The 137706-nt window shown below is 57.4% G+C and overlaps 5 protein-coding genes across 17 annotated transcripts; all 5 read left to right on the top strand.

Moving 5' to 3' along the window:
- The first annotated feature begins 4943 nt into the window (after positions 1-4943).
- Positions 4944-26748, top strand: GNA11 (G protein subunit alpha 11). Its single transcript, XM_045544654.1, has 7 exons — positions 4944-5295; positions 18458-18642; positions 21468-21622; positions 22904-23032; positions 25018-25147; positions 25492-25645; positions 26416-26748. Exons 1-7 carry the CDS (start codon positions 5160-5162, stop codon positions 26604-26606), a joined length of 1080 nt encoding a protein of 359 aa, XP_045400610.1. The 5' UTR covers positions 4944-5159; the 3' UTR covers positions 26607-26748.
- Positions 26749-34358: 7610 nt separating this feature from the next.
- GNA15 (G protein subunit alpha 15) lies at positions 34359-56555 on the top strand. 2 transcript variants are annotated; one of them, XM_045544561.1, is made up of 7 exons: positions 34359-34859; positions 42880-43064; positions 46726-46880; positions 47326-47454; positions 49985-50114; positions 52192-52345; positions 55653-55964. In XM_045544561.1, the coding sequence occupies exons 1-7, from the start codon at positions 34715-34717 to the stop codon at positions 55877-55879; spliced, it is 1125 nt and encodes a 374-aa protein (XP_045400517.1). In that variant the 5' UTR covers positions 34359-34714; the 3' UTR covers positions 55880-55964. The 2 variants fall into 2 exon arrangements, with proteins under 2 accessions (XP_045400517.1, XP_045400525.1); XM_045544569.1 differs by lacking the exons at positions 42880-43064; positions 46726-46880 and having other exon boundaries at positions 34361-34835; positions 47441-47454; positions 55653-56555.
- A 5789-nt stretch (positions 56556-62344) lies between these two features.
- S1PR4 (sphingosine-1-phosphate receptor 4) lies at positions 62345-64663 on the top strand. Its single transcript, XM_045544551.1, has 2 exons — positions 62345-63817; positions 64142-64663. The coding sequence occupies exon 1, from the start codon at positions 62395-62397 to the stop codon at positions 63544-63546; it is 1152 nt and encodes a 383-aa protein (XP_045400507.1). The 5' UTR covers positions 62345-62394; the 3' UTR covers positions 63547-63817; positions 64142-64663.
- Positions 64664-67642: 2979 nt separating this feature from the next.
- NCLN (nicalin) lies at positions 67643-84540 on the top strand. 2 transcript variants are annotated; one of them, XM_045544380.1, is made up of 15 exons: positions 67643-68243; positions 72350-72540; positions 73024-73168; positions 74756-74850; positions 76038-76118; positions 77832-77935; positions 79035-79123; positions 79233-79372; positions 79536-79714; positions 80932-81019; positions 81104-81142; positions 81212-81375; positions 82506-82559; positions 82679-82757; positions 82878-84540. In XM_045544380.1, the coding sequence occupies exons 1-15, from the start codon at positions 68060-68062 to the stop codon at positions 82935-82937; spliced, it is 1692 nt and encodes a 563-aa protein (XP_045400336.1). In that variant the 5' UTR covers positions 67643-68059; the 3' UTR covers positions 82938-84540. The 2 variants fall into 2 exon arrangements, with proteins under 2 accessions (XP_045400336.1, XP_045400344.1); XM_045544388.1 differs by having other exon boundaries at positions 67922-68243; positions 81215-81375.
- Positions 84541-93155: 8615 nt separating this feature from the next.
- CELF5 (CUGBP Elav-like family member 5) lies at positions 93156-137287 on the top strand. 11 transcript variants are annotated; one of them, XM_045544491.1, is made up of 15 exons: positions 93270-93414; positions 107949-108031; positions 120099-120153; positions 120277-120285; positions 121454-121468; positions 121833-121961; positions 123419-123498; positions 125311-125457; positions 125983-126124; positions 126208-126354; positions 127764-127826; positions 128276-128281; positions 128686-128769; positions 131422-131505; positions 133859-135389. In XM_045544491.1, exons 1-15 carry the CDS (start codon positions 93270-93272, stop codon positions 133984-133986), a joined length of 1317 nt encoding a protein of 438 aa, XP_045400447.1. In that variant the 3' UTR covers positions 133987-135389. The 11 variants fall into 11 exon arrangements, with proteins under 11 accessions (XP_045400407.1, XP_045400447.1, XP_045400431.1 ...); XM_045544475.1 differs by lacking the exon at positions 128276-128281; XM_045544537.1 differs by lacking the exon at positions 131422-131505.
- Positions 137288-137706: the final 419 nt, after the last annotated feature.

Below are 137706 nucleotides of genomic sequence, written 5' to 3'. Positions count from 1 at the left end.
TAGGTCTCTATACTTGGCATCTTCCAGAAAAAGATTCATTCATGTTATTGTGTATACGCATAGTTTGTTCCTTTTTTTTTTTTTTTTTGAGACAGGATCTTATTCTGTCACCCAGGCTGGAGTGCAGTGGCGTCATCACAGCTCACTGCAACCTCTAACTCCTGGGCTCAAGCGATCCTCCTGCCTCAGCCTCCCGAGTCTCTGGGACTACAGGTGAGCACTACCATGCCCAGTTAAATTTTTTTTTGGTATTTTTTGTAGAGATGGGATCTTTCTCTATTGCCCAGGCTGGTCTCAAACTCCTGGCCTCAAGCGATCCTCCTGCCTCAGTCTACCTAAGTGCTGGGATTACAGGTGTGAGCCACCGCACCTGGTTAATTTATTTTAGTCCCTTTTCTTAGCTGAATAATACTCCATGGTATGGATGGACCACCATTTGTTTATCCACTCACCTGGTGCTCAATAAATAACCACCCATGAACGAACAGATCCCACTGATGGACATGTGGGCTGTTTCCAGTGTGGGGACATTATGAATGAAGCTACTATGAACACTCACGTCCAAGTCTTTGTGTGGACAGGTGCTGTCTTCTCTCTTGGGTCCATGCCTTTGTTACCAATTTCTGCAGACGCAAACCTAGCGCCTTAACATTCACCATCTCATGCAGTTTCTGGGCTTCAGGAACCTGGGCGTAACGTAGCTGGGTAGTTCTGACTTGGGGTTTCTCGTGAGGTTGCAGTTCGCTGGGGCTGTCTCATGCAAAAGCTCAACTGGAGCTGAGCTCACGTGGCTGCTGTCGGGAGACTCCCGTTCCACACTGCACAGCGTCGCCAGCAGGACAGGGTAGACTTCCTTATGGCGTGGCTGGGCTCTAAGAACCAGAGAGAGGGAACCCCAGATGGAAGCCACAGTGACTTTGCAGCCCGATCTCTGAAATGCTATCTTGTTATATCTGCCACATTCTGTGATATTTGTTGGAAGCGGGCCGCTAACTTCAGCTCACATGCCATGAGGGGTGGATTGATTACCCAAGGCCACGAACGTGAGGAAGCGGGGCTGGGCTCACTGTGTGCTATCCTAGAGGCTTCTACCCCTGTCCCCTAGTGTTTAAATATTTCAGCAAACATTATGCTTTTGCTACATACTTCCTAAGAACCTTCTCCTTTGCTACTTGTTAATACAACAGCTGAGAAAGAACTAATGTTGTGCCCACTTTACAGGTAGGAAAACAGGCCCAGAGATGTCACGTCACCTGCCCATGGTCCACGCCAGCAGTCAACAACCCAAAGCGAGATTGGAACCTGAGTTTTCAGTCTCGAGTGCAGGGGAGGCTGCCAGGGAAAAGGGACAGTTGCAAAGAAGGAGAGGGAAGTGCAATTATTATTATTTTTTTCTCCACACAAAGAGAAGTACCCATGAGTGCCGGGTTCCTTCACTGAGGTCGCAAACATTTATTGAGCACTTACTGTATACCAGGTACTGTTCTAGGCCCCAGGGACACGGTGGAAAACAAGATGGGACAGAGTTTCTCCCATGCACGAGGGGGTCGAGGATGTCACCCATAAATACCCAATCTAGTGCTCGGCTCATAAATCACCCTCAATAAATGAAGCCATCCCATTTCAAATTGTGACGATGTCTCTGAAAGAAAAGAACAGGGCATTGTGACAAAGGCTACTGAGGAGTCTTTTAGTTTTGGGGGGCAGGAAGGATGAGGCCTGGAGGAGAAGGTGGCCCAGAAAGTGGGGGTGAAGTGGGCTTGTGGGGGAGCATTCCAGAGCGAGGGCACGTGGCTGCAGAGGCTCTGAGACGGGACCTTTTGGGGGTGTGATCGGGGCTCAGGTTTTGCCATGTTGAGTGTGAAACTCCATGAGCCCCCTGCATGGAGAGGTCAAAGGGCAGGCGGACCCTGGGTCTGAAGCTCCGGGGAGGCCCCAGTAGGAGACAGGACTGTGGGTGTCGTGGGTCGTAGACGGGTTTGGAGCCCTGGGAGTGAATGCAGCTTCCCAAGAGGCTTGCAGGTGGAGCCGGGTGGGGGGGGCGGCCAGGACCGGTGCTGGACTCGGGGGACCCAGTGGTGATCCTGACACCTGCTGTCCCTGCCCTCCTGGGACCCCTAGTCTGGTGGATGACACAGAGAGTGAACCGGTGACGGATGAGCCATCACACCCGTTTCTGCTGAGCAGCGGTGGCGACAGGAAAGGAGGCCATTAAAGATGTTAAGGCCATTAAAGATGTCAAACAAATAATAACCAATTTATTCCTGCATACATTCGTTCGTTCAGTGCTTATTGAGTGCCTACTGAATGCCAGGCTGGGTTCTAGATATTGTGGTGAGAAAGACAATGACACCCTATATCATGACGGGAGAGGTAGCCAGTGAGGAAAGAGACAGATGAAGATCATTTTGGACCAGAGAGGGCTGCGAGGAGACACAGCAGCGTGTGGCAGTGGAGAGGCCTTGGGGTCTGGGTGCCATTACTTAGGGCTGATGGGGGAAGAGTCCCTGGAGGAGGAGGCATGTTGAGCCGAGGCCTGAGGGATAAGGTTTCTGGTCACAGTTTCACTCCTGATGTTGGAAGCCTCTCAGATGCGAGTTTCCAGGAGCTAATCTCCCCACACACCCAGTCAACTCGTAAACGGAGACTTTGACCTTCCTTCACCCTCTTATCACAAGACAGGGGAGCACAGCACACGGAGGGGCAGCTCTGAAGGGGGGTGAAGGGCACCCAGAGTTTGAAATCTGGGTGGGCCCGGTGGAGGGAGGAAGGTCAGGGCTGGGAGGGCTGCCGTGGTCAGGGAGATCGTGTGTGAGGTGTCTCGGCTTCCTCCTCTGCAAAATGGGTGTCCAGCCCCAAGAACACTCCAGGCTCTTCTATTCTTCCCACATCATTCGAAAGACACCAACTGAGCCTGTACGGGGTGTTTGGGGCACATTTTAGCTCTCTCTCTGTAAGGGGCCAGACGGAAGATATTTTAGGGCAGTTGCAACTACTCAGCCCTGGTTGTGCATTAGGCATTTTAATAATATACAGATGGACTCATATGCAGATGAATGGGCGTGGCTATGTTCTCATAAAACCTTATTCATGGACATTGAAATTTGAGTTTCATATAATTTTCATGAGTCCAAGATTATTACTTTTTTTGATTTTTTTTTTATAAACCGGTTTTAAAAATGTAAAAAACCATTCTGAGCTCGTGGACTGTCTGTCTGTATGAAAGACATGAGCGGGGCTAGACTTGCCCCAGGGTGGTGGGTCAAATCTGCCAATCCCTGTTCTAGGTGAGCCATGCAGGCCTGGTTCCTGCCCTCAGGCAGCTGACGGTTAATTGGGGAAACTGAGTCTACAGACAGATGCCTGGAAAAATATATAATTTCAAGTTGTGCCTCAAGGGATGGCACCTGGTTTGGTCTGAGACGTCAGGAAAGGTGTCCCCAAGGAAGTGACATTTGAAGCGAGATGGAAAGAGGTGCACGGAGGTGAGGCAATGAGAACGGAGAGGCAAAAGGGTTTTAGGTGCGGCCCATCATGGGATGGGAACACACTTAAGTTTTTACAAATCTTGGTGGCAGCTTCCATTTCACCTGCAAAAGAAGGATAACTATATCAGCAGGGTAGGGCTCTTCAAAGGGGCTTACAGTAGTGCCTGGTCTACATTAGGTGCTCTATTAATGCTTGCTCCCAGCCTGGAATACAGCAGGCACTACATTAATGTCTGGTGCTTACCTGGTTTACACTAGGCACTCTGTTAATGCTTGCGTCCTGTATGGTATACAGCAGGTACTGCACTAATGCCTGGCCCATGCCTGGCATATAGCAGGCATTGCATTGATGCCTGGTCAGTGCCTGGTATATAGCAAGAGCTCCATTAGTGCTTTTGCCATATTTGATATACAGCAGGCACTGTGTTAATACTCATGCCCCAGGCTGGGTACAGTGGCTCACGCCTGTAATCCCAGCAGTTGTGAGGCAGGAAGATGGCTTGAGGCCAGGAGTTCAAGACCAAGCTGGGCAACATAATGAGACCCTGTTTCTACAAAAAGTAATTTAAAAATATTAGCTGGGGACGGTGGTGCGTGCCTGTAGTTCCAGCTACTTGGGAGGCTGAGGCAGGAGGATCGCTTGAGCCCAGGAGTTCGAGGCTGCAGTGAGCTATGATGATGCCCCTGCACTCCAGCCTGGGTGACAGAGTGAGACCTTGTGTCTAAAAACAAAATCCCAAAATCAAAAAACTTGTGCCGTGTAGGGTATATGGCAGGTGCTGCATTAATGCCTGGTCCATGCCTGTATGTAGCAGCACTGCATTAATACTTGCCCTGTCTGGTATATAGCAGGCGCTCCATTAATGCCTGGTCGATGTCTGGCATAGAGTAGGAGCTGCATTAATGCTTGTTTCATGCCTGGTATACAGCAGGAGCTCCGTTAATGCTTTCGCTGTGTCTGGCATTAATGGCTGATATACAGTAGGCGTCCCATTAACGCTATTTAACATGAGGGAAGGTTCTTTTGCAGTCAAGCGGCAGCTCCCCACGGGTTAGGAGACGGTAAGGGTCGGCGGGCGCCTCTCCCTCCCTGGCCTGCCCGAGCGGAGCCGAGCGAGGCCGAGCGGGGCCGAGCCGAGCCCAGCGCAGCCGAGGCGGACCGGCCAAGTCCTCCACATTCCCACAATCCCGGGCGGCCCCGCCCGGCTCCCGGCTGCGCGTCCCCCTTCCCACGTCGGCGCAACCAAACCCGCGGGCGCCCCCGTCCCGCCCCACCCCGCCCCTCCCGGGCCCGCTGAAGTCCCGCCCAGGCCGCTAGTCCCGCCCCCGATGTGGGCGCGCGGGGCCGCCGGCCCCTCCCATTGGCCGCGTCGCCTGCCCGTCGCGGGCCGTGCTGCCAGCCAGGCTAGGTTGTCCGGCGGTGTCGCTCGGTCGCTGCGGCTGCGGTTGGCGGCGGCGGCTGCGCGGGCTGAGGGCGGCGGGCGGGGGTCCGCGGCTGGCGCGGCGCGAGCGGGGATCGGCGGCTCGCGGGCGGCGGCGAGGGGGCGCCGGCCCGGGCGAGGGCCGAGGGCCGAGGGCCGAGGGCCGAGGCAGGCGGCGGCCGAGGCGGTCCGGCCGGTCCGGGGCGGGGGGCGGCGGCGGGGGCGGCCGGCGGCGGCCGCGGCCGGGACGATGACTCTGGAGTCCATGATGGCGTGTTGCCTGAGCGACGAGGTGAAGGAATCCAAGCGCATCAACGCCGAGATCGAGAAGCAGCTGCGGCGGGACAAGCGCGACGCGCGGCGCGAGCTCAAGCTGCTGCTGCTCGGTGAGTGCGGCCGCCGGGCCTGGCGCGCGTCCCTCCGGGCCCGGGTCCTGCGGGGTCAGCCCTGCCTGTGCTGCGGGGTCTTGCGGGGGCAGCCCTGCCTGTGCTGCGGGGTCTTGCGGGGTCGGCCCTTGCTTGTCCTGCAGGGTCCTGCAGGGTCAGCCCTGCCTGTGCTGCGGGGTCCTGCGGGGGCAGCCCTGCCTGTGCTGCGGGGTCTTGCGGGGTCGGCCCTTGCCTGTCCTGCAGGGTCCTGCAGGGTCAGCCCTGCCTGTGCTGCGGGGTCCTGCGGGGTCAGCCCGTGCGTGTGCTGCGGGGTCCTGCGGGGTGAGCCCTTGCCTGTGCTGCGGGGTCCTGCGGTGTCAGCCCTGTCTGTGTTGCCGGATCCTGCGGGGTCTGCCTCTGTCTGTGCTGCGGGGTCTTGCGGGGTCCACCCCCGCCTGTGTGCGGGGTTCTGCGGGGCCCTGCGGGGTCAGCCCATGCCTGTGCTCCTGGGTCCTGCGGGGTCAGCCCTTGCCTGTGCTGTCCATGTCGGGCCCAAGGGTCCTTCTGTGGTCAGCCTCTGTCTCTACTGCCCAGGTCAGGCCTCTGGGACCCTCCAGCGTCAGCCCCTGCCTGTGCTGTCCATGTTGGCCTCCGGGGTCAGCCCCTGATTTCTGCTGTCTGTGTTGGACCCCCAGGACCCTTCAGGATCTGCCCTCTGCCCCTGCTCAAGGGACGGCCCCCTCCAGGCATAGGGGCAGCCCCTCTGACCTTACCCCACCAGGTGTCCCCCTCACCCTAGTGTCTCTTCAGAGTCAGACCTTTGTGCTGTAATCCATAAGACCCACTCACCCCTCACCTCCCAGGGTCCCGCCCTGACTCTTTCTGCCTGGTGGGGCCTTGTTCTCTCCATGCAGAGCCTGTTCCCCTCCAAAGATTCCTCTGTCCCCCCCACCCCCCATTCCCTTCAGGGCCATCCGCACGTCTCCCCTCCCTCTCCAGTGGAACACACCCTGTGGGAGAGACAGTCTTTCCTCCCCTGGGGTTTCTGTTTAGCTGGAGGCCCACGTGGGGTTGACGCCTGGGGGAGCCTTTGCAAGTTGTCAGCACTGGCCCAGTCCTCAGCCTTTCCCAGGCTGCTTTCCTTAGCGCCTCCGTGGGAGCTGGGGTCCGGCCCTCCTTGGGAGCAGCCCCCATGTCCTGGCTCCTCTTGCCCGGCCCGGAGCAAGTTCACATGTGAACCTCTGTCTTCCCAAGACACACCTGTTGCAAGGAGCCTGTTGCAAGGAGCTGGTCGGCAGTGTGTTGTTACCCCAAATACGGGCCCTGCAGTCGTTTACAAAACAGAAGCCCTTGCACTGCCCCTCCCCTCCCCTCCTAAGCTCCTGGACTAGCTCCTGGGCTGTGGACAAGGTGGAAAATGAGGGGCTGTTCCAGAAAGGGTGCACCTGAGGAGGAGCTGGTGTTGGTTCGCCTTTGGGAGGTGGCAGATCGTGGCGGAGAGTGTGTTGTGTCTCCGCTTGTGACCCTCCCGTAGCCCTCCACGCCTCGGTTCAGAGAGGCACCAGGGATGAAATGCCTTCCTGACTTATTTCCAAACTTGTGTTCTGATTTACCCAAAGGCTTGAAAACGGGCCATCTTTCCAGGAAGGACAAGTAGGCAGAGTGGTAACCTCAAAGTTCGGGGAAATTTGGTGGTGGGGCCTGAGTGGTGGTACTTTAGAGGACAAGGTGGCCCTGGATGGCTTTTGCAGAGGGTGGTAGACTTTATTTTGGAGTGGTGTCATAAGGATATTACCAGATAGCCTTGCCCTGTGGCTCTGTGACCTCCAGACCCCCCTGCCACCTTCCCTGAGGCAACCCAGGTTTCTGTGCCTGCACTTTGGACTTGAGAGCGACACAGGTTTCAAAGACACAGGGATGGGCTACTGCATCTGCTGCCACGGCTTGGAGCAGGTCTGAAAGTGTAGTGGCCCATCCCATAAGCCTTTGTCCAGTGCCCACCTGTGGCCAGGTGGTGTCGGCTGCAGCAGTAATTGTGTCTGCAGTCCCACCCCTCCCCCACTGTGTGACCCTAGAAGTCACCCCCCGCCCTGTAAAATGGGGGCCGTGCACCTGTCTAGGGAAGTTGTTGTGAGGTTCAAGGCATGGCGGGGCAGGTCCGAGGTGAAGGCCTATAAGACCCAAAGAGAACAGGTTTAAATGCAATGCAGAGGACCAGGAACCTGCCCTGGGGTTGGGAGGGCTTCACAGAGGAGGTGACTGTGGCCTGAACCCTGAGGGGACCCTGTGGGAGTGTGATGCAACAGACCCTCAGAAAACTTCCCATCTAAGCAACCTTGCATCCCAGGCGGAGGACCGCTTGCTGGGAGGTCCAGGGCTGGGGTGCCAGGGTGCAGGGGAGGGGCCCTCTGCCCAGCTCCCACTTGCTGGTAGGACTCATTCCGTTTGCCCAGTGAGCCAGCCCGAGCATGCGACCGTCCGTGTTTTGCAGGGAGCAGATTGAGAGTGGGACTGAGACTCTGGCCAGGGGAGCCACAGCTGGGCTGCAGCAGGTGGTTAACGTGCCTGCTGCGGATGATGTACTTGGGTACCTCTGAGTGGAGGCCACCATGTCTGTCCCCTGTGCAGCAGGGCCAGGCGAGCTGGGGTTCGCTTTTCTCCGGAGTCCCTTCCTCCCCTTCCCCTTAGCAGTGGGGGCTTCAACCTACCAGCTCCGCCACGGCTCCCATGCAGTGAAGGTGGGGCCTGCTGTCACCCCGCTGGGCATCTGGGCATGGGAGGTCTCGTTTCTTTGGGTGTTTCTGGCATCTTCCCTCTAGTCTTGGGAATCAGGTGGGGCATGTTCTGGGAAAATGTCTTGTCCACTCGGTCTTGTCTATGCTGTCTCCCTTGGGCTGCGCGCGACCTCTGAGGTTGGTCAGCCTGGCGGGGACTTTTAATGCCTCCTACGAGGGGTGCGGGGAGTGGCCCCGAGGAAGTCCTAGAGCTGCACTCGGTGCCCTGGCTCCCGTGCTACCTCTGTCACTCTGTGTGAAAGTTTGCTTTCATCCTCTGGGGTGGGGCCATCCTGGGCACTGCAGGGTGCTGAGCAGTGTCCCTGGCCTCCACCCACTCCATGCAGGGAGAGCCCCCCCAGTGTGACAACCACAAATGTCCCCAGATATCACCCAGTGTCCCCTGCAGGCAAATTGCCCCCTGCGAGAATCCTTGCCACGTGGCCGTATGCCACGCTGCATGCTCACACAGCAAAGCTGGTGGGCAGGCAGTGGAATTATTTTGCCAGAAATTTTCTTGAGTGCTCATAGAGTGAATATTTTTGTTTGGACAGTCACGGCCGTGCGTGTGAGAATTCAATGCTCAGTGTACATGTGAACGTGTGCACATATATTCAGTTTTAGTGGCTGATACTTTAGGTTTGTCCTTATTGGCATTTGTGTCAGTGGTGGTGACAGCTGTCGATAGGCGCGGGAGTGATGAGCACGTGCTGTGTGTTCAGCGCACTTGCTGTTCCAGCTTCCTTGCAGGGCATGTCGCTGCCACCTTCTTCGGGTCCTCCCTGGGCATTGCGAGCTCTCCCGGGAGGACCCTGTGGGGCTGCAGGCCCAGCTAGGAGTTCCTGGAGCCGGTTCCCGGCAAGCTTGATGGGCCCTGCCTTCCCGGTGCAGCCCATGGCGTGGTGTCTCTGTCTCGGCAGGAATCCGCCAGGGAGGCCCCTCAGCCCTCAGCCGCTGCTCAGGGCAGGGTTAGAGCAGGGAGGTGGAGGGCTTCCGTGGGAACGCCTGTTGCCGGAGCCCGGGCTTGCTAGCAGGGCCCAGCCCGAGTGGCTCTGGGCTTTCTAAATAAAGCAGGCTGGTTGGTTCCGGAGGCTTCCTGTCCGGCCTGCACCAGCCTCACAGAGCAGTGACAGGCTGGGATCTGGCGTGGGGTGTGGTGGCCCCACGGGAAGGGCTGGGCGTGCCTCCCAGTGCCGGGCGGCGCGGAGTGTGGCCTCTGGCGCCTGGCAGGGTGGCTGTGCTGTGTCCCAGAAGACTGTGGGAGCAGGAAGCGTCCTTGGATGGCCTCCTCCAACCTTGATTCCCTGGGCTGGAGTCCGGGCTGGGGAGACACAGAGGCTCAGCCCAGGACATGTTCTAACGTCCTTAACGCTTACACTTAATTAATTGTTATTAATGCGTTTTGCCGAAGGGTCTGCTTTCTCAGGGCGCAGCCCCGGAAGTGCTGCAGACATCTGTCGGCAGGCGTGCAGAATTGCTGTTGGGCCTCCTGCACCCTCAGTTTCCCCGTCTGCCCAGGAAGGTGCAGGGACACACCTCCCCTGCACCACGTGGCCTGCAGGGACCGGCAACTGAACTGATTCCCCAGGAAAAAGACAATTTGTGCTGTGACGGGTCGAGTGAAGTGCAGTTGGGTTTCCCTTCCCGCCACGGCCGCATCTCCATGGGCTCTGAGGTCCTCGGGGACTTGTCCTCCCCGTGCCTCCTGCCGGCCCTGCTGGCACTGTGGTGAGGGGGGAAGGGCTTCCCCACCAACATGTAACCACAGAAGGTTTCCCTTTCTGATTTTTTGCGGTGGAGCCCTTCTCCTTCTGGGATGAGGACACTCAGCAGGACGTCCCAGCCCCTTGCCAAGAAGTTGGACAGACCTTGGTGAGGTGGGGGGTGGCTTTCGGGCCTGCTTGTCGCTTCCCTGCAGCCAAGTGGGTCCCCTGTAGGGCAGTTGTTTCCCAGCCGTGCACCTCGGCCTGTGAATCAAGGGCAGTAAGCCTCGGTGGCCTGCCGGCCAGGGCGACAGAGAGCACAGGCGTGTCTGGGGAGGGCCACTCGAGAGTTTGTTGCTCAGCAGACACTGGGCTGCTCACAGACAGGGGGGTTTGTGCAGCCACTACCAAACGCGTGTGGTTCCCACCCCAGCCCTGCCTTTGCCCCAGGAGCCTCCTGCCAGCCACTGGGTCTGTCCTGCGCCGGGCACCTGGCGGCTCACTGGGCTGTCTGGAACTGACCGCCTGGATGCAGACCTGGGCTGGTCACCTGGGCCTGGCCACGTCCCCCACCAGGGTGTCTCCTGCAGTCCCCCACTGCCCTCTGCCCCTGGGCCAGAAGACTCCCATGACTGGCTTCTCTGATGCTGGTGGCCTCTGGTCCAGGCTCCCCCATGGCCACCAGGTGCCCAACTGCAGTGGACAGAACATCCCCAGGGCCTGGGAACGTTGTGGTGTCAGGGTCAGGGGTGTGGGCTGGGGAGACAGGTTCAGAGCCCACCACTGCCACTTGTAGCTGTGGGACTTAAGGTCTGTGCTTTAGTGTCCTCAGGGGGCAGTGGGGTCGAGGACCCAGCCATGGCCCACGTCCAGCCCCTTTGGCACCTCTGTGCTCCTTGAGAACCTGTTCCCCATAGAGTCCCTCCCTGGGGTCTGGGGTCAGCTCGCTGGACACCTTGAGTGGGTTTCCCAGGCTCTGTGCCCTGGATGTTTGGGGAGGGGTGTCCCGGGCACTGCAGGTGCTGAGCAGGATCCCTGCCTCCCCCCGCCCATGCCAGGAGCAGCCCCCAGTGTGACGACCACAAATGTCCTCAGACATCGCCTGGTGTCCGCTGGAGACAGAGCCGCCCCAGTTGAGGACCGCTGACCCATGTCTCTCATGAGCCCCCTGCCTGTTTAGTGGCTATCGGTCAGCTTTGTGTCCTCTGTCCCCTGCCCCACTGCATGTGGCACCGAGCCCTGCAGGCTTCATAGGTGCTTGCTGAGTGACTGTCATTGGCTACTTGAAGTAAGGCCACCCAGGACAGTGAGGGGAGTAACCTGGCACTCCCGGCACCCCACAAGCTCCCTGGTGAGCTTGAGGGCTCACTGCTCGGGGGGCTCTGTTTCCGTGGGCAGGTGGGGCCCCTGGGACGATGGCTCGCTCCTTCCAGGTCCCTCCTGCAACCTGTGCTGCTGCGTGCCAGCCAGCGTGGGTGTGGGGGGAGCGTGCTCTGGAGTGAGACCGCGGGTGGGTTGTTGTGTCTCTCCAAGCCTCAGTTTCCTCATCTGTCGAATGGGAGAGACTCCCCCACTCCCCCCACAGGACCGTGGGCAGAGCGGATGAGAGGCACGTGCTCCGTGCAGGGTGGGCGCTCGCAAGCAGAGGCGGCTGCTTTGTCCTCCCGCTGCTGCTCTTCCTGTGGGCTCCCTTGCACACCTTCTCCCTGAATGGCTGCCAGAACAACCCTGGGGGGCGCCCCCTCGGTGCCATCTACACAGGGACCCTGGGCTCAGAAGGCGCCGGGGTGGCAAGTGCCGGAGGCAGGTGTCTGCCTGTGGTGGCTCCAGGGCTGGTGCCCCACACACCATCCCACCTGCAGTTTCTCTTCTGTCATGCGAAAACGGCTGTGACTTTGTAGGACTCTGGCAAGGGTCACTGGGGTGTGACGGAGCTGAAAGCACTTTGTTGTGGCTGCTAGAGGTGTCCACACTGGCAGGCGGTGGTCTCCTCGGCCCCTGATTGGGACTTCCTCGCCCTGTGGGGTCTCGGGGGCGGCCTGCAGGGAGCTGGCTGTTCTGCCCCTTTCCTGATCCCTGGGCCTGGCGTGGCCCTCGTGCCGTGGCGCTGGGTGAACACTGGGGTGTGTGGACTCCAGCAAACAGCCCTTCCTCCCTCTGCACTGGTTGGCTCCGGCCCCAGGCCTGTTGGCTGGCAGAGCCCTCGTTGCAGGCCCCTGGGCGGCAGGTGTTTGAAGGAGAGGCGGGTCTGGCGTGCGCCCTGGCTGGCCCTCCCCCGTTGGCCATCTCATCCAGCGTCGTGGGTGACAGTCATTGAGCTGGCAAGTAGGTCTGTCACTGTCCCTCAGGTGGACGCCCACGCGCCCATGGCTGGGTTAGACTGTGGGGTCTGCCCAGCTCTCAGGGGGCTTCGCCTCAGAGAGGGCTGTGGCAAGACCCCAGCATGTGGGGACAAGGGCTTGAAAAACATGAGTGACACCAACCTAATCCGATGGGGACAGCCACTCCCAACTTGGGTCAGTCTACACAGACACCTCAGATGTGACAAGGCAGCGTGGCCCTGTGGCTGCTGAGAGGCTGTTAGTGTCTGTACCTTTGAGGCACCTGGGGAGGGGTGCCCCCCTCCCCACTCTGCAGCAGACTTTGCCACCGCCGCGGAGATAAGATTATGGTGCTGAGTCCAGAGGCCATCTTACCTCTGTCCCTGGCTGTCACAGCCCCCGCGGGGCAGTGAGTCTCGGGCCTCTTTCTTGTGCCTTAGCAGTTCGGGCACCCACAGGTGCACTTCGGGGCTGACGCTGGCTGAGAAGCGCGTCTCCCTGCTGCCTGCGTGGGGGAGCAGGGCAGACGGGCGTCCTGGGCTGGCGGGAACAGCCAGTGAAGCCAGGAGACCCAAGTCTATTCAGGCCCAGCAGTTAGCCACTGTGTGACCTCATGAAGGCTGCTTGACCTTTCTGTGCCTCAGTTTCCCTACGAGTCAAACAGGCACTGTGGTGTTTACTTCCTGGGGCTGGCGAGAGGCTGTCTGTGAAGCTGGCCCCAGGCGTGGGCCTCACCCTCTATGCTCAGCGGCAGGAGGTTCGACCCCCCTCCTCTTCCCCCTGCCTGCCTCGGGTCTCGCACCTGTTGGCACAGCTTGAGGTCAGCATGCTGTCTCTAGACTGTGCTTCCAGGAGCTGGGATCACATGCACGTGTGCATGCGTGCAGCCTGCCACCAACCTGTCTTCTCACTGTTGCTGAGGAGCGCTTAGCAGAGTTCTGCGGGTGGGGCGAGCAGCTCTGGCTGTGCTCCTGGCTTGTGCTCCCACCTGGGCCTCCCCACAGGCCTGCCATTCCTGACCCACATCCCACAGTCTTGGGCACCGCAGCCGGGACACAGCCTGGAGCCCTGGGCTTCTGGGCCCTAACTCATGTTCTGGTCCCAGATCTTGTCCCCACTCTGCCTCCAAGGCCACTGGCACCTCGAGTCTCTGAGCAGTGTCAGACGAGCCCTGCTTGTCTGTTCCAGGCCTTGTCCCTTGCCTTCCCTTTTCCTCTCCCACATTTCGGGGACATTTGCCAGGAGCTGGGCACGGACGGATTCCTCCCAGGTGGCCTTCGTAGATCTCAGCCACTGGTTGAGATGGGACAGTGGTTTTCTCATTCTCAGCGGGGCTTTCGTTTCCCTTCCCTGGGAGTTAGTCCGTCTGCAGGAGCACCAGTCAGACTCACCCTCCTGGTGCGTGCGCCCGACAGGCGCCAGCCCACCTGTCCCGTGCCCCCCTGGACCTGCCAGCCCCTGAGGTGGGCCCAGTGGTCTCGGGGGCCCAAGCACCTTGCTTGCGGTTGTGTGGGGACCTCCCTGAGACCCAGGCTGCCCAGGGGTAGGAGCCGTGGGCCCTGTTCTCAGAGGAGCCAGGGCTGGTGACAGAGGGCAAGTGGGCCTGGTGGACACAGGGAATGCAGGGCTCCAGAGGGAGCCGGCATCCGTTCCATTCAGAAAATGTTTTTGCAGTGTCTTCTGTGTGCCAAGCCTGGGTAGTGGCTGGGGACGTGGCGTGCGGGGCAGTCAAGAGTCCCGCACTCAGGGAGCCACACTGCAGCGCGCAGACGTGCAGGGAGCGCCACACCCCACAGCGGAGACAGCGCAGTGTCGTCCTGGAGAAGAGACCGCATCGTGGGAGTGCTGGGCACTTCCTGACACCAGGCATCTGGGCTCTGCAGCCGGAGTTCCCGCGGCTGGGGGGGAGGCCGGTGGGGGTGGTTTCTATTTAATGTGGAGCTGAGCGAGGCTCACAGCCGCGGGCGCCCACGACCACGGCTCCCGGAGGGTCTGAGCTCATCACGCTCCCAGCCGCGGCGGGAGCCAGGACACCTGCGGAAGTGGACTGCATGTCTCCCGCTGGACCTGGAGTGGGCGAGGTTCCCGGGGAGGGCTGGGGGAGGCTCCACACTGCCCCCTCGCCTGCGCAGGTGCGTGCGGCTGCCACCACGGGTGAGGCAGGGTGGCTGCTCCACGCCCAGCCTGTCCCTGACCCCGGCCACCACCAGTCTGCCCTCCATTTCCAAAACGTTGTCAGCTTGGGCTGCTGTGACGGCAGCGCAGCCGGTGGCTTGTGAGCAGTGCCGGAGGCCGGAAGTCCCGACCAGGCGCTGCAGGCTCCGTGTCTGGTGAGGGCCGCTTCCTGGTTCCTTGACAGCGCTGCTCGCGGTTCCTCGTGTGGGACAGGGGCCAGCGAGCCCTTCGCGAGGGCTCTGGCCTGACCTTAGCACCTCCCCAGGGACTCCCTCCTGAGGCCACTGCCTTGGGGGTGAGGGTTTCAGCATGAGAATTTGGGGGGACAGCAGTCATTCAGGAGTGTTCACAGTGGAGCCACAGGGATGGAGCCCTTTGGTTTCCCCGGTCAGGACGGCCCCTGCGGATCGCTCGTGATGGTGCATGAGTCAGCGCCCCCCGTGTGCACTGCTGGGCAGGTTCCGTGGTAACGCCGTGGCCGTCTGTGTGGCTGTCCGGCTGTGGGATGTCCTCTGGCTGCTTCTGCTTTTGCCTGTTATGAACAACGCTGCTGTGCCCTCCACGTGCGGGTGTGGGGGGACGCGGGTGTTTGAGGAACTCATGGGTCCAGGGTGGCCTGGGCCCTGGGGTGTGCTGGGCAGGGGTGGGGGCAGGATGCTGTGGACAGTCCGGAGTGAGGCCATATCTCGGGTGTGTTGCATGTCGCTTTGAGGCCTGGGCAGCCAGTGAGGATTTGGGAGGTGACGTGTCTTTTAGGGGGGGCGTGGCTGAGGCCGGGCAGGCCGGGGTCAGGCGGAGACATGGAGGCCCGAGGCCTGAGCTCTGGCTTTGCTGGGGGCGGGAGCGAGGCCTCCGCTGACCAAGATCCCGGGCCATCAGGCTCCAGGGTGGGACATGAGGTCCTGGGTAGGACCCAGGCACCTGGAGACCTTAGGTGTGGTGTGTGGGGACTGCCGCATCCTAGCTCCACGGTGCCTTGTGGCAGGATGTGGCAACAGCTGAGCTGGCTGCTGGAGACGGGGTGACTTGGAAGGAAGGCTGGGCCAACGTACCTGAAAAGACACACCTGGGTCCCGTTGCTGGGCTCGGGTGCCACCCAGAGCCTCGGGGTGGCCGGAAGCCCAGGGCCAGCTGGGCTTGGCTCTGCTTCCAGTGGCCAAGGGTTCCTGCTGGCCTCCTGTCTCCCACCCCTGCCTCTCCTGGCCTTGGTGGATAATGCTCCTTGCTTATTCACCCAGGGTACACGGGACACAGGTGGCTTCCACACAGCTGGGGTGTTGCACATGGATTAACTTGCAGCTGCCCGGCTGTGCACGGCTGGATGTGTTCATGTGTGCATGTGTGTGCATATATGTATGCGTGTGTAAAGTGCATATCTGTGCCAAGTGTGCACATGTATGCTTGCATGCATGCACATGCGTGTGCATGTGTGTATGCATGTATGTGTGTGAGTGCATGGGGGCCTTGCTGCGTCAGGGCTGTGGTTTTCATTTTTGCCTTCATTAGAAAAACCCAAAGCAGCAGGACCAGGCCAGGTCTGTTCTCGTCTGAGTAGTGATCTGTGGCTTTTAGATTCCTTCATGGCTGTCTTGGTCTTCCTAGCATCCTGTGAGGCTGCGAGCGTTGCTTCTCTGTATTATAACTTAGGCGTTTGCAACCAGCCCAAGGGACCTCGTGCTTTGGGTGCAGAGTTACCAAGGGGTGGTGCCCTCTGGCCCGAGCATGGGCCCGTCTCTGCTTCCTGCAGACCTGCGGGTCCTGCGCCTGTTTGCTGTTTCCAGGTGGGCCGCCCTTCCACACAGACCGGCGGGCAGCCATCTCTTGTAATAGCATTTTGTTAAAAATAGTGTCTTACCCAGGGGTGATTCTGCCACTGCAGGGGACACTGGATGACATCTGGGGACATTTATGGTTGTCACAACTGGGGATGCTCCTGGCATGGAGTGGGTGGAGGCAGGGACACTGCTCAGCGCCCTGCGGGGCCCAGGGTTCCTGATCCAGCCACACTGTCAGTGACGCTGAGGACCCCTGGTCTAGGGTCCCATTTCTTCCACGCCGCCTGTCTCTGCAGAGTGCGGTGAGAGAAGAGGGTACGTGGGTCACTTGGGAGAAGGCGGCGTCACAGGTACACCACTTGCCCGCCCTGCGCTGGAATCGGTGGGCTTGGCCTCTTGTAGATTCTGTGGACAAGGTGAGCTGAGGAAGGACAGGGTGGGGGAGGCTGATTACTACCTGATGACAGAATTGAAGTCAGATTGTATTTATTCCATGAAGGATTTGAGGTGGGTGACGAAAGTACTGGGAAGAGGCAGCTCTGCCAGGGCTCCCAATGTGTGATGTGTGTGGTGTTCTGTGACACAGGCGTCCCCTGCGGGAGCTCAGGGGTCAGCTACTGGGCATCGTCAAGTGCCTCCTGAAGGCAGGACTGCGTGTGGCTGCCGTGGGGCACACAGGACCATTCTCTGCTCCAGGCTGCTGGGGCCCTGCGCCAGGCACCTGCGCCAAGGCTTCTGCTGCAGGCAGCAAGGGGGGTTCCAGAAAGTACAGGAAGGAGGGCTGTGTGCTGGGGCTGAGGGGATTTCTGGAGCAGAGGCCGTGAGGGGAACTGAGCTGGCATCGGCCACGTGGTCACCTTCGCGTGGCTGTGATTGGGACAGGATCACACATGTGGCGCGGCTCAGGCAGATTCAGAGGCCGAAAGTGGTGACAGGGAGCCTGGAGAAGTGGTCTGGGGGTACGGGGTGGGGGGAGGCCTTGGGGCTTTAGTTTGCAGACAACAGGGGCCTGACGGGTGGGGAGTTGAGGCAGCTCTTCATAGAAGTCAGATGTTATCTATTGCTGTGTAATGAGGTCACCGCAGAACTTAGCAACTTGAAATAACGGGCACTTATTATTTCGTGTAGTTTCTGAGGGTCAGGGGTCTGGGAGCACTTTGCTGGGTGGTCCTGGATTTGGGTCTCAGAGATTGTAGTGAAGGCAGGGTGCAGTGGCGCACACCTGCAGTCCCAGCTACTTGGGAGGCCGGGGCAGGAGGATCGCTGGAGCCTAGAAGTCAGGGGCTACAGTGAGCTGTGATGACAACTCTGCACTCCAGACTGGGCAACAGAGCAAGACTCTGCCTCAAAAAAATTAAAAATAAAAAAGAAATTGTGGTCAAGATACCTACAAGGGCTGCCTCATCTGAAGGCGTGGGTGGGGCTGGAGGAGCCGCTTCCTGGGTGGGTGCTCGTGTGGTTGCTGGTGGGAGCCTCAGTGCCTTCCCACGCAGACCCCTCCACGCAGCTGCTCGAGCTTCCTTCCAACATGGCGGCTGGCTAGCTCAGCGCGAGGAATCCCAGAGAGAGCCAGGAGGAAGTTTCTGTGCCTTTATGACCTAGTCTTGGAGGTGACACAGTGTCACTGCCATCATATTCTATTCATTAGAAGCAGGTCACTCAGTCCAGCCCAGGCTCAAGGGGAGAGGATTAGGAAGGGAGGAGCATCAGAGACTTGGGGACATATTTGGGATATGTTGGTGGTTTCTCTAGCCTGACTTGCTCACCCTTCTGTTCTTCTGAGGCAGCAAGAGCCTCTGTCTCTGAGAGGGGTGGTGGCATTAGCAAGGTGACAACGGACACAAGGAAAGCCCCATAAGGTGGCCTTGTCACCCTTTCGCTTGTGCAGGAAGAAATGGAGATGCGGGGGGAGCGGGGTTCAGGGACATGCTCCGGGCCACCCGTGGTGTGTGTGGTGGTCCTGGGTGACCCCAGACCACAGCAGCAGGATAGAGAGGGGAGAGCCGAGTGGTGCCAGTGGCAGGGGGCTGACGTGGTTGGGGGCCACAGGGTAGGGCTCGGGAGCGGGAGGGTGGGGACCTGGTGCATTCATCCTAGGAGGTCGCATCTGAGCGCCCACTGTCTCCTCAGGCCCTGGCCCTCCTGGGGCGTTTGTTGTAAAGTGGTGTGGTGTTGGGCGGGGCTGCATGTTCCGAGCAGTGGCACCGCCTGGGCTCTGATGTAAATACCAAACTCTGGGGCCCTAGGAAAACTTCTCATGGGGACCAACGGGGCTTGGGTGGAAAGGGCCCCGCGGGGCTGGGGTCTGTGTCGGGAGAGCATGTGCGGGGCAGGGATGGCAGCAGGCCCCGTGGGCGGTGTGGCAGTGCTCGGGGCCCTGGGGAGGGTTCCAAGGCTCCCAGCTACGCCCTCACTGTGCCCCCTCCACCCCCCAGGCACGGGCGAGAGCGGCAAGAGCACGTTCATCAAGCAGATGCGCATCATCCACGGCGCCGGCTACTCGGAGGAGGACAAGCGGGGCTTCACCAAGCTGGTCTACCAGAACATCTTCACCGCCATGCAGGCCATGATCCGCGCCATGGAGACGCTGAAGATCCTGTACAAGTACGAGCAGAACAAGGTGAGCCCGAGTTGTCTCCCGTCGTGGGCGTGGAGGTAGCCGCCGCCTCCTCTAGTGCCAGGTGGCATCTGTGGTGGGTGCTCTGAGTGGGGTCCCATGGCTTCCCTCCCCCAGCTGTGGGTGCCCCTGTGTTGCAGTGGGAGAAACTGAGGCCCACCCTTGGGAGTGAGTTCCCGCATCCCCTCCACAGCCCACCAGGCACTGCGTACCCCGCATCGGCCCTCACGGTGACCATGGATTGGTGCCTCCCCTCCTGTGTTTCTAATGACACCTTACCGAGGTATCATTCATTCCACGCAGTTCACCCTTTTAAAATGAGTGATTCAGTGGATTCTGATACACTCACGGTTGCGCAGCCATCACCACTAATTCTAGACATTCCATTACCCCAAAAAGAAGCCCTGTCCCCATCAGCAGTCACTCCCCATCCCCTCCCCCAGCCCCTGATAACCACGTCCCGTCTCTGTGGGTCTGCCCGTTCTGGACATTTCATGTAAATGGGGTCACACACTGTGTGTCCTTCTGTGTCTGGCGTCTCACTGAGCACGATGTCCTCAAGGTCCCTCCACGCTGTGGCCCGTGTCAGAGCCTCGTTCCGTTCGTGGCTGAGTGATGTTCCACTCGTGGAAGGTCCAGGTTGTGCTTGTCCACTCTCCTGCTGGTGGACGCTGGGGTTGATTCCACTTTTTGGCTGCTGGGAGCAGAGCTGCTGTGACTGTTGCGCACACGTGTCTGTGTGGATGTGTGTCCGTTTTCCTCGGGTGCACCTGGGAGTGGGGTTGCTGGGGTCTGCCCTTCTGAGATATGCCAGGCTGCCCTGTGCACAGCCTGCCAGCTGTGCCCCGCCAACACCTGCTAGTGGCCTCCCTCAGTCCTTGCAGCTGAGGGACTGCACTTAGCTTTAGTAGATTTGTTTTCAGGGGCTTATAATTCTCAACCCTGGAGATTTGGCCTGGGCTCACACTTGGCATGGGACTCTGTATTTATCCAAATATGGTTCAAATTAATCCATTTACTTTAGGGCTTGAGGTCAATCAGCCGGATTCTGAAATGTCTCTGGTTTGGGCCTCCTGCCCTCACTCGTGCTCTGATCCTCAGCCCCAGGCCTGGCGTTGAGCTGGGGGCCCGGCCATGCTGGGTGTGAGGCGGCATGCGCGGGCCGTGTGGTCTCCTGCCCGCTGGGCCCTGGCTTGCTGCCCGCCCTGTTCTCTGTGACCTCTCTGGGAGTCCGGGTTCCTGTTTGGCTCCAGATGTCATCAGGGTCTGGAACCGGGGCCTGTAAACCTCAGTGCCCCCTTGTTGGCACATTGTCCGCGGCTAGTTGTGCTGCAAGGGTACAGCTGTGTGGTCGAGACAGTCCCTGTGGCCCGCAGAGCTGATCTGGAAGTATCCAGTCCGTGGGATTTTCTGGGAACGGCATCTTGTGTCTAAGTCCCCCAGGTGCCTGTTCCTGCCCAGATTGGAGGCCAGGGCCGTCGGGGCGAGAGCAGTGCTCAGGAGGGTGGTTGAGGCCTCTGTGGCCGGGGAGGCCAGGGGAGCCAGGCCAGGACTGCCCTGTCCCCTCCGCAATCCCCAGCTGAGCGCCTTGAGGATGGGCACGCGGCGCAGCGGCGGAGGAACCAGCCGTCTTCCCAGCGTCTGCCCTGAGTAGCGTGTGTGCCCGTCTGCACGGTCATCCTTCTTCCTTTGTGACAGGGCAGATGGCGGCTGGGCCTCAGCGTCCCTGCCTTGGCTGCAAACCTGGGCTCTGATGCCCCCACTGCCCAGGGCTGTGTGAGGGTCCGGCCACCTCGCATGTGGGGTGTCGTGTATGTTGAGCACCCTGGACACTCACATGCTTAGTGCCGAGTGCGGCGCTTGCCCTTAATGGCATTTTTTTTTTTTTTTTTTCTGAGACAGAGTCTCGCTCTGTTGCCCAGGCTAGAGTGAGTGCCGTGGCGTCAGCCTAGCTCACAGCAACCTCAGACTCCTGGGCTCAAGCGATCCTCCTGCCTCAGCCTCCCGAGTAGCCTCAGCCTCCCGAGTAGCTGGGACTACAGGCATGCGCCACTATGGCCGGCTAATTTTTTTCTATGTATATTTTTAGTTGGCCAGATAATTTCTATTTTTTAGTAGAGATGGGGGTCTCGCTCTTGTTCAGGCTGGTCTCAAACTCCTGACCTCGAGCGATCCACCCGCCTCAGCTTCCCAGAGTGCTAGGATTACAGGCGTGAGCCACCGCGCCCAGCCCCTTAATGGCATTTAATACGTGCTCGTCGGACAAAAGAGTGAAGCCGCCCTAGGCAGGAAACGAGCCCTGGAGTTGCCAGCTGGGCCACCAGGTAGCAGCGCTGCGGCGCGGACTCAGCTGCCTGCCTCCCGCTGTCTGTGCCCATGGCAGGTTCACCCCACACCTGGCGCTGCCACCCTCTGTTCTGCTGTCGGGGTTGGGGCTGAGGTCCCCTCTGCTAGGTCATACTTCATTTGATCTCTGAGGAGCACGCTTGTTCATGCGTGTGGCGGTTTCCAACCCCTTTGTCCTCCTGGCCCCACATTCAGGAAGTAGAAGGAGAATCTGCCCTCACGGAGCTGCTTCACTGTGGATTTTGCTTTGGGGACCTTGTCTGGAGAAACTGTCCCTAGCAGTCGGCCTTGGCCTTTCTGACACACATTCACTCTGAGCGGGAGCCAGTGACTGTAACTGCGCAGTTGGCACAATGCCCACTCGGGCTGAGACCTGGCCGCGGGCCCAGCGTGTGTTTCCCATGGCCCTGGGCGCGTGGGGGGGCAGCCCCACCTGGCCAGACCCCCAGCGAGCTCGCGGCCTCCTCCTCCCGCCCTTGCAGGCCAACGCGCTCCTGATCCGGGAGGTGGACGTGGAGAAGGTGACGACGTTTGAGCATCAGTACGTCAACGCCATCAAGACCCTGTGGAACGACCCCGGCATCCAGGAGTGCTACGACCGGAGGCGGGAGTACCAGCTCTCGGACTCCGCCAAGTAGTAAGTACTGCCCGGGAGCAGGAGTGGGGCGGCCCCTGCTGCCCTCCTGCCTGTGGAGGACGCCCCAGCCGTCTCGCTGGACAGAGCAGGTGCCCGTGACGGGACATTCCAGCCTCTGTGCGCCTGGCCCTGCCACCCCTCCCGGGGTCCTGAGCTCCCAGACACCCCTGGTGTCGGAACCCAGCATATGGCTGGGGGGTGGCCAGACCCATGGTCCTCTAGGAGGACTGGTGGGATGAAGGGTGGACACAGCCCAGCCTGTCTCAGTCCTGCCCACTGCGTGTCCCCCGGGGCCACGTCACCACCAGTGAGTGGGGTCCTCTTGACATCCTGGCCTGGGATAAGGGGGTGACATGTGCTTTAGTGGGTGACTGGGGCCATGACTGCATGCTGAGGTCCCCGTGGGAAGGCTGTGCACTGCTCTCCCTGCCTGGTCTGATGGGACAGACAGGGCCAGCCTGTCCCCTGCCGCCCATTCTCCCTGTGTTTCCTCCTCTGGGAGCTTGTGGCAGAGCCCGGGGGGCCTGAGGAGACATGATGACTGAGTGTCCTGTGGGGTCCTGGATGGGCCCTGGGGCAGGATAGGACATGAAGGGAAACTGAAGAAGCCTGAATCAAGTGTGGGCCTCGGTTAATACGTTGTGTAGATGCTGCTTCGTTAATTGTGCACATACCATGCCCGTGTGCGATGCGAGCAGCAGGAAACCCGTGCCTGTGGGGACTTTGAGTATTTGTAACTTTCTGTAAATCTACAACTACTCTTGGCCGGGCACAGTGGCGCACCTGTAATCCCAGCACCCTGGGAGGCCGAGGCAGGAGGATCACTTAAGCCCAGGAGTTGGAGGCTGCAGTGAGCTGTGATGACATCACTGCACTCCAGCCTGGGTGACAGAGCGAGACTCTGTCTCAGGGAGAAAAAAAAAACTATTCTAAAACAATATTAATAAGTTTATATAAAAAAAGTCACCCCTCCAACCCACCCAGGCCTGTCTGTGGAAACCCCCCGAGCTGGGGACTGTCGGCCTTGGGCAGGTCTAGTACAAGCTCCCAGAAACCAGCTGGAATCTGCAGCCCGGCAGCTTTTCTTGTTCTGGGTCGTTTCTGTTCTCCAAGACCCTGGGAACGAACCTGCTCCCTCTGGCCCCGGACAGAGGTTGGCAGCCCCCATCCCGACCCCGGTCCCAGTCTTGCTCCGAGCACCCCCGGCTGCTTCAGACCCCATGCCTGGGTCCCTGCCCTCCCCGGCAGGCCGGCCTGACAGCCCTGTCCGCTGTGTCGTAGCTACCTGACGGACGTGGACCGCATTGCCACCTCGGGCTACCTGCCCAGCCAGCAGGACGTGCTGCGGGTGCGCGTGCCCACCACGGGCATCATCGAGTACCCTTTCGACCTGGAGAACATCATCTTCAGGTGCGTCCCCCGACACTGGCACCTGGGGCGGGCGGGGGTGGTGGCAGAAGGCTCACTGGTCTTCAGGGAGTGTGTGACCCAGGACAGGAGATACAATTCGTCAGTAAGTGACTGTCATCCGGGCACGTGCAGGAAAGGAGCAGTAGGGACTTGGGGGCCTGGCCACGGAACCTCCCGGGAGGAGCCGTCCCTGAGGACACAGCCCCATCCGTGTGTTCTCCCCCCAACGTGAAGTCTCCAGCTGCGGGGTCGTGGCTTGTCCAGAGCTGCTGAATGCCAGGGCCAAGTGCACGCGTGGCCTGGGGCTGCCGTGACAAAGCAGCACGGTCTGGGTGACATGAACGATGGCACTTAGTATCCCATTTCCAGAGGCTGGAAGTCTGAGGTCAAGCAGTGCGTAGAGCTGGGTCCTACTGAGACTGTGAGGGAGGGTCTGTCCCAGCTTCTGGTGGCGGCCAGAGGAACGTCTTTAGTGTCCCTCGGCTTGTGGGAGCGTCATCCCGACCTCTGCCTCTGTCTTCACGGGGGCTCTTCCGTGTGCCTGTCTGCTGTCTGTGTCCAAACCAGGGCAGCAGTCATGGCGGATCTGGGGCCGACCCTACTCCAGCTCGTGGCTCAGGGTGCCCCTCACTCTGCCTCAGCCTGGGCCTTCTGTGTCCTCTGTCAGGAGTATTCCGCCCCCTCCCTGAGCCAGGCCGGTGTGTCACTTCCTTCCCAACGTCTTTCCCGGCCCCTCAGTGCTGGGTGCAGAGCTGTATCATGGGCCCCACGCCACTACCACCGTTGTCCCCCTGAGCCGGGTGAGGGCAGGCAGGGCCCTAGGACTGAGCTCGTGGCCCAGGGCCCCAACTGGAGGCATCAAATGGGGACACGATTGCCCCAGTGCACGAGAGGAGGAGCCTGGCCCCTCGGGTGGAGATGAGGCCCTGGGGCCTGGGTCTCAGCCCCGTGCTGGCTGTGACGTGCTGGGGAGGCCTCGTGGTCCAAGAAAGCTGTGGCCCCTGTGCCATCGGCACTGATGGTCCTTCCCAACTGGCTACAGCTGCTGGTGTGGCCTGGCATCCGGGCACTGGCCTTGGCTGGTCACTGCCCTGTCCCTTAGAGTCACCTGGCACGTCTACCATCCACCTGTGCTTGCCAGACTTTGCTCTGCAGACCCCGGCTGCGCAGATCCCACCACGCGCTGTGGCCTGGGCAGCCCTGCTGCTGTGCGCATGGGGCGCCGTGGGTTTCTGTCCTGGCCCGGGGCCTGAGGGACGCTCTCCCTCTCTGCCCTTGTGTTCTTTCAAGAAGAACACAGCGTCTTCCCTCTTTGTAGAAAACTTAGGAGATTCACAGGTAGAAAGAAGAGAATCTCCCACTGTGAACCTGTTGTCCCCGTGCACCACCTCTGAGCTCATAAGCTTTTGCTCACTCTGCGTTTCCACACCTGAGATGATTACTTTTCGGTGCTTGTCATGCGGGACAGGAAATGCTGCGACCTCCTCTTCCCGCCGAGTGTGCGGGCGACGGGTTGGCCCTCTGCAGCCACCGTTCCGTCATGGCCACGGCCCCGTGGGTCCTGCGATCCATCTGTGGCTCTGAACAGAGCGACTCTGCGGTGTCCAGTTTTTCCTCTTGTCGATGGTGCCACGGCGAATATCTGTGCCCGTCACCCTGTGGAGGGAGAGGTCTTCTGCCCGGGGGATTTCAGGCTCAGGATGGGGGTCCCAGGTGGCCTCCCAGGTCCTTGCTTCACGTCGCCACCCAGAATCCACTGGGATTCTGTCCCTACACACCTGCCACTAACACCCGCTCCCTGGGGTCCGTGGTCTCAGGATTCCCTGGCAGGGACTGGAGAGGCCGTGCCCCCCGCTCACGGAGGGAATTCTTGCCTGGCTCTCACTGACATCCAGCCGTCTCTGGCAGGAAGGGCTCGGTGGGTGCTGCCAGCGCTGCGGGCTGGCCGCCGTGGCTGAGTCCTCTGTGGTGCTCTGTCCTTTCAGGATGGTGGATGTTGGAGGACAGAGATCGGAGCGGAGGAAGTGGATCCACTGCTTTGAGAACGTGACATCCATCATGTTTCTTGTAGCCCTCAGTGAATATGACCAAGTCCTCGTGGAGTCGGACAATGAGGTGGGCGAGCAGGGTGAACTTGGGGAGCCAGCCCTTCCTCTGCAGGGTCCCGCCCCTGCGTCAGGGATGTGCTGAGGCTGGGCTGGGCCCTGGTGGAGAGATGCAGGTGGAGGGTACAGGGGTGGAGGGTGTGAGTGGAGGGTTCAGGTGGAGGGTGCAGGGGTGGAGGGTGCAGAGGTGGAGGGTGCAGGTGGAGAGGTGCAGAGGTAGAAGGTGCAGGTGGAGGGTTCAGGGGTGGAAGGTGTGGGTGCAGGGGTAGAGGGGTGCTGGATAGAGGGCAGAAGGGTACAGGGGTGCGGTGTCTGTGCCCGTGGACACCCTTCGAGGCTGCCGTCTGTCTGCAGAACCGCATGGAGGAGAGCAAGGCGCTGTTCCGGACCATCATCACCTACCCCTGGTTCCAGAACTCCTCTGTCATCCTCTTCCTCAACAAGAAGGACCTGCTGGAGGACAAGATCCTCCACTCGCACCTGGTGGACTACTTCCCCGAGTTCGACGGTGCGGGGCGCTCCATGCGGGGTCCGGGGGGGCTCCCACGGGAGGGGCACACTGCCTTGCCCAGCTCCCACCGGGCACCTGGAACCGGGTGGTTGGGCTTGTTCTCCCGTGGTCCCCCCGCCCCATGGGGCTGTGCTGGGGCAGGGCCAAGCCCTGGGGTCTCCACACGCTGGACCCCTCTGGGTCTGGGGATTTGGCCAGGGGAGGGTGTCACCTGGCCCTTACCTGCGTGGGAGTATTAGTGGTGTTGCCACGGAGCGCTGCTATTGTGTCCACGTCTGGCCCAGGGCCCAGAGCTCCTCTGCGCCTGATCCTTTGAGTCTGGCAGTGTCACCTTTGGGGGTGCCCTTGCTGGGAGCCTGTGTCCAGGCGTGTTAGAGGGTCAGGCGGATGGCGGGCGGGGAGCAGCACCGTGCTGGGGCCTGTCATCCGTGATCTCCGCAGCTCTGCCTGCAGCCTGAGCGCCGGAGAGGCTGGGTGGGCCTCGGGCGGCTGTTAGGGGAGGGGCGTGAGGGGACGGGGAAGGAGGTGGAAGCCCCAGCGACAGGGTGGTCCTGGCGACACCGCAAGGTGGGCAAGGCTGGGGGGCTGGGCTGGTGCGGGGGCTGGGTGGAGGCCACGGCAGGAGACCACAGCTCACCAGGACAGGTGTCCTCATGGCCAGTGCCCTGTTTTCAGAGCTGTGTCCGCTGGCCAGTAGGCGCCGGGTGGGTGGGGTGGGCTGTGGGCCGCGCCCACGCCTCGCTCAGCACAGCCCTCCCTGCCCGCAGGGCCCCAGCGGGACGCGCAGGCCGCCCGGGAGTTCATCCTGAAGATGTTCGTGGACCTGAACCCCGACAGCGACAAGATCATCTACTCCCACTTCACCTGCGCCACCGACACGGAGAACATCCGCTTCGTGTTCGCGGCCGTGAAGGACACCATCCTGCAGCTGAACTTGAAGGAGTACAACCTGGTCTGACCCTGGGCGCGTGAGGCGACCCCTCTGCCGGCAGCCGCCCCTCCTGCGCTGCCCGCCCGAGCCGGGCCCTGCCCACAGGAGGGGTGTTTTTTTGTTTTGTTTTTTTTTCATATTTTTAACAACTGGTTTTTATTTCACAGTATCAGGGGACGTACGTCTTTCTTTCTACACACCTCGCGCACCTTCGCACCTTTCCTTGGCGGCAAAGGCACCTTTTTCTGGCCATGACTCGTGGCTCGCTTTTTTCTAAAAAAAAAGAAAAATGAAAAAAAAAGCCAAAATGGATGAAACACGTGTGCCCCGTGCTCCCTCGACTCCAGACCTCACCTGGCCTCACAGGTCACGCCTGCCCCGCTGCCCTGAGGCCCCGTGGTGGCGCCAGGCCATCCCGTGTTCGCCCTCGGACACCGGGGTGTGTTTTCTGTCCCCCCTTCTTTTCTCGTTAGTCACGAGAGGCGTGGCGGGGACGCGGGGACTGACTTCCTGTCCTTGTTTTAAGTTATTGCTGTCCCGAGCGTCCCGCACCCTCACGACTGCACCCTGCTGTTGCTCACTGGACTCTAAGAAGAGTGGGTGGGGGGCTCCCCGGTTGCCCACCCTGGGAAGTGCCTGACCTTTTTTTTTTTCTTTTTTTTTTTTTTTTGAGGAAACATACAGCATGCCTGGCTCCATGGTCGAGTTGTCACGGGGCCAGGAGGGGTCCCCGTGCTGCAGCTGTGGGGGTTTGGGGTCCCCCCAGGCTGCCTTTCCAGGGCCAAAGCCTGGCCAGCTTGGGGCTCTCCTGGGGCTCTTGAGGGCCATATGGCCACCTCCCTGGCTGGAGAGGGCCCCGTGGGAGCCTGCGTGGCCGGGCGATGGGGTGAGGGCGGCTGCAGAGATGGTCCCGTGTGGTCTGGGAGAAAGGCCACTGGGTGGGGGGCACTGCTGTTTGTTTTGTTCCATTTTGTGTCGTATCCAGTTTGGAAACAGAGAGGGTGGGGTGGGGACTTTTACAGAATATTCTCAGGTCTGTCCCCGAGAGGCAGGGAGAGGAGCGGACGCCAGCGGTTCCGTGTGTGGCCTCGTACCAAGCACTTGCTCCGGCTCCCGAGCCGCGTCCCCGGGAGGCGGGAAGCCAGCACTCGCACTTTGGCCTGCGGCGCGTGGAAGGCGGCGGCCGGCCCCGGCCCCGGGGGGCTTCCAGGCCAGGCTGGCCACAGCCGCGCACTGAGCCACGCTCCCTGGTTCTCCCCGAGTGACTCTGGAGGCAGGGAATGGGGGGGCTGTTTGCGGGGGAGAGGTGGCTTTTTCATCTGTTGTAGACTGAACACTACAGTGTTTCCGTTTTGTTCTGTGGGTTTGGGGTTTTTTGCACAATCGTACCGGGAACAGATCGCCAGCGATGCCTTTGCCCCAACTGCGACGTTGGGACCCTGTGCGGCGGCGCCTGCTGCTTTGGGCCGTTGACGCATTACAGAAACAACTCAAAAGTCGGCTGAGCCCAGCAAGCAGTTCTGGGTGCCCCTGTGTGCTTAGCCGCTCCCCGAGGGGCACCCGCTGCAGTTGGGGCGGGGACAGGTGGGTGTGGGGCAGCCACATTCCTGGTGGTCGGCCCTGCTGGGGCAGAGGGTGCCGTGGGGACCCCCAGCTTCCTCACGCCAGCTTCCCTCCTGTCCCTCCCTGAAGCCTCCTTTTTGTGCCACTTGGTTTGTGCTGTAACCCCCCACAGCGGGGGCTGGGGCGGGCGGCCGTGCCCGGGGGTGGCCACCGCGTCCATTGCTGGCAGTGGACCCACCCCGGGGAGCTTGGGGCCCTCACAGGGTGGGCGTCTCGGCATCTCTGAAGGGTCCAGGTCACCAAACGGGAACTGGACTTGGCCTGAGGGTGGAGTTGCTCAGCACGCGGGCCTCGGGCAGCCTGAGCCGTCAGTGTTCGCCCCTCCGGAGAGGGGCCCTGTGCCAAGGTCTCCAGAGCCCAGAGTGCCTGATCCCGGTGCAGAGGGAAGTGCCAAGGCCTCGGGGCGGGGCTCGTGCCCCAGGAGAGTCCCGGCCGGTCATTCCTGTGCCCGTGCCACCCTTGCCCACGTCCCAGTGGCCAGGGCCGGGGCAGCTGCCCCATGTGGCTGTCTGCTCCTCCAAGATGCTCCCCTCTGTAAACGCTTCCTCGGGGTGCCAACCTCCTCCTCTGACTGTCGCGTCCAGGTGGCAGCAGTCCCCAGCCACAGCGAGGCCTGCGCCCTGGGCACTCCCAGAGAGGCGTCCTAGTGCCAGTGTCCCCCCGGAGGTGGTGACAGCCCGTGGGGCCAGCCTGGTGGACGTGACCCCGTGATACTTGTATATTACACAGTCCTGATTTCAGACAATTTAAACCTTAATCTATTTAAAAGAGAATATTCTATAAAAAGCTGTTTTTAGACCTTTGTCATTTGAAATGCATGTGTCGTGCTGGGGTGGGAGGGAGGGCGGGGCGGGCGGACCAGTTCTGTGCCGGCCTCCCCGGGCCCGCGGGCCTGACCCCGACATCCAGAGATGCCTGACAGAAATCGCCTTTTCATATCTCTCTCCTGAAATGAATTCTGTTTTAAATTGGAATAAATTTTGTTCCTAAACGCTGCGGCCCCTTCTGGTTTGTTTCCTACTGCCAGTAGTGGGGGCTGGGTGAGGTGGGAGCCCTGGGGGTCCCGAGAGCATCGCCTGCCACCCCCCGTGGCTGCCTAGGCGCCCTCTGCAAGGTGGCACCGCGCCCTGGAGACGTGCTCAGGAGTCATCCTACGTGGGCCCCAACTGCAGGTTCATTTGGCTCACACCTGGCCAGAGTCTGCCTGAGATGTGCCACCTTGCTGGGGGCAGGGGACTGAAGGGCAGGGGTTAAGGTGGGCGATAGTGGCCGTGGTTGCCAGGCTGTTCAGGAAAGGCCTCTGAGAAGGTGGTGTATGAGTAGGATCCCCGGAGACGTGAAGAGCCACACTTTTAACCAGGGAAGATGTTCCAGGGGCAGAGCACAGCCGTGCAAAGGCCCCGGGGCAGGATGCAGCCTGGCATGTGGGAGGCACAGCGAGGAGGCCCGCGTGGCTGGAGGGGAGGGGTGGGAGGGGACGGGGCAGGTCATGCACGCCCTAGTGGGCTGCAGGGAGGAGTTGGGCTTTGACCCTGAGGGAGGTGGGAGCCGTGGAAGGCTGTGGGGGCAGAGGAGGGACAGGCTCTGACTCAGGTGCTCACAGGCGCCCTCTGGCGGCAGCTTCAGTAGGGACAGACTGTTGGAGTGGGGAGGGCAGGAGCAGGGGGGACAGGGCGGAAGAGACGGGGCTGGTCCGGGTGGGTGATGAACAGGTGGCAGGAGCACAGGTGAGGGTGTCAGACTGGGGGCGTCGGGTGCTGAGGGCAGCGGGGCCCACATGCATGTTGCAGGCGGGCGTTGTGCCTCCAGTGTCCAGCAGGTGTCACCCGAGGCAGCCCCTCTGCTGTCCTTCCTGCCCTGGCGTCCTGCTTGCTGGAAGTCACATCTACCCCAGGATGGGGGGTCCTCTTATGATCCCCGTTCTAAAAGGGAAACTGAGGCACAGAGGGTGAGCCCCTCAGCCAAGGCACCTGGCTCTGGTGGCAGCCCTGCCCTGGCCAGCACCCACTGTACAAGCCATAGCAGGGAGCAAAGGGACAACCCAGGGACCTTGTTAAAAAATCCTGAGGAATTTCAAGATGGCAACAGCAGAATGTGAAACCCACTGAGCTCGGGTCGCAGGCCTGGGGGGGCTGGCCCAGTCCAGCCTCCCCCTTTCTCTGGGCTCCCCAAGTGCTCCAGCAGCAGTTTTCCAGGGGTGGACACGTGCCTGAGATGGTGGTGACTCAGCCACAGGCTGCCTCGGGATCCAAACCCTCTCAACTTCCAGCTGGCGCCTCCCTCTCTCCCCGCACCCTGGGCCGGCTGTTTGCGGGGACACAGCGCAGAGGGAGACCAGTCCCTGGCTGTGGGGATGCCTGGTGGGGGGAAGGTCAGGGCTGAAACCCCCAAGCCAAGATCAGGGGTGTGGATGGTTCTGGGGATGCCCCCAAATGGTGCTGTCCCGTCACGGGGGGTCCTAGATGAGATTCAGCCCAGTCCCCCAGCTCAGCTGGGGTCCCTGGAAGCAGGACTGGGGGCAGGAAATTGCATGATGGCAGGTCTTGAGGGTCCCTCTGCAAGTGGCTGGGGATGGTGGGGCAGAGGGCAGGAGGCTGCGGTCGAGGCCCCTGCGGATCCCACGGGGACCCCATGTGACCCTCCACAGTTGGCTCGGGACAGACAAAGTGGGAAGAGCAAGGGGGTCCTCACCATGTGCTGGTGCAGTCACCACAGTGCCAAGTGACTGTCCCATACCCAGGTGTGCTCTCGGCTGTGACGGGCACCTGTGTGTCACCAAGGCGGGAAGCCCATGAGGAGAAGCTGACCCTGGGGCCAGTCTGGAACGAATTCTCCTGCAAAAGGAAAAAGGTAACACTTTTTTAAATGGTAAAATTAAACAGATCACAACATTTACCATGTTAACCATTTTTAAGTGCACAGTTCAGTGGCATTAAGCACACTCACATTGCTGTGCAACCGTCACCACCCTTCACTTCCAGAACTTTCTCATCTTCCCAACTGACACTCTGTCCCCATGAAACACTGACTCCCCACCCCTCCCCAGCCCCTGGCACCCACCATCCCACTTCCTGTCTCTGTGGATCTGACGACTCCAGGGACCTCCTGTGAGTGGAATCACACAGGATGTGTCCTTCTGTGTCTGGTGTCTCTCACTGAGCACGATGTCCTCAAGGTCCGTCCACGCTGTAGCCTGTGTCAGGGCCTCATCTCGTTTCGTGGCTGTGTGATATTCCAGTGTGTGGATGGACCACGTCATGTTTGTCCATCTGTCCGTCGATGGACACTTGAATTGTTTCCGTGTTTTAGTAGTGCAGATGCTGCTGCTGTGAACATGGGTGCACATCATCTGCCTGCGCACCTGCTCTCAATTGTTTGGGAGATGAAAACAGACAAGCCAATGAAAGAAATGACAAAGTATTTCAATAGACATTTCACCCAAGAAGATAGAACGTTGGCAAACAAACATGTGAAAAGACATTGAACCTCGTGAGTCATTAGGGAAATGCAATTTAAATCCATTTATGAGATACCATTACATATGGCTAAAAAGAAATACCAACAATACCAAGTGTTGCCAAGAAAGTAGAGCAACTGGAATGATGGCTCCTGCCTGTAATCTCAGCTACTCGGGAGGCTGAGGCAGGAGGATCTCTTGAGACCAGGAGTTTGAGTCCAGCCTGGGCAACATAGCAAGATCTCACCTCTTAAAAATAAAAATTAAAAAAAAAAAAAGATAAAAACCATAGCAACAATGAGCCAATCTACAGTTAGGAGGGAGTTTTTCAGGTGATTGAACTACGTTTTGTATCCTGTGCAGAGTGGTAACTTACACGCATTCACGACCATGCACCAAAAAAAAGGAATACGTCGCTACATAAATTAAAAAAATGAAAAACAAAATAAATCTGATGACCAGAAAATGCACCCTCCAAACACAGAAATTAATACCGTAAGTCAGAAAAATAGTTATCGCTGTGGGGAAGGAGGAGGTTTCTACTGGAAGGATCTTGGGGAGTTTCTATGGGGGAGATGATGTCTTTAGTCCTGGTGTGGGTGGATCCTGGTGTCACAATTTTTAGGTTATAATTTGTGTTTTATGCGTTTTCTTGTTAATATTTTATACACACACACGCTCACCCTGGTATTCCCAAATTATTTTACTAACTAATAATACAGGACACGTGTTCTGGACGGTGCCAGGCATGTGGAAAGGAAGTAGTTGTGCGGTTTGGGGAACTAAAGGAAGCCGTGTTCAGAAGCTGGGGAAGTGAGCAGAGGCTGGGCTCCCAGCCGGGTGGATCCAGGGAGCCGGCCCGTTTATTCTGAGGCCAGTGGGAGCCATGGGAGGTGTTAAAGTAGGGCTCTGCCACCCTGGTGCAGGCTGGAACTTGCTGGGTGTGCTGGGGTCCAGTCTGGAAGTGGACAGCAGCAGGGAGACGCCAGGAGGGGTGGCCCTCTGCTCTTGCCCCAGGAGTCCTGTGACTCAGCCTGGACTCCCAGTTTTGCTGGTTATTTCTGTTCTACGTGGTGACCTATTTCTGCGTTCCTGCCCCAGAGAGGGAGCGCCCCTCCTCACAGCCATCCGGTTGGGGGCAGGGTAGCACTCACTGGCCCCAGGGACCGGGCCCTCTATCACATTTCCCATCTGCCATTCGTTATAAATCAACAGCAAAGAAAACCGCATGTTCGAGCTGGGCTGGCCCGGGCCCCCGCCTTCAACGGCCGCCACTAAGCACCGGTGTGGGGGAGGAGGGGAGACTGTTGTCGCCCATGGGCTGTGTGACCCCGGGCACCTCACTCACCCTCTCTGAGCTGTGCTACTGATACATCTGTGAGAGGACCAAAGGCTACCAGGGTGGGGGAGGGAGTTGATCCAGAACTTTCTAGAATTTTCTAGAGCCTCTCAGGGCTCTGCACCCAAATCATAGAGACAAACTCCCCTTTAGCTGTGTCTAGAAAGCAGCCATATTCCCCGCCCCCCAGCTCACATGCAGGGCCCTGAGGCCCTCGCTCAGAATTTATCACCATCCAACAGGTTCACACATATATAAATGTTTAATCTTCATGGTATATTTTATTTAAGCTAATATGTCCAGATTACATCATCTCAACTTGGAATCAGATTTATTTTATTTTATATTATTTTATTAATTTTTTTTTTTTTTGAGACAGCATCTCGCTCTGTCACCCAGCCTGGAGTGCAGTGGCATCATCACAGCTCACTGGAGCCTCCAACTCCTGGGCTCAAGTGATCCTCCTGCTTCAGCCTCCCAAAGCTCTGGGATTACAGGAGTGAGCCACCGCACCTGGCCTCAGATTCTTTTTTAAAAAATTTATTTTCTTGGCCAGGCGCGGTGGCTCATGCCTGTAATCCTAGCACTCTGGGAGGCTGAGGCGGGAGGATTGTTTTGAGGCCAGGAGTTCGAGACCAGCCTGAGCAAGAGCGAGACCCCCATCTCTACTAAAAATAGAAATTATCTGGCCAACTAAAAATATATATGGAAAAAATTAGCCGGGCACGGTGGCACATGCCTGTAGTCCCAGCTACTCGGGAGGCTGAGGCAGGAGGATTGCTTGAGCCCAGGAGTTTGAGGTTGCTGTGAGCTAGGCTGACGCCACGGCACTCACTCTAGCCCGGGCAATAGAGCGAGACTCCTTCTCAAAAAAAAAAAAAAAAAAAAAAAAATTTATTTTCTTATCTATTTCTCCAAATGGAGGGTTAGGCAGGGAGGTCAGGGATTTGTGTCCTTTCAGCCCCGTGCTTGGCACACAGTAGGTGCTCCATAAATGCTTGCAGAATGAAGGGCTGGCCCCTTCCCCAAAAGTGCCTGCTGCGGCATCTAGACTCGGGGGCCCCACTGGTGAGAGATGGTCCCCGGCTCTGTCTCCCCCCAGCCCCAAGTCGCTCTGTCCTCTGTGCCTCAGTTTCCTGATCTGTCAACCAGCGATGACAATAGTAAGTACAGGGTGAGGGGACACTTAGACGCACTCAAAACGGTACGTGCCACCCGGCCTTGGCTCTGGCAGTAGCATGGAGATGCCGGTTCCTAATTGGCCCAGAGGAGGGGGGCAGCTGGGGGCTGGCCCAGGAGGCCAGGCAGAGAGGCCACCCCTTCTCCAGAATGAGGAAGGAGGCCCCGCCGGCCACCAGCACACAGGACCAGTGTGTGGTGGGGTTTTCCCGCCACCGCCCCGCCCTGTCCCGGCCCCCACCTCGCCTGCCCTGCGCCCTTGGCCGTGAACCTGTCGGGCCGGGTCTGGGCAGGCCGGGAGGCAGGCGGAGCCCTGGGCCTCCCCACCTCCTGCCTCCTTGCGCCCCCGCCCTGTTCCCAGCACTCAGCCCTCTCCGCCCCGCCAAGCCAGGCTCCCAGGGTGTTGCAGGTACGGAAGTCCCAGGGGAGTAACCCCCCAGGAAGAAGGCGGCCCCCCACCTTGCATGCCCTGGGGGTGGCCTGGGCAGTGGGGGGCCGGGGGCGATGCCGCCGGGTGTCCTCTGAGGCCCCCACACCATGGCCCGCTCGCTGACCTGGCGCTGCTGCCCCTGGTGCCTGTCGGAGGACGAGAAGGCTGCGGCCCGAGTGGACCAGGAGATAAACAGAATCCTTCTGGAACAGAAGAGGCAAGACCGGGGTGAGCTGAAGCTGCTGCTGCTGGGTGAGTCCAGGGCCGGCGGTCGAGGAGGAGGAGGAGGAGGAGGAGGAGGGGGAGGAGGAGGGGGAGGACGAGGTGGAGGACCAGGCTGGGTCGGGTGTCCTCACTTCTCCGGGGATGGGGAGATTCCGGCAGCCCATTTTCTGGGCGAGCAGAATGAGGCTGAGAGAGGCCAAGTTCCTGGTCCCAGCCCTGAGCCAGGGTGGCTGGGCCAGACCTGCCCTACCTGCCTGTGTCATGGGACCGGAATGATGAGCTCAGGTGCAGCCGCCCAGGCCAGCCGTCCACCCGCAGGGGAGAGGCCGGCTCCAGCGCTCTCCCATCCCTGCAGGGCCCGGGGCTCCCCCTCTGGTCTCTGTCTCCCTGGCATGGCTGGGGACGCCTTGTCCATGGTTTGTTTGGGGGCTGGGATTGGTTGATTGACTGGTTCATTCATTCATTCATTCATTCGAGGTGTATTGAGTACATTGAGAGGGAGGCGGAGGCAGAGGCTTGGGGTAGGAGGAGAGAGGCTCTGCCGTTGCTGTCGGTGAGGATTTTAAGGCTCTGAGATTCTCAACTCTGAAACCTCAGGGTCTGGTGTCTCCTGTGTCTTGGTTTCCCAGCCACTGTCCCCTGATTGTGGTTCTGGCTGCCTAAGCCCAGGGACGCTGGCCTTGGGGGTCTCCTGGGATCCCTGAGCCCTGTGCCGGGGGCTAATGGTCCCAGATCTTCTGCCCTCCCATGTGCCTGCCCTGTGAGGTCACCTTGTGGTGGTCCTTGTCATTCTGTCCTTGCTTTGCATTTCCCTTTTGCCTTTAATTAATTAATTAATTTATTTATTTATTTATTTTGAGACAGAGTCTCACTCTGTTGCCCGGGCTAGAGTGCAGTGGCATCAGCCTAGCTTACAGCAACCTCCAACTCCTGGGCTCAAGCAATCCTCCTGCCTCAGCCTCCCGAGTAGCTGGGACTACAGGCATGCGCCACCATGCCTGGCTAATTTTTCTATATATATTTTTAGCTGTCCATATAATTTCTTTCTATTTTTAGCAGAGACGGGGTCTCGCTCTTGCTCAGGCTGGTCTCGAACTCCTGAGCTCAAACAATCACCCATCTTGGCCTCCCAGAGTGCTAGGATTACAGGTGTGAGCCACCGCACCCTGCCTATTTTTTTTATTTTTTGAGACAGGGTCTCACTCTGTTGCCCAGGCTGAAGTGCAGTGGCATCATCATAGCTCACTGCAGCCTCCAACTCCTGGGTTCAAGCGATCCTCCTGCCTCAGCCTCCTGAGTAGCTGGGACTATCAGTGCAGCCACCACACCTGGCTAGTTTTTCTTACTTTTTGCAAAGATGGGGTCTTGCTATGTTGCCCAGGCTGGACTCAAACTCCTGGCCTCCCAAAGTGCTCGGATTACAGGTGTGAGCCACTGTACCTGGCCCCTTTTTCCTTAAATATTTGGTAGCATCACCAGTGAAACCATCTGAGCTTGGAAGGTTTCTAGTTAAGAACTTAATGTCTTGAATAGATATCTCTATTTGATGTCTTTAATAGATTGGCTGTTATTATATTAATAATGTATGATATATTAATATGCCTTATTCATTATTTCCAATACATAGGGAAATTTATGCTGTCTACTTCTTGAGTGAGCTTCAGTCCATTGTGTCTTTCAAAGAATTTTGTCCATTTAGTCTTAGTTGTCGAAATTATTGGCATAAAATTGTTTGTAATGTCCCTGTGTTGCTGACTGTAGGATCCGTAGTGATGGCTCCTCTTTCATTCTCGATAATCTGTCATTTGTGTCTTTTCTCCTTTTTTCTTGATCCACCTGCCTAGGGGGTGGTCAGTTTTGGTGATCTTTCCTTCCGCAGCTCAGGTTCATTTGTCCCCACCCCAGGGCCTTTGCACTTGCCGTTCTTCCTGTCAAGAGCTCTCAGCATCACCCCAGTCTTTGTAGGGCTGGCCCTTCCATACCATAGAGGTCTCAGCCCAAGTGTCACCTCAGAGAGAGGTTTTCTCTGGCTACCTAGCTGTGAAGACAGCTTTGTCATTCCCCATTCGCTTCCTCTGATTTTTCTCTGTAGCCATCACTAGTGGATGTCCTTACCGCTCCTCTGTCCCCAGCATCGGGGACAGGTGTACAATGAGCCTGACACACAGTAGGTACCCCATCGATGCTCTAGGAATGTGTGAGTGAGTGAATGAATCCTGTTTCAGAGCAGGTGTTCCCCGGATGTTGTACCGTATCTTCCTGCACCCGGGAACGTCCTTCACCCACACCCCGCTGAGCCCTGCTCAGCTAGCCTCAAATTGGGACGCCCCTTCTACCGATGTGGGGTGGCGGAGACAGTCTATGTCCCCAAGTGATGATGGTGGCATCTTGCGCTGTGGTTTGGGCCACCCTGTCCCAGCCCTGAGGGCTGCCTCTAAGCCTCCCTCTCTTCTTGGAAACAGGAATCGAATCCAAAAGTTCTTCCTTTCCTGGAGATGGCTGGTCCTTCTGAGGAAGGGGACCAGGGGGGAGGGGTGGGTCTGTCCCTGACATGAAGTAAACACCATGAGACACAATAAGGGCACTAGAGGAGGCAGCTGTGTCCTCAGCACTCTGAGACAGTCCTCCTAGGACCCCAGATGGGAAAACTGAGGCCAAGAGAGGGACAGCGACTTGCCCAAGGTCACACAGCTGGGATGCGAACCTAGAATTCTGGTTCCAAAGTCTGTGTCACCTGACTGTCCTGGTCGTCTGCCCCAGGGGGAGAAAACCCACAAGATCCCAGTAATAGGTGGGGAAACTGAGGTTCGGGGAGGCGGCAGAATTTGTCTGGCCAGAGCCAGACTCGGATGCTGAGCCTCTCGTCACCTGCTATAGCTGCCCAGGCCTGGCCCTGTCGCCCCGGGAGCCCCGTTTCCCGGGGGGGGTGGATCCCTGCAGATGGCGCGGCTCGGGCTGCCGTGTGGTGGCCGGGGCTTGGCACGGCTCACCCGGTTCCTGCCTGGCATCTGCCCAGTTCCACTTCCTCCTCCATGCTTGGGAGGGAGGAAGCTGCCACTTCCTGTCTGGGCTGTGCCGCCTTTGTGGGGGGGTTCCTACAGCAGCCCGCTCCCCCCGCTTCTGCCCAGGAGCTGTGTGTGGCGGGGCGGGGGCCCTGGAGAGGCCCCAGATTTCCTCGTGACTCCAGGATGGCATCGGGCTGCAGAGAGGGGGCTTCCGGGGGAGTTTTTCGGACTTTTGAGTTATGACCCATTCATGAGTCACAACATCCATGTGGGTGGCAACCAGGACTATTTTATTTTATTTTTTTGCTTTAATGAAGCAGAAGAGAAGAGGGTAGAAATATCTGGGCATCGCGGCAAAATAAAGTGAACTGTTGCCTGGGGAGCCTTCAGGTTGTTCTCTGCACTTCTGGGGGGACTCGGGACCTGAGAGTTGGAAGGCAAGGGGGAGGGAGGCATCGCTGGCCAGCCGTCTGCACAGCGCCTCCAGCAGCACCCAAAGGAGCCATCTCGCTTCCCGGTGTCTGCGGGAATGTCACATGAACTGACACTTGGATGAGGCTTAAGTGGCTCAAATGGCTGCGCCCATTTTGTTGGGGAAGGACTTGTAGGGACCTGAGTTGACTCCCTGGGTCTTCCAATTGCTGGGTGACCCTAGGCAAGTTGCTTAACCTCTTTCATTCCCTGTGTCTCCTCTACAAATGGGAAATAACAGGAATCTATGAGGATGGACTGAGGATACAGAGTCCCTTGGCTCAGGACCTGGGAAATGGTGGGAGTTAGATGGTACTCACTGGGCTTATTATTATTAGTAGTAGTAGTATTCAGGCAGGGGAACTTCCAGGTGTAATAATTTAAAAGCCCATAGACTAGGAGGCCGAGGCAGGAGGATTGCTTGAGCCCAGGAGTTCGATACCAGCCTGGGCAACATAGTGAGACCTCATCTCTAAAAAAAAAAAATTTTTTTTTTTTTGAGACAGAGTCTCGCTCTGTTGCCTGGGCTAGAGTGAGTGCCGTGGCGTCAGCCTAGCTCACAGCAACCTCAAACTCCTGGGCTCAAGCAATCCTCCTGCCTCAGCCTCCCAAGTAGCTGGGACTACAGGCATGCGCCACCATGCCTGGCTAATTTTTTCTATATATATTTTTAGTTGTCCAGCTAATTTCTTTCTATTTTTTAGTAGAGACAGGGGTCTCGCTCTTGCTCAGGCTGGTCTTGAACTACTGACCTCGAGCGATCCACCCGCCTCGGCCTCCCAGAGTGCTAGGATTACAGGCATGAGCCACCATGCCCAGCCTACAAAAAAATTTTTTTTAAAGTTAGCTGGGGGCCGGGCACAGTGGCTCATGCCTGTAATCCTAGCACTCTGGGAGGTTGAGGTGGGTGGATCGCTGGAGGTCAGTAGTTTGAGACCAGCCTGAGCAAGAGCGAGACCCCGTCTCTACTAAAACATAGAAAGAAATTAGCTGGACAACTAAAAATATATACATAAAAAATTAGCCAGGCATGGTGGCACATGCCTGTAGTCCCAGCTACTTGGGAGGCTGAGGCAGGAGGATTGCTTGAGCCCAGGAGTTTGAGGTTGCTGTGAGCTAGGCTGACGCCACGGCACTCTAGCCCGGGCAACAGAGCGAGACTCTGTCTCAAAACAACAAAATAAAAATAAGATAAAAGCCCGTAGACTCTGGACTCAGACAGAGCTGAGTTTGAATCCCAGCTCAGCCACTCAGCAGTGTCATGATCCAAAGCCATTCCCTCGCCCAATCTGAGACTCAGTTTCCCCATCTGAAAATGGGGCCGAGAGTCGTTCCCCCAGTGTGGGGCTCCGTGGAGTCCAGCTCTGAGAAGCCCATGAGCGCTTGGTCAAGTGTGAGTGAGCTCACGGCCACTTCTTCCATCCCCAAATCGCCAAAGCTCCGAAAAGTGGAAAGATCTCCCCAGGTTTCTGCATGGGAGCTCCCTGGGAATTTGCAGGAGGATGTTTGCTTATCTCACGGACTGTCCACATTCCTAAGTATTAGTGAGTTTGTCTGTCCCCATCCTCAAATGCCATAAATTCCAGAATCCGAGACAATACAACGGCCCTACGTTGGAGAGTTTCAGAGTTTCAGATAGTGGACTGTAAGGTGTTTTTGTTTTGTTTTAAGGAAACTTCTTGTTTTGGAATAATTTTATTTTTAAAAATTAAAAAAAATTTTTTTTTTAGAGATGGGGTCTTGCTCTGTTGCCCAGGCTGGAGTGCAGTGGTGCGATCATAGCTCACTGCAGCCTCCAACTCCTGGGCTCAAGCGATTCTCCTGCCTTAGCCTCCCAAGTAGCTGGGACTACAGGTGTGCACCACCATGCATGGATAATTTTTAAATTCTTTTTGTAAAGATGGGGGTGTTGCTCTGTTGCCCAGGCTGGTCTCTAACTCCTGGCCTCAAGCGATCCTCCCTCCTTGGCGCTGGGATGACAGGCAGGAGCCACCACACCCGGCCTTGGAATAATTTTAGATGTACAGAAAAGTTGCAAAGGTAGCGCTGGGTGTCCCCATCCACCCCTTACCGGCTCCCCATCTCCACAGCATCTCAAATAACCACCGAGTGTTTGTCACAACGGGGCAGTTAACGTGGGGACGTGACTGTCCGCAGCCCTTAACTGAATGCCACATTTTATCTGGATTTGATCAGTTTCACCTCTCCAGACCAATCTCATGTCACATTTAGGGCTTTTGTTTTGTTTTGTCTTTCCTAACTTTTTTTTAAAAATAATTTCAGGCTTATAAAAAAGTTGCACCCGGATTCTTTTGCAGATGTTAACATTTTACCACATTTCTTTTATTCCCTCTCTCTATATATGTAGATACACACATATTGATACACTATATACACTATATATAAGCATGTATGTGTATACTTATCATTTATGTAATGCACGATCATCTCTGTAATTTATTTATGATATATTGATATATTTAATACACACGTATATATATTTTTCTGAACCGTTTGTGAGTAAGTTGCAGGCCGGATACCTTTTTGCTCCTAAATGTTCAGTGGCTTTGAGTACCACCAAAAGCAAGAACGACAGGACCTCGACCAAATGCCGGTGGCTGGTGGGACGCGGTGCCCCCAGCCAGCCTGCAGGCTCGAGTCCCATTTTGCCAGTTTCCCCAAATTCCCCACGATTGTCCTAATTTACAGCAAGAGAAATGTCTTCTTCTTGACCTCCCAGCCCAACAGACTTGACCTCTGGTGAGTCTAAGGCTCATCCCAGACCTGCCCACTCAGCCCTCGGACGTGCACAGGGCCCCGGGAGTGACATGGGAAGGGCCCCCCCTCCTCTCCTCCTCCCGCCGGCCACCTGGCCTCCCAGCCTCGCCTCCTGTTTCCTCTTTGTGGGCTCCAGCCAGGCCACCCCTTCCCTTTTTCTGGTGTTCCAGTTCCTTCTGCATGACCCCCACCCCCACCTCATCCTGGGAGGCAGAAGGAGGCCCATATCCCCCTCCTGTCCCTGGACGGGCCACTGTCCCCCGGGAGCCATGTGGGCTGACAGGGTGCTGGAGGAGCCTCCTGGCCCCCCACATCCCACCTGGCACATCTCGCCCATTTTACAGATGAGAAAACAAAGGCCCTAGACAGGGAGGGACGGTCAGACAGCAGGGAGCAGCACCTGGTCCTGGAGTGTCTGGTCGCAGGCTTTTGAAGATTCCGGTATTATTATGACGGACCCAGGGCCGGCTTCATGGGTGTGTGACCTGGGCCGTCCCACGGGCCCCAGGCTCAGAGGGCCTGAGGTTTCATTTGTGCCCGGCCCCAGAAATTCTGTGGCTGGTTCTGCTAGGGCCTCTGTCCACTGTGTCCGGTCCGTCAGTGACACCATGTCTGTTCTGTCTCCCAGATATCTCTCAGATATGTCCACTTCTCTGCAGCTCCACTGCGGCCACCTGGACCAGCTCTGTCCCCTCCTCCCTGATCCCCCGCCCCCTGCCTGCTCATTCCCATAGCCTGTCCTCCCCTAAGCTGACACCAGAGGGCACCTGTGAGCACCTGAGTCAGGGCCTATCCCTCCTCTGCCCACAGCTCTCCATGGCTCCTACCTGGGGGCGGGGGGAGGGGGGAGTTCCAAGTCCTCCTGGCAGCTCACCAGGCCCTGCACAACCTGCCCCGTCCCCTCCCCACCCTCCTCTCTTCCCCCTCTCCCCTCCTCACTCTGCTCCAGCCACATGGGCCTCCTGGCTGTGCCTCCAACACGCCAGGCACGGTCCTGCCCCAGGGCCTTTGCACGGGCTGGGCCCTCTCAGCTCTTGCCCCGAGAGAGTGACCTTCCAGCCTTCAGGAGTCACTTCCTCTGAGAGGACTTCCTTGACTGCCTAGCTACCATAGTCGCCTAATTATTCTTTACCCAATTTCTCCGTTTCATTTCTTCCATTGAGGTTTCTCTGCCTGAAATGATTGTAGCAAATAATTATTGTTGTGGTGAACAATAATATTAATAGCAAAGGACACTTGTGCAGACCATGGCTGTGCCAGGGGCCAAACAGTAAATATTTTCTGCTTTGCGGGCCAGTCTGTTGCGACACCCGGCTCTGCCGTTCGAGCACAAAAGCAGCCCTGGACACGGCATGAACAGATGCCCCCGGCCGTGTGCCAATAAAACTTTATCGATGCACACTGAATTTCATATCATTTTCACGTGTCAGGAAGTCTTATTTGGACTCCTTCCAATCATTTAAAAATACAAGAACTGTAACCATAAAAAGTATCAGGAATGTAAAAACTTGCTGGGCCCTGTGACAGCAGGTGGGGCTGGCTTGAGTTGGCCCTCGGGGGCGGAGTTTGAGACCCCTGCTGTGAGCGCTTTGCAGTGAGTCCATTTGACCCTCACTCCGGTTTAGCAGGCAGGGCCTCCTGTGGTCCGCGTTATACAGATGGGGAAATTGAGGCACAAAGTGGCAAAGTCACTGGTCCGGGGTCACAGAGCGAGGCCTAGGAGGCCCGGCACTGGGTTGGGGGTGTCCGAGCCCCTCGGAGGGCTGAGCGATTTGGTGGCCTCGTCTCCCCAGGCCCTGGCGAGAGTGGGAAAAGCACGTTCATCAAGCAGATGCGCATCATCCATGGCGCGGGCTACTCAGAGGAGGACCGCAAGGGCTTCCGGCCACTCGTCTACCAGAACATCTTCGTGTCCATGCGGGCCATGATCGAGGCCATGGACCGCCTCCAGATCCCCTTCAGCCGGCCAGAGAGCAAGGTGAGCCTCCGGGCCTGGGGTGCAGTGCCCGGGGACCCCAGGGCAGGTCTGTGTCCCCTCAGCTGTCTGGGGAGGGAGCCCCGAGTCTCACCCCACCCTGCCAGGGCACGGGCAGCGCATCACCTTTCTAAAACCAGGAAGCTTCCGATGTGTCACAGCCAGTCCACGGACATCAGGGCTGGTGGTAGCAGCTGACGCTTTCCTGACAGCACCTGGATGTGGTGTGGGCTCGGCGCATCTTAGCGAGTGGTAGGATTATTTCATCTGCATGCTACCTCTTTCCAGTTCGTGCCATCATCCCATTTATAGAGGAGAAAACAGAGGCTCAGAGAGGTGGCACGATTTCCTTAAGACACACAAGCCACAAGTAGAAGTGCAAAGGCAAGTCCTCAGTATCCAAACCACCACACTATACTGACTTTCTGAAAAAGATAACATGTAAAAAAAATTGAGATATAATGCACACGTGCAGGACAAGTCACAATGGACAAGTCCAGTGAATTGTCACAAGGCAAACGCACACCCGTAGCCACCACCAGGGGCAAGAAGCAGAATGTGTCCTCAGAGGCCCCTTCCCTGAATTACGACCTGGCCACACGCAAGGGTAACCACTATATATCCACATAGATCGGTTGCCTGGTTTTGAACTTCTCATAAATAGAATCCTACGGAATGTTCTCCTATGTCTGGCTTCTGATGCTCAACACTGTGTCCGTCCATTTATCTGTTGGTCTATTTATCTACCCTTGAGTGAATGTCACTTCACGTGACGATGGTAGGTTCTGAGTATAGTCTTGAAATTCACTAGTGTAAATATCCCCACTTTGTTCTCCAGGGTTGGTTGGGTGACTCTGGGTCCTTTGCATTTCTGTATACATTTTAGAAATAACTTGTCACCTTTCTCTCTCACACACACACTCACACACACCTATCTGGGATTTTGGTTAGGGCTGCATCGAATCTATAGATCAATTTGGGGAGAATTGACAGCTTAAAAATACTGAATCTTCCAATCCACGAACATGGTATATCTCTCCACGTATTTAGGTCTTTAAATTTTTCTCTTAGCAGTGTTTTGTAGTCTTCAGTGTAGAGGTCTTTCACATCTATTGTTAGATTTATTCCTGGGTATTTGGTATTTGTTGGATGCTATTGGTAAATGGTATTTATTTATTTATTTTTAATTTACCACTAGTTAGCAGCTAGTACATAGACACATAACTTATTGACCTTGCATTCAGGGGCCTTGCTGAGTTCATTCATTTATTCTAATGGTCTATCTCTGCACTATTTTAGGTTTTCTGCATATACAATCATGTCATTTGGGTATAATGGCAGTGTCATTGATTCCTTTCCAAACGCTATACTTTTCATTTCTTTTTCTTGCCTTATTGCACAGGCTAGAACCTCAGCACAGTGTTGATTGGAAGTAGTGAGAGTGACAACCTCATCTCTCAGTCTCAGAATGAAAGTCTCTTGCCTTTTTAGAGCGTCAAAGGACCCACACTCACTTCATTAAAAGCACATGAAGATCTATTCAGGGACTACATTGCATATAATTTTTACTGTGAATTTTTAAGAGGATGCTTCTTCTAATTTTTTTTATTTTTTATTTTTATTTTTTTATTTTATTTTATTTTTTTTTGAGACAGAGTCTCACTTTGTTGCCCAGGCTAGAGTGAGTGCCGTGGCGTCAGCCTAGCTCACAGCAACCTCACACTCCTGGGTTTAAGCGATCCTCCTGCCTCAGCCTCCCGAGTAGCTGGGACTACAGGCATGTGCCACCATGCCCGGCTAATTTTTTTTGCTATATATATTTTTAGTTGGCCAGATAATTTCTTTCTATTTTTAGTAGAGATGGGGTCTCACTCAGGCTGGTCTCGAACTCCTGACCTTGAGCGATCCACCCGCCTCGGCCTCCCAGAGTGCTAGGATTACAGGCGTGAGCCACCATGCCCGGCCTAATTTTTTTTTTTTTTTAAATCATTATTCCTTTTGACTGTCTATATTTTTTCAAAACTTTGCAGGCAATGTATTTCCAGGCTATTTGTTAGTTTGCTAAGGTTTCCATAACGCAGTACCGCGAACTGGCGGGTCAGACGACAGAAATGTATTTTCTCAGAGTTCCAGGGCTTGGAAGTCTGAGATCAAGGTGTCAGCAGGGCTGGTTTCTTCGAGGCCTCTCTCCTTGTCTAGTGGATGGCGTCTTCTCCCTCTGTCTTCAGGTGGTTGTCCCTCTGTGTGTGTCTGTGTCCTAATCTCCTCTTCTTATCAAGATACCATTCAGATTGGATTAAAGCCTACCCTAATGACCTCATTTTAACTTAATTCCCTCTTTAAAGACTATCTCCAAATACAGTCACATTTGGAGGTGCTGGCAGTCGGGACTTCAGTGTGTGAATTTGGAGGGGATGGGGACACAGTTCAGCCCGTAACAGGCTGCAGACATTTTTATGGGTCCTTGGTCCTGCAGAGAGGTTATCCCGGGCATTAGCCAGTCCCACCCACAGTCACCAACGTGTTCCCCGGACACGTTCACCTGTCGTCACCCACAATCACTCAGATGTTGGCCATACCCAATATTTTTATCAGAGGAACGCAGTGCAGAATTCGGGCACTGCAGAGAGGCTGAGGGGGGTGTGACAGCCTCAACTTCCTTTCTTCTTGGCCCCGTTTGGGCCACTCTGGGCCTGGCCACCCAGGCTGGTGTGGAAGGCCTGAGCCCTCGGAGGCTGGAGGGAAGAAGCACTGGGGGCACGCTCTCCTGCGCCACCCCTGCCCCGCCCACCCCAACCGTGGGCCTCCACAGCGGTGGCCTTCTGTGCCTGCCTGGCCCGATGCAGCGGGATGGCTGAGTTGGCGCCTAATGAGTCTTTGGTCGTGAGATCCCAGATCTACCCAGGACCCCATACTCCTTCGGCATGCCCCCATCCAAAACCCATCCAGAGAATGGGGTTTGGGGCCAATGCTTCAGAAATGCACATATAACACCCACCCACCCAAACACACACACGTGCATATGCAGAAATGCACACGCGCATGCACATGCACACGTGTGCACACACAGATACACACAAACCCACACACATGCACACACACATACAAACACAGACAAGCACACGTACAGAGATGCGCGCACACACACACACACACACACGCACACACAGAGTCCATCGCAGAGGTCTGGACAACACTTGTGCCTGGGTAGATCAGAGGCTGCTCTGGGGGCCGAAGGGGGCCCCCTGGGGGACTCACACAGGGCAAGTTGCTTCATTGCCTCGGTTGCCTGATCTGTAAAAGGGGGTATGACCTTAGAGACGCGCCTCCCAGGAGCCAGTGTGTGCGGAGCCTGCAGGGGCTGGGTGCCGGGGAGCTACTGGGTCCCTCTTGGTGCCATTTTCATAGCACTGTGCTGCCAGCCCTGGCTGGGGTGAGCACACGCGCCCCGGCTGCTCCCTCGTGCTGGGGTCTGCACTCCCCTCTGGACATCAGTGCGAGACCAGACGGGGACAAATTGGAGATGTGTGGGGCGGCCAGGTCAGGAACAGAGGCAGGAGGGAGAGAATGTGTCTCAGGGAGGGACGAGGGGGCCGTGGACGTGTCCGGGGAGGGCAGCCCTGCCCCGACAGGCTGCCCTGATGCCCTGTCCGTCCCTCCCCAGCACCACGCCAGCCTGGTCATGAGTCAGGACCCCTATAAGGTGACCACGTTCGAGAAGCGCCACGCCGTGGCCATGCAGTGGCTGTGGAGGGACGCCGGCATCCGGGCCTGCTACGAGCGCCGGCGCGAGTTCCACCTGCTGGACTCAGCAGTGTAGTGAGTCGCGTGGGCAGGGGCCGGGCGCGGGGCCAGGCTGACCAGCTGCAGGACGGTCCCCGCTGTGGGGTGCTTGTCCTTCCTGGGGGGACCCTGTTCCTGATGTCATGCCAGGGTGATTTGACAGCTGGGAGGCTGTTCCCAGGCTGTCACCATTCCTGGGGCAAGTCCACCCCCAGCTGACAAGTCTCCCGAGGTGACACCATTTCCCAGCAAGGCTGTTCGTGACGTCACACTTTCCTTGGAGTCCTGCTGCTCTGAGTGCAGCCGCCTCCCCTTGGCTCTCTGCTGCCTCAGGAGGGGTCCTCTGGGGCCCCCTGCAAACCCCAGAGACCTGGCCCCTCCCAGGGAGCTCTCCTGCCCCAGCAGGGTCCTCTCTGGGCCCTGCGTAGACGTCTGCGAAGCAAAGGGTGCAAGGCCAGGCTCAGGACTTCTCGCCCCACAGCTACCTGTCCCACCTGGAGCGCATCACCGAGGAGGGCTACGTCCCCACAGCGCAGGATGTGCTGCGCAGCCGCATGCCCACCACTGGCATCAATGAGTACTGCTTCTCTGTGCAGAAAACCAATCTCCGGTGAGTGAGTGCTCAGCCAGCCCTGGGCGTGGCGGGGGGTCGGGGGTGGGGGGTGTAGGGGGTGTGGTGGGAGGGGCAGGGAAGGCTTCCTGTAGGAGGGGCAGAGGAGTAGGACTTTCTTAGTCAGGACTGGGAACTGGAGGAGCCCAGAGTGAGACACCACAGCTCCAGGAGGGGAGATCTTCCTGGAGGAGGGGGCATAGGTGTTGGGGTGTTGAAGGATGAATAGGAGTTCACTAGTCCCAATCCTTGAGGGACTGCTGGGGAGGAGGAAATAGAGATTGTGTGGTCAGGGCTAGGCTAGAGGGATGGATTTGGGGTAGGGGGAGCGCAGAGGGTCATTCCTGTAGTGGTTAATTTCAGGGTGGAAGGTGCTGGATGTAGGAGACTCAGGAAGAAGCAGGAGCCATGGGCCAGGCTGGAGGGGCTGGTAAGGGCCAGGATGGTGGGGCTGCAAGTGAGAGGACAGTGCAAGAACTGTTTCTGGTGTGGACTGGGGGGGACGGGGTGAGTGTGGGGTTAGAACAGAAAGTCTGAAATGACACCCGAGTCTCTCGTCGAAGTGATGGGGGCAGACGTTGGAGCCGGTGGGCTGGGGGTGGTGAGATGATGAGGTGCTTTGGGGCAGGCTGAGTCTGAGGGCCGGGGGCAGTGCTGGGGGCCGGGTTGGCCAGATACACACAGGCCCGAGTGGAAGACAGAGGTGTGGGCGGCCAGTGCAGCAAGGGATCATCCGACACAGCGGTGGCTAGTGTCATAGGTCAAAAAGAGGTCAAGAAGGCTACAGTAAGAGAAAGGACGCGGGTTGGCAGTTATGGGGTCGTCGGTGACCTTAGCAAGCTCCTTTCCCATGGGCTGGTGGTGGAGCTGAGGTGGGGTGCAAGGAGATGCCCAGATATAGGGACTGTGTTCAGCCCACCCCTGCCGGGTCCCTCCTTTCCCTGGGTCCCCCACATGTGCTGCTCTGGCCTCCACAATAGCCCTAACCAGGAAAGTTCAGAGTTGGTCTGTTCACCACGGGTCTCCTCCACGAGGCGGAGATGCCACGAGGTTGGGGGCTCAGTTCGATTCTCCTGCTTCAGTAGGGTCAGCCGGAGGTCGGAGGGGAAGCTGGCAAATGGGGGTGGGTGGCTGGAGAGATGAGAGGGTAGGGATGGTGGCTGGATGAGTGGGTGGGTGAGTGGCTGGGTCGGTGGGTGCATTAGTGGGTGGATGGCTGAATGGATGAGTGAATAAATGGATGGGCGGGTCGGTGGGTGGGTGGATGGAGGGGTGGGTGGACGGGTAGATGTACGGATGGGTGGGTGGACGGGTAAAAGTTGGGGAGTGAAGGCTGAGGCTGGGGCAGTGCTCGGGAAGGCGGTGCCGAGGTGAATGTTCTCAGGCCAAGAACAGAGGCCAGCGAATGGAATGAGTGCTCAGGGGCACTGAGACGCTGAGACGGGAGGTGACGGCCAAGGGTCCTCGGCTGTCTCAGTCTGCAGAGCCCCTCTGTCATGCTCCGGGTGTGCGGGTTTGACAGACTCTGAGGACACAGGAGAGGGATCGGCCTCAGGGACCGGGAGACACAGGCACCGCCCACAGCCTGACTGCTGAGTCACCGTCCTCGGTTTCCCCTCTCCTACCGTGGGGCAAGTCCCTTCTTGCTTGCGGCTTCTGGCCCGGGCCTGTCCAAAGCCTTTGCTCTGGCATTTCCTGAGTAACGGTTGCGTCCCCAGGGAAGTGACGCACAGACTGTTATCGGTGACCCACATTTCTCAGAAGAGAGAACAGGAAGGCAGGGCCGCGCTCAGGCTTTTGTTGCGGCGTGTAGGGCGGAGGCTGGTGCTCTGGGCTGCGGATGGAGGGGACAGCGTTTGTCCTGGGAGCAGCCTCGCTCCCCTCTGTGCGGCCACTGGACACCCCATGGCCGGCCAGAGCACAGCAGCCCCATTTGACTGACTTGTGGCTGCATTTGGCAGTTCCCCCCGGGCCCCAGCCCAGGCCAGGGCACACCCCAGATCTCGCCAACCCGCTGCTCTCTCCCGCGGGGGCTGACAACAGGGAGCCTGGAGCAGGAGAAGCCTGGGAAAGCCCCGGCTCCTCCCTGCCTCTCCGTCTCCTCGTCCCTAAAATGGGTGTAAGATTCATCCTGACTCTTGGGGGTGACATTATAATCTACAAAAAGCGTTGGCCCCAGGGTTGGCAGTGGTGTGATCGTAGCTCACGGCAGCCTCCAACTCCTGGGTTCAAGCGATCCTCCTGCCTCAGCCTCCTAAGTAGCTGGGACTACAGGCACCTCCACGCCGAGCTAATTTTTCTATTTTTTATAGAGACAGGATCTTCTGTGTTGCCCAGTCTGGTCTCAAACTCCTGGGCTCAAGTGATCCTCCCGCCTCAGCTCCCAAAGCACTGGGATTACAGGCGTGAGCCACCATGCCCGGCTGCTGTTACTATTACTGATATTGGCATATCCCTGATGTGACTGGGGTCTGGGGTGCCACGTGGCAGGGTCCTGAGCTCTGAACGGGGGCATCCTGGTTCCCGGCAGGATCGTGGACGTCGGGGGCCAGAAGTCAGAGCGCAAGAAGTGGATCCACTGCTTCGAGAATGTGATCGCCCTCATCTACCTGGCCTCACTAAGCGAGTACGACCAGTGTCTGGAGGAGAACAACCAGGAGGTGAGAGGCCACTGTCTCTGTCACTTCCCTCGCCCTGTTGGCCTGTCATCGGAGCAGGACGCTGTCGCAGAAAGCGGGGTGTCTTTGTTCTTGAGCAGAACTGAGTGTGCCTGGTGTGGCTTTGAGCTTGACCCAAACTGTTGTTACACCCCCAGAGGCAGACCCGCAGCGACACACACACACACACACACACACACACACACACACACACGGAAATTCCTGTCCACACCAAGGAGTACACAGGCTGTTGTCCCACCCATTCATAGACACATCCTTGGGTGAGTGGCACATACATTCTCAGTCGCACAAGCACACACGTGCATGGCGGGACACTCCAGCCCCGAGACACAGCCACCTGCACACACACAAGCACAGCCATCGTAGGGAAAAAGAAAATGGGTCTCCCTGGGCTGCTGCTGCTTTTGTGATTGTGAACTTTTCTCTTAATTCTCTTATTTAACACCCGAGCACAGAGGTCGGCACAGTATTACCTGCGAGGTGTGGATTTTGTGGGTTCAAGTTTCGCATAAGACGCTTTTGAGATCTGAGAGTCAGATGTTATAATTTTGACTTTCAGATTGAATCAGACAGAATGAATTTCAGGTCACTCTGACATAGCTTGTCCTTGAATCCGGCCACGCGAGATGAACTCGTTTCCTGGGGCTGTCGTACTAAATCTGCACGGACCCGGTGGCTTAAACAACACATATTTATCCTCTCACAGTTGCAGAGGCCAAAGTCCGAGGTCAAGGGGTGCGCAAGGCTGGGTCCCCCTGAGGCCGTGAGGGAGGGGTCTGTCCCAGGCCTCCCCCAGCTCCTGGTGGTGGCCACATCCCTGGCGTCCCCTGGCATGTAGACGCATCACCCCGATCTCTGCCCCCATGTTCCTGGCACTCTGCCTGTGTGCACATCTGTGTCCAAATTCCCCATTCGTAAGGACCCTAGTCATGGGATCAGGGCCCCCCGACTCCAGTACAACCTCCTTTAACTAACTCCATCCGCAATGACCTAAATTCCAAAGAAGGTGCCATTCCAAGGTCCCGGGGGCTAGGCCTCGAGAGGACACAATTCAGCCTATAACACAAGACATTCAATACCTCACTGTATTTATATGTGACTAAACTACACACAGCTAAAAAAAAGATTCTAGACATCCGGGTGTCCCCACCGACACAGACACGGGACTTCACGCCCTCAGACCCGCCTGCCTGGCCACACACAGGCAAAGACGCGAACAGGTGCGAGAGCTGCATCTGGACGTGCAGTGATGTGACACCCTCAGGGCAAACATTCAACCTCCGCCTTCCCCCCCACCGTGGTCCCCAACCGCGGCCCAGGTCGGCCACCCCGTGCTCAGCAAGGCGGCCGCGCAGACGCGGCAGGCTGCACAGGCTGAGGCCGTGCGCTCTGGGACACAGAAATCGATTCTTTCCCCGTCCTGAGGCCAGAAGTCTGAGTTCAAGGTGTGGGCAGGGCTGTGCTCCCTCTAGAGCCTTTTCTGGTCTGGCAGCCCCTGGTGTCCCTCGGCTTGCAACCGCCTCACTACAATCCCTGCCTCTGCCTTCATGGGGCCATTTTCCCTGTGTGTCTGGGTCCAAATTTCCCTCTTTTTTTGTTTTTTTAAATTTTCTAAGTAGACATAGGGGTCTTGCTGTGTTGCCCAGGCTGGTCTCAAACTCCTGGGCTCAAGCAATCCTTCCTCCTTAGCCTCCCAAAGTGCCGAGATTACAGGCATGAGCCATCACGCCCACTCTAAATTTCTCTCTTCTTACAAGGACATTGGTCATTGGATTTAGGGCCTGCCCTGCTCTAGAATGGCCTCATCTTAACTAATTACATCTTCAAGGACTCGTTCTCCAAATAAGGCCACACTCTGAAGTTCCAGGTGGACATGAGTTTTGGGAGGACACTCTTCCCACCAGCGCAGGCACAAAACCATGCCGGGCACACCCAGGCAGCTGGCCACACTGAAGGGTGGGCACACCCCCGTCAGACCCAGGCCCGAGCCCACGCAGGGGAGGATCTCCGGTCCGAGCCGGCCGATCGGAGCACTGACCCACTTCTTCCCCGGACGCAGAACCGAATGCAGGAGAGCCTGGCCTTGTTTGGCACCATCCTGGAACTTCCGTGGTTCAAGAGCACATCCGTCATCCTCTTCCTCAACAAAACCGACATCCTAGAAGAGAAAATCCCCACCTCCCACCTGGCTACCTACTTCCCCAGTTTCCAAGGTGAGTGCTTCTAGAACTTTCTATACCCATTGCCTCCCAAAGCAGCTTCCAAAAGAGATGCAGACCAGGCCCTACCTCCGAGTGGAACTCCTGGAAGTTTCAAATAGGGTCAGAACTGTACACACCTTAAACATTTCATTTCACACTTGTTGGGCAACCTTTGGGATTTGGGCCAAGACCTCTGGACGGTGGGTTTGCCGTGGAGACCTGTCCTCAGGTATGTCGGGAAGGTGTTATCTACCATTTCCAGCACCTGCCTAGGTTTTGAAAACTTTTCTTTTTCTAATCTTTCATAGTCATCTCAGCTATACCCAATTAGAGAGCAATTTTTGTTCTTGAATCCATGACCGAGCTTTTGGCAATCTTTCTGAGGCACATGGCTTTGTTTTCATAGATAACAACAGGCCTCTTTCATGCAGCCCTTGCAGCTAAGAGGTTTCTGTATTGTTTCATTCAGCTGCGTATTGATCAAGACATGTACAACTGTCACAAAAAGGTCTGGGAACAAACCTTTAGCACATCCAGAGGGACCAAGGGCCAGGCCAGCTAGAGCCAATGTAAAAGCTGGGTGGCTTAAAACAACAGAAATGGATTCCCTCCCAGTTCAGGAGGCCAGAAGTTCAAACTCAAGGTGTTGGTGGAGTCAGTTCTTTCTGGAGGCTCGGAGGGAAAATCCACTCCACACTTCTCTCCCAGCTTCTGGTGGTGGCCAACTACACATGGTATTTCCTGGCTTGTAGACACATCAGTCCAACCTCTGCCTTCATGTTCACATATCCGTCTTACTGCTGTGTCCTCTCCTCTTCTTATAAAGCCACCAGGCATTGGATTTAGGACCCATACTCCAGTATAACCTCATTTTTAACTTAACTAATTACATCTGCAAAGATTCTATTTCCAAATAAGGTCACAGTTTGAGGTTCCAGGTAGACATGAATTTTGGAGGGGCACTATTCACCCCAATACACAAGCAATCATAGTAGATGAAGCCCTTGGCCAGGTGTGGTGGCTCACGCGTATAATCCCAGCACTCTGGGAGGCTAAGGTGCTTGGATTGTTCGAGCTCAGGAGTTTGAGACCAGTCTGAGCAAGAGCAGGAAAGAAATTATCTGGACAACTAAAAATATATATAGAAAAAAATTAGCTGGGCATGGTGGTGCATGCCTGTAGTCCCAGCTACTCGGGAGGCTGAGGCAGGAGGATCACTTGAGCCCAGGAATTTGAGGTTGCTGTGAGCTAGGCTGATGCCACAGCACTCTAGCCTGGGCAACAGATTGAGACTCTGTCTCAAAAAAAAAAAAAAAAAAAGAGATGAAGCCGTTAATACATGCTTGCCACTGGGTTAGTAGTCAGTAAACATAAGCTTTGGTGAAGTCACCAGGGTTTGACCCCTGGTCTTGTTACATCTTGGAGCCCATAAAACCAATTTTAGCCAATTTTATCCACAAGACTCAGGGTCTGAGAGACAGATGTCAAGTTCTTCCAGGATGGTGGTCTGGGACTGCTCCCCTTCCCAGATGTGCAATCCTGGGAATCAGCCCATGGCTTAGAAAATTTGGGAACAGGAAAGGTGGATAGTTTTTTGTTTGTTTGTTTCGTTTTGTTTTGTTTTTTTGAGGCAAGGTCTTGCTCTGTCACCCAGGCCAGAATGCAGTGACATGATGTTAGCTCACTGCAGCCTCAAACTTCTGGGCTTAAGTGATCCTCCCGGCTCTGCCTCCTGAGTAGCTGGGATTACAGGTGCCACCACACCCAGCTGATTTTTAAATTTTCTGTAGAGAAGGGCTCTTACTATGTTGCTCAGGCTGGTCTCAAACTCCTGGCCTCAAGTGATCCTCCCATGTCAACCTCCCAAGGTGCTGGGATTATAGGTGTAGGCCACTACACCTGACCAAGGTGGATAGTTTTGAGGGGATTTTTTTCCAGTCAGGTCAAAGAGAACCCCATGACTCATCTTTGTCTCCCTGTGGCCGGAGCACCCTTTGCCAACTGCTAGCTCTTGGCCCTTCCCTCCTCTGTACTAAATAATATTCGTGACAATAATAATAAACCAATAACAATAGCTAACACATCTACCACACTGGTGGGAGCACTCTACGTGGCTTGTTCAATCCTCCTTTAAAAACCCGATGCAGGCCGGGTGCGGTGGCTCACGCCTGTAATCCTAGCATTCTGGGAGGCCGAGGTGGGTGGATCGCTTGAGGTCAGGAGTTCGAGACCAGCCTGAGCAAGAGCGAGACCCCATCTCTACTAAAAATAGAAAGAAATTATCTGGACAACTAAAAATATACAGAAAAAATTAGCCGGGCATGGAGGTGCATGGCTGTAGTCCCAGCTACTCGGGAGGCTGAGGCAGTAGGATCGCTTGAGCCCAGAAGTTTGAGGTTGCTGTGAGCTAGGCTGACGCCACGGCACTCACTGTAGCCTGGGCAACAGAGTGAGACTCTGTCTCAAAAAAAAAAAAAAACCCCGATGCAGTAGGACTTATTCTTCTAAGCATTACAGAGATGGGGACACTGAGGCACAGAGTGGTGCAGTCACTTGCCAACAGTCACACAGCCAGTGAGTGGCAGAGGCTTGATTTGAACCCAGACTGTCTGAACCCAGAGCCAGAGCATCGGCCTTAAGGGCTGTGCTACTCTATTTATTAACCGCCGAGTCCTTAACATAATATGAAACCCTACAAACAACACTATGAGGTCTGGGACTGTTCTGATCCCTGTTTTAAGAATGAGGAAACTGAGGCCTACAGAGGTTACAAGGATTAATATATTAGATAACCCAACTCTCGAGTAGCCAGAGACAAGTCGAGTGTTCTAGAAGCTCTTAATTCATGTTGTGTTTTCAGTACATACGTACTGAGCTTCCTGACATGCCTTATCTGTGCAGCCACCCAAGCTGACTGTGGGGACTCCCGTCTTCTTCCTCGGCATGTCTCCCCATCTGCCGAGTCCCGGGAGGTCTGTCTCTGCAGCTCCAGGCTCCCAACCACCCCCCAGCTCCAAGCCAAGCAGACAGAGGGTCTCTCTTTAAGACAGTTCTGCCCCAAATCCCAGAACTGAGTCTCATTGGTCTGTTTCAGGTCACATGACTCTTCTGAGCTCCTCCTTGATGCTCCCATTGGCTGGGCCCGAGTCATGTGACCAGCCATGAAAACAAAACATGGCCTCAACACAGAGGAAAGATGGCGGGAGTAGTGGTCCCTGGGGCCTTTCCAGGTCTGGTTATGGGGAGGGGTATGCAAAGCCCCCCTAGGACCCAAGAGAGAGGGTCTTGACCCGACTCCCCTCCCAACTCCTTTCCCCAGGTCCCAAGCAGGACGCGGAGGCAGCCAAGAGGTTCATCCTGGAGATGTACACCAGGATGTACGCCGGCTGCGCCGACGGCCCCGAGGGCAGCAAGAAGGGCCCGCGCTCCCGTCGCCTCTTCAGCCACTACACGTGCGCCACCGACACGCAGAACATCCGCAAGGTCTTCAAGGACGTGCGGGACTCGGTGCTCGCCCGCTACCTGGACGAGATCAACCTGCTGTGACCCAGGCCCCACCTGGGGCAGGCGGCACCTGCGGGCAGGTGGGCGGCAGGGGTGGCGGGAGCGAACCCCAAGGGCCGCCCGCCGCCGCCCCCTCTCTTCCCCGCCTCTCACCAGGACAGCCCCCCACCCCATGCCAGTTCTCCTTCCCTTGCTTGACTCAGTTTACCTCCTTTGAAAGGGAGGGAGCAAAACGGCCATTTGGGATGCCAGGGTGGAGGAAAAGGGGAAGGAATGAAGAGATCGAGGACTTGGGCGGGTGGGTGTCTCGAAGGAGCCCCACCCCCGGGTCTTTCACCTGCTGGGTAGGGGTCTGGGACCCCTGTGGGTGATGCACACCCGGGGAGTGGAGTGAGCCTCGGGCGCCTTCAGAGTGGACTCTGGCGCCCCCTGGTGGACAGCAGGAGGCGCTCCCTCCCGGAGGGGGGGCCGAGACCCCCACTGTCCCCAGGACCCGGCTAGGCGGGGACTTCGCTTTGCCAGCAGTAAGAGTCCCGAGGCTCAAGGTGTGCCGCGCCCACGTTTACAGACGAGGGAAACCGAGGCCCACAGGCATCCTTCTCCTTCCCAGACTGGGAGCTGGGCAGGCTGCATCTTAAATGCATGCAAAACGTTGTATTTATTCGCTCACCCTCAGCGGGGCCCCTTGCGGGGTGGACATTAAAGACATGACATCCTGGAGGCCTGTGATTTCTTAGGGGCTGTGTCGTCAGCGTCATCCTTCTATGCCCTGGGGTCCAGCGGTTGTAGGAAGGGGTGGGTAGCAACATGGTGTAGGAAGGGAAAAAAAAGTTCTACTTGTCCACCCACCTGTGCTTGGCGCCGTACCCAAAAGTATGGGGGGCTGTGCTGTCTGTGTTTGACCTCTTCCCCTGGCTGGGGAGCACTTCTGAGCAGATCGCTGGGCTGCTCCTCACCCAGAATTCCAGCTGCGACCCGCACCCGGCTCTAATGAGGTCTCTCATCATCCTCAGGACAGCCACATGCAGTGCAAGCCATATCACCCCCATTTTACAAATAAGGAAACTGAGGCACAGAGAAATAGAATGATTTGACTAAGGTCACACACCTGGGAGGTAGCAGAGCCAAGAGCCTATTCATTTGCTTTTACTTAAAAAAAAAATAAGTAAATAAATCAGGTGCGCGACTATAGTCCCAGTTGCTTGGGAGGCCGAGGCAGGAAGATCGCTTGAGCCCAGGAGTTCCAGGCCAGCCTGGGCAACATAGCGAGACCTTGTAAAAACTTTTATTTTTTTAGAGCAGCTTTAAGTTTACAGAAAAATTGTGAAAATATTCCAGAGAGTTCCTATATACCCCACACCCAGTTTCCACCACGAATAATATCTTAGTGTGGCACATCTGTTTACAATTAATGAGCCAATATTGGTATATTATTGTTAACTATTCTTCATTCAAATTTCCTTAGTTTTTCCCTAATGCCCTTTTTCTGCCCCAGGACCCTACTCAGGCGCCCTACTCATATTGGATTAGGGTCCACCCTAATGGCCTCATCTGAACTTGATCACATCTGCAAAGACTCTATTTCCAGATAAGGCCCCATTGACAGGTAACAGGGTTTTAACTCAAACATATCTTTTGAGGGACAAGGAGCACATTTCAACCCATAACAGGTGTTTTGTAGAAAGCCCCTCAGTTGGGTTTGGTCAGATTAGAGCAGGTGACAGGTCTGGGGGAGGAAGAGGTCAGAGGTGAGGGCCCTCTCATCACATCCTATCGAGGGTTAGTGCTGGCAACGTGACGCATCACTGCTGGCGTGAACCTTGATCACCTGGCACAGGTAACAGGTAGTCATCCAACACTTCTTAAAACCTTTTTATCATGGAAAGTTTCAAACCTAAGAAAGCTGGAAGACTAGTCAGACCTGCATTAAGACTTTCATGGGCTTCCTCTTCCATAAAAAAAATTAAAAATTAGTTTTTACGACTGTGTTACGACTGGATTTTATGAATGAAATCCATACTCAGCAGGGTGTGGTGGCTCACACCTGTAATCCCAGCACTTTGGGAGGCCCAGGCAGGAGGATGGCTTGAGCCCAGGTGTTCAAGACCAGCCTGAGCAACATAGCAAGACATCATCTCTACAAAAATAATTTTTTTAAAAATAAAAATTTCAAAACAAAATATACAATTCAGTGGATTTTAGTAGCATTCAAAGAGTTGTGCAACCGTCACCGCAATCAATTTTAGAACATTTTTATCACTCTCAAAAGAAACCACAACCCCAAGAGCAGTCACTCCCCACCCCCTCCCCAGCACCTGCCAACCACGAATCCACGTCCCGTCTCTGTGGATCTGCCTGTTCTGGACGTTTCATATAAATGGAGTCCCACACTGTGTGTCCTTCTGTGTCTGGCGTCTCACTGAGCACGACGTCCTCAAGGTCCATCCATGCTGTGGCCTGTGTCAGAGCCTTGTCCCTTTTCGTGACTGAGTGATAGTGCACGTGTGGAGGGACCACGTTGTGTTGATCCATTTTTCTGTCAGCGGACACTTGGGTGGTTCCCACTAATGGGCTATTGTGAATGGTGCTGCCATGAACATGGGTGTGCAAGTTTCTGAGTGGACATGTTTTCGTTCCTCTTGAGTGTGTGCCCAGGAGTGGAATTGCTGGGTCACGTGATAAGATCATTCACTGTGACCCAGGTTTGGCCAGAAGCAGCTCCTTCAAGCTGGCACCTGTGTTCTTTGACAGGTCCCCGTCCTGTGAGCACTTCTCGACTCTCAGGAATGCCGAGATATTCTGGGCTCATCTTATGTTCTTCCTGCTCCACTGCTGGAATCACTATTTCTTCTGGGAACCCTGGGTCCTTTTTTTTTAGTGGATTGAATGAGGACATAGATTTTTGTTTAAATCTCGAGTTCCCGCTGATACTTGCAATCTCTTTTTTTTTTTTAAGACAGAGTCTCGCTTTGTTGCCCAGGCTAGAGTGCCGTGGCGTCAGCCTAGCTCACAGCAACCTCAAACTCCTGGGCTCAAGTGATCCTACTGCCTCAGCCTCCCGAGTAGCTGGGACTACAGGCATGCGCCACCATGCCCGGCTAATTTTTTCTATATAGATTTCTAGCTGTCCAAATCATTTCTTTCTATTTTTAGTAGAGATGGGGTCTTGCTCTTGCTCAGGCTGGTCTCGAACTCCTGAGCTTGAGCAATCCTCCCGCCTTGGCCTCCCAGAGTGCTAGGATTACAGGCATGAGCCACTGCGCCCAGCCCGATACTTGCAATCTTATCCCACCCCCGCAGGGCTCTTTCCTGCACTCTCCCATTTCATAGTTGATCTTTTCTCTCTTCCACGAGAGACCCTACTTCCTACTCATATCTCTATATTTGCCACTTTGCGGAGTCCTGCCATACAAATGATAGTTTCAAAATTGCTACCCTCGTACCACTCCCAGTGACGAATGTGCTGCACAAAGCCCAACATTTCTTTGCAGTTCTTCTTGTCTTTACAGTGAGTCATGTGTTCCAAAGTTCCATGGGCTGGTTCCTTTCTATCTCTGTGTGGTCACGTTTTTCATTTGAAATACAGTTGGGTTTGTTTCCTAGCGATGTTCCATCTGAAAGCTTTTTTCTCCGTCCTCGGTGGTTCCATTTTATTTTTGACTATACAAAGCACTAACAGGGCTTAAAAACTACACAAAGAGGAATATTTGGATGATATCATTCCTTCCCGTTTTCCATACCCTCTAGGGAACCAATTTCAGTAGTTCCTGGCTTAGCTTTCCTGTGTTTCTTTGCAAAAACAAGCATTCTTTATTTCCAAAAAAGGTAGTGTACTACATATACTCTTGTGTACTTTGCTGGGTTATATTCCCACATAATAACATGTCCCAGAAGCCACTCCGTATCATTCACGGAGAGCCTCACTGTTCTTTTGCACGGCTGCGTAGTATTCCTCTCTGGGCTGCAGCAGAATGTAGACATTTGGGTGGCTTCCAATGTTTTGCATTTACAAACAGCACTTCAAGGAATAACCTTGTGCACATGGCCTTGGTATTGTTAGAGCCCTGTGTTCAGGGTGGATTTCTAGAAGGGGGATTGTTCTTCTGCAGTGTGGGCATTAAATAAGGTGTAATGCACATACCACCTTTCCCCTAGGAGATGGATGACTAATTCATTGTGGAAGGTCATTGTTGGACAGCTTGGCCTCAAGTTAGACTAAACTCAGGATTTGGGCTCTGCCAGGGTCAGGGCATAGTTTGGGGTCAGAGCTGAGCCTGGGATCGGGGCTCAGTCTAGGATGGGGGCTCAGCCTGGATCAGGGCTCAGTCTAAGATTTGGGTTTAGCCAGGGTCAGGGCATAGTTTGGGGTCAGAGCTGGGCCTGGGATCAGGGCTCAGTCTAGGATGGAGGCTGAGCCAGGGTTGCAGCATCTCTCCATGTAGGTGCCTGAGCCAGGTGGTCCTCGTGTGGCTGCGACTAAGGCTCGGTTGCCTGCTTGGCAGGATGGGGCACGGCAGGACCTGTCTGCTTGTCCCCTTCTTGTCCCACACCCCAGCTGCCTGGCCCCGCTCCCCACAACCTCCCCACCCCACACCCCTCTTCAGAGCCCTTTCGCTTGGTCACCTCCAGTGACAAGACGCAGCTGCCTCCCCAGCCAGCGCCTTGTGCCCAGCTTCCTTGCAGCTGCCCGGCCCCAGAGCCGAACAGGAAACAAGGGGGGTAACGGGGGCCTCAGCTGCTGGCTGCCCTCAGCCCCAGGCTCCTGCCCACCCTGCCCTGCATGGGGTACCCAGCTTCTAGGGGGGAATACTGCAGCCGTGTGGGAAACCTGTGTCTTCATGGGCTACCTGTGTCCTTCATGGGGTACCTGTGCCCTTCCTGAGATACCTGTGTCCTTATGGGATACCTGTGTCCTTATGGGACACCTGTGTCCCTCATGGGGTACCTGTGCCCTTCCTGAGATACCTGTGTCCTTATGGGATACCTGTGTCCCTCATGGGGTACCTGTGTCTTCATGGGATACCTGTGCCCCTCATGGGGTACCTGTGCCCCTCCTGAGATACCTGTGTCCCTCATGGGGTACCTGTGTCCCTCATGGGGTACCTGTGCCCTTGCTGAGATACCTGTGTCCTTATGGGATACCTGTGTCCTTATGGGACACCTGTGTCCCTCATGGGGTACCTGTGCCCTTCCTGAGATACCTGTGTCCTGATGGGATACCTGTGTCCCTCATGGGGTACCTGTGTCTTCATGGGATACCTGTGTCCCTCATGGGATACCTGTGTCCTTATGGGAAACCTGTGTCCCTCATGGGGTACCTGTGTCCCTCATGGGGTATCTGTGTCTTCATGGAATACCTGTGTCTCTATAGGATGAATACCTGTGCCCTCATGGCACACCTGTGACCCTTCCAAGACCATGGGCACCACTGTCGGGAAGGCCAATGACCACATGGGCCTGAGGTGGGGGAGGGGCAAGGCCGGTGGGCCTGGCTGGCCCCCCTCGCTGCTCAGTGGGCCCAGGGGTGACTGCAGTGGGAGGAGGGGCCCATCCGAGACACACTCCTGGGCCACACTCACAGCTCTGGGCTGTGAAATATTTTCCAAACCACCTCACACCCCAGAGCCTTCTGGTGGGGAAGGGTGGGATTCCCAGGCACTGGGGAGTGGAGGGCAGGGATACAGTCATGTCACCCACGGGTGACGTTCAGGGCCCATGAGCCTGACCCCGGGACAGGGTGCGTACCCCACCAAGACACCAGGACAGGGTGTGTCTCCCCCCGCTCAGACCACAACCATCTCAGGTTGAGTCACCCTGAGCCAGTGTCCCCAGGGTGGTGGGGGTGCGGCGAGCCCCCATTTCTCCCCAGAGAGTGAGGGGCTGCCCTGGAGGTCCAGCAGCTCTGCTCCCGGGAGGGGCAATGGCAGAGCCCAGGAAGGGGGTCCTGGCCCAAGACCCCCATGAGCCCAATCTGGGTGTCCTCCCGTGTGCAGGGCTCTGCCTTAATGCCCTCACAGTGAGGTGCGGCCACCTCTCCAGGCCTCAGTTTCCCCTTCTGTAGAGGAGCATCTTGCAAGTCAGGCCTGGCCCTGTCGAGGGTGTGCGAGCACTTGAGAAACATTTATGTAGCACCTACTGTGTGCCAGGCACGCTTGGAGCAGTTGGGGAGGCCGCGGTGGAACAGACCTGTCCTGGAGGGGGAAGTTCTCGGGGACAGGGGCATCGCCAGCCACGTCGGGGTGGCGGGGACAAGTGGGGGCCATTTCCCCTCAGCGACTGACAGCTCCGGGGCTCCCTCCCCGCCTCTGGCTTTCGAGGATCAAGGCCCCGGAAGGGGCAGCAGGGCAGGGGCAGGGTGGGGGCTGGCAGCAGGGGCGGCGCTCCCCAGGGGGCCGGTGGCAGCAGCCGTTGGGACGCCCCTCCCCGCCCTGGGCCTGGCCCCCACCCCGGGGGGTACCTTGAGCATAACAGGAAATTTCAAATAACAGGAAACCGAGGCCAGGCAAGGCAGGCAGCTCCACCCTGCCCGAGGCCTCAGTCTGCCCCTCGGGGAGGCCATGAACGCCACGGGGTCCCCAGTGGCCCCCGAGTCCTGTCAGCACCTGGCGGCCAGTGGCCACAGCCGGCTCATCGTCCTGCACTACAACCACTCGGGCCGGCTGGCGGGCCGCGAGGGCCCCGAGGAGGGCGGCCTGGGGGTCCTGCGCGGGCTGTCGGTGGCCGCCAGCTGCCTGGTGGTGGTGGAGAACCTGCTGGTGCTGGCGGCCATCGTGACCCGCATGCGGTGGCGGCGCTGGGTCTACTACTGCCTGGTGAACATCACGCTCAGCGACCTGCTCACCGGCGCGGCCTACCTGGCCAACGTGCTGCTGTCGGGCAGCCGCACCTTCCGCCTGGCGCCCGCCCAGTGGTTCCTGCGGGAGGGCCTGCTCTTCACCGCGCTGGCCGCCTCCACCTTCAGCCTGCTCTTCACCGCCGGGGAGCGCTTCGCCACCATGGTGCGGCCGGTGGCCGAGAGCCGGGCCACCAAGACGGGCCGCGTGTACGGCTTCATCGGCCTGTGCTGGCTGCTGGCCGCGCTGCTGGGGCTGCTGCCGCTGCTGGGCTGGAACTGCGTGTGCGCCTTCGAGCGCTGCTCCAGCCTGCTGCCGCTCTACTCCAAGCGCTACATCCTCTTCTGCCTGGTGGTCTTCGCCTGCGTCCTGGCCGCCATCACCGGCCTGTACGGGGCCATCTTCCGCGTCGTGCAGGCCAACGGGCAGAAGGCCCCGCGGCCCGCGGCCCGCCGCAAGGCCCGCCGGCTGCTCAAGACGGTGCTGCTCATCCTGGCGGCCTTCGTGGTGTGCTGGGGGCCGCTCTTCGGCCTGCTGCTGGCCGACGTCTTCGGCTCCAACGTCTGGGCCCAGGAGTACCTGCGCGGCATGGACTGGATCCTGGCGCTGGCCGTGCTCAACTCCGCCGTCAACCCCGTCATCTACTCCTTCCGCAGCCGTGAGGTGTGTCGCGCCGTGCTCAGCTTCCTCTGCTGCGGGTGTCTCAGGCTGGGCCTGCGGGGCCCTGGGGACTGCCTGGCCAAGGCCACCGAGGCGCACTCCGGCACCTCCACCACCGACAGCTCGCTGCGGCCGCGGGACAGCTTCCGGGGCCGGTCGCTCAGCTTTCGGATGCGGGAGCCCCTGTCCAGCATCTCCAGCGTGCGGAGCCTCTGAGGACGCCCGGGGGTGGGCCCTGGGGTGCAGGGAGGGGGAGCGGAGGACGGCGTGGGGCCCGCGATCCTCGCCCCGTCACAGCTGCCTGGGCCTGCTGACGCCAGGCGGGTTTCCCCTGGTCACCTTGGACAAGGAGGCCACCACAGTGGGGGCCGGTGGGTTCACTATGCCCGGGCTCCTGTGTGATTCCGGAGCAGTCCCAGGCCCGCTCTGGGCCTCGGTGGGGCAGACGGTGAGGTGGATGCCCCGGCAACATTGAAGTTCAATGACGGTACGAGAAGTCGCAGCCTCTCTCTTGTCCCCGAGTCCTCGGGGGCCTGGCTCGAGAGCGAGGAGTGTGTGTGTGGGCGGTGAGCAAGCGCGTCTGGGCATTGCCGGAACGGGGTGGAGCGGCGATGGCAGTTGCCACCGGCCTCTTCTCGCTCACTTCCCCTTTGGGAAGGCAGGGCCCCTGCCCCAGCTCCGACCTCTGCATCTGTCAGACCCTGTCTGGGGACTGGCAGAGGTGTGGTGGCCTCGCCCTCCTGGCCTAGGGGAGTGTCCGGCAGCTTCCCTGCAGCACTCACTGCCTCGCCCTTCCGCATCTGTGAAATAGGCTAATCCGGCTCCTACGCACAAGGTTGTCGGGTCACGCTCGGCGCCGGCCACGGCACTTGATGCCCAGGTGTCGACAGAACGTCTGGCGACGGTGGAAACGTTCTACGGCTGCACCACGTAGCACGGGAGATGCCAGCCCCACAGGGGTACGGAGCCACCGAGAACTGAACTTTTAACTGTAGGTTCTATTTAATATGAATTTGTTTACATTTAAATAGCCCACGGCTCAGTGTTGGTGCTGGTGCCGGTAGGAAGCCCTCTCCCTCCTTCTGGGGCCATGCCAGCCCCCCATCCCCTGCCTCTGTCCCGCCATGTGCTTGGGGCACAGGGGCCTGGGATCCACCCCACCTGCCACCTGGGCACGGGACATCTCTGCCTGAAGCCACTATTTCTCTGCCACACGATGGTGGGGGGGGGGTGCGGTGAGTGGTGAGTATTTATCGCACTGTACGATATCTTAGCCACTAGCCACGCGTGGCTGTTTAAAATTCATGAACAGTAAATGAAATTTTAAAATTCAGTTTGTCTGTGTTTTGGTTTGCTAGGGCGCCGAGACAAAGTCCCACGGGCTTGGACAACACGAGTTTACTCATCCTCGGTGTTCCTTGGTGCATAGAAGTGTCACCCCTGTCCTCAGGTGGCACTCTCCCTGAGTGTGTGTCTGTGCCCACATTCCCCCCATATTTGTAAGGACCCCAGTCGTGGGATCAGGGCCCCCCTACTCCAGTATGATGATGTCATCTTAACCATTTCCATCTGCAATGACCCTATTTCCAAATAACCGTTGGAGTCTGAGGTCCTGGGGTGAGGACATGAAGATATGGGTTTGAGAGGGGACACAGGTCACCCCCTAACGCTCAGTTACAAGAGCCACATTTAGTGGAGTCGGCATTGGCTCCCAGCTCCTGCTTTGGACGACGACATAGATGCCACTGTTTCCATCATCGCAGACGGTTCTCTTGGCCGGGATTGGCTCAAGTCCCCAGTGCTTGTCTGTGTGCGCAAGAACTGGACGGTTCTCATGTCTTCTCGATTCCCGTTCTGTGTATCTGTGACAGCAGCGGGCAGGGTGGGGTCTTGGTGGCATTTCTTGTGAGTGGAGGCTGAGCCAGCCCAAAGCTCTCCGCCTGCCTTCTGGGCCGGTATGAGCCAACCCCCTCACTCCATCTGCCCTCCGGTGTGTCATCATGTGGTTTGCTTTGGCTGAGCTGAACTACTTACAACTCCCTCCCGTCTGGGGATCTTTCCACTGGCCTTTGTTGCCCCCACCAGAGTGGCCTGGTTGGCACTCGTCTTCCCTCATTCTCCACTTGACGGCTGCCTGCTCATTCTGTGTGCTTTAGCGTTGGTGTCACCTCCTCCAGGAAGTCTTCCCTGATTTCTCTTCCTCCCTAGGTCTCCTCCAGAGTCCCACAGTGCCTTTGTGTCCCCCTCTTACAGTTCTGCCTCTGCTGAGTGTGGCTTTCCCTCATTCTTCACTCGACTGCCGCCTGCTCATCCTTTGGGTCTCAGCTAGGGTGCCACCTCTTCCAGGAAGTCTCCCCTGATTGCATCTTCTCCCAAGGCCGCCTCTGGGCTCCCACAGTTGCCTGTGCCTCCTTCATCCCAGCTCTGATCACACCTGGTCATGGATCCATCTCCTTCTCTGGATTTGGAGCTCTGTGATGGTGGATATTGTATTGTGGCTTTGTCTGGGTCGTGGCTGTGTCCCCAGCACAGGGTCCAGCACAGTGACCCAGAGCTCTGGGAGAACTGGGCACAGCTGCATTTGAGGCTTCAGAAACCTCTTTCCACTCCTCCTTCTCCACCCCAGCCAGCTCTCCTCCCTGGCAGTGGCGAAACAGTCTCCAGAAATCCTGACTGCTACTTATTGGATAGCCCAGGGGTCAACGGTGACACCTTCACTGGTGTCGGTAACCCACTAGAGCTCCCCAGCTCCCGTGGTCTGTAGAATGAGAATATCTACAGCTCCTGTTCTCCCGGATGTTGCAAGGATTCGATAAGGTGAGGAATGTAGACACCCTTGAACTATCATGCATGTGTTTTTAAGTGAACAATAACTGCAAAGCCTTATATCTCACTCAGTGCTAGGTGCTGTTCTAATCCCGTTTGCATTAACCCATTTAATCCTCACAAAAACTCTAGGAGACAGCTATCACCATTAATTCCATTTTACAGATGGGAACACTGAGACCCAGAGAAGTTAGGTAACTTACCCAAGGTCACACAGCTGGGAAGTGGCAGAGCTGGGATTCAAACCCACGCAGGTAGCTTTTCTTTTCTTTTCTTTTTTTTTTTTGAGTCAGGGTTTCCCTGTGTACTCCAGGCTGGTCTCAAACCCCTGGGCTCTAGCGACCCTCCTTCTTCGGCCTCCCAAGTTCAGGAGGATGGCACTGTACCTGGCTTAGACAAGTAGCTTCTTGTTCCCCGATACTTCCTTTTTGATGAATGAATGAATGAACAAATGAATGAATGTCAGTTCCTTCCCTCCTTGGAATACTCAGCCATGCAGAGAGGTGCCGGAAGCACTTTCCAGCAGGAACAGCAAATGCAGAGGCCCTGAGGCTGCGTGAGCTTGGTGCATTCTCATACTGCCAACACTTATTGAGCACTTACTGTGTGCCTAGCTCTGAATCCGTTCATGTGGATTGACGTGACGAATCCTTACACACCGCTGGTGGGGCAGAGTGTTTCATTATGTATCTTCGCAGTTGATAGCTGAGGAAACGGAGGCCCAGAGAGGTGAAGTGACTTTCCCTAAGTCACATAGCTGGGAAATGGAGGACTCAAGCCCATTCTCTTAATCGGCACAAATGCCAGGGCTCACTTGGGACAGAAAGGAGGCCCCGAGTCCTCAGACAACCGTCTGGAGCCGGGATGTTCATTGCCCAGGGGCCAGGACCGTTGTCTTCCCATCTGCGCGAGGGGCTGTGAGTTGCTGATGCCCCTGGTGTACCTTGGCCCTGACACCTGCACCCTGAGGGTTGCCACGTGGGGAAATACCAATATGGAATGCTCAGAAATTAAATTCCAATTTCCGAGGAACATCGAATACTTTTTTTTAGCATACGTATGCCCCAAATGTGATCAAGCATAAATATAACCGAGGATGCCACCCACCCTGCGTGCAGCCCAGGCTGCGACTACAAGTACCATAACGCACCGTGTCACAGCCTAGCACGACTTTTTATTCATTTTTCATTCATTCGTCCCAAAATTGCATAGACCACCCACAGTGTGCCAGGGCTCGTGCTCGGTGTCAGGGATACATCGATGCACACAGCAGGCAGAAGTCTTCGCCCTCGTGTTACTTAACATCTGCCTCCTTGGGAGTTTTAAGTGACTTTTTTAGTCTTTTCCTCCGAAACTTCTGTCAGGAAGACTACAGCTCCCATGACCCTTTGTGTTTGTTCGAGGGGAATACAATTCCCAGGAGACCTAGCGCGCCAGAAGCCACTTCCTCTTTCCTTCAGCTCCAACTTCCTTCCAGGTCGCAAGGTTACGTCCTGCCCCCGCCTTTCGTCCCCTTCCTCCCACGCAACACACACCAAAGACGCAATTTGAGAAAATTCTACTGCAGAATAGTCTTTTAAAGCCTCTGTGATTTGTGACTTGTAGTTTATGTGAAACTTTCGCAGTGTTAGCCAGACAGCCCTTCGCGGGCGGTCCTACAACTCCCAGAGGGCTCCGCGCGCGTACGCCGAGCGGACTGCAACTCCCATGAGGCAGCGCGGCTGGAGTGGGCTGTCCGCGGCGGTGCCCGCAGGACCGGGGGGCGGGCGCGGGCTGCCCGGCGCGGCGCCCGAAGAACCCCGGCAGCTACCCATGCCGAGGTGAATCCGTTGGAGCCGCCGTCGCTGCAGTCGTCGCCGTCCGGTTCCCGCTGCCGCCCCGCGGGGCCTCGCCGCCGGCCAGGATGCTGGAGGAAGCAGGCGAGGTGCTGGAGAACATGCTGAAGGCGTCGTGCCTGCCACTCGGCTTCATCGTCTTCCTGCCCGCCGTGCTGCTGCTGGTGGCGCCGCCGCTGCCCGCGGCCGACGCGGCGCACGAGTTCACGGTGTATCGCATGCAGCAGTACGACCTGCAGGGCCAGCCCTACGGTGCGTGCGCCGCCGCGGCCCGGGCCCGGCCCCCGACCCCCCGACCCCGGGCTCCCGGCCCCATGCCCCGGGCCCCTCGACCCGCCGTTCTTCGCCCCGGCCCTCGCTCGGGTGTGCTGGACCCCGGCTCTCCCTGCCCGGGGCCCGACGAGTCCCCCGCGCTCGCCTCCGCAGCCCCGGCCCCTGCCACGGGACTTAAGCGCCCCCTGCTCCGGGACCCCCGGGACCCCGCTCTGCTATTCGTAGCCGAGCCAAAGTCGCGCCGCCTCGCCTCGTGTCCCCTTCCTGGGCCCCCTGGGCACTTGCGTCCGCCCGGGGCAGTGCCCACTTGCCCCGACTGCCCTCCCCTCACCTCCAGCGCCCAGGACCCCGCCCGGTGCCTAGACCTCCAACCTTCGGCTTAACCGCATTTGGAGTTAAACGTCCCTGCGCTGGTGTCTGCCAGGCTGAGCTACCGACGCTGGGGTCCGGCCGGCCCCACCCCCTCCCGCGGACACCGGGTACCCCGCGCTCTGAGTCCGGTGCCCACACCCTGCGCCTCCGAGCTCGCTCGCTCTGACCACTGCCTCCCAGTCAACGCGCCGTCTCTTCCCAGGTTCTAGGCTCTCCCTGGTCCCAGCGTGTGAGCCACTTTTTCAGAATCCTGTAGTCGCCTCCCACCTCCCCAGTTCCATCCCCTGGCCTTGGGACTTTTCAGGGAGGGGGGTGCCCTCTTGCCCTCCTTGGATGCGTCCCCACCCCCTCCAACTCAGCACCCCAGAGCACATATCATTCTATAGTACGTGCCCTTGTCTCTTCCTGATTGTAGCTGCAACTGCTGTTCCAGAGCCTTCTGGTCTTGGGTTTTTCTCTCTTCCAGCCTGGCCCCTCAGGTCCCTGAAGGTCAAGCCTGACCTCCCCATGAAGGAGCCCCTCTCCACACGTTCCCCGGGCCCCCTCAGTTCTGAGCCCCGGTTCTCTTGGACTAGCCCCTCTTGAAACAGCTGAGGCACAGCCTGAGTCCCTGGGATCCCCAGCCTCTGTCAGCCCCCTGGGGAGCCTGTCTCTGGGATGTACCCAGACTTCCCCTTGGATCCCATTTCACCCCAAAGTTATGTTGTTTTCATTTAAAGCAAAGGTTGTCAACTCAGGACATCGGGTGATGTGTGGGGACGTTTATGGTTGTCTTGACTGGGGGGAGCTCCTGGCATGGGGTGAGTAGGGGCAGGGATGCTGCCCAGCACCCTGCAGTGCCCAGGACGCCCCTCCCCAGAGAACAATCCAGCCCCAGTGTCCACAGTGTTGGGGGGTGGAGGGTAGAGACCCTGGGTCAGAGTGCTGGTCTAACCCCAGGGCCCCTGGCTCTGGAGGGCAGGAGTGGGGACCAGGAGCCCCTAATGCCATTTGGTGCTTGGGGAGGGGTCTCGACCAGCACTGGCCCGTAGCACTCTTTGCCACGCAGAAGTGTTTTCTATCTTCCCCGTCTGACAGGGGAGCCACCAGCCACAGGGGGCTGCTGAGCCCTGTGGGACGTGGCTTGTGCCACCGAGGAACATAATTCCTAGTGCCATTTAGTGGTGATAATGCCAGACAGCCACGTAGCGGGCAGCTCGATTCTCGGGCTTTCATGGGTTTTCCAGAGGAGCCTGCAGCCTAGAAGGCCCAGCTCCTGGGATTTGAAACAACCCGTTTCTCCAGATCTGTCCGAGTCCTGTTGGTTCCAGCCCCCCGGGGTCACACTCCAGGCTCCCACATGGCAGCTGGGATGGGTCCCTTCTCTCCCTACAACCCCCCTGGGAAATGCCGGCCGACCGTGTTGAGCAACAGCCTTGCTGACTTTCAGAGCTGCCTTGGTTTCCTCGTGGGACTTGTTTCTTCTCTCTTAGCCTCTGTGCATCCAACCCCATCACCTCCAGCCCTTTTCTCTTCCCTCCCTCCGAGTCCTTTGCCCTGATCCTGGGGTCCCTTCCGCTCTCCTCCGTGGCCCCCAGTGTGTGTCACTCCCACTGAGAAACCCAGAGCCACCTGCCCTGCACGGGGACTGGTGTGTCCCTGTGTCTGGCCTTCACCCGGTGGTCTGGGAGGACTGTGGGCTCCAGGCAGAGCAGAGGGGCCCTCGTTGTTTCTCCTCTGCAGCCATGAGGCGGAGGTCCAGCTCGCGGAGGTGCGTGGCTGCCCGGCTGGGCCTGCATCTCCACACTGACTCCCTGTCCCTGTTCTCTGGCAGCAGCCAAAGACATGGTGGCGTGGGCGGGCTCCCTGCCGAGGATGGGTCCTTGGGAAAGCCCAGGTGTGCTGCCTTTGAGGACCGGCCTGCTAAGTCACTCTCGTCACTCTTACACAATCTCCCCGTGTCTTCAGCACCCTCTCCGCAGGGCGCCGCCACCCTAACTCGCTGGGGACACCTTTCCCAACTTCCCCTTTGCTCCTGTTGAGAAACTCGGGGCCTGAGAGGTGCTCTGTGTTCGGGCAGGTGCGGGGCCTTGTGGGGCTGGCTCCTCCCAGCAGGTGGACTCTGGCCCTCCTCCGGGAAGTGTGTTTTTGGGTGTAGCCGGTGTCGCTGGTGTTGCTGGTGTCGGGTGGAGATTGTCACACTCCCTGCCTTTCCTGCTGTGTTCAGTGCCTCACTTGTATCCCATCCCAGGGACCCCATGGGGTGGGGATGTTCACAGCCCCAGGGGCCCAGCTCACCAGAGCTCCTTAATCTGACAGCTGTCTGCCTGTTGTAAATAAAGTTTTATTGGCACACGGTCGCAAGGTCGCACTGTGTTGCTGTCCGTCTCTGGCTGCTCTCACAGTGAGACAGCAGAGCTGAGTGATCGTGACAGAGCCTGTGAGGCCGGCAAGGTGATGGAAAAGTTTGTCCACCTCTGTCCAGGCCTGGTCCTGCGATGGGGGCCGGCGCCCCCTGCCCCGATACCCAGCACCCGCCTCTGTGGTGCCCGCACGCGCAGCCTTCCAGACGCAGGGCCGGGGGCCGTGTCCACGCTGGCTCACGGACGCCCGCCCTGGCCATTGCTCTCCGGGGAGGGTGGAGCTGCCAAAGGCAGTCGTGCCACTGAAAGCCCCTGTGCCTGGGCCTCTGGGTGAGCCAGGGCATGGGGACAGAGTGACACGGGGCTCGGAGGGGGCTGGTCTCCATCCTAGAGGGCGTCCTGGGGGACCTGTGTCCACTTGCTGCTTCCCTCTGTGACCTCACCCGCTCCCCACTGAGAGCGAGTCCTGAACTCCAGCGAGCGGACACCCAGCCTCTGGCCCAGGGCACAGTAGGGCCTATGGGTGGCCCGCACCTCCCCACCCCCAGAAGAGGTGACATTTGAGCCACCCCTGGGAGACCAAAGGGACAGGTGGGGCACCGGGGAGGGGTGTTCCCAGCATTCCGAGCCCCAAGGACTTCCTCAAGGTCTCTGCTGCCATCTCCCTGGCAGGCCCCCTGTGGGCAAGTGAGGTCAGACGGGAAGGGGAGCAGAGGCCCAGAGACCCCCACCCAGCGTCCCTACCTGGGACAGGTGTCCCTCCCGTCCTCCCCCCCCCCCCCGTGCCCTTCCGGAACCACCACTCCAGCCCATCAGATGGTCCTTCAGAGCCCGCCCTGTCCTGTCTGCCACCTTCCCAGGCAACCCCTTCCTGGAAAGCAGAGACAGGGCCTGGCAGGCGTCCCCGAGTGCGTCACCTGTGCTGGGGCTCCTCCAGCCCCCACCTTTGGGACAGGACAGGCGGGTCCCCCAGGGACCCAAGACCATGTCTGCGTTGTCACTTTTGAGCGCTTCCTGTGTGGGGCTCACCAGAGGCCCCAGAGCCGCGCAGCGGGGTTTGCTCACTGGTTTTTCACACGTCAGGTGGGTCTGAGCGGTGTATTACATGCAGTAGACCCATTGCTTGCTGTTGACATTTGGGCAATTTGGTGTGACGGTCGGGGTTCCCAGCTTTCTGGGCGGCCACCCGCATCCCAGCTGAGTGCTAGCAGCTCCTTTTGTGGAGCTCTGCTCTCCTGGTGGGTGGGGCTGGAGGCAGCTCGGCTGGGACCCCAGCTGTGTGTGCAGGTTTCTAAGATGGTCGGGCACGGAAGGGGGCTGGGCAGGTCCTGGCCTGGTGCCCGCTGAGAGACAAACCCCCTTCTCCCACAGGCACGCGGAACGCCGTGCTGAACACAGAGGCGCGCACGATGGACGCGGATGTGCTGAGCCGCCGCTGCGTCCTCATGCGGCTGCTGGACTTCTCCTACGAGCAGTACCAGAAGGCGCTGCGGCAGTCGGCAGGCGCCGTGGTCATCATCCTGCCGCGGGCCGTGGCGGCCGTGCCCCAGGACGTCGTCCGGGTGAGCGCTTGGCCCTCCCCGCCCATGTGCTCAGGGTTGGATTTGGAGTCAGCTGTGTGACCCTAGGCGGGTCGCCTCATCTCTCTGGGCCCTTTAGAAAGTGGGATGTTGTTCCCCTCCATTGACGGTCCTGCCCCAGGGGCGGATTCGTCTCCAGAGAACACCGGGCACCGTCTGGAGAAATTTGAGGAGGGGGAGCTCCTGGCATGGGTGGGTGGGGGCAGGGATGGCCCCACCCCAGAGAATAACCCAGCCCAGTGTCCACAGGGCCCGGGGAGATCCTGCCTCGAAGGAACAGGATCTGGTCGGATCCCACGAGAGCCCCGAGTGGAGGTGCTTTTGCAGATGAGAAGGGGTTGTGGAGGGGGCAGCTCATGCCACTGACTGAGCCACCTGCCTTCCCTCCAGGGCCAGCCACTGGCCCTGCCAATCTGCTTCCCCCACCCAGGCTAGCAGCCCCCTAAACGTGTGTCTCCCCCACAGCAATTCATGGAGATCGAGCCTGAGATGTTGGCCATGGAGACCGTCGTCCCCGTGTACTTTGCCGTGGAAGACGAGGCCCTGCTCTCCATCTATGAGCAGACCCAGGCCGCCTCTGCCTCCCAGGGCTCCGCCTCTGCCGCTGAAGGTGGGCTCTCGGCCGCAGGGAGGGGGCCGAGGGCGTGGGGGTGCTTCCCTGTCCCAGGGTTGTGGTCACCCTGTGCCGTCTCCACACGCAGAGCCAGTGTGTGGGGTCCTGTTGCCTGTAGTTAATGGTGGAGATTACGGAGCCCCGCCGTGGACTTGCTGCGCCACCACCTGGGGCTGGGACCCAGGACCCTGTACTTTGCAGCCCTCTGTCCCCCACCAGCCCACTGGTTCCTGTGCACACGGAGGTTTAGGGCCATTCGCTTAGAGGGAGGCATGTCCCACCCCAGCTGCTCACGGCTCGTGGGAAACAGGGGCGGGTGTTTGGTTCTCTGCCTGCCGAGTAAATCCTCAGTGTCACCTTGCTGTAGAATGTCAGCTGGGCCAGCAACATTCTCAGGAAAGAGGGACAAACACATTTTTCTGCACCCAGTGACCAGGGGATCTGGCGGGGAGCTCTGCGGTGTGACCTGTCGCGGGGGAGGCGGGGGTGGGCGTGCTGTTTAGAGGGAGCAGAGGGGATGCCCACGCCGTGTCCACCTACGGACACAGCAGGTGTGAGGAGGAAGCGGATACCCAGGGTCAGCGAGGACGGGCCGGGGCAGGGGGGTTTGTCCCATGGATAAACCCGCACGGCTCCTCAGGGAAGCGGTTTGGCAATATGTGTCGGAGCTGTAAGAAAAGGTTTCTTCTTCACGACCAAATTATTGGCAATCTCTAGATGAGGAACTTCGGCCCAGGGGATGCCTGTTTTTATAAATAAAGTTTTATTGGCACAGGGCCATGCCCATTCATTTGTGCATGGTCTGTGGGGTTTTTCCTGCCACAGTAGCAAAGTTAAGTCCCTGAGCCTGTGACAGACCATCTGTCCTGCAAAACTGAAAGTATTAACTCTCCGGCCCTTTCCAGAAAAAGCTGCCAACCCCTAGTCTCAAAGTCTTGACAGTGGCATTTTACGTGGCAATAGAAGAGTGAATTGTTGGAAATCCCCAGATATCCAGTTAGAGGAGCAGGAGGGAGGCATCTCGCACATGGTGGAGTATCACGCAGCGTTGGAAATGTCGAGGCAGAGAGCTCAGTGGTGTGCGGAAGTGCTCCTTTTACACAGCTTAGAGGAAAAATGAGCTATGAAGTCACACACTATTGGTTATGATTGCCTTTGACTTTTTTGTTTTGAAATAGATTAAGATCCACAAAACATGTATTAAGAGAGTTCCCAGGGGACAGGCTTCCCCCAGCACTAGTGTCTTCTGTGCCTACGGCGGATGACTGTGTTTTTGAAATGCTTAAGGAACAGAAGTGCAGGTTGAACGAGGCTGAACTCTCTGGTGTGTGAGGGCGGTCTTTGCCCTATGTGGAAAGTGGGGGGCTCCTATTTAGTGCCCAAGAGTAAAAGGAGAACCGTCACAGCGGAACGTTCGGGGGTGGATATGTGGTTAATGTTAGGAGAAGCCTGTCTTGGAATGCGCATGGGTGTTGGTGGTCCCCGCACCCACCACCTTGCCCTGCCCAGACCCCACGTCCTGGGTGCTGGGGGCGGAGGTCTGGCTCTGGCGCCCGGCTCGACTGACCCCGCCCTCATCCCCAGTGCTGCTGCACACGGCCACCGCCAACGGCTTCCAGATGGTCACCAGTGGGGTGCAGAGCAAGGCCGTGAGCGACTGGCTGATCACCAGCGTGGAGGTGAGTGCCCCCTGCCGCTCCCCGCCGCCCGCTCCTGACCCCAGCCCAGCCAGGCCGGCTCCCACTCGCCTAGGCACCTGGCTGCCCACCGCCAGTCCCGCTCGACGGAGCCTCTGTGAGGGCACCGGATCAGGCACCCGCCTTGCTGGAAACCTGCCCTGACTCCTCACAGTGGCCGGCCCCCACTGTCCCCCTGTTTCCCTGCTGTCGGGAGCTCAGCCAGGCTGGGAGCAAGAGGCCGGGTGTGCGAGTGGCCGGTTGAAGCCACAAGCTGTGGGTGAGGGCTTGAGCCTGCCGGGCTCACTGCGGGCTGCGAGCAGGAGCCCTGCCCCGGAGAGCCGGCTCCCCGAGCTGACTGCCCCGAATGGCCTACCTGTCAGGGGCTCTCACCTGTCAGGGCTCCAGTGTGGGGTCATCCCCCTGTGGAGAGAACAGAAGGCTCCTGCAGTTTTGTGGTCCCAGGGCTGGGGTGAGGGCTCAGTAGCTCGGAACGTAACCGGGTAGGTGGAAGCGTCAGGGTGGGGATGTGTCTTCAGGGCCCCTCGTCCCCCAGGAGAAGGCCTTGGCAGAGGCCCTGGAAGGGGACCCTGGCCTCAGATAAAGAGGTGGAGGAGGAAGGCGCCCGGCTAGGTGGGGCTGAGACCTTGACCCTGGCTCCCCCCGAGGCTGCAGCGGGTTCCACTGGGGGCCAGCGTGGGCAGGCAGCTCCCCCGGGGCCTGCCAGGTGCCGCCTTTGTAGCTGCCTGGGGTTGGGCCTGAGAAATCCCACACAGGTCTTCAACCAGGAGCCACTGTCCTCACCTGGCACCTGGGCTCCTGTGGGCCTGTCCTCAGGGGCTCACACCGGGTGGTGCCAGGTCACTCGGCCACCCCGAAGGCAGGGGAGTTGCCTGACGTCTCTGCACCCCAGGGCCCGGCACACACCTGAAGTCATGCACCACCACCTTGTCTGTGGGCACCAGGACCTGGATCCCTTCTCGTACTGGCGCCATTCTGTGAAAGTTATCAGCCTCGTGGGCCGGAGTAGGGGTGGGATCCCCCTCGCGGGGCTCTGCCTCACCCCCCAGATCAGAGGCAGACGCCATTGTGGGTTTCAGTGCCAAGGAAGGTGCCAGAACTAGGGTTGAACAGGCCCCATGCTGTGGCAGCCAGGGCCACTCACGGGCTGTCTCTCCGTCTCTCTGCAGGGCCGGCTGACAGGGCTGGGCGGAGAGGACCTTCCCACCATCGTCATCGTCGCCCACTATGACGCCTTCGGAGTGGCCCCAGTACGTACATGCGTCCCCCACGCCCGCCCTGTGGGGCTGGACTCAGCCCAGTCCAGGGGCAGCATGTCCGTCGGGACGGCGGCTGGGGTCCGAGCGGTTCACCAACCCTGATGTCCATGTGCATTCGAGCCCTGGGACGACCCCGCAGCGGCGTCATTGTGTCTCTGAGCTGGGGGAGTCTCTCAGGTCCCAGGGTACGTAGGTGGCTGGGCCAGGAATTGAGACCAGGTTGTCTGTGTTGGGGTCCCCAAGACCCCCCCGGGCTCAGCACATGGCCATGGTTTCATGACAGCAAAGGGACTTGGCAGAGTCAGCAAAGGGAAAAAGTGTGTGGGGTGAAGTGGGGAGGCCAGGCCCAGCTTCCAGAACCCTCTCCCTGGGGAGTCACACAGGACACTCCGACCCCAGCAGCGAATGTGACAGCACCTGTGGAGGTGTCATCCCTGGGGAAACTTGCAAGGACCCAGCACCCAGGTGTCTGTGGGGGCTGGCCACGCACCCGTCCCCACCCACACCGCCTGGCCCGTGCCGGGATCCCAGGAGTCCAGACTCAGAGGACAGCAGGGCAGGTGTGGACCGCAGTGTTCACAGGGGCAGTTTAGGCCCAGCCGCCTGCGAAGCCGGTGAGGTGGGGCTGTCCAGGGTCCCGGACACCCGAGAGCAGCCTCACTGGCGCCTTCTAAGGACACAGCCCCAGCCCCGTGCTGCGGCTCTGTCCTGCTCTGTGCCAGGCACGGTGGGGTCGGGGCTGCACCAGAATGAGAATCAGGGCTGATTCCGCCATGGGGACGTCCTGCTGTGAACAAAGTGGCCGGAATGCCCAGGGCGCTGGGTGGCGGGTGGGGCTGCCACTTGGCTGAGCCTCTGACCTCGCCGTGGCCGCCCCGGGGGGCCGAGGCCCCATCCCTGAGAACGCTGGGTCCAGCTGGGCCCAGTCGGTGTATAACCAGGCTCAGTCTCTGCCTCCCTGAAAAGGAGCCATTTTGATATTTTTGTCCCCATCATCGCTCCACGTGAAGTTTTTTAGATTTATTTTTTGAGATATTCACGTAACGTAAAATTCAGTGTTTTTAGTACATCCCCAGAGTAGTGCAGCTGTCATGCTGTCTTCCAGAATTTCACCCCAAGATGAGGTAGCCCCCTTAGCCTCTCCCCAGCCCCTCCCCAGTGAGTCCACTCCCGTCTCTGGCTTTGCCTGACGTCCCCTTAGACAGCACCAGTGCCGTGTGGCCTTCTGGGTCTGGCTGAAGTGGGACCTTGCCCCCGAGCTTCAGTTTCACCAACAGACCCCTGTACGTACTGTGACCTGGGACAGTCCCCAGCCATTGCAGCAGCCTAGATTTTTTTCTCTTCCTAAGAATCAGTTGTGCCCCGTTGAGAAAGTTGCTTTAGAACAAGATGAGTTCAGACAGGGTAGGCCGGGGTCAGACTGTGCCCGCCCCCTGCGGTGGGGGCGCCAGGGTAGGAGAGCTGGCCCCGAGTGAGGGGACACTGTGCAAGCCTGGGGCTGAGCAGACACGGCTCCCGGTGAACAAATCCACCAGCTGGGCCCTCGGCTCCGGCCCCAGTGCGGCTTCTCACCGGCTCAGGGGGGCGCCATGGGGAGCGGCGAGGTCTGGGCTCTGCTGGGCCCCGCAGACGTCGGGCACCATCAGCCAGTCGGTTCCGAGCAGAGTGGGGGCAGCCGGGGTGACCTTGGTCTCTGCCCCGCAGTGGCTGTCGCTGGGCGCGGACTCCAACGGGAGCGGGGTCTCTGTGCTGCTGGAGCTGGCGCGCCTCTTCTCCAGGCTCTACACCTACAAGCGCACCCACGCGGCGTGAGTGCCAGGGCTCCCGTGTGCCGGGCAGCAGCTGCGCCCTCCCAGCCCCACCTCCTGGGAGCCCCACTGCGAGTCCCGGGACCCCGCTGGGAGGGTTTTCAGCCACGAGAACAGAGACAGGGTCTCCCCCGGGCACTGTGACACTGGGACCGGATCGTTCTCTGGGGTGGGGCATCCTGGGCACTGTAGGTGCTGAGCGGTGTCCCTGCCCCCACCCAGGAGCACCCATCCATCCAGGCGGCCAAAAATGTCTCCCAGGGACAGAATCCCCCATGGGTGAGGCCTCCAGGATTCAGGGATTCCACGGACCCCCAGGAGACTCTGCGTCCCACAATCCCCTGCCCTGCTGAGGTCCTAGGAGGCTGCACACGTTTAAATACGCACCTGAGTGGGGAGGGGGAGAGGAGGAGGAGAGTCCCAGGGGCTGGGGGTCCCCTGGTCTATGCTGTCTGCCCCACCAGGGTTTACTTGGTGTCCACTGTGAGCAGGGCTTAGACTCAGTTTGTTTCTAAATAATGTATCGTTCCCCTCCCTGGTCTGGTGGGACTCCCGTCCCTAGAGGCTGTGGATGAGAAAGCACCTGTTTTACCACTTGTTAAGAATGGACTTGCTCCCCTGCCCCACCTTCATCCTGAACTTGGACGTGACTCCCGGTGCTGGGCAGTCGCTTTGTGACCGTGAGGAGGATGCCAAGAAAAATCCCAGTCAGGGTGGCCCTGACTTCTCCGAGCTCTGACGTGAGACCTGTGCCACCCTGTCTGAGGGGCAGGTGTCTGTCTGTGTTCACACCTGGTTCACCCAGGGCTGATTCTGTCCCCAAGGGATGCTGAGTGACGTGTGGAGGCATTTGCGTTTGTCCTTTCTAGGGGAGCTCCTGGCATGGGGTGGGCGGAGGCAGGGACGCTGCTCAGCACCTGCAGTGCCCAGGATGGCCCAGTGTCGGCGGTGCCTGGCTGGGAGACCCTGCCCCGGGGGGTGGTCATGATCTGATACTTCCGCAGAGACCTTCTCCCAGCCCCTCCTTGGGCCCACGACCTGGCCCGTCCTCACCCAGGGTGCTCACCTGTCACAGCCAACCCTGTCCTCCCCCTGCCAGGTACAACCTCCTGTTCTTTGCTTCTGGGGGGGGCAAGTTCAACTACCAGGGGACCAAGCGCTGGCTGGAAGACAACCTGGACCACACAGGTGCGAGGTCGCCCCAGGTCGGGGCATGGGGGTTGGGGGCGGCACAGAGGGCCGGGGCCTGCCTGGTTTCCCGTCCCCTCCCCAGCGCTCGGTGTCTGGCTCCCTGCAGACTCCAGCCTGTTGCAGGACAATGTGGCCTTCGTCCTGTGCCTGGACACGGTGGGCCGCGGGAACAGCCTGCACTTGCACGTGTCGAAGCCGCCGCGTGAGGGCACCCTGCAGCACGCCTTCCTGCGGGAGCTGGAGACAGTGGGTGCCTGGGGCGGGCAGGCTCCTCCTCATCTCCCACACGGGGTGGGGGGGTGCTGGGAGGTGCCACGGGAGCATGCAGGCAGTGGGCCCAGGCGGGGCCGGCTCTGCAGGAACTTGGGGAGCTCAGCTGGGACCCGCCCCTGACGCGCCGGGACCACAGGTGGCGGCGCACCAGTTCCCCGAGGTGCGCTTCTCCATGGTGCACAAGAAGATCAACCTGGCGGAGGATGTGCTGGCCTGGGAGCACGAGCGCTTCGCCATCCGCCGGCTGCCTGCTTTCACCCTGTCCCACCTGCAGAGCCACCGCGATGGCCAGCGCAGCAGCATCATGGACGTGCGGTGAGCCCGGCGCGCTGCCTTCCAGAACTGTCCGCCCGGGTGTCGGGGGGGGGCAGTAGGTCATGACTCCAGGGGGCCGCAGGGAAGGGAACAGACCCCCGAGGGCAGCAGGGGAGGGGCCGGTGCGTGGCTGTGGCAGGAAGCAGGGCCGCGAAGTTTTCGACCCTTGCTTGGGACAGGAAAGACGAAGTGTGTGGCCTGGGTCACAGCCCCCACGTGGGACCCCCAGGTCCTGTCACCTGTTGAATTAGGAGCGGGAAGCTCTTGCCACCCTCCTGCTGTGCCTGCACCACACGTGGGGCACCAGGCAAGCCCCATCGGGGCAGGGATGGTGCTGTCCAGCCTGCGGGAGGCCCAGGGAGGTGCCCCTTGTGACCAGCTGGGGCCCACGCTGAGAGGTGTCCTCAGTCATGTGGACGGGTGTGAGTGTCCTGTGGCTTTCAGAACAGAGCCCCACAGCCCGGGGGCTATGACAGCAGGAATCTCTTCCCATGTCCTGGAGGCCGGAAGTCTGGGGTCAGGTTGAGGGCAGGGCCAGCTCCCTCCAGCGGCTCGTGGGGAGGCTCCTTCCTGCCTCTTCCAGCCCCTGGGGGCTCCAGGCATCCTTGGCTCGTGGCCGCATTGCTCCAGCCTCTGCCTCCATCTCCACGTGGCCTCTTCCCCTGTGTCTCTGTGTCCGAGTTTCCCTCTTGCGAGGACGCCAGCCATGGGATCGGCCCCCAACTCCTGCACAATCTCGTTTCAACTAATTATGTCTGAAAAGACACTATTTCCAGAGAAGCCCCTGTTGGGAGATTCTCGGTTAATGTGAATCTGGGGGGCCACCATTCACCCCACTACAGAGGCGTCACGATGAGTTTGCCCCCGGCAGCCCTGGGAGGCGGGTGCCGGTCACCCCCATTTCCAGATGAGAAAACTGAGGCCCAGGTGGCGCAGTCACACGGGAAGGCCAGAGCGGGAATGCGCGGCCACTCGCACTGGGCTGGCTTCCGAGAGAGCTCGGTGGCTGGCCCAGCGGGGGCCAGGACATCCCTGTTAGGAGGGGCGGCGAGGACCCCCCTTTTAAAGAGGACTCGGGTGTGGAGAGGGCCCTCCCCTGCCCAGGAAGGCTGTCGCTGTTCTCATTTTTACCATCCTCAGAGATTTTCATTCTTTGCTTTGTGATGATTGTAAATGATTCCAATTCTAAGATGTTTTTTTTATCTTAAACCTCGAAGGTCCCGGGTGGATTCTAAAACCCTGACCCGCAACACGAGGATCATCGCGGAGGCCCTGACGCGTGTCATCTACAACCTGACGGAGAAGGTAAGCCCTCCGCCGCCAAGCGCCTGGCCTGCCCGCCGGGCGCCCCAGACTCAGGGCCATGGCCCCTCCTCTCTCCCTCTGCAGGGGACCCCCCCGGACATGCCGGTGTTCACGGAGCAGATGGTAAGGGGGGCTAGGGGCCCGGGCGGGCGGGAGGGCCTGGGCCCGTGACCAAGGCCGCCGTCCCTGCAGCAGATCCAGCAGGAGCAGCTGGACTCCGTCATGGACTGGCTGACCAACCAGCCCCGGGCGGCCCAGCTGGTGGACAAGGACAGCACGTTCCTGAGCACACTGGAGCACTACCTGAGCCGCTACCTGAAGGACGTGCGGCAGCACCATGTGAAGGCGGACAAGCGGTGAGTGCCGCAGGCAGGGCCCACCCCGGTCAGTGTGGGGCTCACGCACGGCAGGGCTCAGGCCAGGGGGCATCACCTACACTGGGACCGCAACTTCCAGAATCTTCCGCTCGCCCCCTGCCCCGCCCCAGAGGGTGCCAGATGGAGCAAATGAAAATACGGGATGAAAGCCAGGTACACTGGTGATGCCGGTAACCCCAGCTACTCGGGAGGCTGAGGCAGGAGGATCGCTTGAGCCCAGGAGTTGGAGGCTGCAGTGAGCTGTGATGATGCCACTACATTCCAGCCCGGGTGACAGAGCAAGGCTTTGTCTCTAAAAAAATAAATACATAATGAAAGTAATAAAAAAAATAGGAAGAAAAAGAGAACCATGAGTAGAAAGTACAGGCCTCTCAGTTAGAGTCAGGTCTTGGGGGAAGCGGGAGGAGCGGTCAGTATGTCCGGGCAGTGCTTGGACACGCTCCTCCTTGGGCGTGTGGTTTCCTGCTGTGCACACGCAGTGGACGTTCTGTGTGCCATGTGGCAGCCCCAGACCCCCCACGCTCTGTGGTTCTTTCACACTCTGGTCCTTCGGGTGACTCTGACCCCATATATGAATGTGGCTCAGTGCAGCCCCCTGGGTTTTGCCTTTTTTGTGTTGGAGGCCCCAAGCTCCTCCCCAGTTGGGCTGAGCCCACACCTCAAGGCCTCGTGGTAGGAGACATACCTGAGCTGCCCAGTGCCTGTGCGGGGTCCCCACCTACTGTGGGCATGCACAGCTGTCCCGCAAGACACAGAAGAAGAAACCAAGGCTCAGAGTGGACCACATCTGTGGAGCCAGGGTGTCTCATTCCCAGGCTGTGGTCACCTTTCCTCTCTGGACACGCTTCCCAGACCTGTGAAATTCCTTCAGCCACCCTATTTTATTGTGAAAGAATATATTTTAACACCCAGAAAAAGAGTGGGGAGGATGTGACCTAAGAATAAGCGCTGTCCTTCCCCACAAGGGACAGTTGGCAGCGGGGCTGGCGGGAGCTCCGGGTGGCCCCGGGGCTGCTGGCCTGTTCATCACGGTTTCTGAGAAGGGGTGTGGGGACGTGCCTGAGCCAGGGTGGCTCAGGCGAGTCCCTGAGGATGTGCTCTCTCCCCAGGGACCCAGAGTTCGTCTTCTACGACCAGCTGAAGCAGGTGATGAATGCGTACAGGTGAGTGAGCCCCTCACCCTGGCTCCAGTGCAGGGGACACCGGCCCACAGGTGTCCGGGGGCTGGCGAGGCAGCACCTGGGCCCTGCCGGCCAACCACGAGGTCCCCATCTTCCCCCAGGGTCAAGCCGGCCATCTTTGACCTGCTCCTGGCCGTGTGCATTGGCGCCTACCTCGGGATGGCCTACACGGCCGTGCAGGTGAGTGGCAGCCCCGGCCCCATTCCCAGCCCTCGTCCCAGCCTAGAAGCAGGTGTTGCCGCTGCCTGCCATCGGCTGGGCTCAGTCCTGCCGCACCCTCACCCCACCCTACCCCTGCAGCACTTCAGCCTCCTCTACAAGACGGTTCAGAGGCTGCTCGTGAAGGCCAAGACACAGTGACGCCCCCGCAGCCCCCGCCTGTCTGCCTGTGCCCTCCTTGCCGCTCCCTGCCCGCCGGCCACGCACGAGTGAGCGGACGCTCCCCGCTGCCTCCGCCGCCCCGGCGGGACAGGGGCCCACGTCCCCCTCACCGGCGAAACACAATTACAGGGGTCCTCCGTGTTGCTCTGTAGGACTGGGGGTTCTTTCTTTTTGTCTTGTCTTTGAACTTCCTTGGAGGAGAACTTGCTCACAGTCCCGGGGCCAGGCCATGGACTTGGGGACGAGCCGCGGACGAGCCCCCAGCCCCGGAGCCGGGCTTCGCTCCGTGTGAGCAAACGTGCACCACTGCAGGGGACACGCCGGACACGGCCCGCCCACCCACAGCCTCTGCCGTCCCTCCTGCCACGGCAACGACATGGGGATGGCCCCGGACCTGCCCTCCCTGGCTGTGCACGCGCGCCGGTGACCTGGTGGCTTGGATGCAGCTGTTTGTCTCTCGGCCCTCTGGTCTGAGGGGCGGCACCAGCCTCTGAGGTCCCGGGTTCCGGCCGCACTCCCCGCACCCCCGGCCCCCGCTTCTCCAACCCCGGCCTCGGGGTCTGACCACAGACCAGTGTGGTGGTGACTGTTGTGGAGCCTGTCCCTGCCTGCCGGCCGCGTGCCTGTCCTGTGACGTGCCGGTGGCTGCACCCAGGCTGTGTCCTCTGCACCCCGTGTGGGGCTCCCAGCTGCCTGCCCCGGCCGGGCCCAAACCGTGAGCTAGTTCCCCGCGTGTCCCGGGCCCTCCACGCTTCCCCATGACCGGCCGGCCTGCCCTGGGGCTCGGGGCACTGGCAGTGCGGGGGACTCAGGTGGGCCCCGGGGACAGAGGAGGCTCCTGCCCCTCCCCGCACTGGCTCCCTGCCCTGGGCCTGGGCCTCCTGTCCCTGGAGAGGACGTGTTCTAGGGCAGCTAGTGCCTCCGTGTGACCCCTTGGCCCCCTGGGAGCCGTTGACTGAGCCCTTAACCCTACAAACCAGGCACCACGGAGGGCGTGAGCCCCTCCAGGGGTCGGGGGAAGGAGGCCGGAACTGACCTCAGGGAGACCAAGGTGTGTCTGTTCATTAGCAATATAATCTGTGATGTGTTTGCCAAGGGGGGCTCTGGGGGCTGCAGAAGAGCGGAGGGGGTCCCGCCTGGCTGCCTGCTGAGGTCTCAGCCGCCCGGAGGTGTTTGATCCCAGGGGGCCACGGAAGTCTGCCGGGTGGGGCCTGGGGCCTGGGGCTCTGGCTTCGGCCATCAGTTCCTTGGCCCAGCACCCTAAGGGACCTGTGGCTTGAAGGGGCGAGAGGACGGCCCTCCACCCCGTCCACCATGCCAGGTGCCTGCCTCCCCCAGAAACTGCTCACTGGGCCCCGTCAGCCCCGCTCACCGCTGGCACTTGTGCTCTGCGCCAGACGCTGATTCAGGCTGCCGCCTCCATGTCACTGGGGAAGGACGGGATGCACTCGAGTGCCACAAGGGGGGCCTCTGTCTGGGTGTCACTGAGCTGCCCGGGCAGGTGATCGGGCCATCCGAGCTCAGGCTGTTGTGGGATGGCAGCCGGCCAGTGAGAAAATAAAGCCATATTGAATGATCGTCACTGCTGCCCTGGCTGGGCCCCGAGGACTTGTGTTGACTGGAGGTGGTTCTCGCTGTGAGGGGTGGGGGGGGCGGCCTGAGCTGTGAAGTGGGGTAGCAGGTGTGCTCACTTCCTGGGGCCGCCACATGACAAAGCCCCACGAACCAGGCAGGTTCAGACAACAGCAAAGACCCTCGTGTGGTCCTGGGTGTCCTCGGGCCCCCACCCCCTCTGGAGGCTCCAGGGAAGGATCCTTCCTGCCTCTTCCGCCTTCTGGCTGTGCTTGTGTCACTCCAGTCTCTGCCCCGTCTCTACCGGGCCACCTTCTGTCTCTTGAGAGTACCAGAAACACCGGGTCAGGGCCCACCCTGCAGCCTGGCCTGACTAACGACTTCTGCATGGGCCCCTTCCCAAGGAAGGCTGCATCCTGGAGTTCTCTTGGATGTGAGTTTGGGGGACACTGTCAACCCAGGATGGGAGGTCACCAGGCTGTGTGAAGACTGCCCCCGCCCCTGCCCCTGTCCAGGCTCCAGGGAGGTCCCCAGTGCGTTTGGGTCTCCCAGGGCCCATGGAGCAGATGGGGATCCGGAGCTTGTCCCCCACCTGGTTCTGCCTGGTACTCGAGGCTCCGCCCAGCCTGCCCAGTTCTCTCACTCATTCAACAAATGCCAGTTGCTCTGCTGCTGAGACGCTGGGTATTTGGCACAGAAAAGTCCCTGCCTTCACAGACCTCGTGTTCTAGGGGGTGGGGGACAGCGAAGGAAAGCAGGGAAGGAAGAAGGGAGGGTGCAGGAGGCCTGGGGGAGCGGAGGGGAGGACTGTGGGCAGAAGAGACAGTCTTTGATCTGAGACCTGAGTGATGAGCCAGCCGGGGAGAAACCTGGAGGGTGTTTCAGGTGGGGAAACAGCCTGCGCAAAGGCCCTGGGGCAGGGCTGCCCCTGGCGTGTTGGAGGCACAGGGAGGAGGCCGGTGTGGCTGGAGCAGAGTGAGGAGGGGGAGAGAGGGCAGAGGGGAGGGAGAAGTGGGGACGGGGTAAGTCGTGCAGGGCCTGGTGGGCTGCAGGGAGGACTTGGGGTTTATCCCGAGGGAGCTGGGAGCCATGGAGGGCTGTGCGCAGAGGAGGGACAGGCCTGACTCAGGTGCTCACAGGCGCCCTCTGGCCGCTGCTCTGGGGACAGACGGGTGAGGGTGGGGGCCAGGGACCCAGGCGGAGGGGCTGGGCTAGACCAGGTGGAGGCAGAGGAGGCTGGGTTGTCCTGTCCTATGTGTTCCAAAGATGCTTCTGGAAACCAGTATGTGGGGCCAGACCCTTGAGGCTTCCTGAGTGACTCACACATACCCCGGGTCAAAGCTGCCTATTCTCAAACTGGGTCCTCCTGGAACTGGAGGCGGGTCCTGGACCCAACACTCTGTCTACCCGAAACATACTATGGCAGCGGATTGTTCAGTGGGGAGGGGACAGGTGGACCCAGAACCTCCGTGGAGCCAAGTTAAGGGCCTGCGTGGCCCAGGGGGGTGGGGGCTGTGCCTCCCTGGGCCAAATTGTCCCAACTTGGAGGGCTCTGGGATTCCAGGGCCTTGACCTTCTCAGGGCCCCACAGGATCACCGGGAGCCTGGCGAGGCTGAGAGGGAGCAATGGTGGCCTTTTCCTCTCCCCTCGGGCGGAAGGCGGCCTCGGCCCCAGCGTGGACTCGGGCAAAACTCACGTTGGAGGGGAAGAGCCTGCCCGGCATCTTCCTGCACTGACACACAAGCATTTCTCTCTTACACACCACGTTCCTGGATCATAACGGAGCAAAGGGACGTCAACAAGCCCAGCCGGTGGAGATAACCTCCGCCAACGCGCGCTGGTATGTTTTCATCCTGTCTTCCCAGTGTGTCTGGGTATACGTGTGTGTCCGCGAAAGCTTGCTTTGGAAATAGGATGGCAGGATTCATTCCACTATGTATAAAAATGTGAAAAGTATTTTTATGCATAAGCAGCACTTTCTAGGCATAAGTGGTGCATATTTATTCATTTATTTATTTATCTATTTATTTACTTTAGGGACAGAGACTTGCTCTGTGGCCCAGGCTGGACTGCAGTGAACTATGACCCCCAGGCTGTGTCCGGCGCCATTGCCTATTTTTGTAAATAAATTTTATTGGGACGTGGCTATGCTGTTCCCTTACCTGTCGTCTCTGAGGGCTTTCCCACCGCAGTGGCGGAGCCCTGAGCTGTTGGAAGCAACAGAGACCACGTAGCCCGCAAAACCTAAAATACGGAGCATCTGTGTAAACGTGACATGGCTCATCCACAGGGTGGAATATCACTCAGCCTTCAAAAGGAAGGAAATTCCAACACAGGCTACCATGTGGATGGACCCTGAGGATATCGTGCTCAGTGAGAGACGCCAGACACAGGACAAATCCTGTGTGATTCCACCCATAGGAGGTCCCTGGAGTCGTCAGAGCCACAGAGACAGGAAGTAGAGTGGTGGGTGCCAGGGGCTGGGGAGGGGACAGGGAGTGAGTGTTTCATGGGAACAGAGCTTCAGTTTGGGAAGATGAGAAAGTTCTGGAAGTGGAGGGTGGTGACGGTTGCATAGCAACGTGAATGTGCTTAATGCCACTGAGCTGTGCACTTAGAAATGGTTAAAATGGTAAATTTTGTTATGGGCATTTGATCATAATTACAAAAGAAGAAAACAGGCCGGGCGCAGTGGCTCACGCCTGTAATCCTAGCCCTCTGGGAGGCCGAGGCGGGTGGATCGCTCAAGTTCAGGAGTTCGAGACCAGCCTGAGCAAGAGCGAGACCCCTGTCTCTACTAAAAATATAGAAAGAAATTATCTGGCCAACTAAAATATATATAGCAAAAATTAGCCGGGCACGGTGGCGCATGCCTGTAGTCCCAGCTACTCGGGAGGCTGAGGCAGGAGGATCGCTTAAGCCCAGGAGTTTGAGGTAGCTGTGAGCTAGGCTGACGCCACGGCACTCACTCTAGCCCGGGCAACAGAGTAAGACTCTGTCTCAAAAAAAAAACAAAAGAAAAAGTACCAGTTCCCATAGATCTGGCAAAATACAGAAAGGTGAAAAATGTAAGACAGTGTGTCCTGGGACCTTTGGGTGCCTGGACTTGCCCCTCTGAGAAGGGGGCCAACAGCAGTCCCTGCCGTGTGCGAGGCTGGCACAATGCCTGGCACGTGCCAAATGATCGGTCAGTGTCACCATTAGCCAGGCAAGCATGGGGCCCAGGGTGAGCTCAGGGTTCCCGGTGGGGCACAGGCGGTATGACGCCGGCGGCGTGGGTGTGAGCCCGGCAGCCGGGGGGACCAGTCGGCTCTGACAACCTCAGGATGGCGCCGGGCACCGAAGGGAAAAGAACCAACCGTGTTGGCTGCGATGCCCACATCCTCCATCTGACAGCCGCGACTGCTAAATCGGCCCCGTTTCCTTTCCTGTTTTGAAGTTTTAGACTTTTTCTTGATTCCAGAGCGATTCACGGTCAACGTGGGAAGAGGAGAAAAATGCAAAAGAAGACAGAAAAATCCACAGAGAAAGGGAGAGGAAAAAAATAAAAACTTTCAATGGTTGAGGTCCGTGCGCTCGGTCACCAGGTATCTGTTGAGCCGTGCGGGGTGCTGTCCCTGGGCGGGGCAGGTGGCCGTCCCTGCAGACGGAGCCATCCTCAGCAGAGGGGAGGGTGCGGAGAGCAGAGCAGTGAGGGTGGACACACAGGCTGGAGCGGCAGGGAGGACATCCAGGAAGAGGTGACACCTCAGCTGGTCATGAGTAGCTACTGAGGTAGTGGTGCCCAGCAGGGGGACGGGGTGTCCCTGAGATGGGCAGGCAGGGAGCGCCCCACCGAGGGCATGGACTCTGGGGGACGGGCATTCTAGGACAGCGGTTCTCAACCAGGGGTGATCTGTTTTCCAGGGGACATTTGACGATGGATGGAGATGTTTCTGATGTGCTCCAGACATGTGGTGGGTGGAGACAGGGACGCTGCTCACCACGGACAGTGCCCAGGACAGCCCCGCCCCAGAGAACGATCTGGACCCACTTGTCAACAGTGCTGAGGGGGAGAAACCGTGGTCTGGATCCAGCCAATCTCATGGCAGAGTGAGGAGTGAGCAAGTGCAAAGGCCCTGGGGCGGGTGTATGAAGAAACATGCATCCCCAGTCTCTGCTTCCCCAACAACAGCCCACAGCACATGCCTCCTGCTGTCACACCAGTGGTGACCACATTTCCTCCGGCTGAAAATAAGTCACAGAACCGGCCCTGTGGTCTCCAAACCCTCCCAGGTGCATGGCCGCCCTGTGCCCTGCCCTGTCGAGGAGTAAATGCCAGGGATGGGTGTCCTTTGGGAGGCAAAGTGCTGGATTTAAGCACCCAGAGAACAGACCCAAGCTCGACCAGGCTCTTGTTTGGGGATGGAAGAAAAAGGAGGAAGGAGCTGGAAAAAAAAAAAAAGGCTCGTTTGGCTCACGGGAGGGCTGGCAGCTTTCTCTTTGATTCTTGTTAACGCCTGTCCCCGCACGCTGGCGGCCCACAGGGCTCTGCGCATCCTGTGTGGGTCTCCATGGAGACGGAGCCTGACTCCGGCCTGGCGCCACCAGCCTGAGGGGGCCTTGAGCGCTGGGCCCAGCCATGGCACCTGGGACTGCACGGGGACATTGTAGGAGGACCCCTGACCTCTCACCCACCCTGATGTCCTGCCCCCATCGGGGGTGGCCAGGGGGCTGCCGGTACACGTGGTGATAAACGGCCATTTGTTGAGCACCAAGGATGTCACAGACACGATGCCAAGCCCACGTTTGAGCTCTTTGAATCCACACCCAGGGCTGTTACCCTGTTCTCTCTCTTTTTATCCCAGTTGGCAAATAAGGAAACTGAGGCTTAGCTGCCTGAAGAGACATGAGCAGGGATGGTGGGAGGCACGTGGTTCACATCCCAGCACGCTTGCTGTGTGACCCTGCATGAATGACTTTTCCTCTCTGGGCCTCAGTTTCCACCCCCTCCCCCCATAAACAGGTGGACATTTCCTATAAATGGGGTCACACACTCTGTGTCCTGTGTCTGGCATCTCTCACTGAGCACCATGTCCTCAGGGTCCCTCCATGCTGTAGCCTGTGTCAGAGCCTCGTCCCTTTTCATATAGTCTCCCCATACGGTGGGATGTTATTTATCTTGATGACTGAACTTTTTAGTTCCTGCCCTGTGAATTTCACATCCCAGGCAAGTGTCTAACCTGCATCACTCACGTCCTGGCCCTGAAGGTGGCATTAATATTTCATGCATGTGGCTTAGTGCAGGGCAGGGTATGGAGCTCCTCCCTGCAGCCATCCCTTCCAGCCCAGCAGGGACAACCGTCCCTGGCCTCCTGTGGCCGTAGTCACTCATGTCCTTGCTGTTCCTCCATTTCTCCCACTGTTCCCTGCCCCACGGCCTTTGCACTTGATGCGCCAGTCACATCCTAACTGGAAGGTCATCCCCTCTGTTCAGCCTTCCCTGAATTTGCCTTCTAAGGTCTCCACTAGTTCCTTTGCTGCTCTTGCACTAACATTAACCCTCACCCTAACCCTAAAAGTCTAAAAGGCTTTTGTTCATTTATTTGAACCCACCTCAGGGGTCTGTTGTGTGGATTGAACGAGCTACCACGTGCCGAGCACTTAGCACAGAACCTGGCACATGGGAAGAGCTATGCGGTTTGTCAATATCAAGTCTCTATAGACCACATTGAAATAAAATACAATTTACAATGGGCATGAATGCTGTGGAGAAAAAAAGGAAGGCTGAGAAAGGAGGAAATGGTGGCTGAGTGATTTTAGATAAGGTGGGAAGAGGAAGTGACGTGAGATTGATGTGAGCCATGTCCTGTCTGGGGAAAGGCGTTCCGGGCAGAGGGCACAGCCGTGCAAAGGCCCTGGGGCAGGACCGCGCCTGGTGTGTGGGAGGCACAGTGAGGAGGCCCATGCGGCTGGAGCAGAGTGAGGATGGGAGAGAGGGAGGAGGGAAGGGCAGGGAGGGGATGAGGCAGGTCGTGCAGGGTCTGGTGGGCTGCAGGGAGGACTTGGGCTTAAATTCTGGAACATCTGTGGGGAGTTTCAAGCAGAGCTGACCATGCACCCATAGAGCACTTGGCCCAAGTGTATCAATATATTTCGAAATATTTTGAAGAGGATGCTCACAGAGCAAGTGTAATTTTAAAAAGTATAACTTCTGGTTGATATAAATACAATTATTGCTGTTTTTTCTTTTAAAAAATTTTTTCATTTTCTTTTCTTTTTTCTTCAGTGGCTGCACATGACAAAGAATATTGCTATTTTTATTAAATAAGTTATAAACGGCTGGGCTCTGCGGCTCACGCCTGTAATCCCAGCACTCTGGGAGACTGAGGTGGGAGGATCGCTTGAGGTCAGGAGTTCCAGACCACCCTGGACAATAGTGAGACCTCACCTCTACAAAAAATAAGAAAAAAGGCTGGGCGCAGTGGCTCATGCCTGTAATCCTAGCACTCTGGAAGGCCGAGGCGGGTGGATCGCTTGAGGTCAGGAGTTCGAGACCAGCCTGAGCAAGAGCGAGACCCCGTCTCCACTAAAAATAGGAAGATATTATCTGGTCAACTAAAAATATATATAGAAAAAATTAGCTGGGCATGGTGGCGCATGCCCGTAGTCCCAGCTACTCAGGAAGCTGAGGCAGGAGGATGGCTTGAGCCCAGGAGTTGGAGGCTGTAGTGAGCTGTGATGGTGCCACTGCACTCCAGCCTGGGTGACACAGCAAGACCCTGTCTTAAGAAAAAGAATCAAGGCCGGGTGCGGAGGCTCACGCCTGTAATCCTAGCACTCTGGGAGGCCGAGGCGGGTGGATCGCTCGAGGTCAGGAGCTCGAGACCAGCCTGAGCAGGAGTGAGACCCCATCTCTACTAAAAATAGAAACAAATTAGCTGGCCAATTGAAATATACATAGAAAAAATTAGCCAGGCATGGTGGCGCATGTCTGTAGTCCCAGCTACTCGGGAGGCTGAGGCAGGAGGATCGCTTGAGCCCGGGAGTTTGAGGTTGCTGTGAGCCAGGCTGACGCCACGGCACTCACTCTAGCCCGGGCAACAGAGCGAGACTCTGTCTCAAAAAAAAAAAAAAAATCAAGTTATAAACTTAAAAGTGCTCATCACAGTGCCCGGCACACAGCATTATGCAAGCGTTCTTCCCTTTACCGCCCTGTTGTTGAGGAGGTGCATGTTTACATGGCTGGCAACACTTAAATAAGCACTTTGGAGAACTGTGAGCTACTTCTAGTATTTTTCCTGTTATAATTAGTGGGATCCGGTGCTGCTGTTTGTCACCGATTTTGTTATTATTATTGATGAGTTACCTACTTAGAGCACCAGGGACACTGTAGGTGCGCACCCTGCAGAACTGGGAGGCTGAGGCGGGAGGATCGCTTGAGCCCAGGAGTTGGAGGCTGCAGTGAGCTGTGACCACAGCCTCATTTTGGTATTTCTGCTGTGGTTCTGGGAGCCCGTGTTCCTGCTTGTTGCTGATGTTATTATTATTGATGAGTTACCTACTTACAGTGCAAGGACACCTTTTATAGGTGCCCACCCCATGGAACCGGGAGCTCCTTCTGACACCTCTCCTGCCCTTGTGGGAGCTGTGTCCCTTCCTGTTGCTGATATTATTATTATTACTATTCTTTTTATTTTTTTTTGAGACAGAGTCTAACTCTGAGTGAGTGCCGTGGCATCAGCCTAGCTCACAGCAACCTCAAACTCCTGGGCTTAAGCGATCCTCCTGCCTCAGCCTCCCGAGTGGCTGGGACTACAGGCATGCGCCACCATGCCCGGCTAATTTTTTCTATATATATTTTTAGTTGGCCAGATAATTTTTATTTCTATTTTTAGTAGAGACGGGGTCTCGCTCAGGCTGGTCTCGAACTCCTGACCTCGAGTGATCCGCCCGTCTCGGCCTCCCAGAGTGCTAGGATTACAGGCGTGAGCCACCGCCCCCGGCTATTATTGCTATCACTATTCTTGATGAGTTCCCTACAGCGCCAAGGACACCGTCTATAGGTGTCCACCCTATGGGACGGGGCGCTCCTGGCACATCCCCCGGCGTTGTGGGAACTGCGTTCTTTGTCACTACTTATCATCACTATTGATGGGTCCCCTCTGGGAGCGCCAGGACCCCCCCTCCCTTAGCACAACCCCGCGGACCGCCCCCGCTCCTCGGGGCGTTGCGGGGCTGCAGCCTCAGTTTCCCGGCGCTTGGCAGGTGCGGCAGCCAGCAGGGGGCGCCAGCAGGAGCGGAGGAGGAGGAGGAGGAGGAGGAGGAGGAGGAGGAGGAGGAGGAGGAGGAGGAGGAGGAGGAGGAGGAGGAGGAGGAGGAGGGGAGGGGGAGGGGGAGGGGGAGGAGGAGGAGGGAGGGGAGGAGGGATGGGAGGAGGGGTGGGCGGAGGAAGAGGACAAGGGAGGAGCGGGAGGAGGGGGAGGAGGGGGAGGAGGGGGAGGAGGGAGGGGAGGAGGGAGGGGAGGAGGAGGAGGGAAGAGGGAGGACGGGAGGAGGAGGGAGGAGGCGGAGGGGAGGAGGTGCGGGAGGAGGCGACGGGAGGAGGAGGAGGAGGAGGCGCGGCCGCGAGCGCCTGGCGCGCCATGGCCCGGCTGACGGAGGGCGAGGCGCGCAGGCGGCAGCCCCAGCTCCTGCAGCCGCGGCCCTCGCCCGTGGGCGGCAGCGCGCCCGAGGGCCCCGGCGGGCGGCCCGACGGCATGAAGGACCTGGACGCCATCAAGCTGTTCGTGGGCCAGATCCCGCGCAACCTGGATGAGAAGGACCTCAAGCCGCTGTTCGAGCAGTTCGGCCGCATCTACGAGCTCACGGTGCTCAAGGACCCCTACACGGGCATGCACAAAGGTGGGCGCGCCCCCTGCCCACCTCCCGTCCCCGCGCTTCGCCCTCCGCCCCCCCACGTCCTGCCCCTCCCGCTCCGGGGGCGCCGTGACAGCTCCGAGCCGCCCCCCCTGCTGCCTCCCCTCCGCGCCTCTCCTCTGCCTTTCTCTCCTCTCCCGTCTCCCTCGACCTCCCTGTTCTCCCCGCCACCTGCATCCTGCCCCTCTCTCCCCCCTCCCTCTCCCTCCGTCCCCCCGGACCCCCACCCCGTCCTTCCTCCCTCACCCACCCTCTCCTGCCCCTGTGCCGCCGGGGCAGCCTCCTGGGCCACCACCACCCCTCCCGGCACCCCCTCCCCATTCATTCGGCCTCCCCCCCCACCCCCACCCCTGGCGAGGCCCCGTCGGGGAAGTTTGCACCTCTGGACTCCATTGCTTTGGCCATTTGCACAAAGCCAATTCGGCGGGGGCAGGGCCGGCCCGGCTGCTGGGGACACAGGGGACACAGATGCCCAGGACCCCAGGCTAATCGGTAACTACAAAGAAAGAGAGGGTGGGGGGCGCCAGGAGTGGAGCCTGCTCTGGGGTGGGGGCTGGGGGTGGTTGAAATGTCCCCCGTCTCCCCGACTGCCCACCCCCTGGCCCAGCTCTGCTGGGGTCTGCACCCCCCAACCCCTCCGTTCCTCTTCCCTGCCCGCTCCCTGCGTCCACCTTTGGCTGAAGTTGACAGTGGCGGAGGCTGCTAGCCGGGCGTGGGGGTCTGGAGCCCGAGACAATGAGATTGGACCGTCCATCGGGCAGAGCCCAAATCCCGCCAGGGCTGGGCAGGGTGGAGGAGGGAGGCGTGGGCGACCTCAGAGCCCAGCGGGGAAGGCCTGACAGCCTGCCTGCCTCCCACCTGACTGGCCCTCTGATGGCATCCCAGCAGGGAGGGGTGCCCAGCGGTCGGTCCTGTGTGTGTGTGTCCCCGGCCCTAGGCTCAGATTGTGGGCCCAGCGCCTGATTTGGGCGGCTTTGACAGACTTCCTGTCAGGTGTTAGGGACTGGGGGTGGGGACTTCAAAGGCTTTGTGCTGGACACTCCTGGGCCCCCATCCTCTTGCAAGACCCCGGAGAGGCCCTGGGGAAGGACCAGGGCCTGTGACCTATTTGGGGCCCACCCTGGTTGGTTGCATGCATGGTAAGCATGAATACGTGTTTATTGAATGAATGAATGAATGAATGAATGAATGAATGAATGACAGGGCTGGGAAGGCCACAGGCAGGGTCCGGTGGGATGGAGCCCAGGCCTGTCACTTCGGCAGCCAGCCCCTCCAGCTGGTATCTTGAGGGGGAGGAAAGAAACCCTCTCTCCATCCCCTACCTCTTTTCAAAACCAACCATCACTCCCCCCGCCAAAAAAAATTGGGCCTGAAAAATCTGACTCCTCCGTGTGGCCTGGGAGGATAGAGGGGGCTCGCACGCAGCTGTGGCTCCAGCTCTGGGGTCTGTGGACGGCTGGAGGGCTTTCCCCACCACCCCCCAGCCCCTGGTATGTCTGAAGCGCCCATTTCTAGAAAGATTCCCGGGGGAATCCGACAGCCCACGTGGGCCCGGCACGCTGCATTGACAGGCCTTTGGCGAGTCGGGGTCAGAGAGACAGCTGGGGTGCAGGCGGCTCCTTCCCCCCTGCTGATTGTTAAATCTCCTGTGGAAATCCCTGGCCAGGGCAAGGTGAGGGCTGCTGGCTGGTGCTGAGTTTTTCCCCGGACCTGAGCCTCAGTTTCCCTACTGTCCACTGAGCAGGGCCGGTGTCTGTGGAGTTGTCGGTCTCTGCTCGGAGAGTGTCCGGATTCCGGGGCGCCGCGGGGTCTTTTCCATGGGTGATCTTTCCTTGGAGGCTGAGAATTTAGAAACATGGTGTCCCTGACAGCCGGCCACCACCCTCCACTTTTGAGGGGGCCTGGGTCTCTCTGTGTCCCTGAGACGCAGGGGCTGGGGGTAGCAAGGGAGGGGCTTCACATCCTCTCGGGGCAGGGGACCCCTGCCCACCCGCCCGGGCCTGGCTGGACTTTACCTGGTCTTCACCTAAGGCTGCTTGGCAGGTGGGCACGGAGGGGTGACCAGGAAGTGGGGGTGCCTCGAGGGTCAGTGTCTGTGACCCAGGCCTGTGACTGGGGCTCAGCTGTGTGGCTTCTGGCTAGTGGCAGCCCCTCTCTGGGCCTCAGCCAAGGGGAGGTAGAAGAATGAATGAGGAAATTAGGGTTCCAGGGAGGGGAGCCAGTCCAGTCACCTCCTGCCACCACGTGTCTTACTTGGCTTGGTTTCCGGGGAGCCAGCAGGTTATGCGGAACCTGCAGCCCATGGTGCCGGCCAAGGGCAGTGGGGCCGTGGGGCACAGACCCCAGAAATCCCCCAAAGGCAGCACGTGCCCCCAGAGCCTCTGAGTCCCTGGATGCTGGGGGTGTCCCGTGAGGCTGGGCAAGAACCAGAGTGAAAACATTCCTTGAAGGTCTCCTGGCTCCGGGCAGCCGGCACAGAGAGGCCACCCTGAGTCATCATTTACTCATGGGGTCGTGTCAGCCCCCCGTGGAAGGGATCGCTGCTGAGGTGTCAGAGCTCATTTCAGGGAAACTGAGGCCCAGAGAGGCACATATGAGGTCCCAGGTCTGGCCAGAGTGAGGCCCCTGTCACCCACCTGCCCCCTCCCAGGCCAGGGGAAGCAGAAGTGTCTGTGTCTGTGTGACAAAGTGGTGACAGGTTCCGCCAAGCCGAGAGTGAGGCCCCCGCAACGATGGTGTTAGGAGGGGAGGGGGCTGTGACAGCCCCTGACAGCCACAGCCGAGGGTGGCATGGGGTCAGTGCAATTCCTAGGGGCCGTGCTGAGGCCACCAGAGACCAGGAGGTCTGTCCCCAGCAATGGGGCGGGCATGGGACGGTTCTCCAAAAAAGGGCAGGCCCACCGCCCATCGGCCCTGGGCTTTTTTGTTTTTAAGAGAGAGAGACAGAGACAAAGGGATGCAGAGACAGGGAGGGGGGGTTGAAGAGAGATGGACGAGGGGTGGGAGAGGGAAGCCACAGGCCCGCTCCCCTACCCACAGTCCCCAGATCTGTGCCTCCTCCGGAGCGAGGGGGGCTCCCCCAGGAAGGACCCCCACCCCAGGCCAGGGCTCAGGCCAGGAACTGGACACTGGGGTTGGGGCTCCCACTGCCCCCACTGCAGTCCCCTGCCCCGAGACCCTCCCTCCATCCGAGGGGCCTCGAGGTGCCCTGAGAGCTGGTGTCTCTCTCTCCCCACTGGGACCGCGTGTTGATGCCCGCCCTGCCCAGGATACGTGGTGGTGCAAGTCCAGGCACCGCCACCGGCCCCCATTATGGCAATCGCATATGCATTTGCATGTTAATGACAATATTTGTCTTAAAGCGAGGTTGCACCCGGGACGGTGCAGGTTGGGGGGGGCATGGCGGGGGCCGGGGTGGGGGCCCGCGGTTTCCATGGGAGCACCAGCTGCTGTCGCGGCTCCCGGGGGGTGGGAGGAGGGAAGGCTGTGACAGGCTGAGCTCTGAGGCGTGACATTCCGAGTGTGACGCCAGCCCCGGGGAGACAGCGGCAGTGGCGGGCGCGGCCTGGCATAGGGGGACCGAGGAGCAGTTGGCTCTCCTGGTAGTGGCCGTGGGGACAGCAGCAGGGGGCTGGGGCTGAGTCACCAAAGGCCAGCTGGCTTAAGTGTGCACAGAAGCGACCCTCACCTGGGGCGCTGTGGCTTCCAGCTAGGCATGCCCCTCTCTGAGCCTCAGTTTCCCCAGATGCCCATTCTTTATTTAACAGACTTTCATGTGGCCCCTGAGGCTGCACACCTGTGACTGTGACATCGTTTCTGCCCCCTCCCATCCGTCCATCTGCCATTCAGGCAGAGAACATTTATTGAACGCCTACTGTATTCCAGCATTTGTGCAGAGCCGTCATGAGCAGGGATCCCTTATGGAATTCACAAGGGAGTGGGCTAGACATCAACCCCTCCATCCATGTGACCAGCCCTTATTGAGCACTTGCTGTGTACCAGGCCCTGCTCTAGACCCTGGGACACAGAGTTGGGCGAAGCAGATCAAATCCGTTCCTCGACCCGTACCCAGACGGCTCCTCCCCCCGGGGTTTTAGCATGGAGGAGGGAGGTGGCTGAGGAAACAGGTGTCAAAGCGTCGAGCTCAGGGATGTGATGGTGGAAACATGCACATGGGCGGTGACAACCCAGAGGAAGTCCTGCTCCTGCAGGAGTGGAGGCTGGGGGGCTTCCAGGAGAGGCGCTCTGGGTGGCAGAGCGGTTGAGAGCTTGCCATTGAGATGAATGTGGTTTCTCCGCATCTTACCGGCTGCGTGGCCTCGGGCAGGTATCTTAACCTCTCTGAGCCTCATTGGGGCCTCCTGTTTCAGAGGAAAGGGGCAGGGGAGAACTGAAATGGCAGTGACACTCTTGGCATGGGGCTGAGCACACAGTATGTGCCTGGTTGGAGGGCGCTGGGCATGTTATGTGAGTGCACTGAGACCTGAGGGGCGAGAAGGTAGGGAAAGGTGTTCTTGGCAGAGGGAACCATATATGCAAAGGCTCAGAGGAGCATGAACTCTGGGGAGTCATAGGTGAGGGGAAGATGGGGTTTTTGCCCTGGTGGGGAAGGAGTAAAGGGTCTTTCGAGCCCCAGGGTCTCCTTCTTCCACGGGCTCTCCACTGGGGCTGGACTCAGGATGCTGTCCATGAAACAAACCTATTTCAAGCCTACGTGAGGCCTCATATTGGCAAGTGAGGCCTTGGCCACTGCAAACACCCAGTAGGACTATGTTCATTCATTCATTCATTTATTCATTCAGCTAACACTCCCTGAAAGCCCTGTGAGGCATTGCCTTGTACTGGGCAAGAGAGAACTAAGGCCAGAGCCAGACATCAACAGCTATGGTTACAGTGGTCAGGGCCGGGTCAGACGGAGGGACACAAGGTTGAGGGAACTGGATAAGGAAGTGGGGGCTCTGCCTGGGGAATCCAGCTGTATGGAGGAGGGGCATTAGAAATGGGGCTTTGAAGGATCAATAGGAGCTTTCCAGGCAGAGAAAGAATCTCATTTGTGCCTTCACAGAAACATTTATTGTGTTCCAGGCCCTGTGATGGGCATGGAACATGGCAGTGAACGAGATAAGGTGGATGTCTCTGCCCCGCTGGATATGTGCAGGGGGAGTGGATTTGCAGAGGCCTGGAGGTGTGAAGGTTAATTTATGCATCTGGGGTAGAGGAGGAATTCAGCAAGACATGGGAGGTGAGGCTGCAGAGTCAGCATGGGCTGGACCCTGAAGAGCCTCTGATGCTGGACTTAAAGGTGACCAGGGCCAGAGGGAGCGGCTTGTAGGTTTGAAAGATGTTGACCTAGCAAAAGTCCAGTTGGTCTGGGGTTATGGTCATCATCATGGACATGTAAGCTCTTTGAGGGCAGAGGCTGTGTCCTGTTCACCATGTTGAAGTGGAGTGTGTGGATGTACAAGGGCTTGAGGGAGTGGGAGGTGTGAGGATGGGGGCGGGGGGATGGCTGACAGGTGGGTAGGTGGATGGATATGTGAACCAATGGATGCAGACGTGGATGGATGGGTGGGTGGATAGCAATGACTCACTGGATGTATGAGTGGTTTTGATGGATGAAAAAGTGGGTAGGTGGATGGAAGGCTTGAATGGATTAGTGGATGGGTGGGTAGGTGAATGGATGGATGGATGAATAGATGGGTGAGTGGGTAGGTGGATGGAAGCATGGGTGGATGAATAGATGGGTGGGTGGGTGGATGGATGGATGGGTGGGTGGGTGGATCAGTAGGTGTATAGATGGATGGATGGATAGAGAAATAGATGAGTAGATGGAGAAATGGATGGATGAATGGATGATGGGTGGGTGGAATATTAATGGATGGGTGGATGGATCAGTAGGTGGATGGATGGGCAGATGGGAGGATGGATGGATGGGTGGGAGGATGGATGGATGGGTGGGTGGGTGGACAGATGGGAGGATGGATGGGTGGGTGGGTGAACAGATGGGAGGATGGATGGATGGGTGGGTGGGTGGACAGATGGGAGGATGGATGGGTGGGTGGGTGGATGAACAGGTAGGTAGATGGGTGGGTGGGTGGGTGGATGGGTGGAGAAATAGATGAGTAGATGGAGATATGGATAAATGGATGGTTGATGGATGGATGCAATATTAATGGATGTCTGGATGGGTGGATGGGTGGGTGGATGGGTGGGTGGACAGATGGGTGGATAGGAGGATGGATGGATGGGTGGAGGGGGTAGATGGAAGGATGGATGGGTGGGTGGGTGGATGAATAGATGGGTAGATGGGTGAGTGGGTGGATGGGTGGATGGATGGAGAAATAGATGAGTAGATGGAGAAATGGATGAATGGATGGATGATAGGTGGATGGAATATTAATGGATATCTGGATGGGTGGATGGGAGGATGGATGGCTGGGTGGATGGGTGGATGGGCAAGTGGGCAGGTGGATTGGTAGGTGGACAAACGGATGCGTGGATGGATGGACGTGTGGATGGATGAATGGATGAATAAATGTCTAAATAATGGATGGATGGATTAATAGGTGGAGAGGACAGGTGGATAAGTGAATGTTTGGGTGGAAGGGTGGATAAAGTGAATGAATAATGGGTGGATGGGTTGATGGACAGATGTGTGGACAGGTGGGTGAGTGCATGGGTGGAGGAATTGCTGGTGTCGTGATGGGGACTAAAGCCATGGGATGAGTCAAGATGCCTGCAGGCAAGAGATCAGGGGTTCAGAATGAGCCCTCAAAAGCCCCCACGTGTCAGGCTGGGGCAGAGGTGAAGGCAGGGAGGTCAGAGGTCATCTGGGAGGCAGCATGCCTGATGCAGGGGTGGGAGGCCAGGGACACAGCCCCTGCCCTCTTGATCAGGAACCCATGCATTCATCCAGGCAGGGGCAGTAAACAGGGAGAGAAAGCCTGTCTGTCTTGCTGTCCCCAGAGACAGAGGGGGACAGCTTCGGGCTGAGACGATGAAGGAGGAGAGGCGGATGGCAGAAAAGGGAGGCTCTCGTGTATTTCTCAGTGCATGATACCGTGAGTCCCATTTTGTGGATGAGAAAGTGAGGACTCAGAGAGGTTAAGCGACTGGCCCAAGGTCACACAGCAGACAGATAGTAGGCTGGCTTTGATCCTCATCTTTCACCACGAGGTGACAGAGCTGAGGTGAAAGACCAAGTGTATGGGACCCCAGCATGCAGGGGGTTCAGGATCAAAGGGGTTTGAGATGGGACTGGTGTGCTGGCTGGGAAGAGAAGGAGACAAAGAGCAGTGTCTTTCTTGTCTCTGTCTCTCCTGCACACAGCTGGTGCATAATAGGTGCTCAGGAAATAGTGAATGACTGCATGCAAGGTGTGGCAGGCAGAGCAGGGATAAGAATGGATCGAATGCTGTCGCTGCCTTGAAGGAAGTAGTTTGGATCTGAGCAGGTCAGTTTAGACACAAAATAACTCAATTCATTCAGCAAGTATTTATTGAGCACCTTCTGTGTGCCTGGTGTTGTGCAGGCCACAGGGACCCAGCCCTAAACAAAACCTGTACAAACCTCTGTCCTCATGGCTCCTGGCATGTGGGAGGCACAGCGAGGAGGCCTGTGTGGCTGGAGCAGAGGGAGGAGGGGAGGGAAGGCAGGGGCCGGGCAGGTTGTGCAGGGGCCTGAGGTTGCAGGGAGGACTTGCAATGGGCTTTGACCCTGAGGGAGGTGGGAGCCATGGAGGGCTGTGGGCAGAGGAGGGCTGGGCCCTGATGCAGGTACTCATAGGTGCCCCTGGTGGCAACTTTGGGGCAGACAGACCATGGGGGGCAAGGGCGGAGGGGACTGGGCTGGGGCTGGCCAGTGCGGACGCTGTGAGAAGTGGCCACATGTTACAGAACTGGGAAATCACAGCCTGGGTGGGAGACCCACAGGCACGGGGACAGCTCCTGGAGGTGCCTGAGCCCTCACTGATTGGGGGTGGGAGGATTCCCAGGGGAGGGGGCTTATCAGCTGGGACTTGAAAGTCGAGGAGGCAAAGACAGGGGTGAGGTTGTGCAGGTCGGTGAGAGACCAAGCCTTGGGTGTGGCCGGGGTCAGGGCATAGCCAGGGACACGGCCACCGTCTGTCCAGGGTCAGTCCTGGACCTGCCAAGCTCCCAGGGAAGGGACGAAAGTCGCAGACTCATGCATGAAGTTGAGGACTGTGAATTGTAAGGAGGAAAAACTAGTTTTTATTTTCTTTTCGTTTTTAAACAATTTTGTGGTTTATGGTTATGTTTTTTAGACCATTCGATCGGCGTACCAAACCTTGGTGGTTTAAGGAGTCTGCCCCAATGGTCTGGAATTTTCTGAAACTTGGAAGCACTTTATCCACCCAACCCCCAAGTTTGGGTTAAAATCTAGAGGTTGTTTCTGGCTCGCTGTGTGGCCCCAGGAAAGCTGCTTAAGCTCTCTGGGCTTGGTTCGCTGCTCTGGAATATCGGGACAAAAATAGCTGATGGGTAGAATGGCGATTTGGGGGTGTGGTGGCCCTGTGCACATGGTTGGTGCTCCCTTGCTGGGCTGTTTGGGGGAGTTTTCACCAGTCCTGGGAGGTACTGTCTGTAACATTCCCTAAACCCTCAGATCCAGCAGAGCCCAAAAGGGGCTCTGCATCTTTCTTCCAAACTGCTTCCCCAGAATTCACCCCAAACCATTAACATTTTAGGACAGAGGTGGAGCATGTCTAGAAGCCAAGTGTTTGGTTTGTAGCTATATTGAATTATTACGGGGCTACTTCATGATACAGGTGTTCCCCAAACATGGGGCTCTGAGTACTGGAGGAGCCAAGCAGGCAGGGCAAACCCCAGAGAGCTTTCAATGGTGGGGAGAAGGTGCCCACCTTACAGATGAAGAGACCGAGGTTCACAGTGGCCCAGGTCACACACCGGACCACTGGGTCCCCATCTGGGTTCGTGTCCTAGGGCCATCTAGGGCTGACCACAAAACTAGGAGGGTTGAAGCAGCTGACGTTTCTTCTCTCATGGTCCCGGAGGCCAAAAGTCTGGGGTCCCGCAATGCGACATTGTGGGCGGGACCACGCTCCCTCTGGGAGCTCCAGGGGAGGGTCCTTCCTGCCTCCTCCAGGCGTCCTTGGCTTGTGGCTGTGTCGCTCCAGTCTCTGCCTTGGTCTCCACACAGCCGTCTCCCCTGCACCTGTCTTCTGTCTCTTATGAGGACACTTGTCATTGGATTTGTGGCCCACCTTAAATGAGGATGATCTCATCTCAAGATCCTTAAATAAATCTGCAAAGACCCTTTTTTCCAAATAAGGCCACAGTCCAGGTTCCAGGATGGACATATCTTTTTTTTTGGGGGGGGCATCATTCAGACCCCACCATCCAAGCCAGTCCTAGGCATCCTTCTCCCCCACCCCCACCACTCTTCTCCCCTGTCCCCTCCAGTGGCGTCTCCCACCTCTCACGGCACACTGCAGGCAGAGCCACCTGTTGCCCTCTGAACTTTCCCCAACCCCGCCTCCCTCCCTGGTCAGAGCCAGGCTGACCACCATACAAGGGGCTCTGTCAGGCTCCGCCTTGTCTCTGTGTCACCAAGCAGGGTGTTGTCCCCGGGCTGAGCAGGGGCCTGTTGCTGCAGAGAGACCACAGAGAAAGAGTCACTTCCCCAGAAAAAACATCCCAGGGCTGGAGAAAAGGGTGTCCTTGCAGGCTGGGGTCATGCAGGGCTGAGCCCAAGTCCTCACTCTGCCACTTCCTTTATTTTTTTAATGTTTTTCTCCTTATATTGCCATAAGTATATTGAGCTTGTTTATAGCAAAGTCTTGTTTTGTCAATGGCCGGTGCCTCAGTTTCCCCATCTGTAAAATGAGGATGAGACTAGAAATAGGGATGCCATTCTCTTGGGCTAATCTGAGGACTCAAAGGATTCATGGGGGCAAAGTGTCCTGTGATATGCCTGGTGCTCAATCCGCATCAACTATTATCATTATTATAATATTATGAGTCATGAAGCTCCAACAGCTCAGATCTTGGGGCAGAGGGCAGAGGATCTCAATGTGAGGAGGGACCCTGAGGATTCCCCAGTGGTGAGGTTTCCTCTCTGGGGAGGCTTTTCTTGCTTACCTCCAGGGATGGGGAACTCCCTCCCTCCCAAGAGAGCTATGATGAGGCAGATCTAGTTATTAGGAAATTTTAATCCATTGAGCATATCTCTTGCTCCCCAAGGATCCTGTGCCCCTCAGTCCCTGATAATGCCCTTGGGTCTGGAGAGTGGAGTGCTGATTAGTATTAAAAAGCAATGAACTTCATGAACATCGCTGAGAGTCTGTGCTGTTTGGGAACTGTGTAAGTTTGCTAGGGTTGCTGTAACAACATGTCACAAACTGGGTGTCTTACACAACAGAAATTTATCCTCTCACAGTTCGGGAGGCCAGAAGTTCAAGATGAAGGTGTGGGCAGGGCTGGTTCCTTCTAAGGCTGTGAAGGAGAATCTGTCCCAGGCCTTTCCCGGCTCCTGCTGGTGGCTGCATCCTTGGTGTCCCTTGGCATGTAGACACATCACCCCGATCTCCACCTCCTCCATCACGTGGCGTCCTCCCCGCGTGTGTCTTGGTGTCTGGATCAGGGCCCATCCTAATGACCTCATCTCAACTAACTCCATCTGCAACGACCCTGTTTCCAAACGAGGTCCAACTCTGAGGTCCTGGAGATTAGGACAGCAATTTGTGATTTGCGGGGGGCACATTCAGCCCATAAGAGGATCTATAAATCAAGCCTCTAATTGTCCAGAAATGGGTAAACATCACACATTTTCACCGGCTGGAAAAGACAAGCTAAGAGGCCAAGAAGAGATTGGGCCTGGAGATGAGGAAAGCCATGAGAAAGCATTTCAGCACCAGGGACAGAGGCACGCGGGCTTTTGTGTGCCTGCCTGTGTTGTCTGTCTGGTGCTGCTCAGGGGACTCACCCTTATCCTCCCTGGGCCACCACCCTTTGAGTCCTGCAGACGCCACAGGCAAAAAAATGAAAAAAAAAAAAAAATCCTAGGAAGGACATTTTTAAATTGTTTTTTTGAGACAGGGTCTCACTTTGTCACCCAGGCTGGAATGCAGTGGTGTCAGCCTAGCTCACTGCAGCCTCCAACTCCTGGGCTCAAGCGATCCTCCTGCCTCAGCTTCCCAAAGTGCTGGGATTACAGGTGCAGCCACCACACCTGGATAATTTTTCTCTTTTTTGGTAGACACAGGGTCTTGCTCTTGCTCAGGCTGGAGGGACATTTTTTTTTGCCATTATTTTACAACCGCCTGAAGCCCAATTTCTTGCTGATAATGCTTGATTTCTCTCAGGCCTTAATGCTAGTTGTCGTAGTGTGATTATTATGTTTTGGAAGATCTTGAGGAATAAAATTCTGAAAATAGAAACATCAAGAAGTGAATAGACAGACAAGCCAAGGAATGGTAGAAGATGTTTGGTCACATAAAACAACAACAAAAGATTAGCACACAGACTCTATATAAAGAGCCCCTACAAAGCAACGAGGTGCCCAACTTCATTAATAACTATAGGAATGTACATGAAAACCTCAGTGACATACAATGACACGCCCATTAAATGTCTAACATTCAAAAGGTTGGCAAAACCAAGGGTTAGTGAAGATGCAGCACTAATAAAACTAGACATTGTACAACCCACTTTGGAAAACTATTTGAAAGAATCGATAAAAGTTAAGCCTATGCCCACCTTATAACCAGCAATTCCATTCCTGGGTGTGCCTTTGTGCATGAAAATATATAGACAAGAATGTTCCATAGGAAGAATGTTCCATAGTGGTCTATTCATAATAGCCCCAAACAGCAAACAGCCCAAATGCCAGGAGAGTGGATAAACAATTCATAGTATATCCATAGGATAAAATACTGCACAGCCACAAGAAGGAATTAACCCCTGCTACACACAACCACGTGTTGTTGCATGTATATGGAGTGAAAGAAGTCACACACGAAGGTGTACATATGCTATGATTCCATTTATGTAAGTTCAAAACCAGAAAGCACTCAATGACGTTGTTCAATGATGCACGCAGGGCAAGAAGCCACAATGAAATCTTGTCACAAGAGCCAGGGTAGAGGCTGTGATGGGGTGGGGGCACCCAGGCTTCTAGTGGCTTCATGATGGCTGCCACATTCTATTTCTTGATCTGGGAGATGGTTATAAGGGTATAATCATTTGTTACATTGTACACTTACGTGTTTGCACTTTTCAGAGGGATGTGATTGTAATATATCTCAATTACAATTTTTATTGTGTTAAAATATACATAACATAAAATGTACAATCTTAACCATTTTTATGTGGTGCAGCTCAGTGGCATTAAGCACATTCACGTGGTTGTGCAACCATCACACCCCTCTGTCTCCCGAACTTTCTTATCTTCCCAAACTGAAACTCTGTCCCAATGAAACACTAACTCCCCACCCCCTCCCCAACCCCTGGCACCCACCAGTCTACTTCCTGTCTCTGTGGATCTGATGCCTCTAGGGACCTCCTGTGAGTGGAGCCACACAGGATTTGTGTTTTTCACTGATTTCACCAAGAATAATGTTCTCCAGGCTCATCCACGTTGAAGCAGGTGTCAGAATTCCCTTCCATTTTCAGGCTGGATAACATCCCACTGTGTGGATGGATCGCGTTGTGTTTGTCGCCCATCCATGGACACTTGGGTGGCTTCTACCTTTTGGCTATTGTGAACAGTGCTGCTGTCAACACTGTTAGACAACTATCTGTTTTCCTTTCTGCTTTCAGTTCTTTTGAATGTATACCCGAAGTGCAATTGCTGGGTTATGTGGTAATTCTATGTTTAGTTTTTGAGGAACTGTCAAATTGTTTCCCACGGCAGCCATACCATTTTCCACTCCCACCACAAATGTTTTTAAAAATGCTACAAATCTTGGTGATTCTAGCAGGGACACTTAAAAATAAAATACAATAAAATGCTAGAAACCCGTTTAAGGTCTGCCTGGTCCCCTCCCCGCCACCCCCCCCCAGGGGTCGAGGGGACTTGCAGACCCGGGATGGGGACCCCTCCCCACCGCTCGGCCCAGCTGGTGGGAGCCGGCAGCTGGGCGCTGGCAGCTCAGTAGGAGGCCGCTTTAATTAGCTCCTGCTCAGGGGGTCCCTGGGTGGGGGCAGGCAGAGAGATAGAGAACCAGAGGGTCCCAGGGCATCAGAGCAGCCAACAATGGTCTCATTTCACAGGCAGCAAAACAGGTGCACAGAGGTCAGAGGGCAGGGCCCTGCGCTGGGGCCCAGACTCCTGTGTCCATCCCAGGACACCTGGACTCCCTGCCTGCAACCACCTCTTCCCTAGCCAAGGATGTCGTCCAATCACAGCCTCGCTCTGGACCGCTCCAGGGCTGGCCCCACCCCTCGCCTCTCTTCATTGGCCCTGCCCTCTGCGGCAGCAGCACCACCCCCTCAGGCCCCGCCCCTCGCCTCTCCTCATTGGGCCTGCCCTCCGCGGCCGCACCACACCCCCTAAAGCCCCGCCCCCGCCCCGTGGTAGGTCCATCCTGTGGCTCTCGTGCGTGGACCTTCCTCTCTGATGGGGGAAACTGAGGCCCAGAGAGAGGCGGCGCCTGATTCAAGGCCACAGTGCAGGTCAGCGGCAGAGTCTGCTGCACCCTAGTCCAGTGCTGGGGTCTCCCGTCTCCTTGGGACTACTGGTGCCCCCCTCCCCCCCGCCCCGTGAACCCCCTGGGGAGCAGCTCCGCCCACGCCCCCAAGCCCACTGACCCCTCCTCGCCCAGCGAGCTCAGAATCTCAGAGCACAAGCCACTGACGTCATTAACAGCCCGGCCTCCTCTGTCCCCCTCCCTGTCTCACCCTTTGGGGAGCATAGGTGTGTGCGGTGGGGGTGGTGGTTGCTGAGCCACTGTCACTGTCCCCCCCAAAACAGATGGCTCCAGCGTCCTCTTCTCTTTTTATTTTTAAAAATTACAGTATAATGCACACAACATAAAATTGACCATTTTAACCACTTTTAAGTGCGCCATTCAGTGGCATTGAGCACATGTACAGTGTTGTGCAACCGTCACCACCCTCCATCTCCAGAACTTTCTCATCTTCCCAACTGACTCTCTGTCCCCATGAAACACTCACTCCCCACCCCCTCCCCAGCCCCTGGCACCCACCATCCTACTTCCTGTCTCTGTGGATCTGATGCCTCTAGGGACCTTCTGTGAGTGGAATCACACAGGATTTGTCCTTCTGTGTCTGGCGTCTCTCACTGAGCACGATGTCCTCAGGGTCCATCCATGCTGTAGCCTGTGTCAGAGCCTCCTTCTGTTTTAAGAGTAAATAATATTCCATTGTGTGGATGGGAGCACGTTGTGTTTATCCATCGATGGACACTTGCGTTGGTTCCACCTTTTGGCTGTCATGCTGCTGTGAGCACGGGGCTGCTATGAACATGGGTGTGCAAGCGTGCTCGTTTCTTAACACCCCGGTTTCTGTCCCCTCTAGGCTGTGCCTTCCTCACCTACTGTGCCAGGGATTCCGCCATCAAAGCTCAGACTGCCCTGCACGAGCAGAAGACCTTGCCCGGGGTGAGTCCTGCATGGTGTCCAGAGAGGAGGAGATGGAGGGGCTGCTCTTGGCCTGGGATGGGGGCTGAGGCCCTTCCTGGGATCAGCTGTGAATTCTACATGCAGAGGGATAGAAACCATCATCAGAGTGAGCGTTTATTGAGTGCCTATTTTGTGTGTAGTTCATAGCAGTGTGTGGTTGTGCAGATTGCATACTGCACAAAGGTGCCTGACTCAGAGTGTGGGTGTCATTGGGCTGAGACCTGAAGGATGAGGAGGCATTAGAAGGCAAAGGGAACAGCCTGTGCAAAGGCCCTGGGCAGGACTGCCTGGCATGTTGAAGGTACAGCAGGGAAGCCAGAGTGGCTGGAGCAGAGTGAGGAGAGGGAAAGAGGGAGGAGGGGAGAAAAGGGAGGGGCTGGGGCAGGGCCTGGTGGGATAGTGATCAGATCTTTGTGCTGTTGGCCAATTCCTCTAAGCGTAGTGGACCATATGTTTGCATGGCTGGAAGCTTGGACCCTCTGTCCAGAAAAATCCATATGTACCTGGAGATTTATCAACACTTCTAGGAGTCCCTCCCAGCTAAGTACCTCTTCCCCATTCGTTCCCTCATCCCATTTCCCTGATGGGGTCACTGAGACCGAAAGCCAGTTTCCCTTCCACTGCCTAAGGCCTTGGGGGCTTGGGAACCAGTTCTCTCCATGGTGGGTGCAGAGCTGGGTTCTGGGCTCCATTGGAGCCAGAACGGAAGATGGAAGAGGGTGGAAGAACCGAAAGCTGTGAAGCCTCCCCCCACACACACCAGTCCTTCTTGCCAGGCTGGTCTCCTGGGTCTGAGGCCGCCTTGGGATAAGATGATGTCATACTTACCAGCAGCTCCTTCTTTCTGTCAGTCATGAGGGTCCTCTGCTCTTCTTTCCTTGCCTACTCTCCTTGGGTCAGCCCATAAATCCAATGCTTCCATCTGTCCATCCATCCATCCTTCCATCCATCCCCCATCTGCCCATGCACCCACCTGCCCACCTACCCACCCACCCATCACTCATCTTCCTGTCTATACACCCATCCATTCATCCATCTACTCATCCACCCACCCACCCGGACATCTATCCATCCCTCTCCACCCACCCAACCAACTATCCATCTACCCACCCATCCTTCTATCCATCCTTCATCCATCTGTCCATCCTTCATCCATCACTCACTTATCCAGCCACCCATCATCCACACATCTGTCCATCCATCCATCCATCCATCCATCCATCCATCTCCCTTGGATCTTCTGCCAGCACCTGTAAATCCAACAGATGGCTGGATTTTTATGGGCACCTACTGTTTCCCTGGAACTATGCTAAACTTCCCTCACCAGCTCTGTGTCTGGTCACCTCCTGAGTGACTCTGCAACTGTGCCCCAGGTCCCCCAGACCCAACAGGGCTCAGACCAACTGTGGCATGCCCTTTGAACCAGTTTCTCCTGCTCAGTTCCTGGGCATCAGACTCTCCTGCCCCCTCCCCTTCACCCCTGTAGCCTGTGGTCCCCACGTCCTTCTCCCCAGAGCCTCTCCCTGCCGCTGTGACCCCTGAGCTCATGTCTCAGCTCCACCTTCCAGGCTGCATGACTTCGGACAAGTGCCTTTCCCTCCAGTCTGTTTTCCTTATCTCCAAAATGGGCATCACCATCTCCATCTGACAGGGCTGGAAAAAAAGAATTCAAGACGTGAGAGTGCAAAGCAGATGCTATTTTTGGAGAGGTTAAATCCTTATATTTTGGTCTCTGGCCATCCCTAGTTCTTAGAAATCCCTCACTCCCCCGACACCGAGAACCCAGCCAGGACACTGACCCCTAAGGTCCTACGCAAGGCCTCATGGGAAATGGCCTTTCCCACCCCAGGAATTCCTACCCCGCCTCCAAGGCCACACCCTGATGCCCCACCCATGATCCCTCAGGGCTGGGGCTGTGTGTGTCTGGCTCTGTCTCCCCCAGATTGGGAGCCCCTCAAGGACAGACCTTGGACTGGGTCCTCCGCACCTATTAGTTCCTTCAACACTTATTAAGCACCTGATTTAGGCAGGAAGGGGGACATAGTACAAACAAACAAAAAAAAATAAGTAAACAGATGAGAACTTCCAACAGTGAGGACGACGTTGAGGGAAGATAATAGGGGTGATTTTCAGAGCAGTGACTCGGGGTGGGGGTGGCCAGGGAAGGCCTCTCTGAGGAGATGATGAGGCAGGGAGGGAGGGAGCCCTGCACTACCCGTGGGATGGGCACTCCTCGCAGAGGGAACAGCCTGTGCAAAGGCCCCGAGGCCAGACCACATCACAAACTGGGGGTCTTAAAGTGACAGAAAGGCGTTCTCTCACAGTTCTGGAATCCAGAAGTCCAAAACCAAGGTGTCAGCAGAGCCACACTCCCTGCTGACGTGGTGTGACGTGGCCTTCCTCTCTGTGTCTATGTCTCTCAAATTTCCCTCCACTTTTCTCTTACAAGGACACCTGTCATTGGATCTAGGGCTCACCCCACGTCTCAGGATCCTTCACTTAATTACAGCCACAAAGACCCCTTTTCCAAATGAGGTCACAATCACAGGGTCCCAGGGTTAGAACTTGGACTTATCTTTTTTGGGGGGTGGTGGATGGCCATCATTCAGCTCACGCCAGGGGGCGACCACAGAATGAATGACCAGATATAAGGGGACAGCATCGAGAGGGAGAAGCAGGTAGCCCACGTGGACGATTTAGCAGGGGGCAAATGGGATGGCTCCTTGAAGGAGGGGGCACTGGGGCTGAGTCTTGAGAGACGGAAGCATTTCTGACAGACACAGGCAGAGATGGGGGTGGTGCGGGGACGGGTTGTACCAAGATGGGCGGCAGGAACATGCCCAGCATGCTATCGAATGTGGGAGCGCACAAGAGCCTCTGTTGACTAACGAAGCATTTAGCTTAGGTTAGGAGTGGTTTTCAACGAGGGGTGATTCCACCCCCCACCAAGGGACACTGGACAAAGGCTGGGGACATCTGTGGTTGTCACAGCTGGTGTGCTCCTGGCATGGGGTGGGTGGAGGCAGGGACCCTGCTCAGCACCCTGCAGTGCCCAGGTTGGCCCCGCCCCAGACAATGATCCAGCCCCACTGTCCACAGTGCGGAGGGGGAGAGACCCTGTCTAGGAGGATAAAGAGCAGGTGAATGTTCTAGAACAGTGTTATATCTAATAGAAATATAATGAGAGCTACATATATAATTTAAATGTTTCCAGGAGCAACATTTAAAAGGTAAAAAGAAACAAGTGAAATTAATCATAATAATATATTTCATTTAACCCAATATATCTGAAATCCTATTGTGTCAATGTGCAGTCAATATAAAGATCATTAATGAGATATCTCACCTTCCTTTTGAACCATGTGTTCGAAGTCTGGTGTGTATTGTTCTCTTGTAGATTTGGACACTGAGTGTTTATCCATGATGCTCGATCTGTATTTGCATTTGTAAAAGTTCACAGTGGAAAAGGCAGAGCCATGGACTCAGAGTGTTCTAAACACACTTAGAGGTTTTCCAAGAACAAACTCAGGTATCTGGCCAGGTGCACTGGCTCACGCCTGTAATCCCAGCACTGTCGGAGGCTGAGGCGGGAGGATCACTTGAGGTCAGGAGTTCGAGACCAGCGTGAGCAAGAGCGAGATCCCGTCTCTACTAAAAATAGAAAAATTAGCTGGGCATAGTGGCACACGCCTGTAGTCCCAGCTACTCAGGAGCCTGAGGCGGGAGGATCGCTTGAACCGAGGAGTCTGAGGTTGCTGTGAGCTGTGATCACACCACTGTACTCTAGCTAGGGCAACAGAGGAAGACCTTGTCTCAAAAAAAAAAAAATCAGGTATCCGTGTTTCTATTTAAATTTATATATGTGGCCAGGTGCAGTGGCTCATGCCTGTAATCCCAGCACTTTGGGAGGCCAAGGCGGGAGGATCGCTTGAGTCCAGGAATTTGAATCCAGCCTGGACAACATAGCGAGACCTCATCTGTATAAAAAATTAAAAAAATTAGCAAGGCGTGGTGGTGTGCACCTGTAGTCCGGCTACTCAGGAAGCTGAGGCGGGTGGACTACTTGAGTCCAAGAGTTTGAATTCAACTTGGGCAACATAGTGTCTCTTAAAAAAAAACTAAATAAAAAGTTATATTTATATTAATTTAATGAAGCAAAGTTTAAAATTCCGTTCTTTGATTGCACAAGCCACATTTCAAGTGCTCAGTAGCCACCTGTGGCTGATGGCTTCTGTATTGGACAGTATTGTTCCAAAATGTTCTAGACCTAGGGTCAGTAAACTTTTTCCATAAATGGTCAGAGGGTCAAATATTTTTTGGCTTTGTGGGCCATATGACCTCTGTGGCAGCTACTGAAAATATAAAAGCAGCCATAGACTCATGTAAATGAATGGGCATGGTTGTGTGCCAATAAAACTTTATTAACAAACACAGGAAGTGGGCCAAAACGGGATCATGGGCGGTAGTTTGCTGAGCCCTGTTCTAGGCCAGCGCTGTCAATACAATGTTCTGTGATGATAGAAATGTTCTCTGTGCTATGTGCTATGGGGACCACTCTTGCCATGTGGCTGTTGAACCTTTGATTTGGGACAAGTGTGACTCAGGAACTGAATATTTAATGTTACTTAATTTTAATAAATTTAAACTTAAACCACCATAAGTGGCTAATAGTTTCAGTTTTGGACAACACAGATCTAGAATGTTCTAGACCAGAGGGCCAGCCACTGTGTAACAACACCACAGATCTAGAATGTTCTAGATGGGAGGGGCAGCTACCACATTGGACAGCACAGATCTAGAATATTCTAGACCAGGGGTCAGCTGCTGTGTTAGCAGAGATCTAGAATGTTCTAGACTGGAGGCCAGCTACCATATTGGACAGCACAGATCTAGAATATTCTAGATCAGGGGTCAGCTGCTGTGTTAGACAGCAGAGATTTAGAATGTTCTAAACTGGGGGCCGGCTACCATATTGGACAGGATAGATCTAGGGTCTAGAATCCAGAATAAGAGAAAGGCAAGATTAATCCAATCAACATCCATTTATTTATCTATGTATCTATATCTATGATATATCATGTATTATATATCATTATGTGCAAGACCCTGCAGTGCCACAAAAATGAGAGGTACAGGGACCTCTCAGAGAAAGTGGGCATGTACATGTAGTGTCATAATATCTCCAGATTTCAGGGTTCAAGGTCTCTCTTCGATGCCAGCTCATGGGTGGGGGTGGGGTCTCCAGCAATGTCCCACTCTCTCTGGGCTCAGTTTCCCCAGCCTTCCGCAGAGGCCTGGGGTGTGCATGTCCCCTGTCTCCTGCACTCCTCACTGCCTAGTCACCCTGGGAGCCTGGGGCTGCTGCTAGTTCCCTTGGACTGTGGCTCAGAGAGGGGAAGGGGCTTGTCCAAGGTCACCCAGCAAGGAGATGGCCACAGCTCAGATCCACCCGACTCCATAGCCCTTTTACCTCTAGCTTTTCTGGGTCAGTTTCTTGCAAGTTGAACTCCAGTCTCCCGGAGGCAGGGGCACATGTTGGACAAATAAGAAGGAGGCAGCTCACAGCTGCCCCTGAGATGAGATCAGCCGGCCCCATCTGAGCCCAAGAGTGCTCCACATCCCCTACCCCCAGGCCTGGGCTGCATTCTTTGAGAGTGGAGCCTGGCTTTTGCAAAAATAGTTCTTAAAAATTTAAGGCTGGGCTCGGTGGCTCATGCCTGTGATCCCAGCACTTTGGGAGGCCAAGGCACGAGGATTGCTTGAGGACAGGAGTCCAAGACCAGCCTGGGCAACATAGCAAGACCCTGTCTCTACAAAAAAATAAAAAAGAAATTAGTAGGGTGTGATGGCACACTTAGTAGTCCCAGATGCTTGGGAGGCTGAGGCAGGAGGATCGCTTGAGCCCAGGAGTTGGAGGCTGCAGTGAGCCGTGATCATACCATTGCACTCCAGCCTGGGCAACAGAGCGAGACGCTGTCTCTTAAAAGAAAAATTTAAAAATGCTATACACGTACAGAAGAGCATACATAGCACAAATAATCACAAAACAAGCACCTCTGTTACCACGATGCAGCCGGTGCCCTGCAAACCACCCCATCCCTGCTCCTAAGTCGAAGCCCCTTTCTTTCTGTGGAAGGAGCCACTCTCCTGACTTTTGTGGTAACAAACCCTCGCTTTTAAATATATCCCTAAAATATCAGGTGGCTTTTGCCTGTGTTCTTGTGGACCTAATGTGAATGGGGTAACAGTCTAGGTCACCTTTTCTGTGCGCCTCCTTGCCCTGTGGAGCCTGAGGAGGAGACCCACCCATGTGGTGGCGTGGGTCTGACTTTCGCGTTTTCATTCCTGTGTAGTATTCCACGGCGTGAAGACGTCATTTATTTATGCATGCCCCTGTCTGACGGAGAAATTTGGTGCGACTAATAGAAACCCTCGAGGGTTTTTTTTTTTTGGCAGATACGTGTCACATTTCTCTCGAGCCTATGCCCGGCGTTTCAGATCACAGATCTTAGCGGAGGGATTGACTTTGGAGGTGAGCCACCTGTCCTCCCTCGGGAACACCTGCAGACGTGGAGTCAGCTTTTGGAACCAGAGCGGGAGGCTCGTGAGGGGTGGATAGGGACACTGGGGCATCTGAGCACGCTCGCCTGAGCCTCCCTTGAAGGCTTCTCCGCGCTGGGAGCTGGAGCACGAGGTGTGCCCCGTGCGGGAAAAGCCCACCCAGCCGGCTCACGTGCCCGCACACGCCTGCACACGCACAGCCCGCGTGTCGGGGCACAGCCCGGGCGTGCAAGACACCAAGGCAGGAGCCACCGTCTCTCCTTCACCCTGCCTCCCTCTGCAAATAACAAAAACCCAACTGTGTGTGTGTATGTGTGTGTGTGTGTGTGTGTGTGTGTGTTGGAGGGAGATGTCTGTCTATCTCTATATACCAGAAGTGGAGTGACCCAGGTCATTTGCCACCTCTGCGGTCCCCTCCCTCCTCCCGGCACAGCTGAGCTTCCCCCCGCCTCCCCCCCCAGTCAACAGAATGCCCCTTTTCTGGTTCCCTGCGTGGTGTGACAGCAGTGTCCGTGGGGGATGTAGTTTAATCAAATCTCAGCATTCTGGAACAGCATCCTAAATTGAATAACGGAGTCCCAGAATAGAACCTGGAAGGGACTGCGGGACCCTGGGATCCAGGCTGACTGCCCGGCTGTCACGCCCGGGGATGCCACCTCCTCCCAGCCCTGGAGCCTGGAGGTGGGGGCATCCCACCCTGGGCAGTGGGGGGCAGCGCGTCCAGCTCCCGCTCTTGTCTCTTTCTTAAGTGAGTCTTAGGGACCCACCGACCCCCTCAGCTGTCCCACTGCTCATCCCATCACCCTGGAAAGGGATGAATTTGTACAGTTGTGAGTCCCCCTGCCACTCAGACGTGGCAGATGCCATGAGCTGGGTGTCCTCATGAAACTCCCTTTTGTGCCCCACTGGCAGGAGCTGCCCCACACACTCACCTCCGCGCTTCAGGACTTAGCCCTGGGAATGGGCAGGGGGCTTCACAATGCCAAATGTCTGATGATTTGACCTCCCCAGACCTCAGTTTCCTTATCCATAAAATGGGACCGTAGAGGAGTCTTGAGGCTTCTGTGAGGTGACGTGTGCCAGGTGCTGAATGCAGGACCCAAGCTCGGCACATCTGTGCTAAACAAATGAATGAATGGCCCCGGGCGAGCTGAGCTATCTTTCTGGGCCTGTGGCAATATTGGGTATAAGACACGGCCCGCCACCACCCAAGGGTTACTTCTGGCGCCAGGCACTGTGCCCAACATGCTCCTGGCCAGTGGGGAAAGGGTCCGGGTCTCACTGGTCTGGAAACCGCAGGTCTTGTCTCATGTCACATCAGTTGTCACTTGCGGGCCTTGTGCTGGGCTCTCTTAGTGGGGACAGGGGGGTTGCAGAGCCCTGCGTCCCCGGCCCCCTGATCCCGGGAGGTCACTCACCCAGATAAGTGGCAGCGTGTGTGTCAGGGGAGGGAGGGCTCGAGATGGAGGTGATGCCTGTGGACAGAGCAACCAAAGCAGATGGTTGGTGATGGGAAGGCTTCAGGGAGGAGGTGGCATTTGAGGGGTGAGGATGGGGTGCAGGGGGTGCATTCTAGCCTGGCGAGTTCACAGGCAATGTTTGAGGTGGTATGGCAGGAGGCAGGGGGAGGAATGACAGGGGCTGAGCAGCACAGGGGCCTCAAATGCTAGGATGGGGAGCTGGCACTCTACCCCAAGGGCAGTAGGGAGCTATAGGTGCATTTAGAGCAGGGGAGGGGCTTGGTCGGGGTATTTGACAGAGGCTGGGCAGGACATAGGAAGGAAGGGAGGAAGATGGAATGGTGGCCGGGGCAGCCCAGAGGGAGTTCCACCTGTTTCCTACCCTTCCACGCCTCCTAGAAACAACCCATTCAGGGCCTCCTTTGGACCCTGAATTGTCCAAAGGCACAACTTTGCAAATCCACGAGAATCCTGGCCTCCCCCTTGGAGCCTCAGTTTCTCATTTCTAACACATACAGGTCAGACATTAAGGACTCCGCTTTTCCAATGGTGTGTGGCTTGGCTGGAATCACCCAGCAAGCTGGGGGCAGAGGAGGGACATCTCAGCCACCTAGTGCATGCCCACCCACACCCCAAAGTCCCAAGACTCCCCCCAGCCCACAGGACCCCTCAGCTGGAGGGATGGCTGGGTCCTCAGGGGACTTCTCCTATCCGTTTTTTCCGGCCTTGGTTTGCTCATCTGTAAAATAGGAGTGAATGTTTCTCCATCTCATAAAGTTGTTTGGACATTAAATGGGTCAGCAGATGTAGGTATTGCTTCACCATGAGAAATTGTTTCCACCCTCCCTAAACTCCTACACCTACTGCAAAACCCACTGCAGATTTTCCATCTTTGGTTGGTGCAGCCCCAGGACAGCCTTTGGCTTTTTGCTGTCCGCTGCTCCAGCCCTGATTGCTCTTTGCACCCCAGTCCTATGAGAGGGTCTGCCTCTGGTTCTGTCTCCCTTTCCAGACCAGCGGGGTGAGGGGTTCTCCCTGGGGTAGCACGGGGCGCATTGGGAGTGCTGTTGATTATTGAAAAGAGGGAAGGAGGGGGCAGGGAGGAGAGGCAGCAGTGGGGAGCCAGAGAAGGTGGAGGAGGGAGGAAGGCACTCGGCAGAGACCTCGGTGGGACAGATGGAGAGAGGGAGCGGAAGGAGGTGGGCAGAGCCAGCTGGGCGGGCAGGGGCGACAGGAGGGGTGGGGTGCGGGGAGACCCAGATCCCCGCCTGGCACGCCTCCTCCCGGCTGGCGGGCAGCGCGGGCAGGGCCCGGCGGGCGCGGGGCGCGAGGAGCGCGCGTGCGGCGTGTGCGCGCTGTGCGCCCGGGCGGCCGGGCGGCGGCACGTGGATGCCAGCCTGGCGCGCGTCTCCAGGCCGGCGGGTAAGGCGGGCGCCGGGCCGCGGGGTGGGCACGGCCGGCCGAGCTCGGCGCGGCAGCGGGGGCCCGGAGAGGAGGGGGCTGCGCGCCCGGCCTCTCTGCGCCGGACCGGACCCGGACGCCCCCTCCTCCCCGCCGCCCAGCTGACCCCGGCGGGGGAGGGGACCTCGCAGCAGGAGGCGGCTCCGCTCCGCGGCGGGCGGGGGAGGTGGGGAGCCGGCACCCCGAGGCGCCAGGATGGGGTGGGGGTTGGAGGGTTCGGAGATAGGGGGCAGATTCCCTCCCCGCAGCCGCCCCTCCCTCCCTGCCTCCCTCCCTCGGTACAGCCATCTCCAGAAGATTATATTTAAATATCTCTTTTGTGCAAGGCAGGAGCTGGGCTCGCCCCTAAGAGGCGGTTTCCATGGCAACAACAATTGCCAGCTTCCGTGTGGTGAATCAGCGTTGCCATGGCAACCCCATCCTCATCTGCCCAAGGTGCTGGGAGGGGGGAGGAGGTGAGGGCCAGCGGAGGCGGGGTGGGAGGGGTGGGGGGAATAGGACGCTGGAGCTCAGGTGGTCCCCCTCTCTCCCCCAACACCTCCAGTCTGTCCCCAGCCCACAAGCTGGTCCCATCTGGTTGAAACCGTCTCCCCTCGTGCCTCCTCCAGCTCGCAGGGTGTGGTACCCAGGTGGAAGGGCCCGGCTGTGTGTGTGTGTTGTGGGGAGGGGGCGATCCGGCTGACTGGGTGGGGGAAGGGAGGCGTGGGTTCGCCTTTTCCCAGGTGGTCAGGGTCCCTCTGAGGGTGTCGCCGGGTGGCAGGAAGGTTGGGCTGGGAGAATTGGGAACACTGACTGGATCGGGCAGGCAGCGGCCTCTCTCCTGCCTGGGACGCACAGTCAGAAACCGGGAGGGGGTCCGGGGAGGGAGAAGGGCCTCCGAAGGGGGAGGGGTTCGGGAAGGGGAAGGGAAATCAGCACTAAGGAAGGGAGTGCAGAATGAGGGAGGGGTCAGGTCACAGGGGAAGGAATTCAGAGGGGAGGGGATTTTGGGGTTCAGAGATGGGGAGGGGGCCCTCCTGGGGGGGATGAGGGGGGAGATCACCTAATCTAGAGTCCCAGAAGGGTCCACCTGCGGTGACCTTACACAAATAACTTCTCTCCCCGCCTTGATTTTGACATCTGTAAAATGGGGTGAAAACCGCATCTCTCTCTGAAGCCTCTTGGGCGGCTGTGCTGGGATGAGAAAACCTGACATATATCAAGCGCTGTCTCTGTGCCAGGCCTCGAAAGTCAGAGCTGTAGAAAGGGAACTTCACAGCCCAGAGGGCTAGGTGGGCCTGGGGACCCATTTCAAGATTGTCTGGGCTGGGAAAGGGTCTGAGACCAGCACTGGTTGCAATTCCAGGTGCCTTTCTATATCGGTGGAAGTTGGCCATTTCCTCCCTTCTAGCTCATACTGTTCAGCAGGTTCCTCTGCCCCATGTGGGGTGATGTTGCAGTCCCCAGTCTGGAGGGAGATAGAGCAAGACATAGACCCTTCCAGCCCTGAGACAGAGGGAGAAAGGAGCCTTGAGGGGTGGGAAGAGTGCTTTCGTGGGGGCTTTTAAGTTGGGTTTTGAAGAATGAGTAGGAGTTCACCAGCAATATCAGTTTGGTAGGAGGATTCTGTCCTAGGACAGTGAGGAAGCAAATGCCTCCCCAATTCTCACATCCCTTAAGCTGGTTCTCAAATATCCAACTTAGTCCATATTCAGGACTGGATATGTTGTGAGGGTGGTGGTAGTGAGGATTTCTTCCATTGAATATCATTTTCAGTGCCTGGGGTTGGGGACAGAAAATGAATCCAGACGGCAGGCTGGTCCACTCAGGTATGACAGTCCCCAAATCATACCCAAAACTCTTAGGAACTGGCTAAAAACAGCTACCTTGGTGTATAAGTCAGCTATTGCTGAGTAACAAACCACCCCAATCATTTTACTTGTTCATGGTTCTGTGGGTCATTGAGCTCTGCCTGGGTTCAGCTGGGCTGCTCTTCTTCTGTCCTCTCCTGGGGCCATATGTGCAGCTGCAGTCAGTTGAGACTTGACTGAGCCCAGCTGGGCCAGGACGGCCTCACTCCCAGGTGCTGTCTGTCAGTGAGACCTCTCTCTCCGTAAGGTCCTCTCCTTTCCAGCAGTTTGTCCACCTGACAATCTCAGGGTTCCAAGAGGTCAAGAATGGAAGCCGCAAGGTCTCTTGAGGCCTAGGCTTAGAACTCCCACAACTTAACTTCCACCATATTCTCTTGGTCACAGCAAGTCACATAGTCAAGTGCAGATGCCAGGGATGGGGAAGTAGACTCCAGTTCTCCATGGTAGGAACTGCAATGTCACATCACATATAGGGATGGGACCACCTTTGCAAACAATTTATCACATTTGGGGAGGCAAGGAGGTTCTTCCTGGAGGAAGGGATATTATTTTGGGGGTTTTGAAGGCTAACTAAGAGTTTGCCAGACAGTTCCCACCCTGTAGGTGGGATTGTGATGCCATTTGGTTTGACTGGGGTGGTTAGTGGGGTGGTGGGTGCTGAGGCGGGACACCCCTACTGCTGGCCTTGACTTCCCCTCCCCCCTTTCTCCGCAGATGGCGCGGCCAATCCAGGTGAAGCCTGCGGACAGCGAAAGCCGCGGAGGTAGTTGTCATCTCTCCGTGGCTGCCAGGCTGGGGGTTGGCGGAGGAATGGGGGAAGGAGGGAGATCCCTTCTGCCTCTCCCCTTAAAAGGACGGTGGCCCAGGCCTGTGATCTGCAGCCGGCCCAAAGCATGCAGCAGTCACATGCCTGCTCACAGACCTCATGGCGGCAGGAGAGGCAGGGGTCCCTGGTGGGGGTAGGAGCAGGACAGCAAGTGGGGCTGTGTCCACAAGCCCAGCTGCCTTCCCCAGTGTTCGAAACACCCCACTCCTTTCAGAGTGCCATGGGGGGGGGTCTTCAGAGGCAGAGAGGATGGGGGCTGCTCTCAGGGGTCTCTCTGTGTGCAAATGTGTTTGTGCATTCCTGTGTGCATGTTTGTGCATGTGAGTGTGCACAGCTTGGCATTCCCGCATGCAGATATGTGGGAGTATATGCACACAGGCATTCATGTTTCTGTGGCTGGTGCACACGAGCACACATGTGCAGTGTGCTGTGGGGGCATCTTCCGGCCTGTGTGCACGTCTGTGTGCCCGGCCTGCACCTGGATGTGTATGTTCGCGCATGTGTGCTTGACTGTTGGAGGCTGGGCATGTGGGCGGATGTGTGGGCTGGGGTGGCAGGTGTCTGCGTGGGGCTGGACCTCAGTGTGGGGGTGTACCCATCGGGGGGGTGATGCTCAGGTGTTCCCAGTGGGATCCAAGGCTGGTTATTCTTGGATATCTTGGACACCTCCTCCCTCTCTCCGCTGGAGGGGAGCAGCCAGTCTTGGCTGAGGTAAGGTGTGGGCAGGGCTGTTAGGACCCCTGCGTATGTGTAGGAGCTCAGTAAAGCCCCTCTGGGCTGGGAGACACTTTCACACTGTCCACCCTGGCTGTGTGGGATAGGCAGGAGAGAGGTGTGGTCTGTGTGTCTCCATCTTTGTCTCTTTATTTCTGTCTCTCTCTCTCCATTTCCCTGGGTATCTGTTTCTCTCTCTTTTTTCTCTCCTGTCTCTCTGTCTCTCTGTCTCTCTCTTATTCTCTCACTTTTCGTCCCTCCCTGTCCCTCTCTCCCATCCATCTCTCTCTCTCACCCCCATGAGTGACAGCTGCCGGAGAGTGGTTTCCATGGTAACCCGGCTCCCCATTCCTGGGAGATGAAGCCGCCACGTCCCCCATTACCAGAGAGCAGTGCAGTCACCCGAGGGGGCAGAGCTGTGGTGCCTCACACGGGAAAGGCTGGCCCAGCCCTGGCCTCAGACCTGGGCAAGTCCCCCCAGCCCCACCAGGTGGGGGCTCCAGGCTGCCCAGGCACCTGGTCCTATGAGGACAGGTGCCCTCACGCCATTGGACAGATGTTGACTGCCTGGCCGCCCCTGTGCCCCGGCAGGGACCATCGGTGCACACCCCTGCCTGGCAGAGCCAGACAGACCCAGGGACCCAGACAGACAGGGACCCAGCCCAGCCAGGCAGTTCCTACCCCTGGGGCTATGTGTGGGCTCTCAGGGTGCACCGGAGGTCGCCTGTGCCCGGAGGTGGGAACAGAGGAGCAGGACTCAAGGGAGGGCAGGCGGGAGACGACGACCCGTGCAAGGCACGTGGGAGGGTGTAGAGGCCGGGACAGGGCCAGGGCGTGGCTGGGTCCTCCCGGGTCCAGCTGCCTCCACCTCCGTGGGGCTCGGCTGAGGTGGGTGTCCCCGCCCACAGGGGACCGTAAGCTGTTCGTGGGGATGCTGAACAAGCAGCAGTCGGAGGAGGACGTGCTGCGGCTGTTCCAGCCCTTCGGAGTCATCGACGAGTGCACCGTGCTCCGGGGACCCGATGGCAGCAGCAAAGGTGATGGTCCGGGGCGGGGACTGCGGGGGGGCGGGGACTTGGGGAGGGGAGGGGCTGTGGGCGGGGCTACTCTGGGGTGGAGTCTTGGAAAGGGGAGGGGTTGGCTCTGGGGGTGGAGCCTGTGGGGAGGGGTTGGGCCTGTGGGGCGGGGAGGGGTTGGCTCTGGGGCCAGGGCCCATGGAGAAGGGCAGGGCTGATCCAGGGGCCGAGCCTGCTGTTGGGGATGCAGGGTGCGGGGCTCGGCAAAGGGGCGGTGGCTGTGGGTGGGGCTGGACCTGTGGGGCGGGGCCAGGCCCATGGGGTGGGGCTATGGGGCGAGGGCAGTTCCAAGGAGGCGGGGCTAGCTGGGGGCAGGGCGGAGACTGGTCCCACCTGCTCCTACCTGTGTCCTCTATCTCCGTTGTGCCTACCTGTGTGCCTTGGTCTTTGATTCGTCCACCTGACTGTCCATAGAACTGCTTCCATCTGGGGCTGCCTGAGTCTATCAGTCTCTGACTATCTCTGGCCCGAGTGTCTGGATGACAGTGTCTGGGTCTCTGTGTGCCTGGTGTCTGTCTACCTGAGTCGCTACTTGCATTCATCATGTGGGACTGACTCCCTGTTCACCTGTCTCTGCCCTGTCTTACCCTCGTGAAACTCAATGTGTCCGGCGGTCTCTATGTGCCAGGCTCTTCTGTAGCACTCTCTCTGTCTGGAGCTACGACTGGCGGCCTCTGCCTGTCCACGTGTGACTGTCTGAATCTGCCTGTCTTTGGTGGTCTCTGGTTGTCAGTCCGCCTGACGCTGGCTGTGTGGTTGTCTGGCTGGGGCTGCCCTGGCCTGGCGGGTTATGATGTCCACCTGTCTGACTGTGGTCATGTGGGTCTGTCTGTCTGGGTCTGGCTGTGCCTGTACCGGACTGCCCACAGGACGGCATGTCCCATGATCTGCTGTATAAACTCTGCATATCTCACTATGACTATCTGACCTTGTGGTGTTGCGGCAGGTGGTGGTTTCTGTCCCCCTCACTTGTTCTGATGGGGAGGACTTCCTCCCTGAGGACATGGCATCACACCGTGCATCTGGCTGTGTGCTTAACACACTCTCTGATTGGCTGTGAATGGCTATCTGGCCGGCTGGCTGGGTGGCTTTCTGGTTGAATGAATGAATGGACTGGCTGGCTGGCTTTCTGGCTGAATGAATGACTGGTGGGCTGGCCATGTGAATTACCAGCATTTGTCTAACTCCATGGCTGTCTGTCTGTGTGACTGTCCGCCTGTCTGACCCTCGGTCTGTTTGGGTGTCAACTGGGTGTCTGTCTGAACAAACGGCCGGCTGTCTTTCTGTTGTCTGACCGACTCTTGGGCTGCAGGTGTCTGACACTGACTGAGCATCCAGGGCTCCCTGTCCCCTCCCCTGTGGTCCCTGCCCACCTAGTTCTGTGACCCCTTCACTCCCCACCTCTTCTCTTGGAGCAGGCTGTGCCTTCGTGAAGTTCTCATCCCACACGGAGGCGCAGGCGGCCATCCATGCGCTGCACGGCAGCCAGACCATGCCGGTGAGTAGGCGCTGCCCTCGGTCACGGTGGAGGGGCCAGGAAGGAAACAGGTCCTGTCCTTGCCATCGCCCACGCCCAATAGCCCCCACTCTTTCTCACAGAGGGGACAGGCGGAGAAGGAGGCGCAGCCCCTGACGTGGGCATCCGCGTGCGAGTGTGTGTGGATGTGTGTGAGCAGTGTGTGAGCGTGGGGAGGTACTACCAGTGTGTAAGTGTGTGTGCTGTGCGTGTGCCAGTAGGTGAGTGTTATGGGAGGGGTGTGTGCCTGTGTATATGTACCAGTGCAAGTGTGTGTGTGCAGGTGAGTGCACGTGCATTTTTATACATGTGCATGTGGTGTGTGTGTGTGTGTGAGTATGCCTGGGCAGGGGTGTGTGTATGTGTGTGCATATGTAGCCATGTGCAAGGGCACGTGTGCATGTGTGTGAATATGCATGCGTGCACGTGTGAGTGTGTCAGCATGCATGGGTGAATACGTGCATACACGTTTGTGAGTGTATGCAGGTCTGTATGGGTAGAGGTGTTGAGCTTGAGTGTGTATGTGTATATACACGAGGGACACTGGGAGGTCCAGGCAGGGGAAGTCGAGGCCTAAGCTAGGGCCAGGTGGACGGGAGGAGCGTCGGTCTGAAATGAGGCTATGAGGTGAGAGTGGATGGGTCTACTTGACCCCCTGGCTGGGTGGCGACAGTACCAGACAGGTCCCAGGCATTTGCAGCAGTGAGAGGCTGGGAGGACCAAGGAGACACAGGGCATGGCCCTGCCCCTGAGGAAGGAGGCCCTGGGGGCCATCATCACTGCACACAAATGTCTAAATATGTCACAAGAAGCCAGGGCCTGGGAGAACCACCTCTCTTAGCTGTCCTCAAAGCCTGGAGGGGAAGGATTTAGCACCACACAAGGTCAGGCTTTCTCTTGCTCAGAAATGTCCAGGGATGGGGCTGGCAGGGATCGTGGGGAGTGAGTTCTCCATCAAAGGGGGCATGTCAGTGAAGACAGGGAGGCTGCAGGGTGCATTCTGCTGGGGGCCACTCACTAGAGAGGAGCTGGTGGAACGGGCAGATGTCTCCCTTCTCTAGCCCCCAAATCAGGGTGTGAGCTGGCCTTGTGGGCGTGCAGGTGACCCCAGGTGTCTATGACACCAACAGCACAGCCTGTTGCCGACGGCCACCCATGGCTGCCTGTTGGTGCTGATGTCTGTATTTCAGCTCAGCCATGCGGTGCCTGTCCCGCAGTTGTCTTCCAGCTGTCGTCTTCCAGCTGTCGTTAGGTGTGGGGATGATAGTCACGTGGGTTTCTGTCTCTGCGCCAGTAAAGCAGGGCGTCCATTCCCGGCTGGTGGCTGCCTCTGCTCCCCACGGGGTGGGTGAGTTGCAGGTTCGTCCACCTGTGCGGGGCACAAACAGGCACAGTATAGTTGTTCCTCCCTGATGCCTGGAGCCTCACCTGTTCCCAGGTATGGCGTGACAGTTAGAGGGTCCTCCATCCATGCCCCCACTGTTCCCTCCAGCAGCTGGATTCTCCACCTGTCTTGTGAGGGTGTGGCTCATGGCTGGGGCCTGCCCCTCTGTCTGCCCCAGACACAGCCCCCTGGCCTTAAGTGCTACGCCTGTGACACTGCACCTGTACAGAAGCTGCCGGGCTGCGATTCCAATCCCCGCGCGGTTCTTGCTGTGGCCCCTAGCTCCTGTGGCTGGGAGCCCGTGGACATGGCTGGCAGACCAGGGGGCCTGAGCTGACATGATTCCAGAGACCCCAGAGTCCGGGCTACCTCCCACCTCTTTCCCTCCCCACCCGCGGCTGCCTCTGTAGGGAGCCTCCTCCAGCCTGGTGGTCAAGTTTGCTGACACGGACAAGGAGCGGACGCTCCGGCGCATGCAGCAGATGGTGGGCCAGCTGGGCATCCTGACGCCGTCCCTCACGCTGCCCTTCAGCCCCTACAGTGCCTACGCCCAGGCTGTGAGTGCCCCGCGGGTGCCTTCTGGGGTGGCCCAGTCTCTCCCTCCCCATCTACTTCCTGCTGAGAGCTTCTGCCCTTTGCCCACACTCCTGTCTCTCCCTTGGTCCCCCTGACCCAGGGTCCTCTTCTGGCCTGGCTGAACCCCAAACTCAGACCAAGCCCCTAAATCCAGGCTGAGCCCTGACCCTGGACTGACCCCTAATATTTATTAAATGAAGACCCAGCCTTGGACTGAGCCCCAGAGCCTAGCTGTGCCTCAAATCTAGAATAGGCCCAATTGTGGCTGAACCTCCAAATCCAGGCTGACCCCAAACCCAGACCCAACCTGGCCAAGCTCAACCCTGGCTGAGCCCTCATACTAGACTGAGCCTTGATCCCAGGCTGAGCCTAGATCCCAGGCTGAGCCCTGATCCCAGCCTGACTTCCCTCCTTAATTCCTGTGGGACAAAGCCTCCCTTCATGAGCCATGATCTCAGGGCAAGTGTCACCTTAGCTGTGCCCACTGACTCCCTTTCCACCCCCAGCTCATGCAACAGCAGACAACAGTCCTGTCCACCTCGGGCAGCTACCTGAGCCCTGGCGTGGCCTTCTCACCCTGCCACATCCAACAGATCGGCGCCGTCAGCCTAAATGGGCTGCCTGCCGCACCCATCGCTCCTGCCTCTGGTGAGAGTCCGCCAGGGGCTCCCGGATGGGTGGGCAGGGCCGGGCCAGAGCCACGCTGCCTGTGACCCTCTCTCACTACACAGGGCTGCACTCACCCCCGCTGCTGGGCACTGCCGCCGTGCCCGGCCTCGTGGCTCCCATCACCAATGGCTTTGCAGGGGTCGTGCCCTTCCCTGGCGGACACCCTGCTTTGGAAACCGTATATGCCAACGGCCTTGTGCCCTACCCAGGTAACTCAGGGTGGTCCCCTGGGTCCTACGAGAGTGGTAGAGGGTAGGGATGGTGTTTCTGGAACATGCATGCAGGACAGAGGGAAACTTCGGCTGAGCAAATATGAGCTGTCAGCACAGGAGTGGAGCCTGCAGCAGGGTGGCTGGACACAGAAACTGTGTATCCAGATGTTTCCATGTTCACATTCCACTTCTGTGCCTCTGGATGGGTTCTTTAAGTCCCCGAGCCTCAGTTTGCTCATCTGAGAAATAAGCAAATAACATCGTCACCTTGTGAGGTTGAACTGATCATTAAATCAGTATGTACAATGCATAGCTCATCACCTGGTGCAAAGAACGGAAGTATACATCTTAATCATTAATCATTACTATTTGGGAAGCTATCAGTACCTGTATGCATTCATTCAATACATATTACCCACACACTAATTTGGGCTGTAACTGCTCTCATGAAGTGGGGGTCCCCACACCCACGATTTTAGGGCAAACATTTTCCAACACATTACTTATTTATGCAAAGTAAGTCATATGTATTTCCACCACGGAGGAGAATTTGTTTTTAACTTTTCTTTTCAAATGATTGGAGGCTCACAAGGAATTACAAAGTGAGTCCAGAACAGTCCCGTGTACCCTTCTCCATTCAGCTTCCCTGGGCTGCCAACAGCTTCCCTGACCCTGGCACGGTGTCAAAACCAGGAAAGCGACATTGGTGCAGTACAGTTAACTCAGTCCAGGCCTTATTTGGATCTCACCAAATACACGTGTGTATGTAGATGTGTTTCTCTGCCATTTTGTCACCGATATAGATTCGTGTGACCACCACAGCCAAGATACAGAGCTGCCCCATCTGCACAAAGTAACCCTTCCTGCCTTCCCTGTACTCACAGCCACCACCGCAAATCCCTGTCCTCCACAGCCGAGATCTCTGCATTCGAGCAGAATTTTGGGGGCTGAAGTTTTCCATCAGCTTTGGTGGCCTGGACAACCTCTTCTGTCCCCTTACTTCTTCCTCTAGTGGCAGCTGGAAGGTCACAGCTCGATGGGGGATCCACAGGGTGTCAGATGAGCAAACTGACATGATAAGGGAGACAGGGCAGGGGGTAGGGGTGGTGATTCCGGTAGAGGCTGAAGACCTGGTGAACCCAGAGAATGAAGGGAGGAGGGAGGGTTCCCTGGGAGGTGAAGGGGTCAGGACAGGGAGAGATTTCCTATCTGAGTTCCCCTGTGTCAGTGGCTTCACCTCTCTCGGCCTCAGTTTCCCTGCCTGTAAAATGGGGGCCATACCTATAAAAAAAAGGTTTAGCACAGAGGTGAAGCTGGAGTGGGTGTTTTTGCTCCCCTCCCGGATCGGGGTGCATGGAGGACTTCTGCTGCCCCCGCCCCACTCAGCCCCTCCATCTGCCCCGCAGCTCAGAGCCCCACTGTGGCTGAGACACTCCATCCTGCCTTCTCCGGAGTCCAGCAGTACACAGGTAGGGAGGCGGCTCCGCCGTCCCTCACTCGTCCCGGCCCGCCAGGCCCCGCCCACCGCGCCTTCCTTCCTTGATGGCCCCGCCCCTTCTGAGCTCAGCCCCGCCCACCGTATCTTCCTTCCTTGCCTGGCCACGCCTCCTACCTCTGACCCGCCCCTCAGGGCCCCACCCCCGGCCCCTTGTGCTGTGTTCAACCCCTGGCCCTGTTCCTAGCTCCGCCCTGCCACCAGCACCTTCCCTAAGGCCTGCCCTTGACCCTGACCCCACCCTCTCATGCTCTCTGCTGGGGGCGGTCCCCTTTCCCCACTCCTCTGGCCCCGCCCAGTCCCAGCTCTTGGCCTCACCTTCCTCCCTCCATCCTTCAGCATCTGGCCCTACCCCTCACGTCCGGCCTTAACCTGACCACATCTCTGCCACCGCCCCGCCCCCACCCAGGCCCTCCTTCCTAGGGCCTGGCTGTGGCCCTGCCCCTCCGCTGTGGCTCTGCCCCTCAGCTCATGGTCTCGTCCTGCAGCTCCGCCCCTCAAGCCATGGCCACCCCCACTGCTAACTTTCACGCGGTTCTGGACCCACCCTCTGCTGTGGCCCCGCCCCTGTTCTGCATCCCCGCCCCTCAAGTCCTGGCCACCCCCCACTCCGCTCCTCCCTGCGGCCCTGGCCCCTCCCTCCACCGTGGCCCCGCCCCACTCCGCTCTTCCCCCCGCCCTTGGCCGCGCCCTCTTCTGTGGCCCCACCCCTCGATCCTTGGCCCCGCCCCCTCCTCCTCCCTGCGGCCTTGGCCCGCCCTACCCGGCCGCGCCTGCGCCCGCGCCCACCTGGCCTCACGCCGCCTCCGCGCTGTCTCGCTCGGTCTCCGCAGCCATGTACCCCACTGCGGCCATCACGCCCATCGCGCACAGCGTCCCCCAGCCGCCGCCCCTCCTCCAGCAGCAGCAGCGAGAAGGTGAGGCGGCCGCGACCTCCCCCGGGCTCCCCTGCACCCGCAGGCCCGGGCTGGCCGGGGCTCTCGACCTGCAGGGCTGAGCGCGTGGCTGGGGAGCCGGCGGGCCTGGGTTCGAGTCCCGGCGCAGCCCCTCCCTCCCGGGTGTTCTCGGGCAGCCCAGTCTCCTCTCTGGGCCTCAGTTTCCTCCATCCCGTGGGAGCCGTGCCCTGCCCGACCCTGTGGGAATAGCGGTGGCCTCCTACAGGCCCCCCAGGGCCGAGTGACTCTGGAGTTTTGAGGTTGAGGAATTCCAGGTAAACTGACGCCTCCCCAGTGAGACCAAGGCTGTCGAGGGAGGGGGTAGGGGCTAGATTCTGGAGTCTGAAAACCGGATCCAAATGCACCCGGTTCTGACACGACATCATAAGGCACCTAACTGCCCCTGCCTCAGTTTCCTCATCTGCAACGCAGGTGCCCATTTGTGCCAGGAGGTGTCACTGCAAGTGAGCAATGGCTGGTTCCTGACGTGTAGTAGGTGCTCGGCATCCGGGGGTCCCTTCCTCTCTTTGATCCGTCTAGTGGGGGAGGAGATGGGGGGGTCTGGGGACCAGCCAGAAAATTCCCCAGACCATGCCACGGCAAGGCACGCTTGGTTTGCGGCCTCGCTGGTGGACTGAGTTCTGTGAAGCTCTGCCCTATTTCTCCCATGTGGATTATTAGGGGTGGGGGGAGTGTGTGGACACTGCCAGGGTGCAGGAGCTGACTTTAAAAACGAGCCCTAGGCTGAGGGTCCCCGGAGGTGCCACCAGCCACTTTCCTATTAGTGCTGGCGTGCCCCTCGGAGGCTCTGTGGTTAAAGCCACCACTATCAGCAACACATGTGTTCAGATAAGATGGGAAATTCCAGCTGCTCCAGATGTGTCAGGCATTTCTCACGACCACCACTGCACCCCATGGACCCCCTTACTGCAGGGTGTCAGCAGCAGAGGCTTCAGGGAGGGTTCAAGCCGCCTAAAGTCACCGCTTTATTGGATGACCTAGACCTGGGTCCCCTCCTTGTAACCCCTTCTCCAGCTCCACCCTCAATCCGGGCTGAGGGGCTAAAAGCTGGTTCAAGTACAGTCAGTGCTGCTAAAACACTACACGTGTGTTCCCCGCAAATTACCACTGTGTGCACACCTCGAAATCCAAACTGCAGACTTGTGGGGGAAATAGAGTCAAGGGCAGGAACCTAGTAGAAATGGTAGCACAGCTTTATGCACATTACATAGTTAAGAAGTACGTGAATATTACAGTAAATACGGTGCTTTATCTTGGAAAAGACCTGGAGTTTGCACGTGGAAATGGCCACTAAGGGGTTGCCACGTGTGAGCCACTGTGCAGTGGTGGCAGGAGTGCGTGGTCTGAAATCACATGGGGAGTCGTGACCCCAGCAGGGGAAGCGGACAGCTCATAACACACTGGGGTAGAAGTTCCAGGAGTGTGTGTGCATGCAATTTGTGTCTTCCGGCGAGGTTCAGTTCAGCGGATGTGATTTTCTGCCTCCACTGAGCGTTTTGGTGGGTGGGAGTGGGGATGGAAACGGTGCAGAAGCAAATGCGGAGTTTGGGTTCTGCTCAAAATATGTTCAAAATTGGTATAAACTTGCTTTTAAAAAACAAGCGTTATAGGGGAGCCCCAGCCCTAATTAGGAAGGTAAGGGTAAGGTGTGAGTCGGAATCGTGGCTTTTGTATTTTCTTGGGTGGGGGATATGCATGGCCGAGGAAAGGGGATTACCCTTGTTTGGGGCAGACATGGGACAAAGTCATGTTTAAATTTGGGATAAGCAATAAATTTGGGGGAACTGTTTATGGCTTTGGATAATCAAGGTTTTAAAACGCTATAACTATTTATAGTTTTTATATTAGCCATGCGTCAGGGCTTATTTGGGGGAGGGGACAGTTTAGAGGATTATCTATCCCTTTTTAAAAAAAATTATTTCTGGTGGGATATTATGTCGTTGTTTAATTATCTGTGGTTTTTAGGATATCTGGGCTTTGGGATTGGAGAATTATCTTTTAATTTTACGTGATTTTATTTTTGCATCATCTGAGTTTTGAGAATGATCCGGGGTTTGGGGGATTATCCCTATCTGCGATTTGGGATGGGAGAACTATTATTTCTTTTTTAAATTTTAGCCTATGGTCATTGGGCTTTTTTAAAATGACGGTTTTATTTTAGAACAGTTTGAGACTTACGGAATGATTGCAGAGATACTACCAAGTTTCTGTGTTCCCCACTCCCCTGACTTTTGTCGGTGATCCGAAGTGTGAGGTTTAGGGGTGGATTTTCCAGGGGGGGCTTGGATTGTCTGGGGTCTGGGATTGGGGATTTAGCTGGGTTGTGGGTGGGCGGATGGGATAATCTGATTTTGGTCAATGATCTGTAGTCTGAGGATTACGAGGGGTTTGTTGCTCCCAAGTGTGGGACTGTTATCATGCAGTCCAGGGATGGGTGCACCTGCCTCCCCTCCCCCACCCATGTCCATGCCCCTTCTTTCTGGGTGTCTCGGGGCACCCCTCTCCCCTGACAGCTGGAGAAGACAGATGTGGGCTCCAGACCCGCGCCCCTCCCCCGGGGGGGTCCGCCTCCTCTCCTTGGGGGCTTTATGTCTTTCTCTCCCCCACCTGCAGGTCCCGAAGGCTGTAACCTGTTTATCTACCACCTCCCCCAGGAGTTTGGAGACACGGAGCTGACGCAGATGTTCCTGCCCTTCGGCAATATCATCTCCTCCAAGGTGTTTATGGATCGAGCTACCAACCAGAGCAAGTGTTTCGGTGAGTAGTGGCGGAGGACCCCTGCCTGCCCCGACACCCCTCCCTGTCGCCGGGCACCCCTCCCTGTCCCACCTCCTGTACCCTGGAACAGGAGATGGAAGGGTTTGGTCAGCCACAGGGCAAAATAATCACAGTCACAAACAGAATGAGCACTTATTAAGCACCTGCTGTGTACCAGGCTTTGCGTGGGGCACACAACAGTGAAGGAAGCTGACAAAAATCCTTCAAGGAGCTCACCGTCTTTTTTGCTGTCGGGTTGAACATTCTCCAATGATGGAAATGTTCTACCTCTGCACTGTCTGGTACGAGAGCCACCAGCCCCATGTGACTCTCCTGAGCACTTAAAATGTGGTCTGTACGACCAAAGAATGGAATTATATGTTTTTATCTCATGTGAATGAAGTTAGGGTTAGGGTTAGGGTGAGGGTTAAATGTAAACAACCGCGTGCAGCTGTGGCTAGTGAATTGGAAAGCAGAGATCTGGGCGGAGGGGATGGAAGTAAACAAACATAGGGTGTCACTCAGGTAGTTATAAATAATATGGGGAAAAATGAAACTGCTAGGAAAATAAACACTGTTGAGGTTGAAGTGGGGATGTGACCCATCATGGTGAGGAGGAGGTGATGTTTGAACAGAGACCTGGATGGGGAGAAGCCAGCCGTGGGAAATCTGAGGGCAGGTGTTCCAGGCAGAGGGCCCAGCTGTGCAAAGGCCCTGGGGCAGGATCGTGCCTGGCGTGTTGGAGGCACAGCGAGGAGGCCCGTGTGGCAGGAGCAGAGTGAGGAGGGGGAGACAGGAAGGAGGGGGCAGGGTAGGTTGTGCAGGACCTGGCGAGCCATGAGGAGGACTTCCTTGTCCCCAGAGACTCAGAAAATTAAGGTTCAGAGAGGGGCTGCAACTTGTTCAAAGTCACACAGCAGGAAAGAGGGAAAAGCTGGATTAGAGCCAGTCTCTTTGACCCCCAGACAGGACTCTTAACTGCACACTATCCTATTTGAAGGGTCAGCCCTTGAGTATTTATTAAGTGCCTCCTGTATGTATTCAGTATTTCACCATAAAAGGAGACAATTGTCCCCATTTACTGAGGGAGGAAAAAGAGGAAAACAGAATGGTCTGGGGGCGTGCTTGAGGTCACACAGCAAGTGAGGGACCCACCCCCCCCAAGCCCAGGCCCAGTCCTCTGTTCCCAGTTTCAGGAAGAAGGAGGAGATTTGTGGAGGAAAGACCCGCCCCCCCGCGCTTGCTTTCAACAGTGTGATTTCGAGGGGGTCGGATGCTTTCTCTGAGCTCCTGACCTATGTAATGGCTAGGGGGATGAAGGCTGGGCATGGTGGCTCATGCCTGTAATCCCAGCACTTTGGGAGGCCGAGGTGGGAGAATCACTTGAGGCCAGGAGTTGGAGGCTGCAGTGAGCTACGATGACGCCACTGCACTCTACCCAGGGCGACAGAGAGAGAAACTCCATCTCAAAAGAAAAAAATAAATAAGTATGAAAACATCAAACCCTTGCCCCCAGCTCCAAATCTGCCCATGGCTCCCTCGGGCCCCGGCGGGGGCAGCAGCACCCACTTCCCACTGTCTGTCTGCCCCAGCTCCCATCAGAGCCTGTCACAAAGTCCCGGTCCTGCCTCCCAGAGCTTGCACCAGCTGCCCCCTCACCCTTGAGGGCCCTGGAGCTCCTGGCACCTCCAGGTCCCCCAGGAAGCCAGTGATGACCACAAGGTTGGGGGGCGGGGAGGCAGGGCTGGGGCACCTGGAGGGGCAGAAGGGAGGAATTTGGATGGGTGGGAGCTTAAGGATCTTCAGGAAGGAGGGCCGGGATGTTTCTGATGGCCTCGGGACAGGGACTGGTGCAGAAAGACTAGACAGAAATGAGAAAAAAGACAGAGAAAGAGAGAGAAGAGACTCGAAGATAGGCAGATACACACAAAGAGGGAAAAAGAAACAGAAACAAGGACACGCCCAGCGTCAGATGGAGAGATGAGATTCCTGGTGGACAGAGGTCTCAGAGGAGGCAGAATGTTGGGGTGCAGGGCTTGCAGGGAGGCAGGCATGCTAGGGGAGGAAGGGATGGGAAGTCTCAGCAGAGCTGACCCCAAGGTAAGGAGTGAGCACCCTGTCCCCAGAGGTATACAAGTCCAGGGGTATCAGAACAAAGCCAGGGCTGCTCCATGTCCTCTGACAAGCCCCCACCTGTGCACACACACACACACACCCTCACCCATGACCGTGTAAGGCGAGTGGAGGACGCCCCCGCGGTGCCCAGCATCGAGGTCCAACCCGGTCTCCACAGGCTTCGTGAGCTTTGACAACCCGGCCAGCGCCCAGACAGCCATCCAGGCCATGAACGGCTTCCAGATCGGCATGAAGAGGCTCAAAGTGCAGCTCAAGCGGCCCAAGGATCCGGGACACCCCTACTAACCGTGCCCACAGCCACCCCGAAGCTGTGGGCTTGGCCCAGGTGAGCCGCCAGGCGGCCCCACCCCTGCCTAGCCCTGCTTTCGCCCGTGATCCCTCCCCTTCATTCTCTGAACCCTCCCCAGGTGGGGCGATGCTGCAGGAGGCTCTGAGAAGCCCCAGGCTGGGTTGGTGGGGACAGAGATGGACGAAGATACCCCCATCCCCCATGGTCGGGTCTGGAACGGAGGGTGGGAGTCGGGTGGGGAGTGGGGAGCCAGGGCCGGAATCCTTCCTGGAGAAGCCTTTGCAGGATGAATAGGAGTTCACCTGAGAGACCAGGTTTGGTCTGGGGCAGGAGGGTGTTGTTGGGGAGGGGCTTCTTTTCCATCCCATGAATCTGTTCTCCCTGCAGAAAAGCCTCAAACCAGAGGACAATGTTAAATGCCCACCCCAGGCCCCGGGCCCTAAGGTTGGACCCCAAAATGTCCATCTCGGCTTGGAACTCTGGCTGGGGAGTTGGGATGTGGGGACAGTGCCCGGGGCCTGGTCCAGTCAGCCCTGACGAGGTCCCTTCTCCCCCTCTGCCCCACTGGGCCCCCCATGGGGCCGAGAAGCTGGGCCCACCGCTGGGTTGATGGGAAGTGGAATGTGTACCCTGCTGACTGTCATGCAAACAAAACCGCACACAAAACAAACCCAAGAGCCGCCCCCACCCCAAGAGTATATTTGGCCATCAGGGCAAACAGCTTCCCCCACGACTGCTTTGAGGGGATGAACAGTGCACCTTATGGGGCCTTCATGGAAACTTATAACCCACCCCAAACCTCGACGACCCTCTGCTGTAAAATGGGCTCGTGAAAGTCCTCTCCCCAGAGGCCACACCCCAGGGATGGGGGTGTTTTCACAGTTGAGCTCAGAACCCACCCCCTAAAGAGCTCTGGATAATTTGTTTTGATTTTTTTTTTCTTTTCTTAAAAATCACCATCGCCGCCGCCCTCCAAGAGCCTCACCTCAGGTCGGGGTCTGGCACAAGTAGGTGCTCAGTTAGAGGCTGTGGGTCCCTCTCACGCCCCGCCCCCGGTCGGCGGCACACAGATCTGCGTGTGTTTAGCGACACGGAAGGCGCCTGTGGAAACCGCCAGCCTGAAGCAGAACCCGAGGCCGCTGCCTGCGACCCATTCATTCCCTGTTAACTCTCGGCCTGCGCATCCTTACTGAGCACCTACTATGTGCTGGGCACTGTTGCCGGCACTTGGGGACCCAGCTGTGACTGAATGGAAATGGCGTGGGGGTAGGGGGAGAGACAGAAACTTAGCTTAAATATTTGTCCCCAAATGCTGAGGACACAGGCTCAGCGGCGACATCGTTAAGTCCCTTCAAAGCCTCTGTTGTTGGCCTCTGAACCCCGGGATTCTTGCTCTCTGGAAAAGATGGGGGCCTTTGGGGTGCCGGAGCCCAGCCTGGCTGGGGCGAGGGGGGCGGGAGGAGGGCGGGGAGGTGGTGTCCTCCGCTGTGTGCCCTGCCACAGTCGTTCCCTAACGCCCATCCCCTTCTCCCCCAGGTGAGGGACCTTCCCATCCCAGGAGGGTCTCCCGCTTCCAACCGATCCAGGACTTTTCCATAAATTACAACCGTGCTTTGGACACCAGCCCTCCCCTCCCTCCTACCCTTGTGCCACCCGCCCTTCCAAAATGTGAAATGCCACCCACCCCAAAGGCCACCGCGAGGAGGGAGGGGGCTCCTGAGTTGGGGGCAGAGGGGCTCACACCCCACCCCATGTGCTCTTTTGGGACATCTCGTTCCTGCCCGCCCCCAATGCGGTGGCTTCCCCAAACTGAATGGCAACTTTTCCTATATATATATGCGTATATATATAGAGCTAGAGACAGTATATATATTTTTTGAGTATGGAAATCATGGGACCAAACTTTGCCAACTTCCTCCCATCCGAGAGAGGGTGACCCTGGGCTGGTCGCTGGGCAGGGACGTAGGAAGGGCTGAGGCTGGTACCCGCCGACCTCCCCGCTGGTACATCAGACCAGGAATTCGCCAACACGATATACCTCCAGGACTCTGGGCCCCCCACCACCACCGATTCCTGAGGGGCTTTGGGCTCAGCCGGTTTGAGTGTCCCTGGTCCCAGCTGCAGCTTCTGGAAACCACTCCCTTGTCCCCAGGGCTTCCCTGGATGTAGGCACAAAAGAGACCCTCTGGCTTCCCCAAGCCCTCTCTGTTCCCCACCCCTCCTCAGTCATAGCCTTACTCATGTGACCAATAGCCCTTAGCTTTCCGTCAGGGGCAGACAGGGTCGGGGGGAGCCCCCCACCTCTCTGCGCCCCCTCCCAAGGGCAGGCAGCCATCGTCCCTGCCTTCAAATCACCAGCCTCGAATTTAAGGTCTTGTGACCAAGATTGCCAAGCCGTTGGACAAGCCTGACCTGGACTGGCCGAGCACCCCTTTATCGGAGACAGGAACTCGATAGCGACCTTCATACCTCTGCAGAGATTGTTTTTTCTTTTGGTCTTTCTGAGCAGGTACAAAGAAGAAAAGAGAAGAAAAAAAATAGGGGAAAAAAAAATCAAACCACAGTGGATTGTTGTTTCCTAGTCGGGAGTGGGTGGGGGGGGGGGGATTTTTGTGGGGTGCCTCTGTAAAGTGACCCAATCCACGACGCACCCACGTCGAAGCACAGAGTCGGATTCGTGCAGATGTCCGGTGGGGCCTCCTGCCCAGGGAGGCCCTGGATAACTTAATAAGCTCAAAAAAAAAAAAAAAAAAAAAAGTCTTTTAAAAAGAAAAAAAAAAAAAGCCTTCCCTTTTGTTTCTACCAAAATGTGTTGACTGACCCAGAAAAACTAAAAAACAAAGAAAAAAGGAAAAAAAGAAAAACACAGCAAAAAACCCCCCAAAAAACCAAAAACAAAAAAAAAAAAAAAAGGAAAAGGAAAAAAAAAATCTTCCGACCAATTGTTTTGAGATTCCAGAGTTTGATAATTGTTCCAAGACACTTCGATCGCGTGCCTGTGTCCCTTGCGTCTACGTGTGCAAGTGTGTGCCAAGGGCCCTCGCGAGGGTCGCCCCCGTGTCCCCGAGGGCCCGCGTGGGAGTGCGTGGCCGTGTGCAGTTGCGCGTGTGCCCGTGGTCCATGTTTACCGGCTGTAAATACCATTTTTATACTTCACCTCGAAGACCTGCGTGATTTGTATGATGTACTTTATTTCTGCTACGAGTAATTTCTTGAAGTTTCCACTTGCAAACTGACTTTTCGGATAACCCCCCCCCCCCACGCACACACACACACACACACACACACACACACACACACACACACACAGAAAAGAAAGAAAAGCAAAGAACTTGGAACTTTGAGTTGACTTGGTTTGAGTTTTGTGTCCAAGAAGATTTCCTGCGGCTGGAAAGGTTCCTTGTCACTGTTGAGTGTTTTCAGGTGAGAAGCAGCGTCGTCTTAACGTCCAAAACGCCTCTCTTTGGTCTGAAAAAAAAAAAAAAAAACTAAAAATTTATTTAATAAAAGTTTTACTTGCTAAAAGGCTGACTCTTCCCTTACCTCCTTCACTAGTTGATAAAGAACAAGTGTATCAGGCACCAGGGCTGGAGAGGAATTCAGATTTAGGGTTAGGATTCAGTTAGGGAATGCAGGAGAGGCTATTCCAAGAAGGAAGGTCTACAGTTCAGATATCTGGGATTCTGTCTGGTTAAGCCAGAAGTTGAAAACATGAA

Source organism: Lemur catta, chromosome 1 (assembly GCF_020740605.2).
Source record: "Lemur catta isolate mLemCat1 chromosome 1, mLemCat1.pri, whole genome shotgun sequence".
NCBI lineage: Eukaryota > Metazoa > Chordata > Mammalia > Primates > Lemuridae > Lemur > Lemur catta.
Note: the sequence above shows the minus strand (reverse complement) of the source record. Positions and strands in the feature narration are given on the sequence as shown.

Excerpts from the sequence above, each read along its gene's own strand:
- GNA11 (XM_045544654.1), top strand. The coding sequence starts at position 5,160 with ATGACTCTGGAGTCCATGATGGCGTGTTGCCTGAGCGACGAGGTGAAG. Across the intron at positions 21,623-22,903 it reads CTCTCGGACTCCGCCAAGTA|CTACCTGACGGACGTGGACC; the intron begins GTAAGTACTGCC and ends GCTGTGTCGTAG. Across the intron at positions 23,033-25,017 it reads CTGGAGAACATCATCTTCAG|GATGGTGGATGTTGGAGGAC; the intron begins GTGCGTCCCCCG and ends CTGTCCTTTCAG.
- GNA15 (XM_045544561.1), top strand. The coding sequence starts at position 34,715 with ATGGCCCGCTCGCTGACCTGGCGCTGCTGCCCCTGGTGCCTGTCGGAG. Across the intron at positions 34,860-42,879 it reads GCTGAAGCTGCTGCTGCTGG|GCCCTGGCGAGAGTGGGAAA; the intron begins GTGAGTCCAGGG and ends TCGTCTCCCCAG. Across the intron at positions 50,115-52,191 it reads TGGAGGAGAACAACCAGGAG|AACCGAATGCAGGAGAGCCT; the intron begins GTGAGAGGCCAC and ends CCCCGGACGCAG.
- S1PR4 (XM_045544551.1), top strand. The coding sequence starts at position 62,395 with ATGAACGCCACGGGGTCCCCAGTGGCCCCCGAGTCCTGTCAGCACCTG.
- NCLN (XM_045544380.1), top strand. The coding sequence starts at position 68,060 with ATGCTGGAGGAAGCAGGCGAGGTGCTGGAGAACATGCTGAAGGCGTCG. Across the intron at positions 72,541-73,023 it reads TGCCCCAGGACGTCGTCCGG|CAATTCATGGAGATCGAGCC; the intron begins GTGAGCGCTTGG and ends TCTCCCCCACAG. Across the intron at positions 81,376-82,505 it reads CATGTGAAGGCGGACAAGCG|GGACCCAGAGTTCGTCTTCT; the intron begins GTGAGTGCCGCA and ends CTCTCTCCCCAG.
- CELF5 (XM_045544451.1), top strand. The coding sequence starts at position 93,156 with ATGGCCCGGCTGACGGAGGGCGAGGCGCGCAGGCGGCAGCCCCAGCTC. Across the intron at positions 108,032-120,098 it reads AGCAGAAGACCTTGCCCGGG|ATGGCGCGGCCAATCCAGGT; the intron begins GTGAGTCCTGCA and ends CTTTCTCCGCAG. Across the intron at positions 120,151-121,832 it reads CAGCGAAAGCCGCGGAGGTA|GGGACCGTAAGCTGTTCGTG; the intron begins GTTGTCATCTCT and ends CCCCGCCCACAG.